At 40.9% G+C, this 144,179-nt stretch overlaps 4 protein-coding genes across 4 annotated transcripts; 3 read left to right on the top strand and 1 right to left on the bottom strand.

The window, feature by feature from the left end:
- The first annotated feature begins 4,146 nt into the window (after nucleotides 1-4,146).
- Nucleotides 4,147-62,001, top strand: snx25 (sorting nexin 25). The gene is made up of 19 exons (XM_072664047.1): nucleotides 4,147-5,882; nucleotides 8,456-8,540; nucleotides 20,306-20,522; nucleotides 24,495-24,667; nucleotides 30,530-30,704; nucleotides 33,255-33,325; nucleotides 36,263-36,453; nucleotides 41,080-41,211; nucleotides 42,579-42,851; nucleotides 44,361-44,525; nucleotides 48,270-48,401; nucleotides 52,514-52,654; nucleotides 52,948-53,061; nucleotides 54,081-54,242; nucleotides 54,649-54,766; nucleotides 57,759-57,825; nucleotides 59,097-59,278; nucleotides 61,208-61,308; nucleotides 61,797-62,001. Exons 1-19 carry the CDS (start codon nucleotides 5,550-5,552, stop codon nucleotides 61,860-61,862), a joined length of 2,898 nt encoding a protein of 965 aa, XP_072520148.1. The 5' UTR covers nucleotides 4,147-5,549; the 3' UTR covers nucleotides 61,863-62,001.
- A 1,371-nt stretch (nucleotides 62,002-63,372) lies between these two features.
- lrp2bp (LRP2 binding protein) lies at nucleotides 63,373-70,747 on the bottom strand. The gene is made up of 9 exons (XM_072664048.1): nucleotides 70,669-70,747; nucleotides 70,422-70,591; nucleotides 69,640-69,749; nucleotides 68,749-68,862; nucleotides 68,010-68,143; nucleotides 67,812-67,917; nucleotides 66,560-66,783; nucleotides 64,550-64,715; nucleotides 63,373-64,296 (listed from the first exon to the last, which is right to left on the bottom strand). The coding sequence occupies exons 2-9, from the start codon at nucleotides 70,549-70,551 to the stop codon at nucleotides 64,231-64,233; spliced, it is 1,050 nt and encodes a 349-aa protein (XP_072520149.1). The 5' UTR covers nucleotides 70,552-70,591; nucleotides 70,669-70,747; the 3' UTR covers nucleotides 63,373-64,230.
- A 584-nt stretch (nucleotides 70,748-71,331) lies between these two features.
- On the top strand, nucleotides 71,332-81,359 carry fnta (farnesyltransferase, CAAX box, subunit alpha). The gene is made up of 9 exons (XM_072663462.1): nucleotides 71,332-71,551; nucleotides 71,955-72,040; nucleotides 72,119-72,233; nucleotides 72,366-72,470; nucleotides 73,942-74,068; nucleotides 75,481-75,629; nucleotides 75,751-75,813; nucleotides 76,173-76,350; nucleotides 80,708-81,359. The coding sequence occupies exons 1-9, from the start codon at nucleotides 71,409-71,411 to the stop codon at nucleotides 80,867-80,869; spliced, it is 1,128 nt and encodes a 375-aa protein (XP_072519563.1). The 5' UTR covers nucleotides 71,332-71,408; the 3' UTR covers nucleotides 80,870-81,359.
- A 17,493-nt stretch (nucleotides 81,360-98,852) lies between these two features.
- LOC140541278 (transmembrane protein 271) lies at nucleotides 98,853-100,398 on the top strand. Its single transcript, XM_072663854.1, has one exon. It carries the CDS (start codon nucleotides 99,187-99,189, stop codon nucleotides 100,066-100,068), a length of 882 nt encoding a protein of 293 aa, XP_072519955.1. The 5' UTR covers nucleotides 98,853-99,186; the 3' UTR covers nucleotides 100,069-100,398.
- The last annotated feature ends 43,781 nt before the right edge of the window (nucleotides 100,399-144,179 follow it).

Below are 144,179 nucleotides of genomic sequence, written 5' to 3' on the forward strand. Positions count from 1 at the left end.
GAAAATGGGAGACCTACGAGTCCACCGCTAATCTCCCTCAATCAGGGGCTCCACGCAAGATCTCAGCCCGTGGGGTCAAAATGATCACAAGAACAGTGAGCAAAAATCCCAGAACCACACGGGGGGACCTAGTGAATGACCTGCAGAAAGCTGGGACCAACGTTACAAAGGCTACCGTCAGTAACACACTACGCCGCCAGGGACTCTTGCAGTGCCAGACGTGTTCCCCTGCTTAAGCCAGTACATATCCGGGCGCGTCTGAAGTTTGCTAGAGAGCATTTGGATGTTCCGGAAGTGTCGGCCATGTATTGTGAGATTTTGAGTGCAAACCTCCTTCCATCAGCAAGGGCACTGAAGATGAAACGTGGCTGGGTCTTTCAGCATGACAATGATCCCAAGCACACTACCTAGGCCTAGCCAGTCTCCAGATCTCAACCCCATAGAAAACCTTTGAAGTCCGTGTTGCCCGCTGACAGCCCCAAAACATCACTGCTCTAGAGGAGATCTGCATGGAGGAATGGGACAACATACCAGCAACCTTGTGAAGACTTACAGAAAACGTTTGACCTGTCATTGCCAACAAAGGATATATAACAAAGTATTGAGATGAACTTTTGTTTCTTATTATTTGCAAATAAATTCTTTAAAAATCAGACAATGTGATTTTCTGATTTTTTTTCTCATTTTGTCTCTCATAGTTGAGGTCTACCTATGATGTCAATTACAGGCCTCTCTCATCTTTTTAAGTGGGAGAACTTGCACAATTGGTGACTGACTAAATACTTTTTTCCCCCACTGTGTATATAATATATTATGACTGAAATGAGATTCTATAAAAGAAATGCTGTGCAATTAGCACAAACATCTGAAAATCAGACAAATATTTATTAAATGTATTATGACTATAATTAATTACCTCATTCTTTCATGTACAATTCTAGCTCAATGTATAAATAAGGAGGTGAAAACAGTCAATAATGTGTGAGCTGGGAGTCATTTAGCTAATATTTTGTGTATAGATTGTGCCTAAAATACACCTTATGCATTGTAAATACTAAATTGTTAATGCAATGTACTTGTATTCAAAAGTCATTCAATAAAGATATAAAAGCTTTATCTGGGAAACACAAAATGACCCACATAGTCCACCAAATTCAAGGAACACATAATGATGATGCTTATTGAATATTTATGTATAGAAATTCAGAGACAGTCTAGTCTGATGTGTGCAGTTTTAAAGCATATTGAATGTTTAAATAAAGTTTATGTTAAGATCAAGCAATGGAGCTAGGGACCTTAACTTTAGTCTAATATTCAATCTGACCTCTTTCTATAAATAATGAAGCGCCTCACTGACAAAAGAGTGATTAGGGAACCCAGTACTTATATATTTATATATTCAGTCTCAAAACTGATGAAACTAATGAAGCTACATATTGCTACACCTATACTGGCCAAACGTGCAAAAGGAAAATCAAAAGGGCCTAATTTAAATGAGCAAAGCTTCACAAAGACTCAGTCTCATCTATAAGACCACTTTTATGCTTTTTTATGTTTTATGCTTTTAACAGAAATGCATAAATGTCTAGTTTCAGAACCTTTGGAGTTGATAAGATAATGTGCCCATATTTATGATTTTATGGCATGCATATTTGTTTACACAGCGGATAACACAAAAGGCTGGTGAGTCGTCTGAGGTGGCGCCTACAGTGAGTGACACTGAGACTGCTGCGCCATCTGCAGGTGGGCTTTGGTTTTGCAAAGAGTGGGCACTAGTGTAACGACGTCAGAACTCATTTAATCCTCCTGTTGAGTCAGTTTCATGTTAACTTTTTCACTTTCACTTTTACTTTTGTGTTCCCGGTCAAAATGATTTGATAAATTATTATAAATGATTATAAATCCATAAATTCATATTTATACATATAATTTCACCTAATGTTCTGCTAAATCTTTGTATTTACTTAAGATCATTAAGTGAACATTAGCAGGTTTGGAACTTCTGTTCACAATTTATGGCCTGTAGGACTCCTTTAGAATATAATTTTTAAAGATATTGTGTTATTCATTGTGTCAAAGGTTAACGAGAACTTCTGCTTTCAAACAAAAAAATATTTTGTGTTCCCAGTCAAAACAGATCAGTATGATTATTAGTAAAGAAAGGACATAGGCCCAAAGTTACACAATGCAACTTAACCATGTTACAGACATTGTAATGTCTAAACACATTAGTAACAACCACAAAAAAAAAAAAAAAACGCTTAGTGGTTGCTAGGCAGTTGCTATGGTATTCCAGGTGGTTGCTATGGGCCCTCATGTGTCTTGACAGAATGTTGTCAAGTGGTTACTGTGATACCCCATGTGGTTGGTTGGCCATTGCTTGTTTATTTGTATCATCAGCACATAAGAAGGGTGCACACACTTTTGCACACTATCAATTCCCTTTAGGAAAACCCACACACAACATCTGTTGCTTATGCAGAAACTATAGGCCTGATCAAAAATCTGTATACAAGCCTGAATCACACAATCAGACCAAACAATCCGTATATGGAAGTGTGCATGTCTCGAACCCTATAGAATGAGATAGCTGGCAAAAATCCAACAGCAAAAATAGAAATGATAGATAATAATATAAAGCTTTTCAGCATTAAAGTATAACAGGATTACTAACAATAACAAAAGCATCTGTCTAATGAAAGACATGCATCTAAATTTTTCTCCGTTTTTAGTTTTCTCCATGGTTTGAACCCTGTAGCTGTAATTCTGGATAATTGGACCAATAGAAATAATCTGAATTACTGGGATTAAACTCTTATCTTACACTGACTTCCATTCAAAGTTCAAAGAACATCTTTGCCTTCTCCTGTAAAGTCACCATTTTGGAGATACATGTTTTTCATTGGACAGCGACAATGTTTTCTGGGTTCTCATGCATATGTTGTACAGTACATCATGTGCATTGCATTTATGATTTATAGTGCTTAATTGGGCATCTCTTAATACACACAGAATGCTCCTCTTCATTATGTCCCTTCTGTCTCTGGTGGCTGTACATCTTGCGTTTGGCCTCTCTGAAATTCCTCACCAATCCAGTGGAAGATGGTGTTCCAGAAAGATGTTTTTGCCTTTGATTAAGAAGTGCCACCATGGCTTTCCCCAACACTTCTGACAATAGAAGAGCTTCCCTTGCTTTCAGTCTGGATTCACCCCCAAACACACCACAAACCTGTTGTACACACTGGGGCATGTGAGAGTGTGGGGGAGTTACAGAGAACTGTGTTCATCTGATGAAAGAGCATCAATGTGACCCTGTGTTACACACTTATTACAGTCTTAACCATTTGTGATCAAGATATTTTTGACCAGGAATACCAAGGGTATATAAAAAAGTTAAATACAACACACATTTAATAAAAATAAAGAAAAATAAAATATGTCATATTACTACATTATTATAATTTTTTTTTCATTCAGAAAACTTGGTACATTGGTCAAATTTGATTGGACAGTTTAGGCAAGACTGTGTAGAAAATAAAGCTTAGAAGTTAATAAAGGTCCATGTAACACTTTTCATTTTGAATTTCTTCAGTTTTTAATTTTTAATTATTAATTTTTAATTATTACAATATCTAATAACCCTAGTAGTGACTGCCTGTGTTGATGTTCACACTCTGAACAGCAGATGTCGCAAAAATACAATAGATATGGATGCATATGTCTCGTTTTTTTTTTTTTTGTATAAACATTTTAGCTAATGTCATACCTTAAGAAATAACTAAGAAAAATAAATCCAAGATCAGATTAAGTGTGTCCGGAGAGTTGCAGTCAGGACTGGTGTTACTGTTATTAGATCTATTTTCCTATCAAACGGAAATCCCGAACTGACCACTTCTTGACCTTGAGGGCTATAAGATGTCTAGATTGCTTTTGGGATTCTCAAAACTCTGAATCTCTGACTGCACGTCTGCGCTGTAAACCTATAGTAACCCACACTATAATCTACACGCTACTGTTGTTTTATTCACCGCTGTCTTTCTGTTCATCCTCCTCTATATCTCCCCAACAGTTTACCCACCGGCCCATGACGTACGACACGGGCTGCTCGCTGATTGGTCGAGGCGCTTCACGTGTCGCTGGATCTGGGCTTCCTCCCCCCGAATGGCCGGAGAGTGACAAAAACACACAAGCACACACAGGAGTCTGACATACGCTGAAATTAGGACTATGGGGGAATCTCGTGGATCAATCATCTGTGGCTTTCGGTGGATATTCCGTGAGCAGGATGCGTGGATTTGACGCTTTTCTTCGTTAATCTTGGGAACTTCAGGCAGACGCACAGCGTAAATGAATGTCACAGCCTTGAGCGGTGTGAGCAAATACGGGCGCCCTAAAAACCGCTAACGTCCACTGAGCCGGTCGCTTTTCTCCGTGCACATTTAATCGGGCCGATTTCGGTTTGGGCTTTTTAGGGAATTCCTCTGAAACTGGAGAAACGCGGCTCGGTACTTGTGCGGTACTGAGGTTTTATTAGGCAGCTGTCGTTATAGCAACCTCGCGGCGTTGTCTCGACTACACTGGAGGAGGCTGTGCTGCACTGTTTACCTTCGAGGTCATGGTGGCTGAATAACACTAACGGCGAGTTTCTTCTCCGTCTGCTCTCCGGTCTTTGTTCATTTTGCTCATGTCCATTAACACGACGCCCTCTGTAGTAGGTCTTGTTAGCCACGTTAACCTGTTGTAGCTAGCTATTAGGTATTTAGCTAGATACTGTTAGCCACGTCCCGGTCATCTGCATAGCTGGTGCTATTAGCTACCCGCTCTACCCGCTTTAGCCCCCTTCATCCAGACAGGGCATCACATGGATGCATATGTAGTCAGTTATTAGCTATTAGCTACTTTTGGGACAGTCTGAGTTCAAGGTAAACAGCACGAACTGACACAAACTTTCAGAAACCCGCTCTTTCAGGTTTAGCTTTAGGTTCCCCGATTATTCAATCTATTACCAAAGGCAAAACCATTCGAGGAGAAGAGTTTAGAAGAGTTTAGCTGGCTGTTGAAATCGGTAGATTAACACTCTTTGACTATAGCTACCAACACTAGCTAGCCAACTACCCACCTAGCTAGGATACACGATACCGTGCTGTGTCCGTTCGCTAGCTAACGGCACGGCTTTAAGTCAGAGAGGTGCAGCTGACTAGTCGACTTCCTTCGGTTTCCTTCGTGCACTTGCTCCGTATTCGTTCCCTGAACTCAGCGGCTCTAGGTAGATAGCTAGCTACTTTCCTACACAGCCCAGCAAGTCAGCCAGCTAGTGCTAGCTAGTCGCATCTGCCGCTGCCGTCTTAACGTTACTAGATCGGTCTCCGTCCTGTTCATTTGGCTCTTGTGATACGCGATGCTAGACAGCTAGTCTCTTGTCCTCGCCATGAACGCCATTCCGAGTCTCGCGTAGCTCTTCCGTGCCACCAAAGTGGAGCTAAGATATGAAAAGCGGACAAACTCGAGGGGAATAAAGTCTGTCGTGTGGACATGCCCTTTCCAGCAGCATGCAGGTTGATGGCAGCAGCAGCAGCGGCGGCGGCGGCGGCAGCAGCAGTGCCCATGCCCCCATGTCGGGCGCCGGGTCTTCAGCCGCCTCGCCTTGCCGTGTCCTACCGGCGCTCACGCTCGGAATCGCGGCGGCGGCGGTGCTCCTGCAGTTCGGCTGTGGAGGACTGAGCCTTGCGGCGTTTTTCCTCAAGCTGTCCATTTCTGTGTCCTTCACTTTGTTTTGCTTCCTGCTGGGATGCTTTGGCTTACTCGCCAAGAAGAGCCCACCTAAAACCAGCAGGTTCGACACGTCAAAGAGGCAGTCGCCAAACCTGTTGGACAAATTGATGGTAGGTGTGATTTACAGTCTGTATGTCTGTGTGTCTCAGGCCCCCCAGCCGCACCTTCTTCTCTGTTTTTAACGATTGGCTTAGTTTGCCTCTCGAGTCAAGAGAGAGCTCGCTAACCTGCCTCAGTTCATGAGGGCTGATGCTCAGTCGAGATGATTGTAACCGCAGCCCAGGCTGTTCATGTGTAGTGACCTGCCACACAAGCTTTTGCTCATCTTTCTGATTTTGTTGTGGATAAAAAAAATAATGTTGTGTACTGATAAAATATTTGTTGCTGGATGCATCAGGCCTTCACAGTTTGGCATGTGTACTTTGCCCTGACACGCCATTGACCTCTTGACCCTTTGACAGTGGTTAAACAGTGAAGGGGTATTGGGCCAAACTGCTGCTTCGCATAAACCATAAGCTAATAATAAATATATATTTTAATTTTATTTTTAATGCATTTAATACAATGGAAAGCACAAAAATCATGCTCTCCTTGTATTAAAGCTACTTGGCCGTACTCTTTTACAGCCAGGCCGCAGCATCCACATTATCCACAGCATCACGCAGCAATTCCCATATATCATATAATATCATATCAAATCCAGCAATATGAAAGTACATATATCACAAGGTAGATCATCCTTATACTTAGGTATTAAGTAGATCTTCCATCTCTTATTGGATCTTTCACCATTGGGAGCCTAAATTTATGTCCAGAATGAGGAAGCTGAAACTCAAAGTTGGGTGGGTGGAAACCAGAATGTTCATTTCTATTATTGTATCAATACCTTGTCCAGTAACAAAGCTGGTATTCAAATATTTGTTTGGGAAGGAACATAATAATAATATTGTGAAGGGTTGACTTCAAAATAAATTGTTGATTGAAAAAAAATGACCATGATTGTCTTGGTGTAAATGTCATTGCAAACCTCTGGAAAAAAGGCCAAGTATGTCTGATTCTACAGTCGTAGATTCCTAAAAGCACAGATAACTATAACTAGATGTAGAAAAACGGTTAAATTATGTCACGTCTTGGGGTCTTGTGTAAGTGATGAATGGCAGTTTTATTATCACTGAACATTTGTAGCATTAATGTGTTAATTATGTTAATTTGATAGCTGGTCGTTTGATTTCTGTAGTAGTTTCAGCTAACATTGCAGACACTTCTGCAATATGGCCCAACTAAGCCACTTGCAGATTAGTTATGGTAATAGCAAGTGTAGCATGGGGCAAAACGTGCTTATCATGGCATTTGAACTCTGGCCATACGTAGCCAACATGAAGTGTTTGTGTAACATTTCAAATCTTGGGCTAAATCTGCCCAAGCTGTAGCCAGCTGTGACTGTTCTCGGATCCAAATTTAGAGCAAGTCATCGCCGTCATTTCACGTGGGTATGTGGGCCGGATGAAAGTATAAATGTTTGCTAGAACTGGGTCATGACTGGTTTGCTATTTGGGAAGTGATGATATAGGTAGTGAAAACACTGAGCACTAAAACACTTCAAAACCCGAAGCAATTTTTATGTAAAACATTGGCCTGCTCCTTTAACTGCAGGCAAACGGCCAGTGTTTGAAGCTGTATGTGTTTTAATGGTAAATCTTATCCAAATATACCAATATGCCAAAAAGCGGTGTAGCCTAGGTTGCCCTCTTGAAATATTTCTGCAGTTTGACTGGGTTGTTGGGTTGTTGTGTTAATGTTATGCAGTGTTTTCTTATAACTATCCTGTGCTGTTACAAAGGATAAAAGGATAAAGGATAAAGGTGCACGTATTCGTCACTGTACAGTGTGGACTGTACAGCGAAATGTGTCCTCCGCATTTAACCCATCTGGTAGTGAACACACACTCACACACACACACGTGTTAGGGGCAGTGAGTACACACACACACCCAGAGCAGTGGGCAGCCAACTCCAGCGCCCGGGGAGCAGAGAGGGTAAAGGGCCTTGCTCAAGGGCCCAACAGTGGCAGCTTGCCGAGCCCGGGAATCGAACCCACAACCCTGTTATCGATATCCCGGCGCTCTAACCGCTGAGCCACCACTGCCCCATGTTACGCTACATGGTCAAAGGTATTTGGACACCTGCTCATTCATTGTTTCTTCCAAAATCAAGGGTATTAGAGAGTTGATCCTGCTGTAACATTCTCTACTGTCCAGGGATGGCTTTCTACAAGATTTTGGAAGAAGAGCTTTAGTGAGGTCAGGATGTTGGATGATCACCACCCCACCTCATGCCCAACTCCCCAAATAACCCTAGAAATATTGGATGGAGCACCAACCATCATTCTAGAGAGCACAGTTCCACAGCTCAATGCTGAGGGAGCTTTATCCTGGCATTAGGCATGGTGCCAGCAGGTTCATGTTCATGTTATCTGCTCCGAAGAGTCCTATTCTATTGGCAGTAATTCTCAACAGGGACTGGACGAGCTATGTGTTTGCGTTTGCACATCTGTGTCAGCAGTGGGTGCTTAACTGCATTCATTAAAAGGGGTGTCCACAAACCTTTGGACATATAGTGTATATGAGAACCTTGCGTAACCAGAGATGAGTGTATTGGGCTAACTTCTGTCCTCTGTTCACCAGGGGCGGTTCTCTGTGCCTCTGCTGGACTCGGCACAGACCAGGCGAGTGGTCGTGTCGCACAATATGGATAAAGCCCTTAAAGAAGGTGAGTAACCTAATCCGTAGTCAGGAATGTAGAGAATTCCAGTAATGTAATGGATGTGAATTGCACATTAGGCACGCTTAGAATGAACAAGTGAACCTGAAGCAGAGTTATATGCTTTAGATGTGTGACATCCCAAAAATATCGCAACCCTTTATTTTCGCCATGTGAGCCTAGCTAGAAAACAAGTTGTTAGGAGGAGAAGAAAGACGGCAGGGCTAAGACTCATTTTGCCAACCCATCTTCTGGAGACGCTGCTGTTTCAGACGCTGGAAAATCATGGATAAATTTCATGTCAGAGTCTATAAACCTCAGCTGTCAGCTGAGCATGTGATGGATAGGGGTGTCACTGACGACGACAGGCAGAGAGAGGAAGTACAATCTGTCTGAATGACACTTTCTTTACAAATTTATCTTTGATACCTTGATTGCAGCTGCCCAGCGCACACTGGCCCTGAAGGCTGTCTCACCTTTGCCCTCTTGTCCGTCTCTCTTAATTTCCTCTATGCTCCAGACGCTCCTGCATCTCCGGCTGAATCTTTCCATGCATGCTCCAGCCTTCAAACTTCCCTTTTTATATTTGTGGCTTTTGAGAGCAAAAGTCTTGGCTTGAGCTCACTGCAGTTCACATCTTAACCACTATGTTCTCAAAGTAACAATGGACTCAGAAACAAAATAGGGCTCCAAAGGTGTGATTTGTAAAGCAGAGTGTTAATCGCTTTCCTGCAGCTTTCTTAGGATCTGGAGCAGTGTTTGAAACCTGGAGCACATCTTGCGTCTAGCTGGTGTATTTTTGGCTGCTGAGCTCAGAGACCATGACTTCTGACAGCGCACGTTTCCGCTGCCAGTGCATTTGTTTTTCTCCCCCCTCCCTCCCCTTTTTCTTTTTTTCCCCATGGTGTGGGCGAAATTAGATTACAACACATGCCACTGGTTGTGTGTGTGCCGAGCACACAGTTCATCTCTGTGGCAGGTTTTTTCTTTTTTAATGTTTTTTTAATGTATACTGATTGCTTTTATATTTAGGTATGGTTTGTTTGGTCTCCTAAATACACTTAAATTGAAGTGCCTTGAAGAGAATGCGCCTTGATTGGACGGTGTGGCGAGAAGACAGCTGGTGCAGACACTAATTGGGCTAGACCAAGGGTGGCAAATATACAGCCTGTGAGCCGGAACTGGCCTGAGATGGCTTCTAATCTGGGCCGCTGAATAAATTTGCAATCCGTGTTCTCAGCGGCGACTTTTTAATCGCGTTTAGATGCTTCTTAAAAGAAATCCACTTTCCCTAACCTGTACTGAGAATGACCGAGTCAAACTCAGAACCATGCAGCAGAACCATTTAGAATCTCTGTTGTAGCAGGGGGCGGGACGTCTCACAAACTGTAAAACCAGTGTGACCCCTTAATTAATTAAAATAACTAATATTTATGCATTTGGTCGCAGCAGTTTTCTTGCCAATTACAGTATTATTTACTGCTGCTTCACTAAGATAGGACTAGATGTTCTTCAAGAACAACAAGAACTCTCATGGTCATAGCAAATGTATGTATGTATGTAGAGCTATAAGTTCGTGTTACTGAGTCAGTCAGTGGCCCAGTTGTCTTTTATTGGTCAGAGAACCTTATCATTTATTAGTATTAATGTGGCCTGTGACCTAAAATGAATGTGCAAATGACATGATCGTATGATGTATCCTTGAAGTAGCGCTGATCCGTATTGTGGAAAAGGTCATGTTGTAGTGTTGTATTTTTAAATAAAGAGTCTCCCATATGAGTCTAATTATCATTGCATCAACTAAAAACATGGTGTGTACTGAGGGAGGATGTTAAGTCTTAAGTATTTAAGTGTTCTTGTACAGCACTATATGGACAATGTGCCCCATATTTACATTGCTGTTATATTGCAATAAACCTTCTAATGCTGGGTGGTACTCCGGTGTATTCCATATACTGTTTAAAATTTGCTTTGCGGCCTAATTTGGATGCATCACAAACAGCTCAAATGCTTAGCACCGTGTTGGTGGCGACAGTAGGCTAACACACAAATGTTCCTGAAGGACCCGCTCACTTATACAGAGGAACTTGAGATTAGAGGACAGGCAGACGCTAGAAGGCCTATAGCCTATAAGACCTTTGGGAGGGGTTGTCAACCAGCAGTGTGTGAGACACCTCAACTACAATCACGTAGTAAATCATAAAAACTGAGCTGTAACTTTCCATATGCTTAACTTCTCACTCTCTCTCTACACACACATGCACACTTACTACCTTAAGTTCGGGGTGTTTAGCACCTTCTGAACACAATACGATTATGTTGAGAAAGTCTATGTCACTTATACTGGAAACCATAATAATAATAATAATAATAATATATAACTAAACTAAAATACCCTGATATATCCATTAAACTACCAAAGCAAGTCTTCCTCAATTGAACAATATCCACATTCCATTGCATTCAATTTTAACAAACATAAAATTAATATTCTTGTGAATAAACCAAGACACACAGTGTTATTGATGCAAAGCATCGCTTTTTTCCCCAACCTAAAATCCTAAGCCTCCACTTTAGCCAAGTCCATGAGGTGCTTCACATCTTTTGATTCATTATAATATCGTGCTCAAGTACCCTATTATGTAGACAAATGCAATAGTTTGGGATATTTATGTATTAAAATCTGCCTCCAGTTCTAACCTTTTTTTACTTCAATCAGTTGTGGAAAGCTAGGTTAAAGACTTGGCCTCCATGGTGGAGCTTTTACTGTGTGCAGATGGTGGTGAAGCTGTACTACAAGTCACTCCATGATAACTGGACATTCTGTACAGCCAGTTGTTAAGTTCCAGCTGTAGTTTAAATGAGAAATGCCCACTGGTACGCACCCTATCTAATTCTATTAGTAAGATGATACTACGGCAGTGTGCTGGCACAGCCAGTGAGGCCTAGGATTATTACACAGAGCTGGCTTACACACGATTAACTTTTAGCATAGCGCCATGGGTTGTGTTTAAAAAAATGTAAGCTAACACGTCATAGACTTGTGCACTAGTGTGCATTCAATCAAGCCTTGTAGTCTGCAACAGAGGCCTGTTGATCCAGAGTAAATAGCAATGCGTTGAGCAGTACAGATGACTCTGTGTTTACAACAACATATTCAGACTTTGCTCCCTTCCACCACCATCTGACAGATTTCTCCCATTAGCTAATGTGCAGTGGCATTACAAAAAAATACTACATTTTTCTTGTGTTCTATTGATTTCCTCCAGGTTCCACGTACACTGCTTCTGCACAAAGAGGCTTGGAATATGCACCAAAACCATACGTTTTCCTACCTGTCTCTATCCCTTAGAATTAGAGAGACAGGGTCCATTTAAGAGGTATATGTAAATGAGCTCTGTTCTAATTGACTGCTTTGGTTTGTGCCTCATTGAAAAAGCAATGTGGTCTGAAATGCTCCTTATGACTTCAGCTTAGATGGGTGGGACATTGCCACTGTAATGCAGAAAACATATATCTTCATTTAATCAATTTTTACTTTTTGGCAACATTTTAATCTGGCAGCTGTTTTTTACTTTGTGTTTGAATTTTGTGGTGAATGGACCAATAGAAATGCTCCAGAATCTTTTAGCATTGACATTGAGAATTAAGACAGTTGTTTCCTTCTTCTGTAAAGTTAGCATTTTGCCAAGATTTTCTAGAAATCTCAAAAAACAGCTAGGATGTTTTAACTGCAAAACTTTTATGGACTTAATGCACTGAAGAGAAAGTCATGCAGTTTGATACTAATGATGTTTACATGCAACATCAGCCTGTTTTAATTTGCAGTACTGAAATACAGGTTCTGTAATTATACCACTTTGATCATGCGACATGATTAAAGGCTGGTAGGCATTAATTTAGGCCAAAATAATACAGTATTTGATTGCACGAATAGCTTGATTCTTAACGTTTGGCTGCAAAGATACATCTAGATACTTCTAGATAGAAGAAGTCTTGTGAACTTTATAAGAGCAGCAGTTAAAGGTTCCCTGCAAAAGATGACGGGAACACATGAAATACAGGCTGCCAGTCTCACGAGTTAGGAGTTTCAGTGTAAAAGGAATAGGTAGAGTATGAGGAGATGTAGAGATGGTTAACACAGTCTAATTACCCCACTGTCATGCAGAGCACAGACCTGAACCTTAACAAGTAGACTCCTCTGCCCATGAAGCATCCTCTGCGAAGCATCTTTATATAGCACAATGCCGGAGACAGCCAGGCGTGCTGTGATTGCAGGTCTCAACCCGTCACGGTGACGCATAGTGGAGGGGAGAGATAGCAGTTGGAGACTTCAGCCGTTTGATGTCCCTGTTGACTCATGCATATTGTAAGAATTTGATTAACAGGAAGAGAGAGAGAGAGAGAGAGAGAGAGAGAGAGAGAGAGAGAGAGAGAGAGAGAGAGACCGAGACCGAGACCAAGCATGTTCACAGTGTGGGGATTCTGTGCTTTTGGTGTTCCACCAGACCAGCCCTCCATTAATAATTCAGTAGACAATTTTTCTCATGCACTATTGATTGTAGTTTGAGGTGCCTTGTGGTCGTAAGGGCCTGTGTTGTGTGTTTTTTGTTTGTTTTCTCCCCGCTCTGTATAACTATTTAGGTCACTTCTGTATTACTATACTGTATAGGTGTGTATATATATATATATATATATATATATATATATATATATATATATATATATATATATATATATATATATATATATATATATTGTATGGTATTTATATATAATATACATATATATATAGTATGGTGTTTTTTTTTTTGGTTTTTTTTTAACCAAAGAAATGTTTGGGTTGCATATGTTTAAACAACCAGTAAACAGCCAGTCATATATAGTTATTACCATTAAACAGAACGTTTAATTGAATTTTTAGCACTTTTTCTTTCTATGTGGGGTTTAGTACCTTTTTACATAGAGACGTGTACTTGTAATTAAATGTGAATTTTACACACATCAAATAAAAAGCTGTCTGGTCATGCGTAGCAAGATTATGCTTCCCAACTTGCCTACTGCATTGTGGCAATTTGTATTGTTTCATAGCTCTGAAACTTTTCAAATGTGCAGTTACTCTACCAGAACATGCTGTTCTATTTAAGGATTATCAGGATTTAAAGCCATCTATCAAGTATTTAAGTATTTATCGAGTTGGTATCGGTGTCAGTACTCTGTATCGGCAGATACTTGAAATTTTGGTATCTGTACCGCAAAGGAAAATATGGTATCGGTACATTTCTATTTTAAACAGTATAAATACTGTGTATCCCCTGATCTAGTTCAGCACACGCAACCACAGTCATGTCAGACGTGTCTAAGTTGAGGGTTAAGGGGGAAAAAAAAAGAACTGGACTGTTGCTCAGTGGTCCAAAGTGTTCTTTTAAGATGAAAGTAAATTTAACATTTAATTTGGAATTCAATGTCCTACAGTCTGGAGAATGGAGAGGCATAGATGTCAAGGTGTCTGAAGTCCTGTGTGAAGTTTCCCCCATCTATGATGGTTTAGGGTGCCATGTCATCTTCTGGTGTTACTCCACTGTTTTCTTTTAAGTCCAGACTCAACTCAGCCCAGCTGTCTACCAAGAGATTTTAGAGCACTTCCTGCCTTAATTCCATTTGCTGACATACGTTATAGAGATGCTGACCAAAAGGTTGGCTAGCTATGACTATGACTATGACTGGTCAGTCAACACTGCTGCACTCTACAAGAAAGGCCAGAGCAGACTCTACCTACTGAGGAGATTGAGGTCCTTTGGGGTGCAGGGAGCACTCCTGAGGACTTTCTTCGACACAGTGGTGGCATCTGCCATCTTTTATGGAGTGGTCTGCTGGGGCAGTAGCATCTTGACGGCAGATAAGAAGAGACTGGACAAACTCATAAAGAGGGCCGGCTCTGTCCTGGGGTGCTTCTTAGACCCAGTGCAGGTGGTGGGAGACAGGAGGATGACAGCCAAGCTGGCATCCATGCTGGAGAACAGCTCCCACCCCATGCACGAGACTCTGGCAGCACTGGGCAGCTCCTTTAGCGACAGGCTGCTTCACCCCAAGTGTGTGAAGGAGCGGTATCGCAGGTCCTTCCTTCCTGCTGCTGTCAGACTGCACAACCAGAACTGCTCCCAGCGGACCACATACACACACACACACACACTTAACTACACACACATGTTCAGGAAACAGAGGTCCCTCAATGCAAAAATATTATGTGCTGAGTCTTGCTATCCCTTTCTGCTGTGACACTGAGAACTCTTTCTCTACCCTCCACGTTACCGGTAAAATGATATCTCAACATGAGGACTCTATTTTAACATTTTGACATCTCTGAAATTTTAGTTTTCTGTTCTGTGTCTATTACATGGCCTGTTAAGCTCATTCCTCCATGTGCGTTTAAGAGAGCCACCTAAGAGTGAGGGCACTGTGGGAGCTCACCGATTGGTGTCATGCTCTGAAAACCAAGCCGACCTTACTTGCAGGTTTAGTGACGTGCTAGTGGAGAATTCGATTGAAAGGAAAGAGGCTTTATCATCTCAACGAGTGTGATTAAAGCCCCACAGTCTGTGCTATGGTGTTTTGCTGGCTACGGCTCCAAACAAGGCAGCGCTGGTCTCATTTCACCTTTTTTGTCATTCAAACACCAGTTTTTTTTTTTTGGCGACACTTGTATCTGAGGTTAGTCAACAGCAGCTGCACTGAGCTGTCTGATACTTGTTGGATCTGTAACCGAGCTAGCTAAACAAAAGCTACCTTAGTAAGTCGATTACAGATTCCAAACCATGGGAAAAACTTTAGTTTCAGCTTTCTGTCCATCCAACAGCAGTCATTTCATTGGAGTCATTCTTGTCTAAACACATAGAAGTTGGACAGGCTTGAATTTTGGCAGTGTTTGTTCTCCTGATAGCTAGCTAGCGAACAAAGCTAATGTTAACCAGCTTCTCTCTCCTGGCTCAGGGCAGTTTATTATTTATAACTGTTGTCAGACAATTATGACGATTTTAAGGTTTAACGTTTATTGAATGATTGATATAAACTTAGTCGATCACCCTGTGAGCGAACTGAACTTTGTTATTTGATTGTTTTTAAAATAGCACAGGATGAGATGGCACAGAAGCTGTGTAAACGAAGCCATTGCCATACACAACCCCCCCTGCGGTAATAACGTATACCTACAGCCCAACCCTACTGGGCGGTATGTTCATTTTGGAGCATGGAGTTGGATTTTATAATGTTATATGAGAGAATTGATCTTTCTTAAGCTTTTTATTAGTTACACACTAGACCAAACTTCCATTGATTTGAGCGTTTTGTTGATCTTATTATTGTATGTTTTTCTGGTATTTCTGGTGCCAGTTTTGACCTCACCGGGGTTATAGGCTAATATTTTCTTTACTGATTATTCACTGAAATCCCTCATCATCAGCATTTATCCTCGTGCTTCGTTTGCAGATTGCTCATGCTTGACAGATCACGCACGTGGAATAGGGACAGGGACAGGGTGTCACTGTCTGCCGCTACCTCCTTGATCCCAGTTTAACCCAGTGTCCATCCTCTGACCTTGCCTAATTGGATGATGGGCATCACTGGGCCTGCAGGGTCATTAGCAGAGGGTTAATACGAGCACGCCTAGCACATGTGAGAGGGAGAATTTCCCTCCCTCCCTCCCTCTGTCTCTCTCACATGCTTGCTTTCTCTGTGTCTACTCTGTCTGTTCTTACCCTATGTTTCATGCATTGAAACAAGAATCCGTCTCTTTCTCACTCTCTGTTGGTCTCTCTCTCTCTTTTTCTTTCTTTTTTTGTGAGGCCTAAGGCATGCCTCAAAGGCTTAAACAGTATGAGCAGTCAGTCCCTAACGAAGCACGGAAGCGTGCCCCCCACCATTCCAGCGTGACTCACTCGCACTGAAGGAGGAGGCTGCTCACAGTGAGGCAGCTAAAGAGATGGATATTGTGAGCGTGCCTAGTTCTTTTATACCTTAGCGCACTGACAACCGCTGCGAAGCGTATTCTCTGGGAATGTTATTTGCTCTAAATAAGAGTGCATCGCTTTGTAGCAAGGCTAATGAGGTTCAGTTCAGATGGTGCTTTGATTAAGAGCAGACGTTCGGTAGCACTGTGATATTTGAAGAAAGATTCTTTAGCACACGGTACTGTGCTTGTTATGAAAGGAAGCCGCACAGCTAGACGTTTTTGCTGAGAACCAGAAAGCAAGAAAAGGAGGTCACTGCCAAAACATGTGGTTGCCTCAGCCTTTGAACAATGTGCCGTGGTAACCAGGGTTTCGATAAGCAGCAGCATCGAGACAGGATCGAGGGCCTTCAGAGCTGCTGCAATAGTTTGCAATAGTACCAGCCTCCTGCCATCTGTCACTTGGAACCACATCCCTCTGCCCTTCTCGAGCTGTCTCTGCAGGGGCTGTTTGCATCTCGCTTACAGGCCTATTTCTCTGCTTAATGTAGCTCTAAACCTGGAGCCAATGGGGCTGAAAAAAGGGCTTCAGAGGGCCATCTGAGCAGTCCAGCAACTGGAGTGGCGTGGTAAAGAGCTTTTGCACCTCTGCAGGTAAACAAAAGAGAAGCACCGACGTCATTTTCTTCAATTGTCTCTTCTAGCTACATAGATGGAGTGGCGCCTGCACAAGTGGAGTATATGAGTGTTAGACATATGGTGGCCACGTCATGCCTGTCATGGGCTCTTTACAAAGAGGCTGGAAGGCAAAGAGCACTGTCTGTGCCATCATGGTACCATACTGCAATTGAATAGCTTTGTACTGGGGGTCAGTGTGCCCTTATTAAAGCCTGCATTTTAAATAATGGTAGGAAATTGTACAGTGTGGGACGCCTCCCAGTTCAACCATGCATTGTACAACCTGCTACCATCCGGGAGGAGATACAGGAGCATCTGTGCCAAAACAGGATGGTTCAGGACCAGCTTCTTTCCATACAGCATGACTCTGCTGAACTCCATACTACAGCAATAAACAGTACTGCCTATGTTCAGCCCATAAACAGCTTTCACTATTACACAGTATACTGTACACTGCATACTAAATACACCTTACATACACAACATAGGCAAAAGTATAGGGACACTTGCTCATTATTTCATATTTTCTTAAATCAGGGATATGAGGAAATGAGTAGCTTGCTTTTGTTGGAGAAACTGTCTCTACTGTTCAGGGAAGAAGCCTTTCTATTAGATTTTGGAGCATTACTGTAACGATTTTATTACATTCAGCAGCAAGCGCGTTTATAGCCATCTATCCTGGCATCTGCTCTTGAGCGTCATATTCTATTGGCAATACTTCTCTGTCGCCATTTGTGCTGCACTCATAGGAATCTGTCCTCTGCGTTTAACCCATTCATGCAGTGAACACACACATACACACACTAGTAAAAGACTGAAAACGGGTTGGTCCTGGGGAGTTTGGGAGGCCTGGTCTGGACAAAAGTCCAAGGCTGAATTTGGCTCCCAGTCCAGCCCTGGATAAAAAAAAATGCCTTGTTTCATCCAACCGCCTACAGAACCTCATTTGGAACATCGTTTGTGATCACTGGGTTTGGCATGGCACTTTGTTGGCATTGCCTATAGTTGCCTGGTTGGACAAGCAGAAATTCTGTTGAGAAATTGTGCTGCGCAACATAGTCAGAGTATGCAAATTATCTGACTGCTGCAGAGTTCGCTCGAGTCATAAGGCAGCGTCCAGTTTAAATGAATTAAATTCGTTATAGTTTTCTGTGCTCACCTGTGAAGAGTATAAAACCAATAGCTCATTATTTTGATATATTTATGTCTTTGTGAAAAACAGCTCATTTTTGGTGTGTTTTATTTTGTGTACTAATGACCACTGATCTTGTTTTGTCTCTCATGAGAGAGACCACCATATAAAGGAAAACTTGCTTGTCTGCAACTTTGTCACAATGTTAATATTTAATATAATAAAAATAATAATAATTTAATTTTAATAATTAAAATAAAGTCAAGGTTTAAATTATACTGCAGAACATCTAAAGAAGCCAGATGAGTTGTAGAAACAAGTGGTGTGACTGAATTGAGTGGGGTGATATCCATTTTCTTCACACAGTCTCAAAGTATACAGTATTATCAAGCGGGGAGTTATCATCCTGCGCTATTTTAAAACCAACAACCGATAACCGTCTGTTCACCACAGAGCAAATTCATAACCGGCTGGCTGAAAGCCCACTTACATATGTCTAAGAATCACTCAGGTGGAGCGACTGCTGTTGGTTTTAGATCTGTAGCCCACTCGCCTTTGTTTAGCTAGCTCGGCTATAGGTCCACCAAGTATCGAACCACCCAGAGCAGTCTGAAGTTGACTAACTCCTGAGCTACCGACACAAGTGTTGACAATAAAAACTCATGTCTGAGAGAGTGAATTCGGGCGACTGGTGTTGGGAGTAACAGGAAAGCGAAATGAGAGGTTCTGCCATGTTTGGACTCTTTGTCGACTATCTAGGCTTAGATAAGTTCACTAGCAGGCTAAGAACCACAGCACAGACTGTGTTCTAACTAACTGAGGCTCAAATCCCACAAGTTTTAGTGGACTGTCTCATCCAGCTTGGCTTCCTCTGCCTTTTAATCGAACTCACAACTATGCTGGACTTGTTTTTTATTTTTATTTTTTGCTGCCTGTTTTCAGAGCGTGACTCCACCAATCAGTGAACAGCGCCCCCACTCTGTGTCTCTCTTAAAGGCATGTTTTTAATTACTGTGGTATATGGTATTACCGCTGTACCGCCCAACCCTATGGAATACATCAAAATAGCTCTTGTGCCACAGTCAGCAAAAGCACATTTGTAGGAAAAAAGTAACTGCAGTTCATGAAAAGAACTCCTTGCCATATGTGAAGCATTGGGCTGCGTCTACCTTTCATTGGGTTTGTGTTGCCATGCATTTTACAAGCTGAGAACCGTCATTGTGAAAGAAGTGAAAGTGAAAGGTAAAGAAGTATGTGGACTGTTGAGGTAGAGTAATTTTGAAGAATATGACACTAATATGACTCTGATATGTCTCTGATATATAGTGTAGTTAGCAGCATTCTGAGCCTGGAGTAAGACCTATAGAGATGCCGTCCTTTGTTGCAGTCAGTAATGCATCAACACATTGAAGCTGTTATTTTAAGTGCCACATAATGTTGCTTTATTTATGTCTTTATTTTTTATGTGAACAGCATAGTGGATTATGCTGTCCTAAATAATCAAAGCTAGATTTATCCATCAGGCTTCTGTTTATGTAATAAAACTACAACTCCATATACATGCTTACAAAATTAATTTTATTTTATTTTTGGAAATTGGAAAACACACTCTAAAATAAGGTATTCTGACAAAATAAAAAATAATCCATGTAATTTTTTTATGGGTTTATTGGTTTATGTATTATTATTATTATAAAGGTCAGTGTTGTGATACTATGAGATGATGGATAATGCAGTCTAACTTTGTGTTCTGATGTCCCGAATTAGTTGTTCTGGGCCAAATAATTTCAGGTTTCAAATACCTTCTGTCTATAAAATTTCTGGTGTTAGCAAATGAAGGGGGAGGATAGAATGGTAGGTTGGGGCTGGTTCTCCATAGAATCATTTGAGTCGAGGAAATGACAATGTGTTTTTGTAAACCTGTGAGTTACATTCGTGTTTAACCCATGTGAAACCCATCAGTTGGATTCATTAAATATACTTCTCTTCCCTCGTCTCTTCTCCTCTCCTTTCTTCTAGTCTTTGACTACTGCTATAGGGACTATATCTTGTCGTGGTATGCCCCGTTGAGTCAAGATGAAGGGCAGCTGTATCAGATGCTGTCTGAAGATTTTTGGGAGATGATCAAGCAGCTGAGGGTTCGTCTCTCTGAGGTGGATGTCGTTAACGTGGTTTGTAACGACACAGTCAAGACCCTTCATTCCCATTTCTGTGACCTCAAGGCCGCCAACGCCAGGTATGCCAAAGGCACTGTGTGTGTAGCAATATGCTTTGGACTTTGGAGTCCACTGGTCTAAATGTTGAGCTTCATTCTATTTCTTTTTTTCATCATCATTAAATGGATGTGTTGTCATTGTTATGTTGGGTATGATCAACATATGAAATGAATATTTGCAACTTGGGAAATCGCCCATGTCCAAATTGGTTTAAATACTAGGCTTTTAATCCCCATTTAATCTGAACTTCAAACGCCTCTCTCTAGAAAGTGGTTGAAATGTTGTTTACACATTTCCATTAACAACAGAACACGTCAGATAGAAATGGTGTAATAGTAGCTCATACAGCTTAATTACAGCTATAGTGTTGGGCACTGTTCCCTTATGAAACAGAAGCCTTTCAGCTGTGTTACCGTGAAGATGCTATATTATCTTATCTGTGAACTCCTCCAAGGGAAGTGTGATTTATGTCAGATATAATAGAAATGCCTAGATGCTTTGTCTTGCTTTGCTTCAAGCTGCATGTAAACTGCATTTGTACAGACTCTCGAATTTACTGTCAGCAATACTGAGCCACAGACCGGATCTAGCAAGTTACAGTCGGTGTAACCAGTAAGTAATCGTGGAGGTAGAGATGTGAGGGCTGACAACATGCCATTACTCTCGCCAGCGAACTCATTTTGGCTTAATTATATACACGGCCATGTGGAAAAAATAGAGCATTCCATGAACACTTTTGTCAATGGACATTTGATCTGGATTTTAACAATATTGAGAGATGGTCATATAACTAAAAACATACAACCTGAAAAAATGTCTTTTAAAAATAATTAATAAAATGTAATTATTACAAATGTTTTATTTACATTAGAGAGGGCTTTCAATGAAAATCCCTCTTATTTTAGCAGGTTCAGCTCATAAGCAGACCACAAGATCTGTAAAGAAGTCTTTTCCCTGACCGCAACAGAGAGAATCGATCATTGTGTTGATGGCTGAGGTCCTTCACGTTCTTCCTAACCTTTGTTCAGCACCATTGTAGATGGACTGCAGGTCCAGTCTGATTGATTATCACAGCTAAATGCACCACCCTCTGGAAAGCCTTTCTGCTCTTCTGGATGCTGTCCCCCATCAGGAATGGTGCAGGTGTAGAAGTTCTGCAACACCTTGGAGGGTAGTCTGAACTATGTTATGCCTCTGAGGTGGTAGAGACTCTTTGGCGGCCTTTCTTCTCCAGGTAGATGATGTGACAGAGCTGTGACAGATCCTGTAAGATGTGAACTCTAAGGTACTTGAAACTGTCCACTCTTTCCACTGCAGTTCTGCTGATCCTGACAGCAGATCAGCTGTCCACTATGAATTCTTTACTGTATTAAAGAAAATGTGCGACCATCTGTCCAAAAACGAAGCTGAGACGCAGACCATGAAATATGACAGTAACCCAAGAAATTCCAGTAAATCCACCAAGGAATGGCTAAAAAAAATAATTCGTTGCCACATCAAAATCTATTCATGGGATGTCAGCTTTTTTGTACATGACTGTGTGTGTCATATGTGTGTGTGTGTATATATGTGAAGCCCGAACGGCATTTTAATGTTTGTTTTTTTACCTCTGGCTGCTTGCTGTGTCATTTAACATGTTAGCATTTCACAGAAAATGAAAGGAATCAAAGAATCCACATACCATATTTTTTTGCAGTGATGTATGAGATGTTCAGGCTTTGGCGTTTATCCATTTTCAGCTGCCAGAATCTTCCTAATGAGTCCTCCTGCTTTTCAGTTGCACGCACAAGCAACAAGGCAGAAGTTAGGCTTTGGCCTGATTAAATTGCTTTGCTGTCCGATTAGCTTTCACGTCTCGATGGGTCGGCTCTGAGAAAAGCTCGCCCGTATATTTTGAGACGCCACAGACACACTCCCACTTGCTGTTCAATATTTACTTGTCTCCAGACCAAAAACACACGCTTGTGCACGTAAAGACCCCCTAATGAAGACGCCCAGGGAATAAGCAGTTCTGGATGGTCCTCGTTTTAGTCATAGCAGTGCAGTGGGCGTGATGGATTTACATCCTCGGGACTATTGGCTTGGCACACACACACACAGATACAGGCAGATGTCTCAGAATGCTGTGATGCCATTGCCGGTCATGTCTTCATTGCTTTCTCTGTCTTTCAGCGATCGATCAGCAGAGCTCATTAGCTGAATGGAGTTCTTTTGAATTTCTCTTTCTCTTACTCTCTCCTTTGTACTCTTTAAGATCTTAATAATAAAATTAATTATAGTAATAAAACAAGTCCTTATCAAACGGTGATGTTAATTAATCGGATTTAGTCTCTAAACTATCACATTCCTTAAACTTCGATAAAACAACAGAAATATTAAATATAAATATTAAAGTAACTGGGGCCTGGAGTTCTCTTATCAAAAAAAATATATATGGAGACGCATAATATACAGAACATATATTGTTGCTCTTGCAGAAAAACCTTGTAGCTCAAAAATGGCAACTTTATTACAGATTATTTTGGGGTATTGCCATTGGTCCATTCATAATAAAATGTTGGCACAATGGAACTGCCAGATTCACATTATGTTGAACAGTGAAAATCGGCAGAGTTGGAGATCAAGAACAGTGATGTTACACACAGTCATAGCAGAATATTATGACCACCCCTCTTTTGAAATGAATTCAGACTATTATATTCGCTCAAGATACCGTATGGGAGCACTGTATAGTTCTCTAATTACAGACTGTAGTCCATCTGTTCTTCTGCATACTTTGTAGGCCTCCTTTCGCCCTGTTCTTCAAGACCTCTAGGGATAATATCTGCCCCTAGGGAACATAGGGCAGATATTATTTGGGTGGTGGGTCATTCTCAGCACTGCAGCGACATGGACATGGTGGGGGCGTTAGTGTGTGTTAAACTGGTTCGACAATTCGAGTTCGGACGATGCTACGACCAGAAAGTCACTAATCAACAGTGTGTTATGTAGCATGTTTTTGCCAGCACTGCTAAAACCACAGGTTGTTAATATCAACTGATATTATTGGCCAACTGATCAACCGTTCAGGCTCCCATGTAGTGTTATTTGATATTTGATAATTATTAAACTAATTTTCCCCAATATTTCCATATATTCTAGTAATATTTGTTTTATATAATGATTTTTTGGCTTGTGCTGTTATTCTCATTCCCCTAAATTTATTTTATTTAGTTGTTAATATTTTCTTTTGTTTTTAACTCTCATTGGGCATTAAATTAAAGTCCTTATATGTAGGTTTGTTTACTTGGTGGCCCTCCTTGCAATTCCGCTGGGCAGTTATTTCCGGTCACACAAGACCAGGCTCCCATCTGAATGAGAACGAAGTACCTGAAGGTCAAATTACCATTTCGTATTTGAATTACTGTTAAAAACACCACATTGAGGGGAGCATGTTGACCCGCCGCTCACCGGTAACCAGCAAACTAATTGGCTCTAATTGGTTCTCATTCATGGCCGTTCTTCTCATTTAGAACGTCTCTGGCCTTATTGACCAACCGTTCTTAAGAAGTAAATTTCATCTTTTCTTAAACCCAACTTACACAGTTTTCACAAAGATTGTGACATTCACCAGTATTTTTCATATTTAGGGTTTGTTGGATTTCCGAGGGCAATGGGATCCATCATTCATCTGACAGAGACTTTTTGTTGGGACGTTTCTCATATTAACATATTTAAGAAAGTTCTTCGAACGATATTGGAGTCCCGTTGTCTTTTTGTATCTCATCCTCTGTTTCCTACTGCTAATCCTCCTTAAGCCACGTTCAGCTGTGTTAAAGTGCTATAGAAATAAAATTGATTAATGGTAATATTTTCATCTAACCTGTTTCTGTCCACATCTCTCTCTGCCTCCCTCCTTTTCACCATTCTTACTTCCGTTATCTACTCACTGCCTTTCTACATTCCTCTTATCCCTTGCTCACTTCTTGTGGCCCTGCTTACCCCCTCTTCAGGCAGGAGGAGTCTCCGAGGCCCTTGCCGCTGCACCCGTGTCTGCGCAGTCCGGAGGAGGAGCTGCAGTTTCTGCGTTGCTGCTCGCGCCTGCTTGTGCTGTGTGCGCTGCCCGCACATGACGCTCGCTGCCGAAGCCTCCGCCTCGTCCTGGTCGAGGTCATTGCCACTAAAGGTGACCCTCAACACTCACTCTTTCTCTCTTTCTCTCTCTCTCTCTCGCCTCAACACCATGCTAAACCTGCATGCAGTTAGGGATGGATTATAGTCTACCTGCAAAGCAAAGCATTCTCTAATGCAGCACATATGCAGCATGTTGCTTGATAACCTACCAGTTTTCTGCTGGTCTGTCTGTGATTTTTAAGCGATTTCAGTGTATTCAAAAAAAACTCAGAAAAGCAAAGACAATACGTATATAAGCACTAAGCTCAGAACAGTAAGCCTAGGCAGTATTCAGTAGATCTGTAACAGCAATGTCTCTTCACTAAACATAATTCAATTGCAGCATAGCTCATCATTTACAGATCAGGTGACAGTTTCTGCAGATTGAAGTGTTCAACAAAAGTGAGCAAAGTTTAACATTTTGAATATAAATTGTCTGGGTGTAATAATTAGTACAGCGGTACAGTCGGAATATATATGAAAAGTCCAAACAATATAATTTTTTTTTATAGCTGTAAATATAAGTGTATTATATCATATAGCTCATACATGTTAATAATAGTGGGCAACGTACTGTGATACATTATCTTTATTATGATAAATTACATCACAGTAAGCATTTCTGAGTGTTTCATGGGTATCAGTATTCCAACACTCAACACCAGATACTTGTATTTGGCAGATTTGGACTGGTAGTGTATATTTACTGTCTGAATTACATAGTAACAATGAGCTGATTGAATGGAATATTTTTTTTCGTAATATAGAAAATATAACTCCACTGTTTATTCACACACCTCAGAAAAACAAAAGATTGTGTTGCATAATGTGTATTGTGAATGTGATTTTTTTTTGTGCTAGATTCTATTATAATGATGATCTATAATAAGAAGAATTAGGAATAATAATAATAATAAAAAGAATAATAATAACTAATAGACACTAGCATTTCTCAATGACACTACAGGTGTAAGGATCGAACACACGTCTGCTCTGATTCATGACAAAACCAGACATTGCCTTTTTTCAACTACTGCCAATGTGGCATTGGTAATTGGCTAGCTGTTAAAAAGGGTAAAAACAACCCCCAAAATTTAAAAGGGGCAGAAGGCTTAATGCTACTGTTGTTAAGCAGCAGGAGCATCCAGTATCTCAATTTGGCAGCGCACAGCGGAATGCATTCATAAATGTGTTGAAAATCATTTTATTCAAAAAACAGTGAACAGTGTTTTTGTGTTGAATGAGTAACAGAGGCTTCGTTAGGAGGTAAAGAGCCAACACTGTTAATTAGTACAATGTTGGATGCTGATGAGGAAGTCTTCTCTGTCTTTTCTCCTCAGTGGAGAACGTGTTAACATGTTCATTTGTCAGAGACTTCTAGATTTGCTGTTTCCCATCTAATTTCAACTAGAACAGTTAACAGCTAAAGAAATCAAGGGTCTTAAAGTGTCTCCTGCTTTTGTTGAAGGACCTGTCTTTACTGTCCAGGGAAGGCTTTCTACTAGATATTTTGGACCATTGCTGTAAGGATTTGATTGCATTCAGCAACAAGATTGTTTGTGAGGTCAGGATGTTGGATGACCACCACCCCACCTCATCCCCAACTCCCCAACTTATATTAAACGTATTTGATGGAGCACCACCATTTTTAGAGAACACCTTATCAGTGCTCCACAGCTCAATGCTTTACCTCTAGCCCATTCCTTGCAATAGGTTCATGTTTACCTGCTTCACAGAGTCCTTTTCTATTGGTAATACTTCTCTACAAGGACTAGACAAACGGTGTGTGTGTGTGCATTTGCACATCTGTGCTTAAAGCTTAAAGTAGCTGAAAGCATTCATTAGAAGGGGTGTCCACAAACATTTGGAAATATTGTGTACATAACACCGCAGAATGACTCCTATGTTGGATGCATGAGGATTCTGCCCGAGAGATTGTGTAATCACATTAAGAGCACTGATTGGATCATGATGTGCTCATAGTTTTTCTTCGATCGACTAATAAAATTGCTCAGGTGACATTCAGCGCGTAACACCATGTGTTGCATTCTCCACAGCAGCAGTTCTGGACACAAACACAATAGAAAATGCTGAAACTGTTAGATTATGTTCGTTACATAGTAAGATAATTAGGACAACAGCTCTGTGAACTCAGGTTAGTGAGGCAAAACAATAACAACAGAAATTGGCTGCATTTTTTACACCAGGCCCAAGTGGCTACGGAATACCTCCGTTCACATCCCTTGGTATTTATTTATTTAGTTATATTTTTATATTTTTACAGTTTTAGATAACCAATTGCCCAACCCACTTGTTAGTACTCTGCCTCTATCAAATGTAATGCTCCCGGCAGTGACATATGTCTACTCTATCAACATGCATAACCAGCCACAATCTCTTTTCAATGCAACATCACTGGGCAACCAGTGAGCTCTGAGGAAAGCACTGGGTTCCCAGCTTTTATTCACTGGATAGCAGGTGCACATACCTGCCAGCAACACACTGCAGCAGTGTGGGAAGAAAGAGAACCATCTACCCACCTGGGAAGAAAAAGGCCAATTGTGCTCTCTCCGGCTCCGGCTGCTGATGGCAGGCAGCAAGATGCTAATTCCTAATAAATACATCTACATCTACATTGGACTGTGGGTAATTTCTCTGGATATAATTGTACTTTGCATGATCAAGCATTAATTACAAGCAACTTTACTTATGTTTTCTTATGTATTCTTGACCCTTGTATTGTGTAAAGATTTACAGAGTCATCAGACTTTGAACAATCCGAAAGGAAAATGAAAAAGATGGGCGCTAGCCTGATTGCAACAGCTGTTCGGTTTTACATCTGTTAGCAGTTAGCGGATGAGTCATGCTTTTAAAGCAGCGCCAGTGATTAATATGGTTCAATAATTAGCAGGAAGCATCTGACTACAGACAGTAACCTGCTACACATATGGGTCCTACATCAATTTGCATTGATGTACTGTGCTCTTAGAGTCTTCATGTACCAGAGATCCACTCTGAATGATTCATTCGGTCCATAGGAAAGATGGCATATTTGGAACACAAGCATGGCATCTGTGAACACAGGAACAGGCAGCACGTATTGAACAGATGACTCCAGTACTGTGTGTGTTTTCATGTATATAACAGAATTGGCTCGGACAAACAGAGGAGGGCAAATATGTTTGTCTCGCAGACTCACTCAGAGCAGCAGGGTGACAGAAATGTACTCACAGAGCCTAATTTAATCCCTTATTTTTGTTACTAAGCAACATCCAGCACTGCAAACCCTTGCTTTTTGTGTCTGTTTTGCTTTCTTTGTAGGACTTTTTTTGCCCCCCGGAGAACAGGATTGCTTACACCGTCCACTTAACAAACTGTTCTCCTTTGAGCTGGCGTAGACCCACGTAATACCCTGCTTGGCATCAGCAAGAGTAGGGCACTTTAAGACCTGCTAATCAGATTTGGAAACTTTGTTTTTGGCTCGAGCACAGAGGTCCTCACTGCTTTCAGTTTATCCGTCCATAATTTCATTTGAGGGACAGGGGGTAGTCCACTCTGGGTTGTACTGTAGCTGTCTTGACTATGATCTTCATCTCCAATCGTACATCTAATCAAATCACGGAAAGCAGTTATCTGCAATTTGCCATGAAATCACTATTAAAAGGCAATCTCAGAATGAGTCACAGAGAGGGCAGGTTGAAAAGTCCTCAGACCTCAGGGTTCACTCAATGTTCTGTTTCAACAGTAGAAGCCTACATTGTAAGCACCAGCAGGTTAATTTAAATCAAATCATTTAAGCTTTGTTAAAAAAAAAAAAAGTAAGTTTGGGTTGAATGTAGAAAACACTGTTAGTATTGTGTTAGAACATGTCACATACATTAGACTAGAATAAACCAAGTCTTTAAATTCAATTAAAAGGTTTGCATAAATTTTAAAAAATGTTAATTGTTAATTAATAATACGAATTGTTAATTGACTAATATCAACTATTGACAGTATAACCATTAATAATGCGCCAATAATACACACTTTAATAATGAATGGTGGTGCAAGAGTTTTTAAACTTGCATGGGTCCTGGGACTAAACGTAATTATAATAAGCTGATTCAACTCATAGACCCCATCTGAATGTAGAAAATCATCATAATAGTTCATTAATATGTAGGATATGTCCGGTTTTATGTGCAACAGGCGTAACTGTGGAATTACTGTGTAGGTGTAATTTCAATGTCAGTGAACATAAAGGAAAGCATTAATGTTTTAGTGTTGCATGATCATAAAGTGTTTTGTGTGTTTGGTTTCCTCTGCAGTATCGAGCGGATTTACTTTAAATCAGGCGAACTGTCTGGGGTCCTTAGGGGAGCCTGCTAAGTGTTTGTGCTGTTTTTGATGCATCTGAAATATGCATCAAAAACACCCAGGTGTTTGCTCAGATTAGATGTGGGTTTTTTGTATGGCCAGACTTTGCATTTCAGGTTGCAAATATTGCAAAGATAGTTGTTTTCGTCAGTTCAGCTCCATCCATAAACCCTGATGTTCTATTGTATCTAGTGTTTTGGCCTTGACTGCTTTTTTTGAATGAGACATTGTTCAGGGTGGTCAAACAGAATAGAGTGCATACATCCACACAGACATTACAAGTGGACATAAAGGAAAAAAACAGATAACCTGGAGAAAAATAAAGAATATGGTCACTTTTAAATCGCCATTATTGACTCATTTCTCATGCTGTGCCTAACCCTAGCTGACTGAGTCATTTCTCTGCACAGAACTTGCACAAGCACCGTTTTGCAGCTCTTATTAGTCCCTGCCATTCTGTAGAAAAATGGCAAATGGGACCCATATTTAAATCTACCAGTCATATCATTCTCCCTTAGTTCCTCTTCTCTCACTATGTCTGGTAAAGAGCTCATGGTTGCGGATGGGTGTGCACTCAGCTGCACTCTCAGGCTGGCAGCCTTGCACTAATTTGCAGAGTGAGGCTTCATCCATCCAGCTCTGTTTCCCTGTAATGGACCAGTGGCTCTGGGCCATCTGCTGAACAGTTGACATTGATGCATTTTACGTTGCTTTTGGCATCTCAGCGTCTTGGGAGTTATGGCTATATCTGCACACAGTGTACTGCATTACTCTATGTTGTGTAGTAATGTCTGCACATACTGTACTGCATCACTGTACTATATGTCCACTATGGTAATGTCTGCACATACTGTACTGCGTTACTGAGCTGTATCTTTATATTGCATGACACTGCTGTATTTTCACTATAGCAATGTGTGTACACACTATACTGCTAGATCTTTACTATGATGATGTCTGCACATATTATACTGCATTACTGTTATATTTTAAGCATAGTACTATTTGCTATAGTAAAGTATTTATAGTAAAGTAACATTTATATTGTGCCTAACTAAAAACAACAGAAACACCATCCATATGTACACACAGTTCCCCAAGACCAAGGCAAAAGCTCCCCAGACCAAGGTATAACGTTACTTGACTATCCCAGATAGGGTCTTTATAAGCATAAGGAAATATCCACTCAGCCTGAGAGGCCTCAGTACAGTCACTCTGATGACCAGCATAAGAGGGCTTCACAAACGACGTAGAAACATCAGCAACGTTATAAAGTCGCTGTGGCAAAGAACTAAGGAAACCTACAAGCTGCAGTATAAAGTTGTTTAAGTGCTGGTCTATGGCTTTTGTGTGTGTGTGTGTGTGTGTGTGTGTGTGTGTGTGTGTGTGTGTGTGTGTGTGTGTGTGTGTGTGTGTGTTATATAGGTTTCATTTAAATGGGATTTATTAAATGTCTTTTTATTTATTCTCTCTCTGTCTCTGTCTCTCTCTCTCTCTCTCTTTGTCTCTCTCTCAGTGCTAAAGCCATTGGTGGAGGTGCTAAGTGATCCTGACTACATTAACCAAATGCTTTTGGCTCTGCTAGAGCATCGTGAGCAACATAAAAAGGCATACATCTACGCAGACTCCTATGAAGATTTCTTCAAACTTATCAGTAACAGCACTGACATCGACTTCCTCAAACAGCTCAGGTGAGGAACGCATCGCCATGCTCTGACATTTTCTATCCTGTCTTTTGTGACGCCACTGAATCTCATACACATGCTGATCTTGAAGTTGGCCAGACAAGGATCTGTTAAGGGAGATCATTAAATCTGTATGTGTGTCATGTCCATGTGTGTTTGTGTCCAGTCCGGATCATGAATGCGGTGGTTCATTAAACACAGCAAACAGTTCACATTGCAAACCTATTGCTGTTGTAAATCTTGCGCTTGTCGGTTTGTGCCCTTTCATTTCCTAATTGAGTTTCTTAGCTATGATTTGTAGGGGCCATCGATCAGTTGTGGTTGTTTCAGAAGCCTGAGATGCCGAATGACTCACTAATAGGGAATTTATTTTTGTGATTCGTCTTCATACTTCACGCTCAGGTTAATTAGGAATAAAAGATTCTAGACAGTCTTTTGTTTCTCATTATGTGTGGCTATATTGCTTGGGTGTACTGCTGTGGGATACAAGATTTAGGTCTACTTGTGTCAGACAAGACTAAATATAGATTTGTTATTTCATTGAGTTGAAGCACTGCAAGGCAGCTCTAGAGTTTGGCCCTGTTTGAGTGCTTGAACTGGCAATGAGTCATAAGATAAGACTCATAAGACTTCTAAAAACTTAGTGCTCATGGTCTAAGCCAATGAAAGTTTAATAAGTGCACAGAGCCCTTTCATCAAAATTAGATGGCTTGTTGGTATCAGTGAGTACTGAAATCAAACCATTTTCTGCAGATACACTAGATGGATAGAAAAAAGTACACAGTACGACTACAGGAGCTTTTTTCACCTCCCATTCTAAACCAATATGCTCTAACATGCAATTTTAAATTGTGCCCATTCATCCACAAGAGCATTCTTAAGGGTCAGAAACATTGAGATTTCCCTGCACTGGAACTAAAGGGCCTAAAAGCCAACCACTGAAAAACAACCCCATAGCATTATCCCTCCTCCTCCAAACTTTACAGTTGGCACAATGCAGTCAGACAGGTATTGTTCACCTGGCATTCGCCAAATCCAATCTGGTCCATCAGACTGCAAATTAAGAACCTTAATTTGACACTGAACAGAACATGTTTCCAGAAGTTATATATTCCAGAATATAAAGGAGGGAAGACATTTCACAAAGTGCTCAAATTCAATGAGCTCTTTGGAGCGACCCAGGCAGACTGCATGGCTAGGTGCTTGATTTTATACACCTGTGGTTGTGGGACTTAAGTATTGGACTGAATTTAGATGTTTTATTTTGTCCATATAGTGCATTGCTGGGCGGCTATTAGACTGGTAAAGAGCTATTAGAAGAATGTACACATTTCTAACCTAGTCTAAAATAGAAGACACATTAATGCTGTAATGTCATGTGTTCTTAATGGAACCAAACCTGGTTCCTCTATAGCATCACTCAGAGAACCATTTGAAGCTCTTGTGGCTCTGTTTCCATGACAACCCCCCTATCCGTTTTTTTTTGTTTGTTTGTTTGTTTTTTTTTTTTTTTTTTGCAACTGTAATCACAGTCTATTGTTATGAAATTAAATCAACCTCAAGTCCTAAAAAGGGATTTCAGACAATGGCCTATGCAAAGCAGGTTTCTGTAACATGGTGGTTAATGAATCTTAAACATCTTCATCCTTCCAGGTCTTGAAGAGAAACAGAGGTGAAGGGAAAAAAAGCAACCATGACGCGCTGATACAATAGTACGAGGATCCTCTATCAGCCATCTTTTGGCTCGGTGGGGTCAGCTAACAAGCCTGTTGCTAGGCAGTGCTCATAAACACAAGGCGTAAGATAAAGCAGAGCCAGCAAAGATGAGCCAAAATGACTTCCTTTCATAAGACATGAAAAAGAAAGGGAACAGAAACCATGGTAATCTAAATTTTAAAATGTGACCTTAAAAAAAAAAGGACACTGTAGATTGTCAAGAAGCATTCAAGATCAGCATGACACAACCTAGCAAAATGTTGTCTAATCATTAGGCGGGTTATTTGGTGCTAATTTAAAGGCGGCTTTGACCCTTCATCACCTACTCATGAATTCCTGTCACGTGAAGCTTTCAGTGTTTGCTTATCCATGCTGTAGGATAGAATTTTCCAGTGCCAATCTTCCCATCTAAACACAGTCAGTATCCTGAGCAGGTCTCTGAACTTCTAAAATTACTTCAATTTGACTTTCATGAGCTCATTTTATTCAAGACATCTTTCTTTCCCTCTTGTCTTTCCCCTTAAGAGCTGGAGGGAGCAGTAATTTTTGGCAAGACGAACCATTCATTCATTCATGGCAATACTACAACCTTGGATTAATTCTCTCCATGTTCCCTAATGAAACATAAGATGATTTAAGATCTTAATGGCCTATTTCATTGCAGGTTTGGAGGGGTTTTGGTTGTAATTTTGCACTGTGGACAGTTTGTAATGATGGCAAATTGTTCTCCTGTCCTGTCCCAACCGATTGCACTCAATTTTCCTTTGTTTTAAATAAAGTGCTGCTGTTTGTTACAATTCCACAGAAGTAGTAAATTGCACCTCTTCCAACCCGTTCTAGGTATCAGATAGTTGTGGAGATTGTTCGAGCGACTACTCTCAGCAGCATCCCACAGTTCAAGAAGCAGAAAGGTAAGCCTGTCTTTGTCCTTCCGGTTAGGTATCTTCTATAGCAGGAGCTCCCAACCCTGGTCCTGGAGATCTACCATCCAGGACCAGGAATTTTTGAGATGCCAAAGACAATAGAGTTTTTTCAGTTTGTCAGTTGTGTCTCTTTACTTGTCTTCTGACATACATGCATAACTAACTGGGGTCACATGTCTGAGACCTTTTAGCTATAGTTCTTTAAAAGGTATTTAGAGGAACTGAAAATGTGAGAGTTTTACAACTGACCCACAAATGTCCACAATAGACTTTTGTGTTTCTCCCTGGTCTTCTAAAACCAGCAGGGTTGGGGTTGAGTTTACTCCAGTTCAGCTGCTTCAGGAGATGGTTCGATTTGAAATCCTTCCACATATTTATGTGCTGAATAGTCGGTATGGAATGTAGAATGTTTTTGCTCCATCTAATGAAACTGACCCCAGCAAAAGTAAATGAGAAGTCTATGCATCTACAGTCACTATAGCAAAGTTATTCCACTTCTTTCAGTCCAGCTATTTGCCTGTCTGATACTGGCAGGTCAGTAATTGCAGCCAGATTGGCTTGCTGGCTCATTAAATGTGATTAGAGACAGAAGGCAGTGCAAGCCAGAGATGGCATTTAACATGTCCCCTTCCAGTTACTCTGTAGTCCATAAAGCATAGCAACTGCTATTCAACTAAATGTCCCTGGCTGACAGTTTAAATTGTGTTGCGTTTTCACTGAGCTCTTGGTCCTTCTCTTTTGTTCTCAGAGAAAATTACCATTTTGGGATTTAATTGAGTATGAATATGAAGTCCCATCAGGTGGTTTAGCGCAGTAGTTTAGCAGAAATATATGTAATGAAATCCTCTGTCTTCACAGATTGTGATATTTAGTCATGGACCGCTAAATCTTAAACCCTGCAAAGCCAGATAGCAGATACACTAAACATCCAAAATGTATCTAGCCATGTTCACCAACTGGTGTATTACTTTAATATTCACCCATTGCTGACCTCGCTTGTATAATCTCCATACAAAAACACAGGACACTGCCATTTAAATTGAACGCTCTGGAGCAGCAGGCATATAAATAGCCACCAACACTTGAGCTTCTCTCAAGGCATAATGCATGATCTTCAAAGCAATGTCACAACATCTATAGTGTAAAGTCTGAAAAGTAAAGGCTGGTACTGCAGTATTTCCCCTCAGGAAAATCCCCAACACCATCTTAAGGGCCATTCCATGAGTTGATTAGCTTGAAGCTTATATTATGAGCTTGTATTATGAGTCCTTGGAGGAGTAAGGTTTCCAAGGTATTCGGTGAACATGGGTGTCATTTGTGACCTGATGTGTTTTGAAAAGATTGTGGACATGGGCTCCTGAGTGGAATCCTTGGTGATGTAGCAGCCATATGTGGCTGGGAGTCTCAGAGTTTTTTTTGTTTGTTTGTTTGTTTGTTTTACATTTTGGCCTTTTTGTATATGCAAAAATGTGGTAAATGGGAAACCCACTAGTGATTTCAAAGCAGGTAACAAAATGCTGTATGACGTAGCTTTAAATGCACTTTAAACCAAAGCTTATAGCCTGACAAATGTACATCAACATCAAATGAATGTAAACCGCTCTTGGGGAGCGAGGGTGCTCCAGTGCTGTTCGGTGCGCCCTCCCCTTCCTTGTACTGCAAGGAGCCACTTGTGTAACATGAGTGCGACGCACTTCCGAGTGCTGAGTCAATGTTGAAAAAGGCATTGAAGCGGGCCATCGTGTAGAACCCCTTGGACAGACACACACACAATATTTGCCAGGAATATAAAATGACTTTGAATCAATGGAGCTATTTTACACAGCTTGTTAATGTGTCTGAATGAGAGCAGGCTTGCTTTTGAGAAAGCAGAAGAGCAACAGCTCCTGATCCAGGCTGATGTGAAGTGTTTGAAGTGTTTGACTGATTGATTTTGATTTATTTATTTATCTATTTATTTATTTAGCTTCTTATCTGGATATTCTGTCAAGCTGTTTGTTGGTCAGGCGGGTTCTTTGTCCTCTTTCCTCATACCTAGCAGCTCCAGCCACCCTATAATGAACCAATCAATAAATCCTCACAGGGCTGTCACTGTGTCACATTCTATTAAAGCAAGCAGAGACTGTGAAAAGTCCCCCATATCTCCTGTCTCTTGCTCACGCTCAAGCTCTCGCTCTTGCTCTCTCTCTCTCTCTCTCTCGCTCTGTTAGACTCTCTCACTCACACTCTCACTCTTTCTTGCTATCTTTGCACTCTCTCTCTCTCTCTCTCTCTCTCTCTCTCTCTCTCACCCTCTCTCACCTCCTCCCTTTTTGTTCCCTTTTCCTGCTCTCGCTTTGTCTCTCTCAGACAAAGCGTGCTGAGAGGACGTCTGTCCTCAGTGACTGCTCATTTTTCTGCTTCTTTAACTTTTGCGTATTGTGTCTGTGCTTTAGAGGTGACTCTTTCTTGTTATAGAAGTATGTTTAGAGAAGTCAGAACACACCCATGCTGTCCTAAACACAGCGGTGCTGTAGACAAAATATGAAAGAGACGGAAAGCTTTCACATATAACTGTAATCAACATCTCCACAAAAAAAAAACTCAAGTGGTTGTCTTCTCATCAAGGTTCATTGTTGGGATATTGAAATGTTGGAGGAGGAGATGGTTTCAGTGTTGTGTGGGCCTCCTTGTGTTACAGGGAGGCTCACTGCCTCGCATGACACATTTTCAACATGAAACAAATGTAAGCTAAATGCAAGGCAGTGTGGCGCCTGTCCTCCTACTCCCTGTTTTATGGCCTGAAATGATGGTTTCTCTTTCATCTTCCTGCAGTTGGGCTCATCAGAATTTTCTTCTCGTCTCCTCTTGCTTTTCTTCTCACCCCCCCCTCCCATCTTTCTCTATGTACTCTCTCCCCGTCTCTCTCTCTCTATCCCTCTGTAGACAGTAAAGGGAAGGAGGTAGCTGCTATGAAGGCAGACCTGCTGGGAACTAGGGATATCAAGCGCTACATCAATCAGCTCACGGTGGCTAAGAAGCAGTGCGAGAAGAAGATCCGGCTGCTAGAGGGTCCCAACTGCGAGCAGCAGGATGACTGCAACCAGGATGAAGGATTTGGGCCTCAGGGCCAGAAGGTGAGGAGACTCTAATGGAGCCTTCCTGATCTATGAGGTGCCTTAAGGAGAAATGAAATTCTCCTTGGAAGGTGGAAGGTTGTAAACAGACAATGTTCGAGGGAGATTTGTGTTCACAAACATGGGAGATTTCTCATGTGCTTCCTTGGTCTAAAGGACCACAGTGTTTTGTCATTTTCCTTTAATATAAAGTAGATTTTCTGTGCCTTTTTTCGGCATAAGAGGTTGGTGTATGCCAACACTAGTGAGGTTTTCAAGTGGACCACTGGGGTCTAAGATACAAAATCTGCTTTTTTGAGTTCATGATAAAAACCCAATGCATTTACGTACACTACGTGGAGAAACGTATTGGGACACCTGCTCATTTATTGTTTTTGAGAAAGCAAGGTTATTTAAAAAAAGGCTATTAAAGAGTGCATCCTGCTGTCCAGGGTAGCTTTTCTACTAGATTTTGGAGCATTGCTTTGAGGATCTGACTGCATTAAGTGACGACAGCAATAGTGAGGTCAGGATGTTGGATGATCATCACCCTGCCTCATCCCCAACTCCTTTACTCATACCAAAAGTATTGGATGGAGCACAATTATTCAATAGAACCCACTGTCCCACTGATCCACAGCTTCATGCATTCATTAGAAGGGCTGTCCAATTAATATTTGGACATATAGTGTACATGTGTAACTTCCTGTTCAACCTACATCTCCTGGATTTGACTATGAATTTATGCTGAAGTTGTAAGGATTCTTTTAACCTGGACTACTAAGTATAGGGCAGGCAGTCAGATTAGAGTTTTATATACACTGAACTGTTTACTGTGGTACAGTTAACCAAATATGAGGGTTCTTCAAGCCCTACTTTCAAAGAATCTTGTTGTACCTGATTAATTATACGCTATATGTCGAAATGTTTGTGGACACTTCTGCTTTAAGTTGCACACGTTGCTGACACAGATGTCCAAATGTGCGCACACACACAGCTTATTTAGTCCCTGCAGAAAGTATTTTCAGTGTAATCTGATTCTTTGGAGCAGATAAACATGAACCTATTGGCACCTTCTTCTAGAGAGTAATAAAGCACCCCAGCATTGAGCTGTGGAGCAGTGGAACTGTGTTCTCTGGAATGAACGATAGTGCTCCATCCAATACTTTTGGGATAAGCTGGGAAGTTGAGGATGTGCAGAGGAGTTGGGGATGAGGTGGGGTGGTGGTTATCTTTTTTTAAATTTTTTTTTAATACCCTTGATTCTGGAAGAAACAATGAATGAGTGAGTGTCCCAATACTTTTGTCTATTTAGTGAATGAGTTGAGTGATGAATATAAAATAATTTGTAAACTGTTTCTGGTTCATAACCCCACACACAAATATCATAGGCAGACCTCAGAGGATAACATACGTTAGAAAAGTAGGATATGGGCCCCTTGGCATGAAATCAATGTGAGTTGATTGACTGAGTTGAGCAGTTTCTATATTGTTCACTGCAGACCAGCCACACCCTGCTTGTGTTTTTTGCAAACGGTGTGTTTGTCTTTTTTCCTTCCTGTAAAGGAATAGTTTTACTGTATTTTGTTCATCAGTATTACGACATAAGGCTTTTTCAGTACTGATGCAGTAAATAGTCCATTCGAAAAGTGAATGCACTACTGCTGTGGACACTGATCATAAAGTAGCTAGCTATGCTAACCCAAAATTCCAACAGGCTATTTGATATTATTTGTAGCGTACCTTTTATGTGTCGATTTTGTGGAGGCCGATGGGTGAAGTGGACCCGTGGACTGCTAGTGAGGCTGTCAGGCAAGACGTTAGTCTGAAAGTCTTACAACGTGTCCCCTTAACTGCTTTATAACCGAGGCATTTCTTTGGGTAAGGATGTTCTGGTTGGTTTTCCCTCCACAAAATGATCAGAGCAGTTTGTGTGGATGTTTTCAATGTAGTGCCTTCAAGCACAGAGGCAGGTCCCCTCTACATTGGAAGACGATGGATAGTTATATGGTGCTCCACACCACTTCTCTCTTTTTGTGTTGAGTCTCTGTCCACACCCCTCCACACCCCCTTTTTTTTTTTTTTTGCTGCTCCGTTCTCTCCTCTGTCTCTCTGTCGCCTCTCTCAGAGGAGATGTGCGCTACAGCAAGGGGGAAGACCTCTTTGCCCTGCTCTTAATTGTATTACATGCTGTTCTTGTCAGGGCCACATGGGGCTGTCATAATGCAGCTCACAGACAGAGCTGTCTCAGACTGTCTCAATGGGCTCCGTTTAATGGATCCAGCTATGAGCTGCACGTTCACATTGGTCTTTGGGAAGACACTGACAGTTCTTTCCGCTCTGATGGACTCATGGTTATTCTTAGATGCTCAGTAGCTTCATGCTCAGCAGGCCATGGTCCACCGACCGCCTGACATGCCTTTGTTTTCTTACTGACAGATTTCATGAACGTGTTTGAGATTAGTCTGCGTGTCAGACTCTGTGCCTCTAGATCATGTTGAATCCCCTAGTCAGGCTCTGCCCCAGGCAATGGGATTGGCTTTGAATGTGAGTGAGGGCGTTGGTTTGTGATACACTATATGTCCAAATGTTTGTGGACACCCCTACTTTAGGTTGCACCCATTGCTGACACAGGTGTGCAAGTGTGCACACACAGCTGGTCAGTCCCTGTAGAAAGGTGTTGCCAATAGAATAGGACTCTCTGGAGCAGATAAACATGAATGTATTGGCATCATGCCTGATGGTTAGAGGGGTATAAAGCCTCCCAGCGTTTTAGAATGGTTGGGGAGTTAACAGTTGTTCGTAATTGAGCATTTAAACTTTGTGTAATACGATACTCAGCATGAATACAATCCAGGCTCCCCTGCATGGACAGCTGTCCATGTGCATTTGTTGACAAGCTGAAAAATACAGAGCCAGCTTTGAAAGTGAAAGAAACTAGTTGCAGGCATTCTAGGCATGTCATTGCTTTAATGCCACATTATAATTGAGATAAATGTTGAGCTGTGCTGGTTGAACATATTCAAGGGGTTGGGGGTAAGGCACTGTGAGTTTGTTTATACTTTGTGTCAACGTGGGATTTCATTTATCGAATCACGCTCACATTTCAGTTGATCACAGTAAAAATCCCGGTGTAAACACACCGAGGGCACATTGTGATTGGATTACGATTGGCTAACTTAAACCACATTTGTTGGTTAGATTAGATTTCTGGCTTTAAGAGGTTTCTTCTGGTATTTGTACCATTTATAACATAATGAGTGTTTATTCCAGGACGCATTTTGGTTACAACTGTATATGGAGTACAAAAAACCTGGCTGTGTTTTAAATTATGATGTACGTTTTAAAACATCCTTGGACCACAGCATCAAGTTTCAGAAATAAGACAAAGCACTGTTTTAGCTTACCTCTCGTATGACTGGACATGAAGTGAAATCATCGACTCTAGAAAACCTGAACACCATGGTTTCATTCCCTTCCAGCAAAATTATTTGACATTATTGTCAAATATGAGACCACAGAGACAAGAGGCAGAGCCTAAATACAAATGTGTGGGAAAACTAACTGTTGGAATTAAACAATGGATGTGGTAAGACAGAGGCACTAGACCTGTGGTTGCTTCTCTTTTAAGCGATGTTGCGTTGTCCATGTTTTCAACAGTCAATGGGTGAAATGATTGATTGAGCTTTGGTGTTTCCTTGGTTCTTTTGCATGCAGTTAAGTTATTATTAAAATGTATTTATGTTTTTAGTTGTGCACCTTATGTCCTCATTAAATCTTGCATGTCTCAAATCAAAATAACACTGGCCAGTCTTTAAGGGTTCAGCAGTGTAATATGTACAACAAGATGTCATTCAGTCCTACTGAGGAGACTGAGGTCCTTTAGGGTGCAGGGAGCACTCCTGAGGACTTTCTTCGACACAGTGGTCGCATCTGCCATCTTTTATGGAGTGGTCTGCTGGGGCGGTAGCATCTCGACGGCAGATAAGAAGAGACTGAACAAACTCATAAAGAGGGCCGGCTCTGTCCTGGGGTGCTTCTTAGACCCAGTGCAGGTGGTGGGAGACAGGAGGATGACAGCCAAGCTGGCATCCATGCTGAAGAACAGCTCCCACCCCATGCATTAGACTCTGGCAGCACTGGGCAGCTCCTTTAGCGACAGGCTGCTTCACCCCAAGTGTGTGAAGGAGCGGTATCGCAGGTCCTTCCTTCCTGCTGCCGTCAGACTGCACAACCAGCACTGCTCCCAGCGGACCACATACACACACACACTTAACTACACAGGTCAGGGAACAGAGGTCCCTCAATGTAAAAATACTACGTGCAATACCCCCCTCCCCCCCCACACACACGTGCAATTAAGAGTCATTTGCTGTAAATAATATTGCTATTGCTTTTTTAAATTCTTATTTATATTGTTTATATAGTGTAATTTATTTATCTATGTTTTTGTAACTGAGTGTCTTGCTATCCCTTTCTGCTGTGACACTGAGAATTTCCCCACTGTGGGACTAATAAAGGATTATCTTATCTTATCTTATCTCATCTTATCTTATCTTGACCAAGACGAAACGAGACACATATTGACTATGGGCTGCAACAACACTGTTGTACAGGTTTTTTATTTTTATGCTCTCTCTCCTACAGATTCTACAGTTTGAGGAGATCATGTCTAATGCTCTATACCGGGAGCATTTCCGCATCTACATGGAACGAGTGGATAAGAGAGCTCTCATCAGTTTCTGGGAGCTGGTAGAGACACTCAAGACTGCTAACAAGGTGAGATACAAATTCAGCACGACTTCATGCAGTTGCTGCTCTAAGAAAAGCTTGTCTGTGTAGCAGTTGGGCTTTTATGGTCTCTTGAATGTGGCATAAACTTTAAAAATGTGTATACATTCAGAACGGTTACGCAGTGGTGTGGTACACAGTCTTCTTAAGGGTTCGTGCTAATACCTGGCTGAAGTGTTACAGGGCCACAAGTAACACTTAAGTGTGACTTTCCTCTTGGCAAAACATTGACATGCCTATTAAAGAGGACATGTGATGAGCACAAGTTGGATGTCACTGGCCTGGTTAGCATTTCTGGATGTGCTGGAGGCGTTCGTGGAACAGGGAGCTTCTGTTTGACATCGCCTCTGTTCTAATGAATTGTTTTAGACATGCGCAGTTCACCCACAGGCAAAGGTTGAAATCTGTTTCTTGTCACATTTGTGTAATAACTTGAAATCAGCTGACTACTGCATGCTTTACCAAGCAAAAAATGCAGGGAAATGTTGTGGAAAAGCACCACCAGATCAGAGACACAAGCTGAAGCATCATATTCATACAAATGAGTAATTATGTGAGCTCACTAAATTCTCATTGCTGTTAGGGATGCACCAATCCTACTTTTTCTCTTCCAATAACAATACATAAACATTGTGTATCAGCCAATATCAATCCGATACCACTGTTTAATTGATAAACCAGATACCTCACAATGGAGGACAGACTTAAGGCAGCAGAATAAACCCCTCTTACTTCTCATTATATGGAAGAGCGGCAATGGCAGTGACCTCATTACCCCCTCTCTCTCCTTCTAGGCTGTCCTCCATTACAGGCGCATGTCTGTAGGTTATTGTGATCCCGAGTTATGAAGCCTAGAATATCGTTGATGTGGGAATTGGGTTCAGTCCCAATCCGCAGTCCCGTGGATCAGTCTAATTATCCAGCTACTTTTGTCAGTATCGGGACCGATATCCTATCCTTGTATCGGATCGGTTCGTCCCTAATTGCTGTACCTGTTAGAGGTGTGCATAAGGTAGAGTTTGGGGCCACATAAACCGAACACACTTAAACCGAAGTCAACATTCTCACCATTGCCATGTTTTGAGAAAGATAAAAGGTTAGGATATCAAACTGGCAGTGTTCCAGTGGTGGTGATTTTACATTACTTTTACATTTATGCTTGTTATAAGTGATACTTTGATCGCAACAGCAGATAAACATGTCACATTGATATATCAAAGTTGACCTGACTAGACCTACCCGAGCACAAACTCCTGAAAAATTCTAGACAAAGTCTTGGAGGCCCCTCGGAATCAAGCCAGTTCCATTTTTTTGTTTTCCAACCATGTGCAACTATTAGCCGTCTTCTTCCACAGAACGAGGTACCTCAGCTAGTTGGAGAGATCTATCAGGACTTTGTGGAGAGCCGGGAAATCCCTGTGGAGAAAGCTTTGTATAAGGAGATCCAGCAAACTCTGGTTGGAAACAAGGGCACGGACGTGTTCCACAAGATCCAGAGTGATGTCTATGAAACCATGAAGGAGCGATATTACCCATCTTTTCTAGTGAGCGACCTCTATGAGCGGCTCATGAAGCGGGAGGAGCAGAGGAGCAGCTCACAGTCGAGCAGCGAGGACAAAGAGGATGGAGTGAGTTCTTACTTCTCTTGAGATTGTAACAGTACTTTGGCTCTGATATAGTTCAGGGCATTACATTCATGGCATTTAGCTAACTCTTTTATCCAGAGCGACGTATGACTGGATTATGTTACACAGGTAGATTTGGAATACTTGTCCAAGGATTTTTTTTTGGTGTAGAGTGGTGTGTTGGCCTGGTCGGGGAATCGAACCATAGTCTGCCATTACTCACTACGCTAAACCAACTGCATGCCAAGCGTAGTATCACAAATCGCACAACCTCTAATATCACTATATTAGCGGTTTCACTTCAGTTTTAGTTTAACTCTTGTCCTGAAGTTCCCCATCTTGCATATTTTGGTGTTTCCCCAAAACAGGGAACGGTGAAAACAAGGCACGGTACTCCTGGATACATCTGATACATTTATGCCAGTTAAATTAACATGCACAGTTTGAGTCACCTATAGACAGATCATATTCACATGACCAAATTAAATAAAGAAACAAAACTATCAATAATACAATGAAGTATAAAACAAATGTTATGAAGTACTAAACAAACAAACAAAAAATTTGGACATACAGTATTTCCACCTAGTTGAACAGGCCACATATACAGGGAGAGCGCCAGCTGCATATTTTGTTTTGCAGTTTCACACCCTGAGATACATGAGAAACTAAACTAATAGTAATATGCACATGCTGTAAACACTGTATGTAGTTTTACATATAAAGCATTGTTAATTCTTATTGTGGGCTATACTGGGTCATACTGTTGTTACAGGTATTATTGGGATTTTTAGTTTTGTAAAATTGCAGTAAAATAATTTATGCCATAATGAACATTTACATCTAAAATAATTTGCTGTAAATTTGACAGTAATGTTTATTAGTGTAATAGTGCAAAGGTTTCTCAAAACACAAGAGTTTTAAGATTATTATTGTTATTAAACTTTTTAGTTATTAGATGAGTTACCTGTGCAACTAGGATGTTTTTTTTTTTTTTTTATACAGTTTATGTATGACACGTGTACAAGGTTCCAAATATGCAAGTTATGGCCTGTGTGCCTGGAAAAACACAAAAAAAAGCCAGTGAAGATTTGCACATTACATATTCCTCTTGATTCAAACTAGGTGTAAATGTGTAGATAAGAAAACTTTTCAAAATCTTTGCTGATGCAAGAGCGCGCAGTCTGTATAAATGACGGGTTTCAGACGGGTCTGACTAATCCTATGTGTTAAGGCAGAGTACAATTATTCCCCTGTCAAATGTTTCCGATAGGCAGATTTTTTCCAGCTTGTTTACTTGTGGCAGCCTTAGTAAGTAAGTAAGCGCAAATTGCGCTCACATCAAGGCCCGTTTTGTGCTGCTCCTGAGCTTGTCTACAAACATCCGCCCCAAAGTGTTTAAAGTAAATGTCTGGCTCATTATGATCTTTTGAGTACAATGGTTTAGGATTATGAAGGCATTTAATCACTCGAGGCTGATTCTGCATTCTGTGTTTGTGTGCGTGTGAGCAGTGCCAGGCCATGGAGGGGGTAGAAGTGGCTGTAGACGAGGGCAGTAAGGGCATCAATGAGCAGGCCAGCTATGCTGCAAACAAACTGAGCCAGCTGTGTGAAAGACTGGAGTACAAACGGCAAGCACTCGGCATCATACAGGGTGCACCCAGAACTGACAAAAAGGTAAGGTGTATGTTTTCCCTGTAGTTTTTTTGCTGTTTGAAACCAAACTGTACTGGATAATCAATTGTAAGTAAGTATTAGTGTTTACGTAGGGTGAGGGAAAATATTGAGAAATCGAAGTAAGTAAATATTTTCGGTGGCAGTATATATTGGGTATATAGAGGGTATATAGATTGGTTGCAGACAGTGATTCATTTTGTATAGTGTTTTTTAAAACCCTCCACTGCTAGATAGCAGTGCTGTACTCTTCAGGTCTTACTGTTCTGACTGCAACTTTTCTTTATATATATATATATATATATATATATATATACAGTGAGTCCAAGAAGTATTTGATCCCTTGCTGATTTTCTTTGTTTGCCCACTAATAAAGACACTATCCTTCTGCACTTTTAATGGTAGATATATTCTAACATGGAGAGACAGAATATCAAGACAAAAATCCAGAATATAATTTTAAAGAATATATTTTAATTAATTTGTATTTCAATGAGGAAAATAAGTATTTGATCCCTCTTGCCAAACACACTCAATACTTAGTGGCAAAGCCTTTGTTTGCAAGCACAGCGGTGAGACGTTTGTTGTAGTTAACCACAAGTTTAGCACACACACCAGGGGGAATTTTGGCCCACTCTTCTTTGCAGATCCTCTCTAAATCATGAAGGTTGGTGGGCTGTCGCTTGGCAACTCTGACCTTCAGCTCCCTCCATAGATTTTCGATCGGATTGAGGTCTGGCGACTGGCTGGGCCACTCCATGACCTTAATGTGATTTTTCTTGAGCCAATCCTTTGTTGCCTTTGCTGTATGTTTAGGGTCGTTATCATGTTGGAAGACCCAACCACGGCCCATTTTCAGATCCCTGGCAGAGGGGAGGAGGTTGTCCCTCAGGATTGTGCGGTACATGGCTCCATCCATCTTCCCAGTGATGCGGTGAAGTAGCCCTGTACCCTTGGCAGAGAAACACCCCCAAAACATTATGCTTCCACCTCCATGCTTGACGGTGGGCACAGTGTTCTTGGGGTCATAGGCAGCATTTTTCTTCCTCCACACATGGCGGGTGGAGTTGAGGCCAAAAAGTTCAATTTTGGTCTCGTCTGACCACAAAACCTTCTCCCAATAACTTGGTTCATCTTTCAAATGATCATTGGCATACTTGAGGCGCGCCTCCACATGTGCTCTCTTCAGCAGGGGTACCTTTCGGGCACTGCAGGATGTGAATCCATTGTTGCGCAAAGTGTTGCCAATTGTTTCCTTGCAAACTGTGGTCCCAGCTGCCTTCAGGTCATTTGCTAACTCCTGCCGAGTGGTTGCAGGACGATTTCTGACTGTTCTCAGCATCATTGCCACCCCACGAGGCGAAATCTTCTTTGGAGCACCGGGCCGAGGTCTGTTGATTGTCATGTTATACTCTTTAAACTTTCTGATAATTGCACCAATAGTTGTTACTTTCACATCCAACACCTTACTAATCTTTTTGTAGCCCATTCCAGCTTTGTGAAGGTCAACAATTCTGACTCTGAGGTCCTGTGACAGCTCTTTGGTTTTACCCATGTTGGAGACTTGAAATCTGTGTGATCTGTCTGATTCTGTGGACAGGTGTTTTTCACACAAGTGATTAGTGAGAACAGGTGGCTTCAGGTCAGGTAACAAGTTGATTGGGAGTGTCTAACTGGTCTGTAAAAGCCAGAACTGCTAATGAATACTAAGGGATCAAATACTTATTTCACTCCATGAAATACAAATCAATTAATATATATTCCTTAGATTTATTTTCTGGATTTTCTTTTTAATATTCTGTCTCTCCATGTAAGAATACATCTACCATTAAAAGTATAGAATGATCATGTCTTTATTAGTGGGCCAACGAAGAAAATCAGCAAGGGATCAAATACTTCTTGGACTCACTGTATATATATATATATATATATATATATATATATAATATAATATAATATAATATATTATATTATATATATCACCTTACAGTATCGCAGTATATCACAATATATTGAATCATAACCCCCTGTATCATGATATAGAACATTTTGGCAGGCTCTTGCCAATACACAGCCCTATTTTTGAGTAGAGCTCTATGTAAATCTTCAGCAACTACCGTCTCCAGCACCAGCAGTCTTTTACTACTTACTTTTCTGTTGTCTGCTGTGTTGAAAAAACATATTTCTTTATGTTTGATGTTTAAGTGCTTGCATCTGGCCCTCAGTAACAAGAGGACTGACCTCACTGTAGCATGATTTATTAATGTCTTTCTTTTTATTTGACTTGTCTGTCAAAGCCAAGGTCAGTATTAGCATTCTCCTTCAGCAGGGCCACTCACCTTAAACTTCTGCCCTCCGCTGGCAGGAAATGACACATTTGGCCTTACCCAGTCACCCCTGAAAAAGGCAGAGAACTGCTCTCTGACAGGAGTCCACTACTGGAGCAGATCCCAACTGAGAGACTGTGTTAAATGCAAATGATTGTGTTTAGTATGGGTGCATCATTGCTTTGTGACTAATGTGATAGCTTGGGGCTGATCTGGTACTTAGAGCACTATGAACACAGCCTTCGTTTCTAGTGTTTAGCTTTAAGTATAATGAATTTTCTTGTAAAATGAAAAAGTTAACACATTAATTTTTTTTTAGCCACTCATTAGTTTTGCTGTGTCGAAAATGTATCAAATTAAAGCAGCATTATATAGCATTTTACCTTAAAATAGAAGCTTCCAAATCAGTGTGAATTTGCAAGATGCTAACTGCACCATGTAAATCTAGTGAAACGAATAGGACTGCGCTCGCGAGTTACACTTCCCAACTGCAGCATCAAGAAATACCAATTTTCACATACTACTGCTTTAAGATCCCAAAAGGTAGCATTGAATCAACCCTAAGAATTAGAATTCTTACCTGTTTAGGTGCAGTTTTATATTTTTAGAAGAAGGCTTCCAAAATACACTTGTGGCCAAAAGTATATGGACATCCCTCCTAACAATTGCACTCAGACGTCGCGCCCATTGCTAACAGTTGTTTAGAATCAAAAGCACATTGCTGTAGACAAACATTGGCAGTAGAATGAGTTATACTGAAGAGCTCGGTGGCATCGACCACAAGCTCCTCAAACAAGTCAGTTTGTGAATTTTTCACCCTGCTAGACCGAGATCAAAGTGCTGTTATTGTGAAATGGAAGTGTCTAGGAGCGACAACAGCTCAGCCACAAAGCAGTAGACCATGCAAACTCGCAAAGTGGTGATGCCGAGTGCTCATAAACATTGCCAATCTTCTGTTGCATCACTCACTGAAGCAACATTGTCACTATGTGGCAGTATGATGGATAAATCTAGGTTTGGTGAACTCTAGGAAAACACTACCTCCTGGACTGCAGAGTTTGGTGGTGGAGTCACAATGATCTGGGTCTTTCAGAGTTTTGGCTCAGCTCTCTTGGTTTTAGTGAAGGGTACATGAAGTGTGCAGTGACATTTTAGACAGTTGTAGGCTTCCAACTTTGTGGGAGTAGTTTTGAGAAGGTCATTCCTGTTCTGGCATGAATTAACCGTAAAATGTATTTCTATCCAGTACTAGTAATTGATAGTGATAGCACTCATAGATTATAGGCCCATTGTTTTTCATGATAGGCTTACAGTCTTATTTATGTTTTTTGTTATTGTTTGTTTGTTTGTTTTTTTTCACCAATATAAGTGTTGTAGTATGCTGCAGGATGTGCTCTTAATCGTGTTTGACTGTGTGCAGATTGTGACCATGCTAAAAGAGGAGATCAGGGTGATGGAGAAGGAGCACAGTGACCTTCAGTTGCATATCTCACGCACAGACTGGTGGTGTGAGAACTTGGGCACCTGGAGGGCTGTCATCAACACTGCCGAGGTCAGTCCACCACCAGCCAAGTGTTTCCCTAACAACAGCCTATCACCGTTGTGGCGTCACAGCCTTCACATCCCATGGCCACACAGCACCGACTTCACAGAAGCTCATTGATATTCTTTTATTATATTATTATATATTATCTTTCATTATATATTATTATATTATTATATTATGATATGCAGGAGTAAAAAAATAAATAAATAAAAAAATTATATATATATATATGTATATATATGTATATGTATATGTGTGTATGTATGTGTGTGTATATATATATATATATATATATATATATATATATATATATATATATATATATATATATATATATATAATTGCATAATATTAGTTAGCAAGTTGGCTATATGAAGAAAAAATAATGTTAATTAATGGTTCATTTAATATTTAAAATTTTCTACTAACCTTAACCTGCAAAATGTCTTTGGCTGAAAATGTAGCTAATATGTGTCATGGCGTGCTAGGCCAGACACAGAGGGACGAACACTCGCAGAGATTGAGTCAAAGCAAGCAGATTTATTAACACAATGAGACAAACAAAAGGGGGCAAGTGAGGCAAAAAAGCAGCAAACCATGAACAACATTCATCAATAAAAACATGAACGTGGCAAACAAAATGGCGAACCTGGGACTGTGAACTGAGCAGTAGCTGACCTCAACACACTTCTACAGTACAAGGAACCCCGAATTGCGGTGCCGAGGCTTCTTAATGAAACGAGACACACTGAATCAAACACATGAACACAAATGAACATGAATCATGAACCAATACACATGAAAAGAACCAAACACATGAACCAAACGAGGCAGAAGTCCTTATTTGGGCCTGTCAGCTGAGGCTCGGAATCGCCCCGGGGGAGGGTGCGATACTGAGGGGCTGACGGTATGACTTTCAAAACTAGTGAAGTTGATTTGTGGTGTCCAAGCTGCGAAGAAAGGTTTAGATTGACTGACTAATGTTAAAATCAGTAAATTATTATAATCAGGTCCTCTTGTGTGTTTAGCATGTTAAATATAGCGTTATATAGTGGCAAACAATGTTTACGTTTTATTTTTCACCAATCAGCCATAACCATAACATTAGCACCACCTGCCTAATATTGAGGAGCCCCCCCCTCCCGCACTGCCACATGAGATCTGACCATTCGAGGCATGGATACCACAAGACCAGAATCTGCAGCAGATCCTTTACCTCCTGTAAATTGTAAGGTTGGGCCACCATGCAATTTCAATGTTCATTGCAATGCTCTGACCCTGTCATCTTGCCATCATAATCGGACCCTTGTCAAACTTCAAACAACTTTAGACTAAGGTTTTAAAAATGCATGATGCATCTTTATTTTTGAAAAGCTTATCAGTAAGTTTTTGGATTAAAAAGTTATAGGAAGTTGTAGGATACACCACCCAGCATACACACACATGCGCACCACATACTTTATAACTGGGGCTCTGATTACCAGCCTTCCCTGTGTTGCACATCTCTTTTCCTCAGGCTTAATTTGCTGTCAGGCATTAAGTGGTTGTTTGTCTGCTGAATGTTCATGAAACATCAGCAGGCAAACAACCGTTATGAGATTGTGAGATGCCCTCTTGTGTGTCTTTCTTGGGTACATTGTCACATCAGTTAGTGTGACCTTTCAGAAATGAACTATAATTGAGATTGTGAGTCATGCCTGAAGCATTTACTGTCTGTCTGAAGATATGCTTGCTGTTATTGCTGATGGCTTTTAAATGACCTAATGGGGATCTGAATGAGCAGTTTAGTTTGTTTACAGTGTGTATTATTATCTTACAAGAAAGCCTGTTAAAACATTTTTCGAAGGGCCTGACATATTATTATCATTGGCTGATTAATTGGACGATATGGAGGTTGCAGAGGTTTACCTACACGCAGGGAAAGGATTTGAACAGACCATAATGGGTAATCTGTGTAAAATTAATCCAAACCTAACCTTTAACATAAGTGTAATACAACAATTAAAACATTTCCTATGAAGAGAATTTATGTAAACGTAGGTCATAAAAAAAACGGCAAATAATATGGTAATAAATTATATTAAAGGTGCCAAAGAATGAGTCTATTCATTTTGTTTGTCTGTTTGTTTGTTTATTTATTTCCCATTTTGGTACTCCCAATTAACCCGCTCGAGTGTAGCTCACCCTAGCACTAGCAATGCCTCTCGACACTAGGAGGGTACCCTCCGATACATGTAAAGCCAGCCATCACCTCTTCTTGAACTATGCCGCTTGACATCTAGAGTGATAAGGGAACCCTGGAAAAGCATGGCCAATTGTGCTCTCTCTGACTTCAGCTGCTGATGGCAAAACGGCATGACTCGGGATTCGAACTCATGAACCCCGGGCCATAGTGGCAGTGCAATAGACTGCTGAGGCACCTTATGCCTATTATTCAGTATTTTAACTTGTGCTCTGTGTACACTTTGTGTAAATAGTAAGTTTGTGTTTTTGGTTGGGAAGGAATAAGATCAGATGCAGTTTAACAAGCTTATTTACAACCCTGATATTTGGCTGAAACCTACAGATTTGTCTTTTAGAGTGCCTATGATTCTCTTCAAGATTCAAGAGTTTGTCATATGCACAGCAGAAACAAGCAGTACGCTGTACTATGAAATTCTCACTTTTCAGTTCCTCCATGTACCGATCTAAATAAATAATAATAATGAATATTACTATAAAAAGAGAGAAACAGAATAAGTATGATTTTGATGGCATTTAGTTAATCTTTTCAGTTTTTCTTTCTAGTATTTTAAGATTTGTTGTTGCTTATTTTTGTCTTAAGTAAAAAAAAAAAAAAAAAAGTTTCAATTCATTTCGATGTGTAATGTGCGGTGACGTCACTTCCGGTGACCACCACCTCCGTGGTTTCTGGGGGTTCTGAGGCCAAACAAAACGAGGCAGACATTAGTGAATGTTCTGAAATTAGTCTCCTATTATCTGGAGGCATCTACGAGGCAATGTCTTTTCACCTGCATGCTAATGAGGAAGAGTGACAGTAAATGGTCAAACCTTACTACGACTCTGTCTTCATTGGGTGATTTAGCTTGGTGTTTAGTCAGAGTTTCCACACACTGCACTAAAAACACTACATTAATAATAAAAATATACACATATACATAAACATATACACTAAAGTAAAGCTAAGTAAAAGAAAAAAACTAAGTAATGGAAGTTAAAGAATACAGTACAGTAAAGGGCATTGTGCAAGTACAAAAGTAAACATTATTGGTACAACAGTAGCAGTGAAATATGTTGTGGGCTCATATTAATGAGTGCATGTCAGTGCGAGTTCAGCCAGTTCAGAGTGGAAGGGGGAAGGAGATGTTCACAAGCTTGATGGCTTGTGGATAGAAAAAAAGTTAGTGATGCAAAGCTGGCAGGATTGTTTTTTTGGTTGACACTTAATGATTAAGTTAATTATCACATATAGCTAACTATTTTTTTAGTGGTTGCTGAAGGAAGTCCTTAGCACTTTGTCCATCTCCAGTGCCTCAACAACAGCCTTTGCTGCACCTGTGTATGTGTGTCAGCCTGTGGTTTTGCTGTGGGAAGTGAGTCTCTCCGGGTGTTTGAGAGAAGTGCCAGCACATTGCCGAAGCCAAAGAAAAGTGTATGCCATTACCATTAGTCAAGTTACCTTAGTCCGCCCTGAAATTTGTAGATAAGCTCAGGTTGCAGTAAAGTGCCTACTGCAAGGTACTTATTGGAAGGGAAGATAGCTGGGATAGGAGCTAAGCTTACCAAGCTTAGATCTAAGAGAGCGAGAAGAGAGATGTGTTGTTGCCTCCTCCCCCCACCTAACCAGAAGCCTGCTCTGTTTACCTTCAATACTTTTATTTTATTAGCGCTTTAGGAGAGCGTCTGATAAATAATGATGTATTATAGCTTTATTATTAGCACAGTTAACCAACTGGATTGCATTATCCGACAAATCACCAAGGTGTTGATTTACATGATTGATTGGTTGGATTGGTAGTGTAAATGTAGCGGCGAGACGCCACAGACAACTGCTACCAATGGAAACAATGTTATACATCGCAAAATGTTCATGTCGGTTGAATGTGTGTGTCTGTCAGGCCTGCGAGGAGAACGGTGAGCAGATGCCGTGTTACTCTGTAGCAGTGAGTCTGTTGGAAGGAGACGACTCTAAGAACAACTGCTGGACCGTCACCAGGAAGCTGAGCGAGTTCCAGGCTCTGCACAGGAAGCTGACCGAGGTACCTGACCCCTCTCCGTCACATTCATGACGTGACTGCCCCCCCCCCCCGGTTGCCTTCTGAGAGGATTGTATGCTGCAGTGCCGACGTCTGAAATACCACCGAGATTCAGCAGTGTGACTCTTCTGCCATGCCCCAACTGTGTTGCTATGGCAACGAGATGACTCATCACACTGTTGCATGTTATGAGATGTGATACAAATTATGCATGACAGAACTGTAACACCACAGGCCATCAATCTCTCTCTCACTCTTACTCTTTCTTTCTCTCATTTCCTTTTCTCCTTTTCCAGTGTTTTCCATCTTTGAAGAAGGTCCAGCTTCCCTCTCTCAGTAAACTGCCATTCAAATCCATTGACCAAAAATTCCTTGAGAAATCCAAAAACCAACTAAACACGTTTTTGCAGGTGAGTCTCAAAAGTGCCACTTAGCATGCATTACACACTGCGTTTTACTCATGAGTCTGCGTCGCTTCTGCCCGTTTGTTGACTACAAAGTCCGCTGAACGTTTTTCATTTTGCAATCAGAACCAATTTCAAAAAAGCAATTTCGGCTCCCTGGGTAGCTTGTTTGTGTATGCTAGTTGAAGGGCTGTTGAGTGTTGGGTAGTCTGATTGGAAATGTGTTCTCATAACCCACCAGCAGAGATTAGAGACGGGATGGAGGCCCCCAGCTCTAGAGAAAGAGAGGAGAGTGAAAACTTCAAAGGCAAAAGTAGCATATTCAGCTTGCGTTTCACTTACGGCTAATTTACCAATTGTTTGATGGTTACAGCAATTGGCTGCACCCCAGTCAAAACGCTGCCGTTGCAGATCAAATTGACCATTTCAAACAATTCTGTTCTGTCTATATTTTTGAAAATTTGTGGCGGTCTCAAGCTGTGATTAAGTTGTGGGTTGTCACCTGCATGTAGGATTGGGGAATCACTAGAGGCTAAGTGTATATTTATTATCATATATTTATTATATATTTTACTACAAATTATGTTAAAAAAAAAAACAGCCATTCTTTATGTGATCTAACTGTATTCTTCATTCTTCACTAGTTGGGTGCATTAGTGTTGTTAGATGGTCGCTATGGATTTGCTTAGTAGTTGCTAGGCTGATGCTATGGTATTCCGGGTGGTTGCTATGATATCCCAGGCTGTGGTGTTGCTGGTGTGGGTGTTATGAAGTTGCTTAGTGGTTGCTTGGTGTTGCTAGATGCTTGTCAGTGTTGCTAGGCAGTTAGTTAGTTAACTAGCTTGTCAGATAGTTAGTGTTGCCTAGTGTTACTAGGTAGTGTCTGTGGTATTCCAAATGGTTACTGTGGTATCTCAAGTGGTTGCTAGTGTGTTGCCAAGTGCCAAGACTAAACAACAATGTTTTTATGAGCTGTCATCAGCAGTGTTTCAGTGTTTTGAATTGTATGATTGTTTCCTTTTTAGAAAATGCTGACGGATGAGCTCATGTGCCAAAGTGAGGCATTATACGCTTTCCTCAGCCCTTCACCAGAGCACCTTAAGGTCATAGACATCCAGAAGAAATCCTCCTTCTCGTTCGCCTCTTTTCTGGGGAGACTGCCTCGTGACTTCTTCTCCCATCAGGAGGTTTGTAAACACACAAACATGTGCGCCGGACACGTTATTAAGAGGATTTGTAAGGACAGAAGTGTAAGAAATAGTTACAATAGAAATAGCTTCTGGCCCACTTTCAAAGATAGTCGAAGCCCTAGAGAGAATGTAGACCAGGCCTGTTGTCTGAGGTGTGACTGCCCACCTATTTAGAATTGTAGAACACTACAGTGCTTCTATGCCACACAAAACTGCGTGGTACAATTATAGAAAAAAAAGAAACAGACCCCTAGTAAAAACCCATATGTTAATGAGCTCATGCATATTAATGATCAACACTTGGCACCTGTTGGGTGCCAGGATGAGCGCGCTACATCAGGAATATATCATGGTGTGATCTATGTCCATCCACAGTCAAAGTCTCTTTTTCTTTCCTTCTCAGGATGAAGCCGATGACGACAGTGATCTCTCTGACTATGGCGATGAGGCAGATGGAAAGAAAGATGACCTCGCTGAGCCCTTCTTCATGCTCATCGGAGAGGTCTTTGAACTCAGGGGCAGTAAGTGTTGTTTTACATACTTTCTTTATGCTGTGTCTGTAATATAATTCACCTGTTTATGTATTCATAGATGTGAAAATTCATGTTTCATCCTGATTTGCTTCTACTTCCTCAGTTCATTCATTCAGTATTATTTATTATTATTAAAATACTCTTGTTACCTTTCATACAGCGTCTGTAGTAGAATCTCATGGAAATCTTTTATACTTTTAGAACAAATTCCAAATGCAAAGACTGAATAATAAATGGGATCACTTTACTTGGTTGGTCCGTTGTCATCTGACATTCAACTGAATGCCTATTAAATGCTGAATGTAAATGATTGTTTATTCAATGTGTCTCTACACCTATCCTTCCCTATTTAGTGTCAGATTTCAGGTTTAGGTTAAGGTTTGGATTACAGTTAAGTGGTAGGATTGATTCAAGGTTATGGTTAAGATTAGGTTTAGGGTTAGGTGCAGGGCTTACATTCAACAGACAACCATTTACATTCAGTTCTGAGTTCAATTGCTTTTAATACATATACCATTGAACAGGCGAGCATATACGAGGCATCTATAATGGATTAATCGAAGAAAAGTGACAGTTAATTAATCATAATTCATGAACGCAAAAACATCTCCAATTCTCACTTTTTAACATAATGTGAATCTGGCAGTTCTTTACATTGTGCCAAAACGTCAGCAGCAATGCTCCAAAATGACTGAAATTGAAATGTGAACGTCAATATATTTTTTTTAATGCATCATAACCGGCTCTTGCTGTTCCAGCTCATCAAACCTATTGTGAAAATGTTCTGATGATCCATGACTTCTTTTTTTACCCACCTCTATCATCAGTGCACTTTTACATCCCTAGACATTATGTAGTTTCTTCACACGGCAGAATGTGCCAAGAAGATTTTGAAGAGTTTGAAGTGTTTATGTGAACGGCTGTGAAAATGGGTGGCATGAAGATGATAAGGCTGGTAATTTGTGTGTGTGCGTAATGCACTTCTGTCTCGGCCCACTCCGCTCTTCTTCCTTTAATAATAGGTCATCTCATATTGATCGCCGCTGTCTTTGCAGGCTAATTTGCTTTGAACTTATTGAGGTTCTATTGGGCTTCGCGTAGGCTGCCATCTGAGCAGTCTAGAGAACACGACAGAATTACTCCAGCATATATTTGACTTCAACTCTCTCATACTCTCATAGTCTGCAGTCATTGTTTGAACATTGTGTACTATTTTAGGGAAGTAACAGAGTCTCTGGAGAGTGGCTGTCGTTATTGTGTTACTGCTCCCCTGAGTCTCTCGCACACAGAAGCAGAGACCGAGAGATATAGATGGAGAGGGAAAAAGAGAGAGCGAGAGAAAGACAAAAGTAACAGAAAGTGAGCTAATGCCAGCTCTGTTATACAGTTGTGCTCTGTTCACTAGCATGCTCGCTACTCTTTATCCCAACAAAGAACTCTTGTGTTTATCTATGTTTGTGTGTAATGATGTAAGGTATCCCTTACTCATTATCAATAGACATTGTTGTATATACTTTACCCTGCTTTTATCAGTTCACTGGTCATACTCATCTCCTGAGACAGGAAAGAGTAAAGAGTGAACTGAATTTTACTTACCTTGGATGAGTCCATCCTCCTCTGCAGAGGAAGGAAGGATAGACATTGTAAAGGGGAAGGAAGCTTGAATAAGTGTAGACAATAACTGTTGAGAAATGCTGCTGATGTCATGATTGAGCTTGCATTGTTGATGATGATTATTTGATATAGTATGTACTGTTATATGTTGATTATCAGTAGACTTTGTATCTTTGTTTTTACCTAAGTCAGTACACCTTTTGCGGCAGTTACAGCTGCAGGTCGCTTTGGGTAAGTCTCTATGAGCTTGCCACATCCTGCCACTGGGATTTTTGCAAATTCCTCAAGGCAAAACTGTTCCTGCTCCTTCAAGTTAGATGGTTCCTGCTGGTGAAGTCTGACCACAGATTCTCAATTGGATTAAGGTCTGGTCTTTTAACTAGGCCATTCCAATACATTTACACTTTTCTCCTTAAACCTCTCGAGTGTTGCTTCAGCAGTATGCTTTGGGCCATTGTCCTGTTGGAAGATGAACCTCCATCCCAGACATGCCTTTTGGCAAACTCAAAAAGCCTTCCTATTTTTGGTCTGTAAGTAAAGGCTGTTTTTGGTCCACTCTTCTATAAAGCCCAGCTCTATGAAGTGTATGGCTTATTGTGGTTGTATGGACAGATGGTCAAGTCTCTGCTAGGGAACTCTAGGGGACAGCTACAACCTGTCTTCTACTCTACGGAAGCGAGTGGTGAGCTATATCTGTAGACAGAGAGAAAATAAAGTTTTTTTGACCCATCTGACTTTGACACCTGTCTGAAAGGTCCAGCCACTGGTTAATAGGTACTCCTGGCTACAAACACACAATAAAAAAAATAAGAGCACTCCACACAACTCTGAGAAAAGCTTATTGAAGATTCAGGGGACCTTCATAGGATAAAATGAGTGTCTTGATGGCCTCCCTCTCGAGTCTCTTTCTTGCACGCTCACTCAGTTTGTGGGGATGGTCTAGGCAGATTTACACAAGGGCCATGTTCCTTCTATTTTTTCATAATTTGAATGTTACTGAACTCCAGGGGAATTTGGTGCCAGGCATACTGATTGACCAGTGGCTGGACCTTCCAGACAGGTGTTGTTATTCTACAGTCACTTGAGACACATTTCAGTGCACTCAGGTGATCTCCATTTCACTAATTGTGAGACTATTATCATCAACTGTCTGGATGTCTATTGAATTAGGTCAAGAGGATGAATAGGTTTGCACTTATTTTACATCATATATTTTATTTAATAGAGGGTGATTCTGTAAATTCTTGAAAAGCAATATTGGCTATGATTCTATAAAAGGGAAAACTATCCAAGGGGGTGAATACTTTATATAGGCACTGTGTTTTCTGCCATGGAGAATAACAATATTGTCTTCTTTTGTCTGCAGTGTTCAAGTGGGTACGGAAGACACTAATTGCACTAGTTCAAGTCACATTTGGACGGACCATAAATAAGTAAGCACAAACGCCTGTCCTCTCTCCAGCCTCTTCAGTGTCTGCCAGCCTCTGAGGTCATTCATTGTAGGTTAAACACACACAGCTGGGATTTAGCTGGGCTGTACCAAAAAGGCTGTACTGGAAAGTGTGTCTGTGCGGAGTGGTTAAGCAGAGAATCTGCAGCTGACCTTAAAGCCTTGTCTTTGTGAAGATTTGTACCAGAATGAAGGGGGTGGGCATTACTAGGAGACCCTTCTGCTTGTACTGTTATACTCCGCGTCCACAATGTTTTCAGTCTCGTAATAGCAGGTCATTATCTCCCTGTGTCATGGCTCCATTCAGCACAGTGGGATCTGGTGCTTCTGTCAAGGAGAAAAACGACTCCAGTCTTAATGGGTTGACTTTGTTTTTCTCTGGCTTGAACTGCTATGAGTCATCCACCTCCACCACCACCATTGTGACGTACTTTGAATGACTGTTGTAAGCAATTATCAAAGCAAATCTCAGATGGCAATAAAAATGAGTCAGTCTTTACTCTTCGGGGAGGACTTTCTACTAAATTTAGGAACATTGCTGTAAGGATTTGATTGCATTCAGCCAAAAGATCATTAATGAGCTGATAATGGCTCTAGATCACAAATGTGACTCCAGCTTATCCCAAAGGCACTGGAGCTCCATCACTCCAGAGAACACTGTTACATTGCTCTACAGCCCTTTATGCCCCTCTAGTTGATGCTTGGCACTGTACATGGTGACCTTAAGCACAGACCATTGGACATACAGTGTTTGTATCCCCTACAAAAGGGTTTCCATCAGTGTAAAGAATCCTACCTAGGCAAAGAACCATGTAAATATCCAAATGATTTCTTGAGTTATGGTGGTTTTATGTAGAACCACTGATTTTTACTAAAGAAAAGAGACATGTAGCAGTGGTAGAAATTAAGGAAAACAATATACATAGGTGATAGAACAGCTAATACAGCATAATTTGCCTCACTCTCTTTGGCTAGGTGGGATTCCCTTCCCTCTCTCCCATCCATCACCCAGTATGATGCTGATCAACAGGGTTGCTGCTTAGTGTTCTCCTTCAATTGTGTTGAGCTGTCCAGGACTATTGCATTAGTGGCAGCTCAAAATGATTTGATGGCTTCCTTAATGTGACTTGGAGGAAGCCCGTTCTAGCATTCGTAGCATCCAAGAATTGCCAGTGTCTGAAATGGGGGGTGGTCTAAAGATCTAGCATTCTCCATGCCAGTTCTCTAACTGTTTCTTCTCTCCTGTCCCTGTAGGCAGATCAGAGACACGGTAAACTGGATCTTCAGCGAGCAGATGATGGTTTACTATATTAATATATTCCGGGACACCTTCTGGCCCAATGGGAAGCTGGCGGCCTATAACAAATCTCGCTCAGATGGCGAGCGTCAGGAGACCAAGGAGAGAGCCCAGCAAAAATTGCTGGACAACATTCCAGGTGAGAGCTTCTGTGAAAGCTTCTCCCGTACCCTTACACTTCCACTGGTGAACTAGTGCTGTTTATTGAAGGGAATGAGTCAGAGACAGATATACAGCTTACTTCATTAGACCCTGAATATAAGCCCAGACTTCTCAACTTTTTCAACTACGTCACAGTCATAATTGACATCAGTTTCAAAGGTCTTAAAATAGAACCCTGTGGGACTCCACAAGACATGCTATGTATATAAACCACATATAGTTCACATAGTTCACATATTTCTGCATTAGGAGTATTTATTTTGCCCTAAGATGTACATGACTTGAGAAAAATGCTCAAGTGCAATGTGCTGTTAGCCAGCTGAAGACATGGTAGCCAGGTTAGCCATGGTAGCCATGCCCCAGATTTGAGTCTTACTGGTAAAAAAGCTGGTGCATTTCCATAATGTGTGTTTAGCATAGCATGGATTTTCATTTAGCTCCCCCAGCTGTCACTTCATCACATGGCGACTATGAGCTCGCTTTTTAGAGACACTGGCACAGGAAAAGCCACGATTACGCGGTCTGGTTGTGTGTAGCAACATATATTTCCATAACTAGTCTGGTGGTGATGTGCTTCTCTCCAGTATCAACAGTACCACGTTCTTCTGAAGCCGCTGTTACATTTTCCTGGACTTTTTTATGTAGTTTATGTTTTATGGAGTTTATGTAACTTTAAGTCAAGATTATTCTTCAGATGGATTATTCTTCAGTATTTGAGCCTCATGGTATGCCACTTCCATGGATCACACTCCCATTATATAACTATGCCAAGGTAAAGGTTTCCCATTCTAAAAAGTAATGGGTGTTCTACCACACCTTAAGTTTAAAGGTGCGCTTTAAAATTGTTAGGCAAAATACAAATACAGTATAATACAGTAAATAATACTGTGTTTAGGCTAAGGCATAATGGAAGGTTGCTTGTAATGTTATTTTATCATTTGCTTTTTGTTTTGCTTTTCCAGAGCCATCATAAAGTAAACAACTTTTTTCCCCCCCATGTGTTTCGTAACTAATGACAGAGAATTGTCAGGCTGTTCATATGAAGTGTTGTTACCTGCGTGGTGAGGCAGTGGTTTTAATTAAAGGCGATCTGGGGTCCACTAAAAACACGTTTTCCACCGAGAGGCTCTCCGCTGAGCAGAGACGTGCGGTAATTACCCACCGCTCTGCATTAGAGTCTCCCAGCTGCACCACCAAAACACTGTTCCACTTCGCCGCTTTCAGCAACCGCTTCCAACTCACTCTCTGTGCTGCTGCGTGAGCAGGGGAAATGGGGGGCACTCAGAGGAGAGAATTATACAAAATAGCCTTTTTAATGGACTGTCGGCGTGATTTGATGCTAATGTTCACAGTGTACTAGTTCACCTGTTGATTCGTGTGACCGGCATCTTCAGCGGCTGTGGTTTACTGCAGTTCATAAGACAGACCTGGAAATTTGGGGGGGTTTGTGAAACAAGGATTTGTGAAAGATATTACTATGATACTTGGTGTGAGTCAGCATCCTTTTTTTAGTGTATTTAGTGCATACACACAGACCCACACATACACACAGACCCACACATACACACACACACAGAGCAATTACACAGCCTCAACCTCTCAGCACAGAGGGTAATAGTGTTCCACTTCAGAGCTCTTAACCATCCAGTCCTCGTTTTCAGTGGCGCCTGATGAGTGCGAACAATAGAAAGCACTTTGTAACTCAGAAGAAGGGTCATGCTTCACAGAATATTGAATTAAAAAGTGCATTTGCTTTGATGGTACCATACCACAACCGCTGGTAATGCTTGATGGAAAATGCAGCTCCTACTTTCACACTTTGGTAGGACTTTATGATCATTGCTGAGTAAAATGGTGAAATGCTCCTGTATGTTCCTGTAATGGACTTTTTATCTGTACCAATCAGTTGAACTGCAGAATCTCGTGGGGCAGCAGAACGCCAGGTACGGAATCATCAAGATCTTCAACGCACTTCAGGAAGCCAGTGCCAACAAGCATCTCCTTTATGTAAGTCTACATCATGCCGAGTCACTCCACCCTCACTGTTTTGCCTTGTTTGCAGCTGCTGCTCCTGTTTCTGCTTTCGTTTCGAGCTCTCTTGCTTCATTGAAGGTTGAGTATTCATGAAAATGTCCAAATTTAGATGCACAGTAGAAGCCGTGGTTTGGTATTTTCCATTACCTGGATGTAGTCACGTAACCTGAGCTCATGCCTCATGTTTACAACCAAGAAGCAAAGGAGTCGCAAGCATTTTCCCTTTCTTGTAAATGACTTGTTTTTTGTGGCGGTGGTGGTGGTGGTAAGATTAAGGAAAGTACCCACTTTGGTAGCAGTGGCATCTAGAGGCCATGCAGGGATAGTGTTATTGAAGCTGCCAGTCAATCAGAATCCACATGCTATTCTTAAATCACGCTTTTCTTGCTCTCAATTTTCACTCCACATCTCTCTCTCTCTCTCTCTCTCTCTCTCTGTCTCTCTCTCTCTTTTTGCTACAGATCCTTCTGGAGATGCTCCTCAAAGAGCTCTGCCCTGAGCTGAGTGGAGAAACAAAACAGGTCTGACCACAGACGCACACACCGGTTAAAGGATGGACCACCTCGGCTTTGGTTATTTATCTTTTACTTTAGTGTTTTGGAAGCAATTTATTTTATTTCTGGATCTTTATCTGAAAATACTTGACTTGGTAGCACTTGTGTAAGGGGGGGGGGGGGGGGGGGGGGGAGATCACGGACATCACTATTACATTTGTCACCTCCGTCCGTTCTTTCTCTTGCTGGATTGTATCTACACACCAGGTCTACTGCCAACTGACCACGTTTTATTTGTTTTGTTTTGTTTTTTTGTCTGTGGGTTTTTTTTGTTTTGTTTTGTTTTTGTTTTTTTTTTGTTAGACCTGGTATGGTCGAAAATGTGAATAGTTGTGGAATGAGTGTTGTACCTAAAAAGAAAAGAAGAAAAACCCCAGAAAAACCTGGACCTCTTAAACCTCCCTACCTACAGTACAGTACATATTGTGAACATTTTCAAGGCTTTTAATTGTTCAATCTGTCATGTAAAGGTATTGTGACAATTTCTTTTGTGATATTATTATAGATTTTATTTTTACCAAAAATGTAGACTTGGAGCATTTATAAGCAATAAATTGCGAAAAAACACGTGACATTTGTGTTTATTACCTTATTATTATTATTAATAATAGTATTAGTCTTATTGTTGTTGTTGTTGTTGTTTTTATTGCGGCTGATCGTGATCAGGGCCAAACGGGTAGCGGCTATTTTAATCCCAGTCCAGTTCAAATTCTTTGTTTTCACCATGGTGTCAGAGCGCCATCTAGTGTCTTTAAGGCGCCATTAATGGACATTTCTGCTTGTTCTCAGAAGGTAAATTATGGTGTGAAAACAGACCATAATATCTGAACCTTTATAGAACTATCACTGAAAACGCTCTGTTTTACAGGGGGGAGAACCGCACACCTTTCTCTGTTTATAAACCCAGAACTGAGGGGATGCTAACGCTAATGCTAATACACACATGCTATAGAAACTGAAATCACAGCCCATTCACCCACCATAAACCACTTATTTCACACCAGTAGACCAACAACAGATATCAGTCCAGAGTGTGTACCAGCGCGCACACACACACACACACACCGGAAGTGACCTGACTGCAGTGTTATAAAGGAGCTGGGAGCTGATTGCTCAGGGAGGAGAGTCAGACTGGATTATAAGATATTAAACACACCATTAAACAGTCATTTTAAGAAAGGTATCTACTAGACTATATCAATCAGTCCAGAATGTCCCAAAATTGAAACTACTACTAAAATTACAGTGACTTTACTCCAGTATTAATCAGCAGCTCATCTTATCTAAACTGTGTAGCTGTATTACTTCTACAAATACAAAGACCAGATCGGTATCGGCTGATGCTTAGCATTAAGAGACTCTGATTGGATCGGCGGGCAAAATATCCTGATCAAGAGATCAAGAGAATTATTATTATTATTTATTAATTGAAATAAAGTTTTAATCAGGAGAGAGTGGGTGAACAAATGCAAATGGAGAATTGTAATGTCTACGTTGCCTTTATTGCAAAATTAAATTCTAAACCCTAAAGTGAACATTGCTGACAAATCCAGCGTAATATTTGATGACCTTTTGGCTCATATTTGTCTCTGAACACCTAGGCTTTTTTTTTTTTTTGCTGATTTTTCAGATAAGGTTTCATTACTTGTTATAGATTTATTATTATGTACTACAGGCTTTAATTTAGTGTTTCTGAGAGACTTCAGACAAACTCTCAATTTTAATCATCATCACAGAAAACACTATTTAATATAAAGGATGAGCACAATCTGCTATTATTGGCTTGATGGGTCAGAAACCGTACCCCACAGCCTTCATATGGTTGTCAGGTTCACCTGAAGAAGGATTGAGGGGAAAATAAGAACACCCCAATCTTATTAACACCCCATTACTATTCAATGCATAACCTTTTTTTACCCGCATTAAGTGTACATTCATACAAACTTCCTGCAGGGCAGTCACAAAACTGTACACAGTCAGCTGCACGTTTAAACACATCTGGTCAAATGACAAGTTTAGCTGCGAAAATGCACTTACCAATTTATTACACTTGCTCATTTATATACATAAAATTATTATTTTATATATTATTATTATAATTTTATTATATATAAATGTGAAATTCCGCTAAATAAATGATGTTTGTGTAGTAAAATATTTCTTGCAGAAGTACTGCATGCAGAATGAGCAGGTGTCCCAATACTTCTGTCCATCTAGTGTAGCTAAAAGAACCTCCTGAGAACTCATTTCACTTTTCACAGACAGACGCTTCAACTCAAGTGACAATTTTTCCAGCATGGCGGCTTTACTACAGAGCCTTTACACACTTCAGTGACCTCCATTATATCCTGCCATGGGCGATGTCCATCTGGAGGTCTTTACACACTCCTGGGTTCATCAGTGCTGCCTGGAGAGTAAGATACAAGAAAATCACTGTAACTAGGAACGTCTGCAGTGTGTATTATAATGCCAGTTCATTCAGGCACTGGCGTCTACTGAGCAGTTTGGGTCCTCTCTGGCATAATATAACAAGCACCCATTCATACATGCTGCTTGAGTTGTGGCAGCCTCTGTTCTTTTAACCAGTTAATAAAACAGCTGGATGTTGTAACCATGCAAAATCATTAGAACACAGTGATACCAGCAGATGTGTGACTTACCTTGGAGTAATAGTGCTGAGCTTTCTCCTTGTCCAGAGGCAGTCCTCGGCCCAGCTGTAGACAGCGTGCGTAATAGAAGAGGGCAATAGTAATGCCTATGCTGATGTACTCAGGGAGACAACCTGTGCTCTTCGCTATGGCATCGATGTCTTCATAGAGGCAGATCCTGCAAAGGAGCACATATCCAGTAGAGCATTTATGGGCAATAAACTGCAAACTAGTGATTGGATTATGTGTGTGTGTGGAACTGACGTCTGAACATTGCCTTTATTGATTAACTTCTGTAACACTCGGGTACAAAATTAGTTATTGAGCTACAAAGCAGACACTAGTGTCTTTTGGAAAGAATCTTCAATGTTCAATTACGTGATATTACATAGTAATTGACAAAGGTTGGAGCCCTTTCTACCTGTCACAATCCCATATTCCAACCACATTTAATGATGTCAATGTCTGAACGCCAGCTTAAACATTTTAATTGGTAAATTCCCTTTTCAGGCTTTCAGACCCACAGTCTTCTCAGAGTAGAAGGATGGACAGAGACACTTGTGGGTTATTTTTAGATTGTGTTTTAGATAATTTTTAGATTGTGTAGAGCTTGGTACAAAAATACAGTGCTTATCATAATGTTTAGGACAAAAAAAAAGTTATTTGCATTTCAGTTTTTACGCAGAACCCCTCATTTCAGGGAACTGTAATGTTTGGGACATAGCAATGATAGGTACATTAACCTCTCAAATGGCCAGTGACCCACCAGCAGGCCAAAGGTTGTATTACAAACTTCTATTATCAAAGAATAGCCTCACTAGTTTGCACAGATGTCCCGGTAGTTACTGAGTAATACACCTTAGTGTGTAATAAGCCTTGACGTGTTAAAGCAATCATGTTTAGTACTTTATTGCTTATCTCTTGCATGCAATGCTTGCGATTGATGGGCATCCCCAGGTGCTGAGTATCTTCTCAGGTGGAGCTTGGCCAAGCCTCTAATGCAGACATCTTCAGGTCCTCCTTGGCCTAACAGCCCCCTTTGCGATTAATAAGCACACTAGTGTGTTCTTTTTTTCTTAAGGATTTGCAACACAGTTGATTTTAGTAATCCTAAGGTTTGACCAATGTTTCTTTTTTTTTTTTTTGTCTTTCAGCTTCATAATAGCTTCTTTCATTGGCATATTTCATGTCCAAATGTTTAACAGTGGCAACTACAGAGTTAAAAGCTGTTTGATGTATCTTATGCCTGCACTAATGAGGCAATGGAACATACCTGTGAAACACCAGTGAAGCCAAATGTCCCAAACATAATGGTGCCCTTAAAAACAAGGTGTGTTGTGTAAAAATGGTGTTGTCATTTCACCAAAATTCATGCAAATAAAATAAAGTCTGGAATGTGTACTTTAATCAGGTCTGATTGCTTTGAAATGTTAAACTGTGGAGCAGAGTGAGAGGCATGCAAAGGAAAAGTGTGTTTTTGACCCAAACATTATGGAGGCCACTGTATCTCCTAAAAAAATGATTAGCTTGTTAAATGGTAGTCTCTCATAGGGCTGGGTGATATGATAGAGTATTTCTATCACAATATTTAAATACATTTTTACAATACACAATATTTATCACTATACATGTAACCACAGACTAAATATATCAGTAACGACAGATTCTTTAAAAACTACTAGACACTCAGACACTCTCCCAGTCTAAATACAGTGATTTTTATTTAACGTCCGCTGCACTTAATCCAATTAAACCAGTCTTGTTACACTGTTTGTAGTGAAACTCACAGTTGATTAGTGTTTTTATGCTTAGAAAAGCAGATTGTGTATAACATTAATAAAATCTATCACAATCATATTGCCCAGCCCTAGTCTCTGATCCATAATAATTTCTGATGCAGTGGCTTTCACCCATACTTCTATTTTTTAAGTTGATATTCTGTTTATTTCTAGGCATCAGTTTCCTGTTACAACGTACTAGTCCTGTGTTGAGTGATGTTATACGTCCAGTGCTTCGCTGTACCTCTTAGCCAGATCTGCTGCTTTGGCGTAGAGCTTCTGATGGTAATAGTAGGCTGCGAGGTGGCCCTGGGCATAGACATTCCCCCTCTCGGAAGCCTCCTTCAGGCAATACAGAGCAGCCTGTGGGTCTTTAGACACACCATATCCATGCAGGTACATAATCCCCAGTGCTCCCTGCGACTCCAGACTGCCATTACCACACGCCTTGGAATGCCAGAAATACGCCTGGGCGACACACATACACACGCAGCGTCCGTTATATATCCCACCAGAAGAGGACTTATATACTGTACTTTTGATATCATTACCCTGCACAGTTTCATCTGCCTGTAGGCAGAACACAGCATCAGAGTAGTGTTGTTCTGTTTCAATAAACACACCCGAAAAGTTCCAGTATTGTGCTCCAGTATCGCTCCACACACGCTTTGGGATTCTGTTCTGTGGAGCGATGAATAATAACAACACTGGAACTTTTAGGGCCTACAGATCAGCGCTATGTCTGGAGGAGGAAGAATGAAGCATACGCTGAAAAGAACACTTAGTCTACAGTGAAGCATGGCGGTGGCTTGGTGATGCTCTGGAGCTGAATTGTGCTCTTTGGCACTGGAAATCTACAGCGTGTGGAGGGTATCAGGAAACCCTAGGAGAACTACACCAAGTCCACCAAGACCTGGTTTCAGAAGAAGTCCAGGAGGATTCTGAAGCGGCCGTCACAGTTGCCTGACTTGTGCCTGAACCCCTTAGAAATACTTTGGTGGGATTTGAGGAAGGCAGCTGCAGCAAGGCAACCCCAATAATATTAGTAAACTGGAGGCCACTGCCCATGAGGAATGGGCTAAAACTCCTCAGGAGCGCTGCCAGAAGTTGGTGTCTGGCTATGCATCAGGTTTGCAGCAGGTCATAACAGTAAAAGGAAGCTCGACTAAGTACTAAAGACGCTTGTCATGAAGGGATTAAGTCATTCATGAGCAGTCATCATTAAAATTGGTATTTTGTGTTGAATTTGGAGAAAGCACTTGTTCTATTAGTTGTGTAGTTGTAACTATTTCAGTAGTTCTTGTTTGAACTTTAACATGTTCACAAATTCACTGACCAGTCTATTCAGTCTCTATTCTGCAATTACTTCTTTATTGTAGTTGTAATTACTGCAATTACCTATAATGAAATGCTCATTGTGTGGTAAATGTTGCAGTTCTTCTCTGTAGGATTCTCATTTGACTGTTCAAAAATCGATGTGATGCTCTATTTATTACCTTTTCGAGATCCTGCATTTCAGGACTGGAATAGAACATGCCGAGAGAGGACTGAGCTTTGACACTGGCCTTAGGGTTTCCATCATCCGCTGCCATGAGCCAGTACCTGCAGGAATGGAGAGAACCTGCTAGCTACTCAGAACCAGAGATTTGTTATTCATTATTGATCAGAGGAGTAGCTCTGACCCCCAAACTCACCTCTCTGCCTCTGAACTGGAGGCCTGAACTCCATAACCCCCCAGGTAGGCCGCGCCCAAGTTGTATAAGGCTGAGTATTTGACAGTGCCAGCATCCCATTCTGCAACTCTTCTCATGTAGTCCACTGCTTTGATCTGCTCGAGGGACGTTATGACAGAAGATGCAATGGCTGCATTGCACTGCATTTAAAATTCTACACATAGCCTTGGCCTAAAATCTGAGCAGCTGAGACGCATCAGAGTTTTGTTATTCTGGGATAATCTTTAAAAGTATATACTGTATGTTTGGTAACCAAAGCCTACTGTTTACTACTTTGCATGTCAGACAAATTGTTCATTGAATAAATGAAATGATGCAATATTTGAATTAACAATTATGGTGTGTTATGGTGTGTTATGGTGTTTCACTGTACTTATGCTCTAGGCTCTAAGCTAACACACTAGCTAGCATAATAGTGATGATATTACAATTCGGTACAATACTATGTAGTATGAGTTTGTAATTTTTATAAAAACATTAAGTCATTCAAGGCTATGCATTACAGTAATTTTGCCATGCTTACAGAGGGTTTTGAACACTAATCATAGTTACAGCAGAAACAGAAAACTAACAGGAAAGAAGACAAGCCAGGAAACTGTTCACAGCTATCAAACACTTTATTATGATAAAGTCTTAAAAGGTGGTCAGGAATGACCATTCTCTAGAACACCATATATCCCATATATCCAACAGATCTCACCTGATCTGCTGTGGTACCAAGGCCATCATAGTACATTACAGCCAGCTGGTAGAGAGCATGAGGTTCTCTGTCCTTAATGCCATCAAACATGGCCTTGGCTTCTGTGTAGCGACTCTGCAGCATAAGATTAATTATTACAAAGGGAGATCAATTATGATGTTTAGCATTAAATGTGACTCAGTGGCCTACTATATGCTTCATAGCAGGTGCTGCCCATTCTGGCACTTGGGGGCCGTAATCCAGCACAGTTTTAATGACTTAAAAAGGCAAATTTGATTTTTCAAATGATGTTCTAATCAAACTATGAGATGAACTTTGAGTGGTTTGATGTGATCTGCGCCACTGCATCTGATGACCCCTGATGTACACTGTGTATGAATGCAAGTCAAGGCTGTCATTTTCCAATAAGCAAAGCCTTCAGAAATTCAGCAATTGTCTTGTATACTTTCATAGAGAAGTACTGACAGTGGAATATGACAATCAATGGAGTAGATAATCATTAACCTATTGCCACCAAGCCTAATGCCAGGCATAGGCTAGAGGGGTATAAAGCCCCCAGCATTGAGCTAGGGAGCAGTGTAACTGTGTTCTCTGGAATGATGGAGCTCCATCCAATACGCAGGGGAGGTTGGGATTAGGGTGGGTAATCATCCAACATCCTGATCTCACTAACACTCTTGTCACTGAATGCAACCAAATGCTCACAGCAATGCTCCAAAATCTAGTAGAAAGCCTTCTCTGGACAGTGGAGACAGTTGCTCCAACAAAAGCAGGATACACTCTTTTTAATTCCCTTAATTTCAGAAGAAACAATGAATGAACCGGTGTCCCAATACTTTCGTCCATATTGTGTAATTACTGGATCTTTAGAGCATTAAAGGATGCCATCACCTCCTCGTAGTAGAGCTGTCCGAGTAGGAAGCTGGCCTGTGTGTCTCCTGTCTCTGCTCGGCTCTTCAGCAGTCTCTCAGCCTTCTCCACCAGTGTGGAAAGCCCTCCTGCTTGAGAATCCACTCACGTCTGGTTAGACATGTCCAATTACCACACTGATGCAACTTTAAAGTAATTTCACTCTCGAACGCATGTAGAAAAGTCTTTAAGTCTTAAATTAGAATAAGACGAGCCATGATTAGAACTTCCATTTCCAGATTTGTAGCAGAATTCCATCAGAAATGATGTATTAATAATTCCGATCATATCTGATTGCCTGCAGTTTTACTTGCTTATGTACTAAATCGATTCATACAGATGTGTTACATATTTCATGTATTTGAACATTTGAAAGTTGAACAGGCAACATATTGAGGCCCACTCAATTTGCTGCAGTGTTACCATGTATTTTGTCAAATTCATCCTCTACCGACAGATAAGTGCCTTTATTAGAGTCTCACACAGGGTGTGACATTTTCAGAGAATGTGAGAATTTCCAAGAACCATGGATCTGGTTTCTGTGTGGCATCACAGTGTGCTAAAGTGTTCCAGCTACTGCAGCTACTGTCATTAGATGACATATTGCAGCTAAACTAAATGTCATCTCTTGCCTTTCCCTCCATCCACTAAATACATGAAGTGTGATCAGCATTTTCTGGGATAATAATATGAACTGTATTAAATGTATCTATAAACCTTAAGGCACATTTAAGCAGTAAGTAGGCAAGATCTGCTGAGGCTACCTGATTTCTGTCCGAGACTAAACATCCCATCCTGGTAAACACCGTTAACAGCACTAAGCAGTCTGAGAGTTGTATCAGTCCCATTTTCCTGAAGAGATTCGACCTTCCAGCCCAGCTCAGAGGAGTCCATCCGTCCTTACGGCATCAGGGCGTGCCTTGACTTTCACTGGCTGGAGAAACAAGTTGCTGTCAACCACAAAAAAAATCAGCTTTAATAAAGTGTTACTTTAGTTTTTAAAACTCTTACTGTACAGCAGAAGTTCAGGATCTACTCATCTGACCCGGGAGTGCCGCTGCTTCTGCGACACGACAGAGAAGAGTTTTTGTAGAACTTGCGTCACAATAATCATCTCCTTAGCAACCGGTGCCATAGTGACACGCTAGTTCTGACGCTTTGATTTTCTCTGAGTTCGCGCCGATGCACAAATTTCACCTAAAATAAATATCATGCTTAGGCCTTAGATATAAATTCATAACTTCACACTTTTGATAAAGTAATAGGGTATAATTTGTTTTATATTTTTAAATATTATTTAGAGACTTAAAACGTGTCCATAATTTAGATTGAGTGAATGGATTTTTTCATCTATTTATGATTTATGAAATCAAGGTGATGCTTTATTAAATAGAGGAAGCGATTTAATAGATTCGATGAACGCTGTATTAAATCAAGTGAACGTTTTAAATATCGGTATTATTATTATTATTATTATTATTTGCCTTGATGCTGTATGTGCTTTGTAGGCAATCTACTACTAATAAAAAATAATAAATGTCTGGCTATAAGAGTAGAAATTATACATTAGGAGTTCGACAAATGTAAAAAAATAAAAAATAATAATAATAAAATAGATTTTTTTTACAATCGGAATTACCATGACTTTTATTTTGAAAGTTGCTGTCAACTGCAGCTAGCATAGCCGTTCTCCCCATTCAGCCGAGATAGCTAGCTAGCTAACCTGGCTAATTAACCAAGTTCCCTTCAAAATGTCAGCAATCGAAGAAATGGAAAATACGCCCAACTCCGTCTCGGACGAGCTGGAGGACGAACAGGCGAACACTGGGAATGTGGAAGGAGAGCCAGACATGGAGGAGGACGAGCCCATTAGAGGAGGATATTTGTTTTACAGGTGAAAAGCTACTGAAGCTAGCGCCACTTCTCCCACAGGATGCTGGTGCGAGCTGACCAGTTAGCTTCACAACTCTAGCTAGCGATCTCGTTATGGCTCCACCTGTTTGCTTTAAACGTATTACTCGACTTTCTTAAGATGCACGTCGGGTGTGATTATGGGGGTGTAGGGGTGTAGCCTTAACGCGTGCACTGTTTAGGTGTTTGCTGCACATTTCTGCAGAGATTTCTGAAGCTAAGCTAGTTAGCCAGCTCTGCTTGCAGTGATCGACAAGATTAGCTTGACTCTTGGTTTTAAGTAGCACTAGCTATCTAGCTGGATACACTAGCTAGTGTTATCCAACACGTTTACACCATCAAAATGCCTGTGCACATTTTAACAGGGTGTTATCTGTTATTTCCAGGGACAGGAAGGAATGGGCAGACCTAGAACCTGTTCCTCAGGACGATGGGCCAAACCCTGTGGTGAAAATTGCCTATTCAGACAGATGTGAGTAACGCCATCTCTGCACCTGTTTAATTGAGGGACAGTCAGCCTTGTCTGACCCCTGCATGTTTGTTTCTACAGTCACAGATGTGTATGACTACTTCAGAGCATTGCTGAAGAATGATGAGAAAAGTGAGAGAGCTTTTGCCCTGACCGCTGAGGCTATTGACTTGAATGCAGCAAATTACACAGTATGGTGAGTTTGTGCATTTGCACATCTGTTGGGAGAACATGTCTGAACATGGCATGAGAAATGGTGAGACTGTGTTCACGTACATGATTTCGGTGCACTTGCAATCATCGGTAATGTTTGCGGTCATATCTGTAGGCACTACAGGAGAGTACTGCTGCAGGCTTTGGAGAAGGATCTGAGAGAGGAAATGAAGTATATCACAGCTATTATAGAAGACCAACCCAAGAACTACCAAGTCTGGTAAAGCACCCATGCATCCATCATTTAATCCATTCATGTCCAACAACTGCTTTGACCATAGCCATGAAAAATGCCTTCATATCTTGATCTCATTTGTGGTGTGATTCTGGCCTCAAGTGAGCCTCTACCAGGACCCAATTGACCTGTGTGTGTGTTTGTGTATTATATTTCTATTTCTATTTACAATAAGATGAAGATTTTTATGTTCAGTTGAAAGTGACGTGACCAGAAGATTTATCAGCTCAGATATATGTAGGTATAGTCTGAATGAAATTTCCCAATCAGTTATCTATCCTGTAATCATTTTGCTGATTAATTGTTGTAGCATTGTGTTTATCAGTCCTATTTAATTGTTAAAGCTGAATCACCCACAACACATTGACTTTGAATGTATGTATTTGTATACCCACCCTGAGGAGCTTTTGGGTCGCTTCTCTGTGCATCTGTACAGTTTACATACACTCATCTTGGTCATAGAGGTCATAGCAATGTTGGGCTGTCAGTGATTCCTAAGGTTTTGTATTTTAATGGGACAGAATAAGTGTACAATACATCTTTAATGGAAGAAATATTTCATATTTGTCATTTCATATTTCACTGCACACTTAATATTTATCCCTAGCCTAAGCAGATGTTTTAGGTAGCTATCAGTATGCGTCTGGCAGAATTCTGGTTGGATATTGTTGACTTGTGGAGAAGAGTATACCAGAGTTTACCTTTATGTGTACCTAAATAATTGATTTACAAACACGATCCCAGGTTATATGAACAGGCAAAGGAAAAGAGAGTGTTTCTTGGCAGAATTGGTTTGTTAAATTTGATCCTAACGTTTAAGTCCACTTATGTTCGATAAGGTTCAGTTAATTGTCCTGTTTGAAAATCTAATTCTGTCCCAAGTGTCCATCATCTAGCTGATGATTTTTATGTTATTCAGAAAAATTCTGAAGTAGTCCTCAGTCTTCATTACTCCATCCACTTTAGTTCAGCAGAACGACCAACACCATGCTTAGCAGTTGGTACAAGTTTCTGGGGGTTGAGTGCCTTACCTTTATTTCTCAAACGTACCTTTGGAAATCGTTGCTGAACAACTAAATCTTTGGCTCCTCTGAATTACTGTGTACTGTGTTGATCAATCCAATGAGTGCTGTCAAACACTTGGGGCCTTAGTGTGGGCGTGTTAAATGACATTTTGGGACTTCCACCACCACTATGTGTTGTATACTCCTCCTGATCTTGAACAGTATAATATATTGAAAGACATAATTGAAAGTTTATTATTGCCTTGACCTTCATATCCATAATGAGTGTATGTAAATGTCTGACCATGACACTGTAGTTCATGTTCAACCAGTGTCTGACCCTTTATAGACTGTAAACTCTGAACTCTGTAAAAACTGCAGCAAGTTTAAAGGCTTGCTGTATTATTGCACCGTTCATTTCTCCTGACTCTAATCCCTGTCCTTGGCTGAAGGCATCATCGGCGCATGGTGGTCGAGTGGCTTAATGATCCATCCGAAGAGCTGCAGTTCATAGCAGAAATCCTCAGTCAGGATGCCAAGAACTACCACGCATGGCAGCACAGACAGTGGGTCATTCAGGTAAAGGTCCATATGATCTCATTTAGCTGCAGTACAGCTTTCCTTTATAGTCTTTCAAACCTAGCGCCCTGGTAAGTATCACACCTGTCTCCTTTGGAAGAACTGACAGACACATGAACCTCAGAATGGTTACAGGTGTTTGCCATGGCCTGTTGAAGTTTGCCCTCTGACAAAGATACTATGGGAATAACTGACAACTGCGTGTGTGTGTGTGTGTGTGTGTGTGTGTGTGCGCGCTTGTCCTCCTGAAAAAATAATACTTTGCTTGGTTCTGATACCTTCAGAGAATGAGGTCAGGTTTGATGGGCAGCTCCATTCCTCCGGGATGGTGTTTGATACCATAATCAGCATTAAATTTACTATAGCAAAAGTGAATCAGACTGACTGGCTTCTGCTTTTCTTTTATCAATTCATTTCACTTATGACTTATTCAGGTAGGCATGGGTAGTGCAGCAAATGATTAATAAGTACAAGAAAGTACAAATAAGTACAAAAGTTAAGTTTTGAATAGTGCCGGTTCATACATGGGTATGAAAATAATACTGAGAATGCGAGAATGTTGAGCATGCATTATTTGTATGCACTTGTCTTCTAACCCTAAGGTTAGAGAATTTTCTATATCTGTCTAGCTATGTATCGCATGTCTTTGTAAATTCACCTTCAAAGACGCTTGCATGTGAGATGTTTTATATCAATGTTCAGAATAATCTCTGCCCTCTCTATAAGGAGACCCTATGTGACCTAGATCGCTGAGTAAAGAGATAATGTGACCCTAAACCTGCATAATTAATTAAAAGATGTTTGACTACTTTCAAATTACTCTTATGGATGTTTGTTTTAATTAGGTTTAATTTGTTGTAATGCTTGAAATTTCCCGTTACACACACATCAAATACACGCTATCACAGAGAATAGAAATAAAGTGTGCAATGTAAACATTTTATGTAGGTGAAGAATAAGTGCGAAAGTGCAAAAGAGTGAAGTGTGACATAATGCTGTGCAATAAACAGGATCATTAAATATTAGTATTAAAAGGTGTGAATGACCAGTGCAACGTGCTTTGTGTTGTGTATGTATGTAAGTTGGTCCTAGTTATTATCCTGGTTCAGGGCCCTAATGGCCTGCAAGAAGAAGCTCCCCCTCATCCTCTCTGTGCTTACCTTTAGGGAGCGAAAGTGCTTCTCTGACTGCAACAGGGAGAAGAGAAAAAGAGTCCATTGTTAAGATGGTTGAGCCCTTACACCAATGCTAATTAAGCATTTGTTTGTACCTGCCATAGAAAACCGATTCATAGTTTATGTTGAGGTTGGGAATATGTATTGTTTGTACTGTGTTGTTTTTGCATATATTTTATGTATATATTTATGTTAATTATAAAGAAAGGTGTTTGTGTGTGTGTGTGTGTTTTTCAGGAGTATAACCTATGGGACGGTGAGCTGGAGTATGTAGAGGAGCTGTTGGAGGAAGATGTGAGGAATAATTCTGCCTGGAACCAAAGGCACTACGTCATCAGTCACACCTCCACATACTCACCTCCTGAAATATTGGAACGAGAAGTGCAGTGAGTGATGTTCTGTCACATATTAGGAAGTATTTAACTTTCTTTGAACCAAACAATGATTGGTTTATTTATTTATTTATTATTTCTATCTTGCAAACTCTCTCTCCCTTTTCTGGAAAAGGTACAGCATAAAACAGATCAAGAAAGCACCTCACAATGAAAGTGCCTGGAACTATCTGAAAGGGTAAGTGTCACTTAAATTTTCTGGTGTACATGTTTCTCCCATGAATCTTGCATGGTAAACATGTATCTTACTCTTTTACAACTGAATTGATGTGCAACTGGCCTTGCAGTGTAATATCTATATACAAACAGTAGATGGTGCCATTCACTACTGTAGCAGATTTTGGAAAGTGAGACACTTACTAACCGTTACACTAACAGTTACAAACCCAGCTTCCTTTTAATTTGATTCTCCCCCCACTTTTTTATACTTCTTTTATTTGTCTTATTTCTGGTGTGTTACAATCACTCTCAAACAGTTTGTAAATTGTTTAATATTGCAGTGCAGTGTTCATTAAGGGCTTTTTTTGTGTGGGGCAGGATTCTGCAGGCTGGAGGGCTGGCATCATACCCTGGGTTGCTGGAGCAGATTGAGGAGCTACGGGAAACTTACTGTTCCCCCTACCTGCTTGGATTTCTGGTGGACTTTTACGAAGATGCACTCGAGACCAACAACAACAAATATAACCAGACTGAGACTCTTAACAAGGCCTTGGAGGTGAGCTCAAGAGGAAATGAACAATTCCAGCTTTTGAGTATTAATTAAAATTATTAATTGAGTATTTAATTGCAACTATTATTATACTAAAGCTAATTCATGAACTGAAATCATCAAAAAAGTGTACTTTAACCTGGGGCCTGTCCCTTGAAAGCACATATACATTAGACACAGTTCCTGACTAAGTTTCATGGAAACGGTCAGCCTTCTCCGTTTTACCCTGGTTTAGGTACTCAGGCTGTGATTAATTGGTAATGTGTGTTCAGGTGGATTGTTTCTTAAAGACATTCTACTTAAAATAAAAATGATTATTTTAAGTCAATCGTAGTAGATAAGGCTTTTGTAACAGTTAAATCATTGCTGTTTACTATCGATAACCCTGAACTTAACCTTCCCTGGAGCAGGTTAGGGGTGCAGTGTAAGATGCCATGCTGATGTATCCCTGTAAAAAGTGATCCACTGTGGTCAGACAGAAAATCCATGATCGGATTGAACGTAGCTTAAGGTTTGCTGGCTAAGCAAGAAATCCAGCTTTGTGAGACAGACCCCTGCATTAGTTTCTCACAACAACACAGAACCAATTCCTGTGTAGACCCTCTGAGGGGGAAGAACTCCGGTGCTGCCTCAGCTCCTCAGGACTGTTTATATAAATGATGTCAAACTCATTTTGAGCCAGTGAACATGAGAACATGTTGGAAGTGGATGGGCAGGTTAAACTTCTAAAGGATACCTATTATGTACTTCAGAGGCTAAAATGATGCTTGAAAAGATTCCAACAATCATCCTGTTTGCTTAACGAACTGCTAAGGAGCAATAAAACGTCAGTGTCCTTCTAAATGGCCTTGTACAAGCCTTTAGCAGTGTATTGTGTGTAAAGCCAGTTAAAATGTGGTGGCTGTTGGATGATTGGCTCCCCCGTAGGATACAATAGATTTACTTTATTTTGACTGGATAAACAAGTGCCGATAAACAAATGCCAATAAGCAGAGTGCTGTCTGGCGTGTGACCTAATTCTCAGATGTTCCATTATTTCAGAAACTACCCTAGACACTTTATTTATGACATTATTTCAATGAGCAAAACCAAGATCTTTATTTTAATTGAAAAGTGGGATGATGTGCGGTGACCATTAGCTGCCCAAACAAAGCTAAAGGTGGCTACTAATACTGACTTTCCATTCCATCTTAAATTGTACCGCATCTACATTGTGTACATTTCAACAGCAGAACATAACTGCTGCATTATTTAAGGTGGGACGGTGAAATCCAGGCAGGAGGAAACCTTTCACACTGTAAATGCCTTACTGTAAATGTGACTCAGCAAAACAACAAACTGCTCACAGGACAGCGGTTAAGAGTGTATTAGGATGTCAGAAGATGATTTTCACTCTTCACTCTTCCATAAAATGTCCACGTTGCCAAAACCACCCAGTTTGATTGTAGTTGTGCAACAACTTTAGGTTTGGGAAGATATAACTCTACTCCTATGCCATGTTTACTCTTGAATTGCACCTGGTTAGAAACCAAACTATTGTGGAAATGCTCAGTCTCTCCAGCAGGTGTACCACGCTCCTTTCTTTGGTTCTAAACCAGCTCTGAAAGGCGCATTTACAAGTGATCTGAATGCAGAGTTGTAAAGGAACTGGAAGCTGAATGGTCTGGTAGGTCAGTCAGACTGGATTGTAAGATATTAAACATTTAAAATAGACATGTAACTTAAGTAAATGAGTTTAAAAATGTCTGATCATACAAACTGTTCATATAAAATGGTGATTTTACTGGTCTTTACTTGTGTTTATTAGCACATCAGTTTTGAGGCTGTATTTATAGAAACACAAGATCGGATTGGTATCGGCTGATGGACAGCATTATTATGAATCGGATTGGGGTAAAACACTATAAAGGATTCCTAGTGCTGTAAAATTCTTGTATGTAAAAAGCGAAAGATGTGGCCTCCTAGCTACACACGGAAAGAACGAGAGCCTATTCAATTCGATTTTTTTCCTCCACCGGGATCAGATCATTTAATCACTGACGTGAATAAAGAACTATTATAATGTCTAAGGTGACTAAGTGAACCCCATAAAGAGAATTTTATATTAGAGATGATTAGATTTAGTCAGGGAAATGCTGCTCTATGCAATGAAAGCCACACTATATGGCAGAGTGTTACGACTGCTTGGATTCCTGAAAGAGCAACCCTTCGCTAGGTTCGACCGGGTTGTCTTTTGATACGCTTTAAAAATTTAAAGGGATACTTTATTTCTCTTTGTTAACTCGATTTACCCATATTTATACATATTTAATCAGGCTCTCAGATATTTTACCAGTCCACAATCCATATATGAAAACCGTCTTAAGACCTGTTTCCACTTTGATCAAAGAGAATTGGAGATGAAAGACCAATATTTTTGCCGGAGACGCTGAAATATTAACCTGTGGACAGATTGGTAAATGATTGATCAGGAACAATGAACACAGTGTACACACAGTGCAAAGGAAGGAAGGAGGAAGAAGGAGAAGGAAGAATCGGAGACGCACACTTGCCCTGTGTTCATTAATTCTGATATATTCCACCTCTCTCTCTCTCCCTCTCTCTCTCCCTCTCTCTCCCTCTCTCTCCCTCTCTCTCTCTCTCTCCCTCTCTCTCCTCTCTCTCTCTCTCTCTCTCTCTCTCTCTCTCTCTCTCTCTCTCTCTCTCTCTCTCTCTCTCTCTCTCTCTCTCTCTCTCGCGCGCGCTTTCTCTCTTGCTCTCGCTCTCTCCATCCTGCTCGAGCTGTCTCATTCTTTTCTTTTTTTTTTTCTTTTTTTTCCTTACTCGTATAATCCAGCGCTGGCTGTGGTGGTGCTGTTTGAGTGGCAGTGCGCGTGTTGGATGAATATAAGGCTGCTGTGGTTGGGTTAATGAGGTTTCTGTGCACTCTGTTTGCTACACTGGGTTGTCATGAAGATGTGGATGATTGGAGTTTTGGGACAGAAGCTCTGCTTGATTTCCCCACGCAGAGTGATGTGACTCTGCAGATACACATTGCACTCAAACTGTTCCAGTTCACATACAGAAAGAAGAAAATGGGCCGTTTTCCAGCGGTTAAAGAGGCGATGAAAAATGGGTGCTCTCTATATTTGTAAAATTAACAGTGTGTATTTCTAAGCAAGTGTGTACATGTAGGAGGTACAGAAAGATTCTTTAATTAAGATTCTTCAGTTAAGGATGACTTTTCTTGGATGAGCATCTAAAGATAAAGAAAGGTTGTGGAAGCAAAAAGCTGTAGCAGTGCTGAATTGGAAGCAGTGACCTTTTTAAATGGAGTTTGAAATGTTGAATATTGACAATCGTTGGCAGTAGGATTGCATTTACAGGAGCTAAAAGGCTTTTACTGCCCCGCAGAGAGGTCTGGTTTTCCCTCAAGAACGCTACAAATCAGCCTCTTTTCCTGTATGAAAAATGTCCTCTCCAGGCCGGCCTGTTGTGCTATTGAAATTGAGATCACTATTTAAGTCATTACTTGTGTGTCTGGTTTTGTTTTGGATGCAGCCTGTGGTTGCAGCTAGGCTAGGCATGTATACTTCATTGAAAGACACAGCCTGAAATATACAGATTTCTAAAAGATAGCATTATGCATGGAAAAATGTGAAGACTCAATAATCAAAGGATAATTATTTCTATGCTTTCTTCGCCAAAGCAATGTTCGGTTTACTTGCGCAATTCAGGCTTTTTTTAAATTGTTTGTTTTTGTTGTTTCCCAATGGAGTGAAAGAAAAACAAAAGATGTCACAATGATGCCATATCACAGTGATGCAATATACAATAACTCCCAACCAACCACATGGGGTACCATTGCAACCACTTGGCAACACCGTACCAACCAGTAACAGTGGTAACATGGTCACATCTGGGCAAAAACATAGCAGCTTGGCAACTACATGGTGTACCGTAGCGACCACATAGCAAAAACAGTTCATTATCAAACTTTTCATTTAACTGATACTGAATTACAGCTCAGGAGGTTCGGGAGTTTTAAGCTGGTGCTTTCTACGTGCAAGCATGGATAAAACAAAAAACCAAACACCCCAATTACTGGATTAAATCTGGCTAATGTATGTAGTTTTTAATCCAATAGTCTGATGCTGCTGCAGGCTGTTCACGTACCCACATAATCTGGCAACATTGCTGCCCTCTATGTGACAGACCCATAATAAGAGTGCTTGAGCAAGACTTCTAGTGCTACATTACTCTGTTAATGCCTCTGTAACATGATTAAATTTGAAGTTGCTGTGGATGAGAGTGTCTGCCAAATGTCGTAAACGTGAAATATGAAGGTAAACATGCTCACCGTCCTTTTTCTCTCTCCCTCCAGCTGTGTGAGCTGCTTGCCCAGGAGAAGGACACGATCCGGAGGGAATACTGGCGCTATGTGGCTCGCTCCCTTCAGAACAAGTACGGCTCAGGAGAAACCCCATCTCCACCTTCCTCAAACCCCACCCCTATGGAGCAACAGGAGACCCCCAGCAATGACTGAGAGGAGGATGAAGCCTACATGTGAATAACTGGTTAAAGACTCTCTGACTGTGTGTATGTGCAGCCTGGTTTTACCACATTGGTAAAGCCTTTTACATTATAGCTCTTTCAAGTCGAGAGAGGCTGGATAGCCTCAGAATAGTTGTGTAACAAGACTGAAAAGACTGCAAATGAAGCAGTTCTAGTTTACTAGCAGATATGGAGTATTTGTGAAGAAGAGTTTGGACATTTGTGTCAGCAGATAACGGTTTGCAGTCACATCAGTTATTGGTCTGCATCCAATCTCTAGGGGGGAATCGGGATGGGGGTCGTTTAGCAAAGGAACTGTACAAACAGTAACTAAAGCTGCAGATATTGACAAAAGAGTTGCCAAAACATTCACTAGACTGTAATACCAAACTCTCGCTCCCAATTGTATTGCTTTGCTTTTTTTGGTTTTGTACGCTTAGAAGAACTAATGGTAAAGTAAATAAACTGCAGGCGTCATCTTATCATTGTATCTTGTATCATTAGTGTAAAGTGCTGTCCATTCACGTTTTATTAGACAAGACACTCCTTCCTTGTCCCACAGTACACTTAAACATGCGTGTTGCCATTTAATGCTTAAATGTGCTCTAAAATGGTCAACTGTTTACCTTACCTTACCTTACCTTAACATAGTGCAATAATGAGAGTTGGTGCATGAAAGGGACATAGTGTGGACCTCAAACTGTGGCGTCCTCTTTCAAAATCTAACATAACAGTTACCAGCTATTATAAAACCACCTATTTCTTAAAGGTCTTAGGTCTTGATGTATTATTACGCCCTATAATTGACATACGCCCTGTCCACTAGCCTTTCAATAAATGAAGCTTGGATGTGGTAAAACCTTGATGGGCTCCTCAGGAAAATATGATGTTAATACTTAATTATGTTGGACTCAAAATACCATGTGTTATGTAAACCATGCCTTGTGATCGCAGCTTTTCCTGGGACAGTGTTTGCAGAAGGGAAGCTCAAACTCAACATGCAATGAAGCGAAAGCCAGGGAAGTCACTGAGTATCCATCCAAGGTAATGCTAGCTAAGTGGCATAACCATCTCTTCCCCTTAACGTCCACTTCGTCAAACAAACTGGGCAGCCTCAGCTGACCACAAATCAGAAAGGAAAGCACTACCCTTCTCCGGTAAGACTCAGGGAAGTGAATGGGTGCTAGACTAAAAGCTAATCTAGCTACAATATGTTGGAATAGTTACAGAAAATGTTGTTGCAGTGTAAAAAGCTATGCTATGCAGCCTACCCCCCCCCCCAGACACACACACACAACCCTTAGTAAAAGGAAAATCATAGCATTTCAATCTGCAAAATAACAGGGTTGGAAATAAGGTTGTAACACTCCTTATACACCCCTCCTGAAAAGACTGATTAATCAAGATACTCCATAGCACACTACATGAGTAATTGTTATTAATGAAATAATTAACAATCAACCTCAAACTAATTTGTTTGAGGTTCCTTTGCATTCTGGAGCCCCCATTGATGGCTACACTGTTGCCAAAAGTTTGTGGACATCTGCCCATTTAATTTCTTTCAGAATTAATAACATTTAAATGCTACACATATTACAGAGGTGGGCAAATGAAGTGTTCTGAGCTTTGCCCAAGGACTAATATTGGTGTAGCACAGCACAGTCTTCCAAACTGGGAATTAAACCCCAGTGTCCCACAGAGCATGGTAGCACATTGACATATACTGGTTTCATCCATTGCGCCACACCAACCACGCATCACATCAACCTTTGGACAACAGGTGTGCATATTTCCTTCTCGTGGGAGGGGTGCAAGTACACTCCTTGTAAATGAGTTAAGCCAGTGCTCATGAAGGGTTTTATTTTTGCCTTGTCAGTACCCCCATGTCCGCAGTATATTTGATTTACACCACTATCCCTCCCATTAGGGCTTTATGAGGGGCTGGGACTAATGAATTGATATAGTTGGCCCTAATTTATGTTGTCTCTAATCCATTCTCATAAATTCAGGCCTGTTCTAATGGAGGCTGGCCTGGACTGTGGGGGAATATACCAAGTTCATTATCAGGGTTACATGGCTAATGAATTCTAGGAAGGCTACGCTGTTGAGGAACAATTAAACTGGAGTAAAGACCAAACCAGAAAGCGAATATGAAAAAAGAGTTGGAAAGTTGGTCTTCAATATGTGAAACGTTTAGGAGATTTATTTAATTGCTTTAATTGCTGCACCAACAACCTTGTTGTATGCTTTACCTGTGCTTCCAAAATGCTGTGGATAATTGTCCCCTAGCTTGATTCAGAAATAAGCAATGTATTTTTTTATGTGGTCCAACAACAACAAAAAAAATCTTTGTCATAGGACCATAGCCGGCCCTGCTATGTCTGTGTTGTGTGGGTTTTAGATGCACAAGTGCATTAGTAAAAAAGACACCATCTCATTTTCTATTCCAAACAGACTTTCGAACATCGACTGCCTTACGATTGGAACAAAACAGTGCCTTCCAGGATGGAGAGAAGTGTAGAATGCAGAACAGATGATGTCGGCGTAGAGACTTTGAAGGAAATCCCCTCCGTTTAATTCCCCAACACCACCATTTACCCACTATCTCAACCTCTATGCTACACCTGTAGCATATGACCGACCTCTGCAGACAGTACTCTCCCTGCCCTTAGAAAATGGGAAGGTAATCCAATTGCTTACTGGATTCTATAGACATCTGTGTTGTCATTCTGTAGTCAGAGCCATGCTCCTATTGCGCAATCTGGGTCTAAACTGGATTTCTCTCTAAGCAAAAGTGAATACTATATGCTTTGTGCTCTCTGTTGGAGCAAATGCGCTCCAAGCCCAGGATACTTTGTCCAGTATGTTTTGTGCTATGAGCAATGCTTTATCCATGCTAATAGCATATGAGCTTGCATGTAGGGTTTATATTCGCCTCCTTAACAAATTAATTCAGAGAATCCAGTGAATTCCGGAAGAAAACATATGCTCACAACATTTTTTATTAACCACATGGTGCAATCACGATACATTTGTTGAAAACAGCAATAAGTTCTGTCTAAAGATGCGAAAACAAAATCAATCAGTGTCCACAAGGCAGAGAAAGACTACGAGAAAATTACTGTGCAGACTGTGTTGAAGAAATGGCAGTTCAGGGGAAATGTGGAGGTCAAGATGAGATTTGGAAGACCAAATCGAAAATCAACTCTTGGAGAAAACTGCTCGTATGCTGGTAAGACAGGCAAGACCCCCATGAAATGACTGCCAAGAACCTGCCTAAATGACTAGCTAAGCAAAAAGGGTGGTGCACCATTCCACTGTGCAGCATTGCTTGCCCTAGCACAACTTTCTTGGAAATCCAGCTTAGACCTCAGTTTCAAATTTCTAAACTACAGAATGACAACACAACTTCAAAGGTCTGTTTAGTATGTTCTGACATTTTCAGTTCTTTAAGTTCCAGGAAAATCCCCCCAAAATATCATCTGTAATAACTGATTTTCTGCTACGGATGTGTTAAAAATGCCGGAGTATGCATTTAAGAATATGTCAGGGCAGAGGAACGATGCTGGTTAGTAACTGAAGACCCCTGGAGTCCACAGCTTGTGGAGCTTCACACTGTCTCCAAAGATGTGCTCTGGAATAAATGGACATGGGCGGCTACTGAGCTCTTTTCCTCTTTCTGAAACTCACATCGACTTATTCCCCTCACAGCTCACTCCTACAAGCTCTGCAGTTGCAGTCTCTTCAACTGACACTTAACCTCACTGAACAGACACAGTAGGCCTGTGTAGTCCGGGATTCTGGCACCTGAGTGGTATAGAGATGCCCGCGTTCTGGAGTCTAATCATTTGAATCTGTTTTTTCAGACCTGACTGAATACCCTCAAGGCTTGCCTCAGGGGCAGAGAACTCTAACAAACTCAATTACTCAACTAAACTGTGCTTTAATTACTCCGCTTCAGGTTCTTCTGGGTTTAGCTGGAGCTCTCCAGTATGTACCATATTGTCAGTTCAATGTCATTACTGTGGGGGATTACAGAGTAATTTGCGTTTGGTTTTACTGCTTATATCTGGATTTTACAGAAGTCACGATACCCTCAACCTGCTTCCAAAAATACACGGAGAAACCGCGACCCGTGTTTATATGCATAGAAAAAAAAGAGAGAGAGAGACAGAGGGGAGAGGAGGAGATTTGAGGAAGCTTTATATAGCCACCAAGGGAAATGCCAGGAACATGAAAATAAATGAGGCAGAAACTCATCAGTGGAGGTCTATAGGAAATGATTTCTTATGTTCTCTAAATGACATCTACCCATTAATAATTATAGGGTGTGCCAAGAGCTGCCACACAACCCAAACTTACAACATGAGAGGTCACAAAGGTCAGGTCCAGTTTAAAGTAGATGAGCTTTGGCAGGCTTATGTGAGAGGTAGAACTCCACCAATACTTAGAATTAACTAATTAAAAGTAAGTACATTCAAAGTAAGTATTTGAATTGAATAAATGTTTTCTAAACTAGTTTTATTTGTGTACTAATTTTTATATCTAACAGTTTTTACAAAATAAAGAAACAAAATAAATCACAGAAGCCCTGAATTTCATACTGAGCATGCTTTAATACTGTCAGTGCTGTCCGCCAAAACACAGCTCCGCAACAAAAGAGTCCCGGTTATTCAACGTCAACAATTCCAAAACACCAGGAACAAGTGGAGTGGAGGTTCGTTAAAGTACCTGTTAAACCCTGTACGCAATCCAAGATAACTGCTGATACTATAAAGCTCACATTTTGTGGTCCGGATAGAGCCATAAAACTGTCAGCCAGAGCCATTATTAATATGGAGACCAGCAACTGGTTGACATATGAACGGGAGTCCTCATAACGCTCAACGTGGCGTCTGTTTACTGCTAAAGCTCCGCCCTTTAACAAAAAGAGCCAATCAGCTTGTCGGTTACGTCGCGAGTGGAGGAGGGTTGATAATCTCTGGCCAATGTGCCTTAAAGGCCCCTCTTAATATGGAGACCTGCACAAGCACAGTAACTCAGAACAAGCCGAAGAACCACATTTTTTGTTCATTATTGAGTCAAACGCTCAATATGTTGTATGCAAGCCTTGTATTGTGTTACTGCATGGCGGCATTGCAAAGAGACTTTTCTCATTTATGGTGGAAAATTCCCCTTTTAGGGATGCGCTGTATGTTGTGGGAAGAATAATAAGTGAAGGGATTTGATGAACACTTGACTTTAGTTTCTTTGGTTCAGTGTAGCCTTTTTTTCAGAAGAGTGATGCAGTTTTAGTGTGAAAAAGCTGTGATATTTGTATATATACAGATATGTGTATATATAACCACCCAGTCCGAATGTGTATTTAAAAAAATGGTTTAGACCAGAACCTCATGACAAAACAGTGTCTCAGACATCAGGCAGTGCATTTGTAACGCAGTAATTCTTTTTGAGAGAGAGCTTTTAGAGAACTTTAACACCTTGTCTTGACATCTGGTTCCTGTCACCACCACCACTATCAAATTAATCTGACTTGGAAATAGAATTAGAAACACACTTTGCAGCCACTGCACAGCAGATCGACAGCATTCCATTTCCACAGTCAGCTTCGGCTTCGAATGTGTTGCAAAAATCAGCCACCTTAGCACCCAGGGAACAATTGAGGGTTAAGTGCCTTGCTCAAGTGTTTTTCAGCCATGAATGTCAGGATAGGAGAAAGCATTATATATTCCTTCTTATGCTAACCCACCCCCCTTATTGCCAGTCTTGGGGATCAAACTGGTGACTTTCCAGACACAAGCCTGCTTCTCTAACCTTTAGGCCTCAGCTGCCTAGACCATGTTTCTTTGGAACATCACATTTCTCAGTAAGTCCTTTTATATGGCTTAATGTATAGCTTCTAAGTAGTTTGATCATCATTAATGGCTTAATGACGTAGCATTTCTGTAGAAGTTCCCTTCGTCTGAAGCTCACTCTCAAGTTGGTGTCAGTAACACGTCTTATTTTTAACTTTTCTCTCTTTAAGGCGTGCACTAACTTAGCCGACAGTGGCTAGACCACACCGGGTAAGAACTTGATTCTCCAGACTCTCATTATCTTGGTGTGTGTGCTTGTGTGTGACAAATGTAGCTCTTTTTCGTGTCGCAGAGCAGGTAAAGCCTTGTTGGGCACAGAGAGAGAATACAGATGAACGCAGTCACACTTCTTTCAGAAGCTTATTAAATTCTGCTCGTGTTCATTTCCTGCTCGTAGCACCATTTGATGGTGTGAAGCTCTGTTCCTCAAATTGGTGTGACTGGAACTCGAGTGTATAGCCATAAACTCTTCATAGAATAAAAGCATAAATGTATACTAACCAAAAATGTTATTTTCACCACTGTGTGATTGATTTAGAAGTCTGTTTTGTAACTCTCAACCACTGTCTCTCTCTCTCTCTCTCTCTCTCTCTCTCTCTCTCTCTCTCTTTCTCTCTCTCTTTATCTATCTATCTATCTATCTATCTATCTATCTTTCTTTCTTTCTTTCTTTCTTTCTATCTTTCTATCTGTCTTTCTATCTACCCCTATCTCTCTCTCCCAGGTCTGCCATGGTGTTGTAATATAATTTTTTGGAGCCGTTAATCAATTTAGATTGCAGCCTTCCTTCATTGCAGTGTGACCTTCTGCTGAGCTTTTGGCTTTGAGGGCCATTGAGATGTAGTTAGAGAGAGAGAGGTGCTGAGCTCTTCTATCAGAAATGAAGGGAGGAATAAAGGGCAGTTGCTTTCGGCACTTTGATGAGTACAAACTGACCCGTCCATGCTCCGCCCACTGCAACTGTTGTGAGATTGGATAACCTTTACAGAACATTTGCAAAAATTCCGCTCAACCTAGTAAAAGGCTGTTGCACACAACTTTTTATGCTGTTTTTGTCCAAAAACATGTCAGAAGTCATAAATTATTCACAATGATGGAATCACTACAGATCATTGAATAGTTTAAAAAGCCTACTCTCCTAATCTGTAGGTCATCAAAACTACTATACTCTTTGAGCGATGCCACAGAAGAATGTGGAAAGAGCTCAAACTGCTTCATAAATATGCAAAGTAACATTTAAAAAATTAATTAATTAATAAATAAAGGAACAGCATTTCATAAAAAGAATACCTTGCCAACTGTGAAGCATGGGGGTAAAGCTAGCTGCTTTGGGGTTGTGCTGCTGCCAGTGGCACTGGAAATATTGCACTGGTGGAGGGAATGGATTCTATAAATTTCCATAAAACAAATGACTTTTACAAAAGGATAAAGATCCAAAACATACCTCTTATTCTACCATGGACTATATGAAGAGGCCCAAACTGAAGCTTTGGGAATGGTATTCATAGTCCCTGACCTAAACATCATGTTGCTAGGAAAGAATTTCCATGTGGAGCATGAGAAGGTCATATGACGTGTTAAAGCAGAATTCCAAACTTAAAAGGGAAGAAGGGCATTTTACCCAAATAAAGGTCAATGTCAAGCAAAAACCTTGTAACTCCAAAACAAAATACCTTCTTAACTTTCAATGGAAGTCAATTAAAAAATATATATTCTAAGTAAATTTGGAGCATTTCTATTGGTCCATTCATCATCAAATGACACAATATAAAAAAACAACTGCCAGATTTACATCATGTCAAAAAGTCAAAAGCAGCAAAAATGGACATATAAGGTTTTTGCCTGACAGTGCTTTACTCATTAGCAGCGTAATAAAGCACATGAATATGCTGCCTTATTGCTGATTCTGAATTTGAGCATTGCAATAAAAGTCAGCTCATGCGTTCCTCCTGCTTCCTCTCCAATTCTCCAAGGACTCTTATAGCAGCTGTTGCTGCCACCCTGCGCTGATGTGTGTCTGCTCTAATGAACATAACCTCTCTCTCTCTCTCTCTCTCTCTCTCTCTCTCTTTCTCTTTCTCTTTCTCTTTCTCTCCAGCTAGCATGCCATTTCAACCTGATTCTTGAGGGTGGGGGGTTCAACAAATAGCACCCTCTGTGTCTTTCTCATTTCTCTCCACATTCACACAAGCATCAGGCTGACAACCCAGAACCAATGCCACCAAAAAAGTTTTTAAGCTGTAATAGCAAAATCCCCCAACATTCATGCGGTTCTTATAACTTTCCTAAATCTCTCCAGACTCCCTAACTATACTGCCCAACAGCGTCCACTGATTCAGCCCTTAAAGCACAGATGTAGATTCAAACTGATCTACATAGAGAAACTGCACAGGTAATTGCTAATGTAAAATGCTAATGACAGTCTCTTTTTGACCTTGTGTCGTCCCACCTAGTCTCTTAGTTATTAAACCTGCTGTTAATGTTTTTTTGTTTTTTTTTGGTGCAGTCAACAGTCTGAGACTTTAACAGACGGATCCAAGGCCAGCATTCGAGCATTCTAACATCTACATATTAAAAATGCTCTCTGAGATGAGGAAACCATATTGCGACAAAGTTTTGGATGTGCACTCTAGTCATTTCTTTGCGCGTGTTTGCTCAAATCTGTCACAGGCACACCTGATTGCTTAGGCATGGGGTAAATTGATAATGCTTGTGACACAGGAACATTTTATAAAAAATAAATAATTAATTCAGTTAAATGCCAGGAATTCTGGAAGCAAACCTCACTTCTGAAAATGAAGGATGGCTTTATAACAGGATAACAATCCTTGTTATCGGTTGATGTGGCGCAACAGATAACACCAGTACCTGCCACTGAGCTACCACACCATGTGGGAGACTGGGGTTAGATTCCAGGTCTGGGTAACTATGCTGCGCTACACCAATAAGAGTCCTTGGGCAAGACTCCTAACACTACATTGGCCCTCCCTTGTAATACCAGTAACCTTGTAAGTCGCTCTGGATAAGAGCATCAGCTAAATGCCATGAATGTAAATGTAATCCTGAACTCACCTCAAAATCCACAATGCTCAACCTCAAGAGGTACAAGATGACTTTCCAATGGCTCTCATAGTTCCAGACCTCAAAAGAGCAGTGCATGCCAAATGTTATGCTTAACATGAACAATTGTACTGATTTTTTGGACAGCTAACTGGGTTGCATCATGAAAAGGTTAACCCCTTAAAAAGACTATGGACCGATGGTGGGATGGAAGTGATATTAGATAATAGAATAATATAATAAATAAATAAATCTATGAACTATTAATAAATCTAGGAACTATTATATTATGTAGTCACTGAGTAACACACCTTACTGTGCAATGTAATAGTAAATAGTAAATGTAATAATGTTAAAATGTAATGTTAAAATGGTTAAACTGGAAATGGTTAAGGCTTCGCTTTGGCCTCCCATCCACACAAAAATGTCTAATATTAGTGTTATTATTATTTATTTTTATATTATAATTATAAATACAAAATTAATTATATTATTTTAAGCATCAGCTGCTTCCTGTAGATAAATAGCTTTAAATATCATCAAACATATCTAACCATCTGCTTGGTCCTGTTGTTTAGCTGAACTGCCTGATATGTTGCCAATGCGGGATGTTGATATGGTACCCCAGCTGTCATTCCTCCTGCCCTCTGAACCTGCTTGACCTCGTTGGAGCCATTTGCAGGTGTCTTTCTGCTGCAAAAAAATAGCCTCACTGCAGAGTCGAATGAAAAGGACCATTACATTCCTCTTGGACGTTTACCTGTCTTAGTTCCAGGCGTCAGTTGTTCAACCTGACTCTTTATTCCCTAAAGCAGTCATGCACTCACACTGAACTTCTTTCCTGTCATGTTTTCCAAACTTACATCCTGTATACACCCAGTATCTATGCATTTAATTATGCATGCCATGTTGTTATATGCGGCGTTTCAGTTCTCCTGGCAAAAAGTTCTCATGCGTCATTTCTTTTCTAATACCTACATGTCTCCTTGCTTTAAAGACTGCGTCAAGCCTGTCAGGTAAGGATTACTCCAGTCTCTTGGGATAGTGCTATTTCACCTCACTCTTCCATCAGCGTAGGAGTTTGTGTGAGTGCATCTCACCTGCTGTTCCAGAATTGGCATTGAGGTCTGGTGATTTTTCTGGTCAGTCAATGTGTCCCAGTATCCCATCCTTTTGCCATAAGCGCTTTTAAGCATGTTGTGCTGTTCTGTTCTGTTCTGCTTGAACAACGTTAGCAGATGAGTGAACAGGCAACTCCTAAAATGAACAGGCACCCTTGATCTGCAAAAGACATTAAGTTAAAGATGATGTGATTATAAATACATTATTATATTTGTTTTGTTCAATTTCAGAATCAAAAACAAAGAATGCAAAAGAGACTTGAGCCCTCAGATAAGTTTTACTAAGGTCTCAGATTTTAATTAGCTTGTTAGGGTGATGGCTTGTTCACAGTCAATGTTGGGAAAGACCAGGTGATACAAATTTGAAGCTTTCCAAATACTTCAACTCCTCAAACCTTGTCCCAACAATCAGCAGCACTCTCAGAATTGAGGCCAGGTCCACACGTATCCCAATGGGTTTTTTTCCCAACAAGCAGAGGCTTTTGTCTGCAATTTGGCCTCCTGTCCACTTGAAAGTGATGTTTTTGGTCCCTGAAAACTCTGGTTTCAGTGTTGTCGTGTGAACAGAAGGTTTTATGAAAATGACGTTTGTCAGGCACTCGATATTGCATCCTCCCCCGGGGCGATTCCGAGCCACCACCCAAAGGCCCAACTAAGGACTTCCACCTCGTTTTTGTTCACGTGTTTGATTCAGTGTATCGAGTCATGTTCGTTTGGTTCATGTGTTTCACCTGGGACTGGGGGTACTTAAGGAGCCTCAGCACCATGGCTCAATGCTGAGAATTGTATAGTTTGGAACCTTGAGGTCGCCCGAGAGGTTCCCAGTAGGACTACAGGTGTGTTAAGGTCAGCTTCGACTCGGTATCCGCCTTCAGGAGCAGGTCACTCTGCTAACCACGTTGTCAGCGAGGCTCGCTCGCTCACTGTCAGGATTCACTGGCTACCCACATCCCAGCAAGGCGACCCACGCTCGCAGCAGCACGCTGCCATTTCAGGTTAGGTCGGCCTTGCCGTTTTGTCTGTCTGCTGGTTTCCCAGCTCTTCTTGTCTATGTATTGAGCGCTGCTCTAGTGCCCGCTCAGATCCAAATTCCTCCCAGTGCCAAGTTTATGTTTGCCATTTGTATTGTCACGTTTTGTTCATATTTTTGCCCTTTCATTGTTGCTCATGTTTTTTGTACTCTTGATGTTTTATGTTTTGTTTTTTTTAATAAACCCTCTTGCATAAGATTCCATCAACCCTTCTCGTCTGGCCTGACACTCCATGACAATGTTCACAATGCGTACAAGTTTCTGGCTAAATCTTAAATACTTCCTTACTCCCTATAGAGTGAACTACACAAGTCATAAAACTACAAAAAATGACATCTACTCACTGACAGCTCATTTCAACAGATGAATAAATGTAAATATTATTCTATTACATATGTAAATGGTGTGTTTAGATTTGAGATTAGAGGGGATTTCTCTCTTTTTTTACTGCGGAAGTGTGTGGTCGGGACCTAAGGTAACTGATGCCAACAAAGCTGAAGGAAACTAGAAGAAGACAGTAAAGCATTTTCAGGGTTTCAGGCTTTTTCCTCAGTTCTTAATGTAATTAAGAAATGACAATTAGCAGGAACAATGGAGGTCCCGTCCAGGTCCGGAAGACCAAGAAAACTTTCAGGGAGGACTACTCATAGGATTGCTAAAAGACAAATTCAACCCAGACGCAAGCTGAAGGTTTTGTCATGGCTCTCACAGTCCGCTGACCTAAACATCATCAAAGATTTGTGGACAGACCTCAAACGAGCAGTGCATGCACAACAACCCATGGTTCTTACAGAGCCAGAAGCGTTTTGCAAGAAAGAATGGGCAAAAATGCCCCAAACAAGAACTGAAAGACTTTTAGCGATCAACAAAAAAGTGTTAACAAGCTGTGATACTCGCCAAAGGGGGTGTTGCTAAGTACTGAACACGCAGCATGCCCAAGCGTTTGCTTCAGGCCCTTTTCCTTTTTTGTAATTTTGACACTGTAAAAGTTGGAAATTATTAAAATTATATAAACATTATAGTTTAATATTAGATAAATGTGTCATCATTAAATGTATTCTGTTTGAAAAAATCAGGCCATGTTTTACTCACTTAACTATTTCAGTAACAGGTGTTTTGACCAGGGGTGACCAACTGCCACTGTATCATACTGCATTGTACTGCTTTGTCACTGTAAATCCACTACCCAGTTTGGGACCTAAGGAGGAGGTCCTCTCTTTTTGAGTCTTGGTTCTCAGACATTCTTCTTCCTCACACTCATATGGAGTTTTTCCTGCCTTTATCACCATCAGCTTTCTCGTCTGGGGTCTGGACTCAGATTTCTGTCAAGCTTCTTGCTGTAATATAAAGCACAATAAGAACACAATTACATGGAACTGAACAGAATTCAATTGAGACATTTCCTGACAGAGTGAAAAACCTAAGCTAGATGGTTGTGTCAGGCTGTGAAACAATTTCATTAGTACATTTTGAATCCATGCTGTCTTCATCAATTTTTTGGCGTTTCTTTCTGCTGGCTTTTTGCAGGTTTTCTGTCTTTGAAGAAACTTTTAAATCCCACTCCCAGCACATCTCCTGTGAAATTCGAAAAACAATGATATGGAAGCTGCATTAACAGCTTGTGAGTGTAATGCCTACTAGAGGGGCTTTCCTGCACTCTGCAATCAAAGTGATTTTTTTGCTTTAGGGCCAGATCGGCACAAGGACAGTCTTCACCTTAAAAGAACTCTAATCACCCTAAATAGTCTTCTAAGCAACAGTTCTGTAGCTGGAACATCTCTGCGAGCTGTGTGTGCTCGCTGCTGCTCTGCATGCTAAGAAGCCGGCATCTGAGGCAAGCCAAAACCATACTGACACCTGCAGCTCCGGCTTAATTGCTGTGATTAGCGCCGTCATGGGGATAATTGTCGGTTTCTATAGCTGAAATTAGAGCTTTTCTGTGCAATTTCTACAGCTTTAATGAGTATGTATTGTGTTGATAAATAAACTGGTTTGGTGGAAGGCATGTAAACAGTCTTGCCCTTTGCAGAAGGCTGGAGCTGAAACCAGCAATCCTCATTTCAGCTCATTTCAGTGTTTTTTTACTCAATAAAATGTTGCTCTGACTTTACTGCTGCTGTCTCACTCTGAAGCGAGGATCCAAATATAAACCTTTAAAAAGGCACCTTGCAAACTGTTGGCATTGTATTCCGCTTATTTCAGCATTACTTGTAATGCAATTATCTCTGATTTAGCCACCCACATGAAATTCATTCATTCAAGTTAGTGCAATAATCCTAGTTTATTGTTTATGGGGAGTAAATGAGTGTGAGGGTTAATGCAGAAACTACAAAGATCCCTCCCTAGCCACAAAAACAAAGGTACCAAAAAGTGTTTTTGTTGTTGTTGTAACAGCAACCTTAAAAAGACCTTAGAAAGTATTATTACAAACTTCTATTACCAAAGAATAGCCCCACCAGTTTGTACAGAAGTCTCTGTAGTTACTGAATAATACACCTTAGTGTGTAATAAGCCTGGAAGTGTTAAGAGCTTGACCCATTTTATTCATGCCCCCAAAATGGACATACACCCAGCTAACTAGCAAAAACATCTTAATGAGAAAAGCTGTCACACAGTCCATCACTAGCCTCTGCTCCCTCGAAAAACCAACTTTGACTAACACTAAGACTAGAGTTAACCACTCATCAGAAGGAAAACTCAAGCTAGGCTAAAAGCTAACCTGGCTACAATCACTTCAGTTAGCTAACTGCACACTGCAACCAAGGAAAAACCGGAGAGGACGGCAACACTATCTGGGAAACATAATGTATATAATGACATTGTGTTTTGTTACTGTGATAAAACAAAGCTATGCTCGGCTATGCTGAATGGCTCCTGTAAGCCATTGCAGTGACAGAAACCAGCCAATAGTAGCAGAGCTCATCATTTGTTTCACAAACCCACCTTAAAGCACTTCAGTCATATTCTGAGGCTAAATAACAGGGTTGTAAATAGGCTTGTAAAACTAAATGAACAATCAATTAATTAGCACAGGCTGTTTGTGCAGGAATCGGGCACAGGGTGTTTGTGCAGGAATTGGGCACAGGGTGTTTGCATAGGAATTGGGCACAGGGTGTTTGTGCAGGAATCGGGCACAGGGTGTTTGTGCAGGAATCGGGCACAGGCTGTTTGTGCAGGAATCGGGCACAGGGTGTTTGTGCAGGAATTGGGCACAGGGTGTTTGCGTAGGAATTGGACACAGGGTGTTTGTGCAGGAATCGGGCACAGGGTGTTTGTGCAGGAATCGGGCACAGGGTGTTTGTGCAGGAATCGGGCACAGGGTGTTTGTGCAGGTATTGGGCACAGGGTGTTTGTGCAGGAATTGGGCACAGGGTGTTTGCGTAGGAATTGGGCACAGGGTGTTTGTGCAGGAATCGGGCCCAGGGTGTTTGTGCAGGAATCGGGCACAGGCTGTTTGTGCAGGAATCGGGCACAGGGTGTTTGTGCAGGAATCGGGCACAGGGTGTTTGTGCAGGAATCGGGCACAGGGTGTTTGTGCAGGAATTGGGCACAGGCTGTTTGTGCAGGAATCGGGCACAGGGTGTTTGTGCAGGAATCGGGCACAGGGTGTTTGTGCAGGAATTGGGCACAGGGTGTTTGTGCAGGAATCGGGCACAGGGTGTTTGTGCAGGAATCGGGCACAGGGTGTTTGTGCAGGTATTGGGCACAGGGTGTTTGTGCAGGAATTGGGCACAGGGTGTTTGTGCAGGAATTGGGCACAGGGTGTTTGTGCAGGAATCGGGCACAGGGTGTTTGTGCAGGAATTGGGCACAGGGTGTTTGTGCAGGAATTGGGCACAGGGTGTTTGCGTAGGAATTGGGCACAGGGTGTTTGTGCAGGAATCGGGCCCAGGGTGTTTGTGCAGGAATCGGGCACAGGCTGTTTGTGCAGGAATCGGGCACAGGGTGTTTGTGCAGGAATCGGGCACAGGGTGTTTGTGCAGGAATCGGGCACAGGGTGTTTGTGCAGGAATTGGGCACAGGCTGTTTGTGCAGGAATCGGGCACAGGGTGTTTGTGCAGGAATCGGGCACAGGGTGTTTGTGCAGGAATTGGGCACAGGGTGTTTGTGCAGGAATCGGGCACAGGGTGTTTGTGCAGGAATCGGGCACAGGGTGTTTGTGCAGGAATCGGGCACAGGGTGTTTGTGCAGGTATTGGGCACAGGGTGTTTGTGCAGGAATTGGGCACAGGGTGTTTGTGCAGGAATCGGGCACAGGGTGTTTGTGCAGGAATTGGGCACAGGGTGTTTGTGCAGGAATCGGGCCCAGGGTGTTTGTGCAGGAATCGGGCACAGGCTGTTTGTGCAGGTATCGGGCACAGGGTGTTTGTGCAGGAATCGGGCACAGGGTGTTTGTGCAGGAATCGGGCACAGGGTGTTTGTGCAGGTATTGGGCACAGGGTGTTTGTGCAGGAATTGGGCACAGGGTGTTTGTGCAGGTATTGGGCACAGGGTGTTTGTGCAGGTATTGGGCACAGGGTGTTTGTGCAGGTATTGGGCACAGGGTGTTTGTGCAGGTATTGGGCACAGGGTGTTTGTGCAGGAATCGGGCACAGGGTGTTTGCTTGTATGACAGATATTTTGCATCTGAGCTACAGGCCTCTGCAGCAGTGATGTGTGGTGACGAGAAACCTTTAGCTTTGCCATTAAACACCTTTCTGCGTCACTTGCTGCCCAAAATAGGATTGTCAGATGTTGCACATTCGAGGCACGTTTTCTCCAAAGCGCCTTTACAGCATGAATCATTTGCACATCAGACCCTTTTTGGAGTGCATTTTGCACTCTGGCGGAAGGCGGAGATGGAGCTGGCACTGGAGCTGCAGGCAGAGTCACACTAGAAAGATCCTGAAGGCCCAGGTCTTTACCTGAGCGGCGTTCCTTGTAAATTGGCCCTGTGAGTTAGGTTGTCACTCCAGGGGTTTAAGTGTGGGAGTGCGGGAAACGTCCACCTTTCAAACCATGTAAGAAAAAAAAGTTATAAAAAAGTAGTCGTTTGCAGTGTGACCATTAAAGTCCCCCTGTCAGTGAAAGACAAGGGAATGAGGGACTTTTCAGCCACACTCCAAAGACCAAATGGTGAAAATATTTAGCCCCATGGACAGTTCCTTAAAATCTCTAAAGGCTAGAAAGGCGTTCCACACGTTTAGTCTTGGAGAGTTGTGAAATTAGTCATTGTAGAGAAACCCATCAACGACTTCTTCACAGGGGTGATTGTTGAAACCAGGGGATGTCAAATATGGATATAGGATTTTTAAATATGGAATATTAACAAGAATAAACATTACCTATAACATATTTACACCAAAACTATCTAATATACCTAAAGTAAAGCAGTGTCTCAGGGATCAGACAATGTAATAGTAACTTTTACAAGCTTTTAAAAGGGTTTGGTATTACATATCAAGCCACTCAGTCAAAGATCTGAGAAGATCTGAAGAACAAAGATCAGGCCAGGGCAAAGATCTGTGAGGTTTTTCAAGAATCAAAGATTTCACAGAATCAGTTTCAAGGTGATTTGCTAATGTTTGTGATTGCTGGTTAGCTTTGCAGCATCGCCAGTTTGCTAACCCACAACCTAGCTAAGGTTAGCTACATCACTTGCTGTGATGTTGTTTATTGTAATGTTTTATCATGATATTTGTCCATGAATTTAGGGAGCAGTGCTTCTAAAGGAGCACTGACAGGAGCAGTGTATTGGTTTTGCTGTTGAGTTCTTTATCAGCATTTGAGTGAAACGTGAAAACTTTGATTTTTAAAAGCTTGTAAAAGCAAAAAAGTTACTAGTCCATTGTCTGACCCCTGAGACACTGCTTTACTTTAGGTATATTAGATAGTTTTGGTGTAAATATGTTATAGGTAATGTTTATTCTTGTTAATATTCCATATTAAAAAATCCTATATCCATATTTGACATCCCCTGGTTTCTACAATCACCCCTGTGAAGAAGTCGTTGATGGGTTTCTCTACAATGACTAATTTCACAACTCTCCAAGACTAAACGTGTGGAACGCCTTTCTAGCCTTTAGAGATTTTAAGGAACTGTCCATGGGGCTAAATATTTTCACCATTTGGTCTTTGGAGTGTGGCTGAAAAGTCCCCCATTCCCTTGTCTTTCACTGACAGGGGGACTTTCAGAATGTATATTTGGTGGTGTGTGTCCTTTTTCTTTAACGATTGCCTACACTCAGGCTGCTTAGATGTCTGATGAGTAGATCAAGTCCACCTGCAAGTTGTGTGGACATGAGCTTCGGTAGTATAAACTTGGTTAATATCAATTTTTTATTTCTCAACTTTGTTTTAAAAAGTTTCTGAAACTTTCTGCTGTTCATTTCCAGACTGATATGAAAAGAACTTCCAGACGTGGTCTCAGACTTCTGGAGCCCTCTGTACCTCTGCACACCACACTCGTGACTACAAAACGTTCAAATGAATTTGAGCTGTTGTGAGATGTGACAAACTTGGTGGGTGCTCTCCATGGTGCTGAAGCTGTGGCGACTGTTTCTGCCTTTGTTGAGTTTTAAACCCACTAGATGCATGTAGCGCTCATTAGGACGCTGACACTAACTCTATTATAGAAAGAGGAGGGGAGCGGAGGAGAGGGGGGGGAGAGGGGGGGGGGGGCAATCCCCCAGTCCAGCGCAGCCCTCGCTGCGTGTCTCATTCTCGGCCAAGTTGAGAGCTCCGGCTCAAAGCCCGGTCGCGCTGCTGCTGTGCGCGTGTGCACCGCATCCCGCGCGGTCTCGCGGTGGAGGGGTAGAGGAAAGGAGGAGTGTGTGTCTATGTGTGAGTGTGAGGTGGCGGGGAGGGGGGTGGACCTTTCCTCGCGCTGATCGCAGCACAGCTCGGAGACGCGCCTTACCGCGTAGGGGAGTGGATGGCGGCAGAGGGTCATGAAGGTAATCACTGCCTTTGAGCGGGGTTCCGGGGGCTCTCACCACGCACGGCGCGCGCCCTGCCCATCAATAATTCATCGCGAGCAGCAGCAGCAGCAGCGGCGGCGGCGGAGGAGCGGGAGGAGGAGGGCGCAGCGCGCAGCGGCTCCCGAGCTCGTGGCTTTGAAGAGCGCTCGCCGGCTCGCCGCCATGCCCCGCTCGGCCGGCGCTTCGAGACGGGCTCACGAGGAGGACGAAGGAGGATGAAGGAGGGAGCAGCACGGGGAGAGGCAGAGGCAGAGGCAGCGGAAGAGGCAGAGGCAGCGGGCTATAATGAAGTGGGGTGGCCGCGGGGTGTGCGCCGTCGCGGTCTCCGGCGCCCTGCTCTTCGCGTGCGCCGCCAGCGCCGCGGCCGTGGGCTTCAAGTGCGTGGCGCTTGGTTCGCGCGTGCGGGCGCGCTTCCACCTGAGCACGGCAGCCGGCGCCTTCTACTCGGGCATCCTGCTGGCGCTGGGCCAGGCGTTGCTGTGCGCGGCGCTGCTGTGCTGCCGCCAGCGCGGCGTCACGTGCGGGAACTTCTTCCTCGTGGGCCTGCTGGTGTTCGTGCTCGGCGTGCTCACGGCCTTCTCGGGCGCCGTGGTGGACGGCGACGCCGTGGCGCTGGTGGAGCGCAAACACGCGCGCTACTGCGCGGACGCGAGTGCGGCGGAGGCGGAGGTGCGCGACGCCTGCGACGCGCTCCGGGACTACCAGCGAGCGCTCCTCGCCTCCGCCGTCCTCAACGCGATCGAGTGCGTGCTCGGCCTGCTCAACTTGCTGCTCGTTAAGCGCTGCCAGAGCGCGCGCTTCTACAGGCGACAGCGGCGGAGGGGGCGGGGGCACGCGCGCGGCCCTCTTGGTGGCGGCAGCAGCGGCGCCACCGTGGGGACCCTCATGGTGCTCAGCGCGGACGAACGGGACCTGGCCGCGGCGCCCTCGCCAGCCTTCCGCGCCTACGTCAACCCGGCACTGTGCCGCGGGGGGCCGAACGAGGGCGGGGCAGAAGTGCAGCGGGGAGGACACCCGTCCAGCGAACTTCCAGGCTACTCGCCTAGTGACCCGGAGCTCAACCATTCTTACCCGTTCTCCTACCCACTGCCCAACGAGTCCCCCCCGGCCTACGAGGACATTTTCCCCGGGGAGGCCAGGGAGCAGAGAGCGCGGGCCCACTGCTAGGGCTGGGACACTTAAACTCCAACGTGTGTGTGTGTTCGCGGTGACGATCAAAAACACAGCCAGCCATCAGCCTCTCTCTCTTTCTCTGATGGCTTAAAGCTGATTGCGTTTATGTATTGCACTTTTTCTTCTTGCCCGGATGTTGGCAAACCTGTGATTATACACAATGAACTGGCCTTTGCAAACCAGACTGACGTGGTAAGACAGATATACAGATGATATATAAACAGTACATACTTATATAAAGAGGTTATTTCACTCTCTGAGTTCATTTTTGGACCACTGGCTGGTTGAATGATTGCTTGGTTGGTTGGCTGGTTGGGTTAGTTGGTTGATTGTACTCAATCATCTTATTCCCATGTAGTTTGTTGATGTCATTCCCTTGTTTTCCTTCATTCTGCCTACGTTTAGCTCATGAATAAAAAGAAAAACGTGGATTTCCTCCTCCTTGATGTAGCCGTTTCATCCGAATTAGCCTGTGTGCCATGGTTCTTTGGCCCACTTTGGGATTAGAAGCGGGCAAGCCCATCTTGCCCATCTCTGAAACGCATGGAGGTGTGGGTTGACTAGACTAGAAGCTACCTGCTCTTGACTGCAGACTATAGATCGGGAGGCAGTGGAAAGTACAAAGGTGGGTAAGGGTTGAGTATGAAGATGATGTGATCTGCCGCATCACAGGCTCTGACAATACCTTACTATGGATTGGAATCATTACTGTACAGCTACACCTCACTGAAGGCAACGTTCAGAGCCCTGCACGACACCTACTAATGCTTTTCATGAAAACTCACTTTCCGAGGTGAGAAGAGGCACTCTTTATTACTGACGTTTGTCTTAAAAGGCTTTTGAAGATGTCCTGAACCCTTGCTTTGAATGCTGGGACTGTGTGTTAATATTATAACAAGTAGTCAATATGGCTGTAAGCAAAAAGGCAAGTCAGGTAAGCAGTCTGTGGAAACTGTTGAGCAAATGCAACAGGTTTTTCAAGCTCTTCAGCAGCTGAGTAAGAGCTGATACGCCTGCAAACAGGAGGAAGGATGGAATGCACATGCAGTATTGATTCATATTTGCCCTTTGCCACTGCTTCTTCTAGGATGAATGAGCACGTATTGGCAGCTTGAAGAAGGCCAAATAGTATGTCAATTAAGATATCAGAAGTCACAGAATGGCGCACGAGCAATGTGCTACATCAGTGTTTTATAACACGAGCCCTGCCAAATGTTTAGAACTAATCACACTTGCTATTTGGTTCAATGCATGACAGGTTTACCTAAGTACACTCCATTGACCTGCATGTTAATGAGGAACGCTGTGTGTGAGCAGTAGCTCTGCCTGCACTGCCATGTGAATATGCAAGTCCGAATAGGGCATGCCATGCTTATGAATGGATTTGAATAGTTGGTCTGTCCTTGAGAGGCTCAATGCAGTGACCTTTGGCCCTTTGAGTTATGCGTTGAAGTGCCATTGAGAGCTATGATGACTTATACAATGGAACCCAGACATTAGGGGAGGTCAAGTGTAGCAGAATGCCAGCGTCACGAAATTCCATCACCATTATGTTCTTATCCAGAGCGACTTAGATTTGAAATATGTTACACAGGTAGGTGAACATAGTGTTAGGAGTCTTGCTCAAGGATTCTTCAGCTATTCACACATTACCCGGACTTTGTACTAGGGGGCTTCCAGAATTAAGTCCTGGTCATGTCCGGTACTACCGATCCGGACATTTACGCTTGCACATATGGCTCTTTTAGGTAATGTCCAGAAAAGTTCTGGGTTATCATGTATGTCTAGAGGGACTGTATTGGTGTGGTGTAGTGTGGTGTGGTGGGCCTGCCCAGCCAGGGAGCCAAACCCAAGTCTTGCCACGGGGAATGCAGTGTTGTTATCCACTACACCCAACAGCCAGGATGCCTAAAGAAACCCTAGTCACTTGCTTATAGATGTTTTGCGAGCACTCTTTTCTTTCCTACCCAGCAGGGACCAGATGTCAATTAGATGTCAAAAAGAAGTTGAGTAATGGTTACTTAACATTATAACTGGAAACCAACAACATATCAATGTTCACAGATGTTAGAATGTCATGTTGTGTGGATGTTAATATCATGACATTTAGTAGACATTGGATCTTACCTCCTGACCACATTGGCATGAGATGTCACTCAAACTCAAAACCAACAAAACATCAACATCGCCTCTGTTCTACCTCAGTATTTGCGCTGGCATTAGACATTGTCCTGACATCTTAACCTACATTCAGCCAGATAGCAAGATCTGTTGACGCTGGTGGCCGAATGGGTACATTTGTGTCAGTGTGTGGATTTTGAGCTTGGTAGCAGAAGGCTTGCTGAATGCTGATCAAACGTAGTGTCTGGATGCAGCTGTTTGGTTTGGATGCTTGGATTCTGCCTGATTACCTAAAGTGCCTCTCAAGACTGAAGAACTGTCAAACATTTAATATTCAGGAGAGATATACTTAAAGGGAAATGTCAGGGTGCAGTGCATGGTTTGAGAAATGTGGGGAAACATGACTAAGTGTAAAGGCTCAATCATCTAGAAATGCCCCTGTGTCACAGAGAGTGCAGTAAAAAGATGTGCTATTGGCATTCTTTGCTTTCATGGCACTTGCTCAAAAAGTGGGTTTAATTTAGCTAATGGAAGTGGAAGGAATTTGATGCAATTTTCTTTTTCTTTTCCTCCCTCTGCTTCACTGTTTTTCTTTTATCTATTATTTAAATGACCAGGATGAGAACTGACAATGCTGTCGTGGTGTTATTTTTAGCGTGTGTATGCCTGGGGCGATTTAATTCCAATAATTAAATGCTCAGTTTGGTAGTTAATACAAAATTTAGATCTACTTATCTGAGGGGAAAGTGAAATATTGCTTTGCTCTCTCTCTCTCCCTCTCTCTCTTTCTCTTTTTCTCTCTCTTCCTCTCTCTTTCTCAGGGAGAGTCAGTCAAGTGTTTGCACTGATCGAAGTGGACTGATTGTTGCATAGGCTTTTGGATATCCAGTGTCGTGTTTAATTCTCTGGGCCTCGCTATCTCTCCACAGCTTTAGAAGCGTTGAGGAGATTATTTGGTCGGGCCTAACGTGCAACTCCCTGAGCGGAATCCGTCATCCTTTTAATGAGTGGAATAACCTCACCATTGCTGAAAGCAGCTAATTAGATGGCCCCAAATATCTCTCTCTCTCTTTCTCCCTCTCTCTCTGTCAAAATCCAGAGATGAACAAGTCCACTTCTCTCTGTTTCTCTCTCTCTCTATCTCTAAGCTTTCATCTGGGTATCTGCACTACAACTCCTAACATTTAACATCAGGAAGCAGAACTGTAAACTGGAACTGCTTATAGAAGTGCGATGAAGCCAGCAGCCCATGGGAGGGGTATTACATCTGTGTTGCACTGTATGGAGATGAGTGGATTTGCATCAGTCTTTGCTGCCGGTTTGAATCTCTGAGTCTCTTGGTGGGCTCGGTAATATTTATAGCAGCGTTTGTTGTAGCCACAGTCGAGCAAATAAACTGCATGATGCCTCGGTGGAACTGCGATATGGGACAGTTATAAAGTCTTAGTTCATTCAGAAGTGTTTGCATTACATTAATGAAAACTTATGGTCAACTGGTGGATACTAATGTCCATTCACTATGAGCAGCATCAGCATGGATGGGAGAGCTACGCAGATCAGCCATAACTTTTACACGTCCTGCCTTATATTGAGCAGGTCCCCCTGGTGCCACCACAACAGATCTGAGCATTTGAGGCATGCACTCCACAAGACCTCTGAAGGTGTCCTGTGGTATCTGGCTCCAAGATGTTGGCAGCAGATACTTTCAGTCCTGTTAGTTGTGAGGTGCGGCCTCCATGGATCACATCAATGAACCTTAGTTGTCTATGACCCTGTCGCTGGCTCTTAGGTGGTTCCTTTCTTAAACCACTTTTGGTAGGTACTGACCACTGCATCCCGGGAACGTCCCACAAGACCTGATGTTTTGGAGACACTTTGACTCAATTGTCTAGCCCTCACTCAATCTGGCCCTTGTCAAAGTGTGGCTCACATGGTTACGTTGATTATTTTTGCAGCTTTCCAGCTTTCAACAACTCATCATTAACTTCATCAACTTCGGGAACTGACTGTTCATCTGCTACCTAATATATAATATAATATATATGCTACCTAAAACTATGAAATATGCTGCTGTAGATGTAGATAGACTTTTATCTATGAGATGTGCGAGTGACCTAAATATCTTTTACTTCTAAACAGTAGTGAAAAGGGTTTCTTTGACGTCAACAGCAGTGAAAGCTTTTTGTGCTATCTAGAACCAATAAAAATATATGGAAGAGGTCCATCCGTCTGTCATAGAACTGGTTAACCAGGCAAAAAACTCTTTGTCTTTTTAAATTGTTCTTTCCTAGGATGAAAAGTGTTTTGCATATGATTCATTATATAACCTTTACAAAATGTGGCACCTTCTTTGACATGGGTCAAAGAACCACCTGTCAATATGATACACAATCCCTTTTGCTTAGAATGCAGGGCTGCTGAAATGGTCCTTGAGTGTCATCTATGCCAGCCTCAGTGTGCGAGTGTGTGTGTGTGTGTGTGGCGGAGGGTGTTCTGCAGTGGAACTTATGCGTGACTCAGACGGACCTGGAAGCTCTCCAAGGTTCTGATTTCCCTACTGTGGTTACTCCCAGTCTATCAATTGACACAGAATGACAATAATGTAAGGATGGAAAGAGATGGAGGAAAGGAGGAGTGAGTGAGTGATGCTGGAAGAAAGGGTAGACTTTATCTGTTAGACGGAGCAGTGAGTAATTTGTCAAGGCAGGAAGAGGGGGGAGGGGGGAGAGAAGAGGCACTGAGTGGAACAAAGCAGGTTTTCACTTTTCATCAGGAAACCTATTTAATAGAGGCGCTGATTTTTCAAAATCACAGCCTGGTTTTGAAGTTAAGGGGTGAAAACTAGTACCAATTTTGTGAGGCCTGATCAGGTTCCCAATCACAGGCAGCACTAAGCAGTTTTTTTAATCCAGTGAGGCTCTGTTCATTTGGCTCCCATCAGAGGTTTAATGAAACATGTTTGTTCAATTTAGCTTCATGACTTTGGTGTTTCTCTGCAGTTCACTCTAGTGTGGGTGATTTAGTGCTGGGCCTTATGAAGGCGGCCCCAGTGATTTCTCTTCTCATCCAAACCTCATAAATAAGCTCTTCCTTTGCTTCATTTACCTGCATTATCCACTCACTAATGCTGTTTGGGCTCTTTCCACTGGTCTTGGTCCAATGAGAAGGGCTTGATTGCTTGTTTTTTTATGCTGGTAGGCCTCTTTTGTGGAGAAAAGCGGTTTCTGTGGGACAGAAGGCCTTTTGCTCAGCAAGTTGCCTCCAATTGGGTCTTCACCCATGTGTGTCTCTATTTTTCACAATGCTCTGGCCTGTAATGGAGAAATGAATGGACTAATGGAGCATTTGGGGAGTGCAGCCATGCACAGTGTTTATGCTTGTAGCAGTTTTATCTGAAAATGCAGTTCTGTGAAGTCTCTTGGGTTAAACACACACTACTGTTGAAGTATGGAACCACTGTTTAAAAGGTGGTAATCACTGTTTTCAATAATATAAGACCCGATTAGCTGAGGATGTATACAATTGTTGTACTAGAATGCAAATACTGTACAACATAGACAATTTTTTATGTTATGTCACTGTAGATGAAAACAGTAACATCTAGAAGTTTAATTAGATAAAATTAATATCTAGAATCTATGTATCTATATGTAAAGTGGGGATCCGACCCCAAGGCAGTTAATTGACTTCAAATTACAGTGTATTATTCACAATATATAATAAACTTCTTATTCCAACCAACCTTGAAATATTAAATAAATAAATTTTTATTACATAATTTAAATGCCAACAGTCCTTTAAAGTGTGTGACTGCTCTATTGGCCAATGAATGGACCAATAGAAATTCTCCAAAATGGCTTGGAACAAATATTTTTACATTTACTTCCATTATTTATTTATTTATTTATTTATTTAACAATATGTCATACAGTTGATAAAATACAAAATAAAAAATCTGTAGAGCTTCAGAAACAGCTAATCTCACATATCAGCAAACTACAAATCAACTAATGTTCATTATAGCTGAGCTCAAACAATGCAGCACTCACTTTCTCTACAATGACATCAGTCAAACAATAAACACTACTGTCTACATGGCATACATGCTGGCTTATGAATAAACCATCTGCAAAAAATATTATAATCTGCAACGTGAAATCTAGGTTTTTCAGCTTTTCTGGTTTGTTACCAATACCAAACCCACCCCTCCCTCCCTGAAAAGCGGCTGAGTGGTGCTGGAGAAGTTGCATTTGCAGTAATCCAGTTGGAAAGTGAATTTAGTATTTCTGGATATGTTTAAATCCTGGTGATGGCTGGGGAAAATCGATCAAATAGCATACGATGTATTTTGAATTAAAGTTCATCTCAGAAGACCGAAGTCACAGTGTATTTCTATGAGAAACTCCTAAACGTTTCAGTCAGAGAGCAGTGCTCATTTATTTTCTGCATTCGATCGGTCCAGCAAGAAAATTCAATACCTTTCATTTAAGGCTGAATGCATCGCTCTTTTAGCCCCTTTGGATGTGAAGGATAAGCAGCTAAGAAACTCAAACTGAGTGAGTTTGTGGAGTGAGAGAGAGAGGGAAAGAGAGAGAGAGAGAGAGAGAGAGAGAGAGAGAATTGCTCTTGCGATAAGATCCCCTTCACAGAGTAATTTGCTTGGTGGTTGCACATGTATGAAACTTGTGCTGTATTGTGTTGGACACATTTAGGCTGCTGAAGGAATGCAGTGTTACTGTGATGCTTTAGGGCATAGAGGAATTTTGTTAGAGAGAGCGAGTTGTAGCATTCCAAGTAGGACAGGCTTTCTTCTTGTTGTATTTTCATTGAAACAGCATGTGAGAATTTTCCAACGGATATTTCTCCACTGACAGCTTTTGTACCATGAAGGTATGTGTCATTGTATATGTTTTTATAAATGCTAATCTGTTTGTCACAGAATTCACTCCTTTATTACTTTAATCAGACCTATGTTGGCTGTAATGTAGCTCTATTTTAAGCATGCAAACATCTCACAAGGAAAGCTAGCCAGGCTAAAGTACAGCCTCCACACTGGGGGGTTAGTTGTAATACAACAATGGCATGGTGGCGCAGCAGATGGTGGGCATGTTGCACAGCTCCAGGGCCCTGCGGCTATGGGGTTGTCCTTGGTTTGGTGTGTTCACACTGTGTCCATGCATATTCTAATTATTTCAGTTTCCTTCCGCCTTCCAAAAACCCACATGGGAGATGAATGTACTGTGCTAAATTGTCCCCTAGGAGTGTATGGATGTGTGTGTGCTGCTTTGTGACGGACTGGCACCCTGTCAGCCTTGTGTCAAATTAAAGCCAGGTGGGCTCTGGACCTACCATGACCATATATACTGTATATATATAGGCCATTAAAACGCCACAAATCGTTGACGCCTGCCTGTTACTTTATGGTGAGTTGTGATGCAGTCAAAGTGAGCAGAGTAAAGTCAGTGAAATGTACTCTTAACGCTGTAAACTCTGCAGTCATCAATCACAACAGTAATACTCTGAGCAGCACTTCATTACATCAGATGATTGATCACCCTCCATCATAGCCTTTCAGTGACTGCTCCCATGTGCAGTGTTAAAAGACAGCTGCCAGTGACACTGCAGTGCCACCAGCCCCCTCCCTCTCTAATCACAATGATAGGATAATTACATCATCAGCATGAGACAGCTGAGCGCTGCCTTGTTGTAAGTGACGGAGGAACTAAGGCATGTCTACGGCGATATGGACTAAGCCTGTGCTACGATAGTGGCTGTGGCTGAGCTAATGTTATATGATTAAGGATGGTTTTATTCTGGTGTGTTGTGAGGGTCTGAACAAGCCCCGCTGATTGGTGGTGGGTGGCAGAGAAGGCAGAGTGGTGGTCAAGAGGATGTGGGTAGCTCTGAAGGTCAAGACAGGGTGAAATAGGCTAATGGAGAGGAGGAAGGGTGGAAGAGAGAGTGTTATTTTACATGTTTATGCAAAATAACAAGAATTAATGTGTGATTTTGAAACATTTCTAGTTCTGTTCAGTGTCTGTTCAATGTTAAAGGCTGACAGCATACATTTAAAAAAAAAAAAAAAGATTGGTAGAATCAGCATTGAAAAAAAGAACCATTTCCATGAAAAGGGCCATAGAACTGTATTTTTAGCTGGTGTAAGTGAATAGTGAGAGTCCTGTACTTGGACAGATTGACATGAACTTCAAACAATGCTATATCCTTCTTCAAAAGAAAATACAGTGTAACCAAAACGGGGCTGAAAAATTCCAAAACCCCAGACCCTGTTTCGTAACAGTCCTGACTTGTTATATTTACACCCCCAAATTTAAATAATCCCAGCCCACTAGCAAAAGTCCTAGTAAAAGCTTGTGAAACCGTAAATCGCAATGGCGACTTCAGAAGAATGTGATGTTGATGATACTAGAGAGCAGCTTATCACTACCCGACTGCTAGTTAAGGGAATACGAGGTACTACGTGAACCCAGATTTTCCTGTGTCAGTGTTTGAAAAAATGGATCTTAAACTCAGCATATAATGAAGTGTAAGCTAGGGGGAGCAAATAGGGGATCTACTAGACTGGTTGAAGAAGCAAAATCCAGGGAAGCGAGTGGGGAAAAGGCTAAAAGCTGACCTAAAAAATGCTTATAGGTATTATGGCTTGAACCCTTCAGTGGATGCCTTTTAAATAAGTATTCTTGTTTGAGTGCGAAGAACCTTACATTACATTCCAAAGAACCTCCAAAAAAGTCTAAACACCTACATTTTAATACATACTATTGCGTGTCTTCAATGTGCAGTTTTAGGAGAACAATTTAATTGGCTTTAACTTATATTGTGTGGAGTTTCCTTGAACTTCTACAGTACTCATTCACAAAACCGTGGTTCTTTGTAAAATCACCCTTTAAAATGTTGTTTAGGGAGTTAAAAGTGGTTGTATTGCTCCATATAGCCACATTTTAGCACCTTCAATTTTAAGAGTGTATTGTAGACAAAGGACTTTCCTAGAACTGTACATCCAAGCAAAGATTCCTTTAGAAGCTTTATTTTGCAGAGTAAACAGTAGGTCAGGTTGGAATAAGCTGATGGATGCAGAGAAAGGTTCTGTACAATTCATGTATAATGAGAAAGAGAGAGAGAGGGATAGTAAGGGGAGTCAGAGAGAGAGAGGGGGCATCTCAGAAGTCTCATAGAAAGACAGATGACTTTGCTCTAAGGCAGAGATGAGTGAGTTTGCTACAGTGCTGCAGTAGCAAAATGGAGCTGGTGTGCTATCACTAAGTCTACGTCTGTGTGTGTATGTGCATTTGAGCGCTACAAGGGGTAATCAGGTCATTAAGGATTCAAGAAAAAGAATAACCTAAATGATGTGCAGGGTTTTGGCAGTTGACTAGAAGGATGAAAGAGACAAATTAGCTGTCAGAGAGATGGGAGGGAAACAAAGTAGAAACAACAATTTATTCATTTATAGTTTTGGGAGATGCATTTAATTATACCCTCATCAGTTTCCAGCCAAGATTCTGAGGCTCACTTGCAACCTGCTGCCAAAAAAGTGTCTCCAAGACACACTAGGACCTCCTCTTCTTTTGTTCAGTGTAAGAGTGTTCTGATAGCGGCCCGGTTTTAAATATATTCACCTTGAAGGAGTTTTCTCACCTCAAGATACAAGAAACATCACCTTTATCGGTTAAGTAGGTGAATACAACAACACACAAACTTTTTTATTCCTTAGATCCATCTTACATTCCCACCCATCAACACAAAGCTCTCATCTTAGATGTATTTTCAGAGACACTTGGCATCTAATCATGCTACCCATGTACTCTACAAACTCGAGTGGGCATCAAACTCCTGTGGTTGTTGGATTGGATGGTGATAGCATTTCACCTTGAAATGTGGTGTTGCCAACAATGAAATTTCCCTTCCTGATAGTAAAATTATAATTCTAAAAACACTTAGAATTTTGCTCATAGTGATTAGCTGCTTTGAGAATAGTTTATGATAGTGTATTTGCGGTCTAACTCTGGTGAGTTTATCAGTCACTACCAGTGTTAGCTAGTTAGAATTTTTAGCTGCAGTTGACCAGTTTTAAAGCTTTACTTTGCTGAGCTCTCCAACAGTTCAGTGCCTCATACAGATTTACAGCATTTACATGCCAAAAGGAATGTCACCAATTCTGCATCCAACTTCATCCCCATTCACCTGTAATAATTCTCTCCATTTTGGAAAAGCACTTCCAGTGTTAACTCTTCTTTTAGCATGTTTCTTGTCATAACACGTTTTGGCAGCACAGCATGGTTTTATGCCTATAGTACAAGTACCTAATGATGCAAGGCATGTACTGGATACTCTATTCTATGTTGTTTTAATGGGGTGCAATGGGGCATTGAGGAAGGAGATTGGGGAGTAAACACAGACAAGGAGTCCTGTCCTGAGGCTTCTTTTTTATTAAACAGGTTTTCTCAGATACATAATACACATTTGCCAAAGCCATTGCTAAATGATTATTTCTATGTTCTACATATTTCACAGTTTTAATTTTTAAAAGAAAAGAGAAAAATGCAACAAATGTACCTTTTTTTCTTATGTTTGTTTTTTATTCTTCTTACCCATAGCTCATTGAAATAAACATTTTGCCACATTTGTGTGGAGAAAGAGAAGAAGATACTGTATCTTCTTATGATTCAAATTTGATAAAGGCATTGTGTATACAATGGTTTTGTCATTTCTAAACATTGAAACCAGAAAAATGAATGTTTTTAACTTTAGAATTAACATGGTAAAAAAGTATATCTGCTAACAAGCAATTTAACTCATGTTTAATAATATACTGTGTATTTGCTGAGTTGATGAACATATCACTGCGGTCCAATTAAAACCAAATATCTAAATTTTTCTCAATTTTTAGTTTTCCTCATGGTGTGAACCCTTTAGATGCTCTGTACACTGTGTAAATAATTCTGGATGAAAAGAAATCTAAATCACATGGAATACACTCTTATCTAAAATTGATGTCCATTTAAAGTGAAGAACATTTTTGACACCATTTTGGAGATACTAGTTTTCATTGGACAGCAGCAATATGAAGTATATCCAATGTGTAGTAAAGCCTTTGTGTGTAATATAATAATATAAGATAAGAGAAGGTTAGGCCTATATCAGGAGTGGACAGTTCCAGTCCTAAAGGTATGGACTCCTGCTCAAGCACACCTGATTTAACTCAAACCTGTTATTTACCAAGTTTGATAGTTCTGTTCCAGCAGGAAAATCAGCAAACTCTGCTGACCTCTGGCCCCTGTTGTCCACCTCTAGCCTATAGGGTCAGAGTTAACTCTTACTGGACTCTCTTCTTCGCAATTTCGGCAACCTAAAAGGGAAAATGTGCAGAAGCATGCGCTTCTGAGCTGAGCAGAATAAATTAGCTTGACGAAATTAAACAAGATAAAGGGAAATGAAATGTTGATGGGGGAGGTTGATATTGTGACAAACCTGAAAGGACTTTAATGAGCTGGGAGAAGATGAAGGAAGGGGCCAAGAGAAGGGAAGGTGTGATGGGTGAGACAGAGATGCTTAATTGATCAATTTTACAGCGACAAGTCTTCATAATCATTCCTGTTAAAGTCATTAGTAATGCTGACAGTGGAAAAATCAATTGTTGCGGCCAGGGCGATTAGACTTTCTTCGTGGCCGATCAAATGATTAGCCTGAGCACTAAAAATACTCTGAATCCTCTGTAAGTATAACTCATTCATATCGTTCCTGTCAAGTTACAGCTTCTGCTCAAGATTCTGAAGGATGTCAGTGATCATCAAAAAGATCAAAAGTAAAAAACAGGGTTTCAATTGAAAGATTATCATGAGTCTTGTATTAATCAGTGGTTTGGGCTTTGGGAGTTGGATGGACATGATAGTTTTCAAGCTATTTTGGTTTTGACAAGAAAATCCACACTTGGTTTGTGTAAGTGATTATATGACATAAGAGAATTCATGACAATTGTGTACATCTTCTCTCACAAAAGGAACCTGATCATGGGCCAGTTGTCCACCCTTTTAAAGATGAGCTCTAAGCACAATACCTGGATTGCAATCATGACTAAGTGCTTTCAAAGTGCACTGCCGGCTCACTATCCCCTTCTCCTTTTTCTCTCCTCTGGGCATAAATGCAGCTCTCCTTAGGCTTGAAAAAAAAATATGATCATGACAATGATGGAAAGCAAGAATTGATCTCTGCTAAAAGCTGCTCATTAGGTGCAAGTCCATTTATCTGTGTGGAGAGGGCAGGTAGAAGATGCTTCTGGAAAAACTCCAGACATTAAATACACACAGTGTATGGGTGTTCCTTCAAGCGGAGGATGGATTGTTACTGGTATGGTCTTCGAAACCATTGGCAAGAGGCATTCGAAGAAAGAGGTTCTGTTGTATTTCACACTATGCTGTTTTTGTGTTTTTTTTTTTTTACATTTACATAAAATTCTATATGGATGCACTTTCTTAGATGTAAATGTGCTACAAAGGTGGAAGAACCACTTTTGGTTTCCTAAAGAACCATTTTTTCATAATAGCTTTGTCAAAAAAACCTTGAACATAAATGGTTCTTTTCGGAACCAAAAGTGGTTCTTCTATGGAACTGCTAGATCCTTTATTTGTGTAGTATATATTTTTATGTTATTTTATGATGTGTAATAGCATATGCTTAATGCTTTTAAATATTTCAACAATCAACATCAAAGGAATCCACTAAAAACATGATGTTTCTTTGAAAATATGGTTGAGCTTTCAGTTCTATGGTTATCATGTACCTCAAAGTCATGAATACCTTGGAGATTTGGATTGATATGATAGTTTATAGACCATTTTGTTCAAAAGTCCAATGCTTTCACAAGAACAGCTTCACTCTTGACATTTGAAAGAGCTTATGCGACTAAGAGTTAACCTCATTGCTCAAGTGTAGTGGAAGCAATAATTCTCATGCTGTCAAAATGATCCATTGAAGTTTTATTGAAGAACTGGTCACTCAGCTGAAATACAGACCCCTATGATCCAAACCACAGCCTGGAACCTGCAGCCAAACAATTCTCCAACCAATCTCATTAGAGTCTTTCCACCACCTCAACCACCACTGCCGGAGTACAAGTCCCTTCAGCTGAGTGTGGAGACTGAAGCCTGTGTATGTATTGGATTGGTAAATCAATAAAGGATAAAGATATGATGGTAAATATGTAAATCATCTTTACATGAAGTTTACAAGAACTTTACAAGAACCCTTTGGGGCACTACATAGATTTTATGTTGTTTCATGGAGTGTGATAAAGTCTCTGCTAAATGTCTTTCAAATATTTTAACAATGAACTTCAAGAGTAGCCAACAAATAAACTTCACTTAGCACAGATGTAACTCCTAGATGCTGCAGTTATCATGTTGTTATGATTAATTATTAATCATAATTACAAATCGTAATTAAAGTATAATTACTTGTAGCTCCTTGAAACAAGTGAAGTTCAGAAGGACAGATTCCAAACTTCCAGTTGTTTACACACTACTGTTCTTAAGCAAAAGAGCAGATAGACTTGTTAATTTGATGAAGATATTAATAACCCTACATAAAAGTAGGAAAGTAGAACACATTGTTTCATTAAAAACATTGGTTCGAGTTGAATGACATGGCTTTTTACCACATTTACTTCAGTTTGAACTGACAAAGCACTTTTTACAGTGTATTTTGTAGGTAAATATGTTATAGCTCTCCTGACCTAAAGGGTTAAATCTAACGACAAGTAAGATGTGCCCTAAGTTCACCTGAAACTATGGAGTTTAGTTTGTGAGCTGCATGCTATACTCTTAGCGTCTGTACCGGTGATTTGTGTGACACACTCCAGCAGTAGACCTGAGGGCATAGTGACGGTCGAACCCAAAGGAACACCACACGAATCAGTGTCACTCCACTGGACAGAAAAAAAGAACAGCAGCTTGGAGAACGCCTGGCCTGTCTGTCAAACACCGAGCTCCAGGCTGAGTAAACACCCTGCACAGTGTCGAAGGAACATCTTCATATGAGGCACCTCTGGAAGCTCTGGATTTCTTAGTACTTCTTCACAATCTTTTACTACTTTTACCACCACAGATGGATGCCTCATGGAAACCAGAGAACAGCTGCCGGCTCTCTGTGATTATGTACAAACAAGGTTACAACCGACATATTCATGGTCTACCCACAAGCTTTTTTTTTAGCAACTGTTTTCAGGATGGATATGCTTTACTGAATGCTGACACACATCTCATTTAACCTTATCAAAAGTCCAACTCTTCTGTTAAAATACTCACATTTGGAGCTCTTTTGAAAGTAAATGACATTTATTATGTGGCAATTTAACAGTACATTGCTGGCACCCAAGTATCTTATATGCTGGCACCCTTGTATCTCCAAAATAGCTTTTTTTTTTTTCCAAAAAAGTCTTCTAAAAAAATTCTAAAAGATTTCTGCTTGTTGATTTATTATGACACTACTGCCATATTATAACTGTCAAAAAGTGAAAAACAGCAAAAATGGAGATACAAAGTTTTAGCGGAACAGTGACAATAAGGTGGTAGTCTATCATTTAGATTTTGACTATATGTTGTATTGATGTATGTGTACCAGTTCCAACACACGCAAAAACCTCATATCTTCAAAATGGTAACTTTACAGGAGAAGGAAAAAATGTCCTTAACTTTTTTCATTATTCCATTGAGTGATTTTGGAGCATTTATATTGGTCCATTCCTTATGAAATTCTGGTACAATGTAAAGAACAACTGCCAGAAGTCTTTATGTGTGACAGCAATGATATGAATAATGTGTGTACTTTGCCTGCACGCGCCAATATCTCTGGGTTGAAAATAACTGGGTTGAAAATAAGTTTTACTAATCAACTGCAGAAGAAAATTCCTTCTTTCAACTTAAAAAAGGTTCTTCACTCTCACAGCTCTCATTTACAGAAACAAATCTTTTTACGAATCTTCTTATATAAGTGTTTTGGCAAACCAATAGTAGTTATTCTATTGCCCAGGTCTCCAAATCTGGACCTTGACTCCAGTTTCCAGTCATTGTTTTTTTTGGTTGGGAGTTAAGGAAACCATTATTGTCCCTGATTGGCCTTGTAGTGTCTTATCTACCATGGATTACATGTCCAGGATTGGAAACTTGATTTAAGGTCCAGATTTGAGAAACTTGTCTACTGCATTGCACTGATAAACCTTTTTGGCTTTCTCATCATTTTGATTAGATTAGTTACAGGTGATGTTTTAAAGAACTATGATTCTTCATTCAGTAAGTGAATGAAGATCTGTGAATATGCTCATGCTCATGAATGCCTTTCTCTCTTTAGTCTCTATGTAACTCAATAAGCAGACACCTCATAGTGTCAGCCTCCTGCTGTTTTGAAACATTGATGAGGTAAACTCATATGGCACATTTACAACGTAGGTGAGGTTGAAGGACCATTGCTCTGACTCTAACCACAAAAGAGAAAAATGCATAAGCTGACTGCCTTAGACATTGATTTAGTTCTTTTGTAGTCGGGAGTGTCAATCGATCTGATCTCTGTCGAGCATTGTGAGGCAGATGCATGCAGTGATAGATTTTCTGCCCCCTGGCTACACTGTGAAATGTGTCATGCCACATTTCTGCCTTGAAGGATATGTGGCCATGCCTTTGCAGCACAAATAAAACACATTTTATAAACAAGTGATGTCGAGAAGGCATTTACTCTTCAGGGAGGATAGCAGCACTATTGCTATAAGCTCATGCTGCTGCCGTAGCTTACAAATGGATATCTCGTTTGTTCCTATTACATTTATTAATTTGCTGGAATAATGTATATCTGTTGGAAGTGTGAAACATAGTAGTGTACCCAAACTAAATCACAATATCTCCAGACAGCATTTCACTGTGTTTAATCTTGAGCGTTTGTGAACCTTTTAAGCATCTGCCCAACCATTGGGCAAAGCACATTTCTAGTGATGATATTCTGTGGAACAATGTGTTGTACTAATGCTGGGGGTATAAAAGGTGAGCTCATGGTAAACTCCTGACCTATAGATGCACGAAAACTGAAAAGAAAGTGAGATTTAAAAAGCTGCCTAGTGAAATTGCTTGTTACCAAGCAATGTTGTTCAAGCTGGGAAAAAAAAATTGTGATTAATTTTATTTATTTATTATTTTTTATATTTATTATATATTATTTTTCCATTTAACAAACAGCACCCCATATTCCAACCCTGACCCACACCCTAAATTAACCCTTTTAACACCAAATATGCTATATGGTATTAACAGTATTATGCACAGTATAGTAGAAAGCTTTCCAAGACTTGATGTTGATTTTTGTGTTGAGGACACAAGAAATGTTTTCTTCTGAAGCCTCTTTCATTAAGGTCATATTTGTGCAGGTGTCACTGCACAGTAGAATAGTGCACCACCACTTCAGAGTCTGTTAACTTTCCCTGGTCGAGGTTTTCCATTTCTTACTGAAACAGTAACATTCACAGTAACAGACATTGACTACCTTCTCCTTTCACCCTGTTCTTCAATGGTCAGGACTCAACAGAACAGGTAGTATTTAGGTGGTGGATCAATCTCAGCACTGCAGTGACACTGATTGACAGGTTGGTGGTGTGTTTTTAGTGTGTTTTGTGTTGGTATGAGTGGATCAGAAACAGCAGTGCTGCTGGAGTTTTTAAACACTTACTATCCCCTCTATTAGACACTTCTACCTAGTTGGTCCCCTGTGTAGATCTGAAAGAAATCTGTTGCTGCACAGTTTGTGTTGGTCATTCTCAAGTCCTTAATCAGTGGTCACAGGACGCTACACACAGGATGCTATTGTCTGGATATTTCTGGTTGGTGGACTGTTCTCAGTCCAGCAGTGATGCTGAGGTGTTTAAGAACTCCAGCAGCACTGCTGTGTCTGATCCACTGTTACCAGCGCAACAGACACTACTAACAACCCACCACCATGTCAGTGTCATTTCAGTGCTAAGAATGACCCACCACCCAAGTAAGACCTGCTTTGTGGTGGTCCTGTGGGGTCCTGACCATCGAAGAACAGGGTAAAAGGAGGCTAACAAAGTATGCAGAGAAACAGATGAACTACAGTCTGTAATTACAGAACTACGAAGTGCTCCTATCTGGTAACTGGAATTGATGTAATGGGCAAAGATTGTAGGAAACAAGGGGGTGGAGATGTCTTTTTCAGAGACCATTGAAAGTTTGAAGATCTTTATAGTGCACTGAAGACTGCAGTCTTCCATAATCATCAGTGATTGGACTGTAGAGAAATGGATGGATGCTTACAGTGGATGCTCTGCAATACTATGTCGAGTGCATTTTGTCTTCTGAGCCAAACACGAATGCCTGCATAGGCACATATGATGAAGCTACCTAATAATGAAGTCATGCCTCCAAGATACTGCTCTCAGCCTAATGGAATTAATCCAGCTAAGGTAAACAACATCATCATCAATAAGACTCTGCAGGCAAAACGACTTTCATGCAGGAAAATGACTCTGAGACAATTACCTCGTACAGAAAACCATTCCACAGTGTCACCATACAAAACTTCTCTCCAGTGGTGTACAGTGACACTTATTAGACTACTGTAATCAGCCATATCTATTTCATACCCTTTATGAAACCATAACTGTGTTTTGCTGAAATTATGAACAGCAGCAGAATTAGTCAATGCTTTGATATGTATAGATCTAATATCTTTTTCTTTTCATGAATATCAAATGCCTCTATATCTTCTTTGAAAAGCTGAGTCCACGCATAAGTCCCCCCCTTTAATGAGCTAACACAAGACACAGCCAGGACCACTTTTCTGCTGATGCCACCCCAACAGCACGGTGGCCATGCTGGGAGCAGCTCTCCGGCAAATTGTTTGGTGACACTGTTTGATGGAGCCATTTGATGTGAAAATATGAACTTGGCAGCTGCACTGGCATATGCGCTAGCTCACATCACTAATGAACATGGAGCCAGAGCTGGAATACGAATGTGAACAACAATGATGGCAAACACAGTTCCAACACTGCCACTGCAGTTCCAGCTGCTTTGATGCTAATCAGAAAGCATGCTTAGCGTTTAGCTTCTTCTGCTAGGGCCAAAGCTGGTAAAGCTACTAAAGCTTTAGAAGAGAACTTTGTGTTGTTTGTATCTTAATTCTACTAGAGATGAAAGATGGGCAGGGTTCTGTGTGGTACAACTCTACCTAGGTCTTATTCAGAGATTTATAGGAACTGAAAGAGGGTAGTATATTTTACGGGGAGGGGATTAATAACATTAGCTAACTCACTTATAATGCAGTTCCACCCGCTTTGCTATTAATCATCACAGGCCAGGATTCTGCTCTGCATACTCATGGTAAGGCAATGAAGTATTGTGTTTTTCTTTGTCCAGAAGATACATGTCTGGGTCTGAATTATGACGCAGATGGAAGATGCTCAAGGTTTTTGTTAGGGGCTTGTGATTAAGTTCCACCTATTTTGCTATTAATTGGAAAGACATGCCTAGCATTTTGCACCAGTGCTCAAGTTTTTCTAATCATTCTAAAGCTATCAGGGCTTCAGAAGAAACCATGTCACCTGAATTCTGCAGGGAATTAGAGTGGTATGAATGGTACAACTACACTATCTATCCATGAGAAAATATCTGGAGAAGGCAGGCTGAGAGGGATGTGTGTATACTATCCTTGTGGACACCCCTTCTAATGAATGTATTCAGCTACATTTTGCTAACACAGTTTGTTTAGTGCCTATAGAGAAGTAGGGTCAATAGAATATGACTCTTTGGAACAGATCAACATTAACCTATTGGCACCATGCCTAATGCCAGGTGTGGGCGGGTGAAGTATAAAGCCCCCCAACATTGAGCTGTGAAGCAGTGCAACAATGTTTTCTGGAATGATGGATGGTGCTCCATTCAATACTTTTGGAATGAGTTAAGTTGGGAATGGGGTGTGGTGGGGATCATCCAACATCCTGACCTCATCAAAAGTTTGACCTCATTTAAATTTTTGTCACTTCAATCAAATCCTCACAGCGATGCTCCAAAACCTAGTAGAAAGTCTTCCCTTTCAACAAAAAACAACAAAAGCAGAATAAACTCCTTTAAATACCCTGGTGTCCCGATACTTTTGTTGATATGTTTCAAGTTCAAGTTTCAGGTTTATTTGTCATTTGCACAACATGTGAGGACATTTATGCATTGAAATGCTTGTGCTGAGGCTCAGGTTGATACTCTACAGGACAAAACTATATACATACTAAACATATTAAAATAAAGTTTTATAAAAATTATATTAAATAAATACAAAATACACACAAAATATACACAAAATACAGAATATACAAAGACAATGGGATCTGTAGAAATTATATAATGTGTACATTTATGAGACAGGTATAGTCTGAGAGAGAGTGGAGCTAAATATAAATATGTATGTTTATGTCTATTCCTGTTGTATAAAGTGGCTTAGCAGTGATATATAGAGTGTTAATAATAAAGTGTCCGAGTGCAGTGGTGTTGGTGAAAGGTTCACAGCTTGTGGAACCTGATGGCTTATGGTGTATTTATATTAAAACTAAAATTAGTTAAGAAGTGGTTAGTTAGTAATTAGTTAGAAATGGAAGTAGAAAAGCACATTCTTTTAAATGTACCAAAATATAAGAGAATACAAATAAAGAAATAAAACTGATGTTAGATATTTTTTATTTAATTTCAAATTCATTTATTTTAATTCATATTAAAACCTGTGCCTAAGCTTCTGTATTTAATGTGCTACGGTTGGTTTGCTTCTGTTTAAAATGGCATAATTAATACTTTCAAATAGTTTTCCCCACTTCATAACAAGTGATGCTGCAGAAATACATACCATGCATATTTTAAGTAGTTATACATGTTGAACATGCTTTTGGTTTTTTTAAATTTTCTTAGCAAGATTTGTGTAATAGATCTGTGTTACAGGTGTCATTCCAAAGAACAGCCTTTGCCTGAGGGTGTTAGTTTTAACACAGTATTACAAGTATGCCTCTGAAAACAGACAATAAGAGTCTATATTCAAAAAAAATGTTTAAACATGTGATTTTGGAACTTTCATGTTTGAATTTATCCAATTTACCAAAGACACACTATACATGTGATTAAGGCTAGAATCCAAAAGTCAGTATGGATACCTAGATACACAATACTCAACATACTACACTTTGCCCGAAAGTGAGACATAAGCACAATCGTAATCTTTAATAAGTGCAAGAAAAGTGCTGATTTATTTACTCTTAAAAGAGACAGCAATCAACTCGGCCAGTAGGACGCCCAGGCGAAGTTCATTCCACCGGTGCCAGGACTGAAAAAAGTCTGGATGTTTGTCTTCCATGGATTTTAAAGGGTGGCGGGTTTACACCATTGCCATCAAGTAATGAGGGGGTGGTCCATTCTTGGTTTTGTAGGCCAGCATCAGGGTTTTTAATCTGACGTAGCAGCTACAGGAAGCCAGTGAGGAGAAAGCAGCAGAAGAGTTATACGGATGAACTATTGAAGGAACATTGAAGACAAGTTGTACCTATGCATTCTGGATCAGATGCAGGGGCCTGATGGTCTCCATACATACATCCATACATATTATCTTATCAGACCTTTTAGAGACTTTTAACAATTCAAGTCAAAAAGAGTCCTTTGCCTGCATTTATTGAACATTAAACATGGGTTCCAGTCAAAGAACCCCTTTTCTATATTATATGGAAGCATTTTTGCATTCAGTGTAGCCCTCAGTCTATTACAATTAACCCCAGTCAATTGGGTTAGTTGTAACACTTGCACTGCTGTCAGTTTTGACTGATTATTCAGAAACAGTAGGAGCTGGTAACAAAGTTTGCAGTTTGATTGCAAGCAAAGTAGCATTTCTCTAATCCTAATCTCAAACCATTTTAAAGCTATTTATCAGCACCAACATGTGTTAGGTCATGGCCTGCTCTCCTTTTCTGCATGACTGTGCACCACTGCTCAGTTTTTAGGTGCTAGTTCAGGGCTGGACACTCACTTTAGGGCTCTCTGGGTTTCTGGGCTGCAGAGGAAACACTTCTATATCTGCATTCTGCTGTAGGTGGAGAATGGCCAGGATTTTTTGTGTGTGGTACACAGCACTACCCAGGTCTGATTTAGAGATTTATAGCACTTGAAAGAATGTATCGTGTTTACCATGAAAATGAGGAGGGAAAGATTGAAAAAGATTGTGTCGCTGAAGAGGTTATTTCTCAGCCTTGACATCTGATATGAGAACAAGCTCTATAACAGAAGACACGGCAATATCCTCTCCACAATGCCACATGAGGGATTATCAGCATCCAGCTGTCAAGGAGCAAGACAGATGTGTCAAAATCTAAACAAATAGGTGTAATTGAACAGGGGAAACACTTAAATAGCAGAACATATGTGCGAATGTAGTATAGCACGTTTGTGCGTGTTTGTGCGGGGGGTGTAAGCGTATGCGTAATTCATTTGTTTCCAACCTGTCATTGTAGTAATGAACTTAAGTGGAACAGAAAATATCTGGAGAAGGCAGGCTGTGATAGGATGTGTGTATATGTGTGTGTGTGTGTGTGCCCTTGAAAGAGATTGGTGTGCCAGTGTGCTGGATAAGTTGGAAATGGTCCAATGAAAATTGAATTTGTGAGCAGAATGAAAGGGCAGGTGAGGAGAATGGCCATAGTGCCATAATGCATCTCTACTGCTTCCAAAGAGAGTGCAGTGCCTCTGCTGCATAGGGCCAAGTGAAGTACTCCCAGTAAGAGTTGATCATGGGCAACTAATGCAGTCTTAAAGGAGCATTAGTCGATTTTCTTTCCTATTTCTTACAAATTCAATTGCTGTGAAATACTGAATGTGGAACAGAATTCAAAACATATTACATTAGCATTGGCGGCATCACATGTGTTTTAGGTTCCTGAGAAATCTCTGTTTGAAATCTCTGTATTTACACTTACATCCTGTCAGGTAAGTAGGTATAAGACACTCCTAACCTTCTAAAGCTCCAACACCCCAATACTCTACCCTTAATCTCCATCTGTTCAGCTAAACCAACATGGAGGAAGTTGCCCTGTAAGCACTCTGTATCACTGTATCACTGTGTTTTAAAAAACAACCTTTAACACTGAAAGTGCTTTTCCAAAATGAAGAGAATTTGTATGCACAAAGAGGATGAAGTTGGATGCAGAATTAGCAAAGTTCCTCCTCTGCATGTATGTAAACATTCTAGATCTGTATAATTGCGCTGATCTTTTGAATGACAGACTTCACATAAAGAATCAAATACATACATCTTCATCACTTGAGAGAGAACCGCATAAAGTAAGGCTCAAGGTGAACCTCCTTCACACAAATATATGTAATACTGGTCAGCTACAGCTGATGATGCTAACAAGCTAACACATGTAGGGACTGATGGGACTGCATCGGACAGCAAATAATAATTCTCTTGACTATTCTCACAGCAGCAAATCGTCTTGAGGTTTAATTCTAATTGTTTACGGGTTTATAATTTCACTATCAAGAAGCTAAGTTTTGTAGTGGGCAGGGCCACATGTCAGGGTAAAATGCAAATAACCCTACTAATAGCATTCATGGGTGTAATTGGAAAAAGACACTCCAGTATTGTTTTGTTTACTTACTTAACCAATAAAGGTGTTTTTTTTTTTCCAAATCCACTGTTAAGCCCTATATAAGCTGGAAGGTTTTGTCTGTGGAGGTGTTATAGCTTAAGTAATTATAAACAATTCTGTATGTTTTACAGTGTCTGACCGCAAATAATCCAGAATGTCTCTCCTTCTTTCGAAGAAAGATTCAGCAAAAGATTCCACCTAACCCAGATGCAGTTGATCAGTTAAGATGTGTTTGATGCACATATTTTGCTTCATTTCTTTTTAAGCTGGAGCTACAAGCTGGATGCTTTTAATGCTTTACATGCTTTTAATCTGGATGCCCACACACTTCTCCCAAGCCATTCAAACTGCATCTGGGTCTTCATTAAGGTTACAGCTACATGTTGATGTGGTTTAGAAAACAGCAGGTGTTTAACTAGAGCCAGTAAAATGCTGCTGTTCTCCACTTTAATCACATGGAAAAGTCAACATATGTAAAGTATAACGTTTCCCATTTTATGAACATTATAATGTAAGCAAACCTTGATGCCGGGCCCCTCTCACCTAAACCATATAGATCCTCCACCAGACTATTATACACACCCCTTAAAAACCCCAATTTTGCTAGTTCAGACCATGCCTTCAGCTTGTGATGATTTGGTAGAGGACTATAAGAGATGGGGGAGAACTCAGAGGAGTTTTGGGCTGGGGTTCGGGTGGCTTCTGCTTTATGGTAGGAAGCCAGTCCCCCTTCTGAAATGTGAAGCCGGGAATGATAGAAGACAGGGTTAAAAAAGAGGCGACGGGGTTTCACAGATTTGTAGAGATGTGCACAAGGAAGAGATGGAATTTATAGGACATTAGATTAGAGAGGAGAGGCCTTAGTCATGTTCCTCCACCCAAAATGTTATGTAATTTCATAACTCACATATAGAAGAAGTGCAATATACGCAAGTTAGCCATGTAGTAGACTTCTAGGTTGCCAAAGAGAGGCTGCTAAATAATCTGGGTTCAAGGCTCTTATTCTGTAGTCTTATTAAATGTAATACAGCAACAATATTGTTTTTTAATTTCACATAAAAGTTAACATCTACTCTAAGAGACTGAACTACTCTACAACTGCACCTACCCACTACAACCAGCTGTTTACAGATGTGGCTTTCTGGCCTTATGATAAATATTCACTTTTAGTGTTTGTTAGCAAAGTTAGCCTCACAGCTCCCCTTTAAAACTATTGAAGCAAAATATGTCCCCCAAAATATTCCTTTGCCATCTTCATCACCTTCAATAATGTCCTGGATGAAATGACCTCATGATAAAGGGGTTGAGTTGGGGTGGTGATCATCCAACATCCTGACCTCACTGACGTTTCTGTTGCTGAATGCAACCAAATCCGTACAGCAGGATAAAATCCCAGTGAATGAGCATGTGTCCCAATATGTTTGTCCATATAGTGCATTTTACAAACCATAACTCTCCAGTTTTTAAGGTCTAATCTTTGAGAACTTTTTGTGTTAGGACTCTAAGGACTCTAAGGAGGTCTTTCGCATCTCTGGAAAAAATATGTGACTACAAGAGTGTGAAATACAAGACAATGTTTTTGCATTCCCTGGGAGCTCTGAGAGATAAGCGGCTTTCCTTTTCTAGTTGGAAAACCAACATTAACCCAAGTGTCTCTTCTCCTTGTCTGACCTCTGCCTCAGTGACAAGGATACAGTCACTATTCTGGTGCAGTTGCATCTCTCCTAAACCCCTATTACCCACATGACTTCTTCTCTTTCTCCATGTTGACTCATGTTTCTTTTATCTTCTCTGAAGCAGCCCTTTGGCTCAGACACCAAGGAGCAGCTGTAATCAGAGTTAACTATGTCTTGGCTCAGATTTTACACTCCTCTTATGAAGTTATACTCTTCCTATGTGGGCCACCACATGGCTTTATGCGGCTCTTTACAGAACAAGGCTGGAGAAGGTTAGAACTAGGTTCTGAAATGGTTCATGCCTTATGAGACATATGATTCAGAGGTTTTACAATATGTGGAGCTTCTTTAAACTTCAGTAAGGTTCTTCAGGGTTCCTGAGTGGCACAAACATCATCGGGAGATCATGAGTTTGATTGTTTTTTTTGATGCAGCAGCTATCTCTGACTAGATGTCCAAAAATGTCCACCATGATTTCCACTTCTCCAGATGGGTAGGATAGCCATCCCTCTTTCTTTGACTCTCAGTTCTCACACTCAAAATGGGAGAGTTAGCATTATCCTCTAATAATGTTCAATTGTCCAACAGTGTTACATTAGCCGTTTCTAGAAAGAAGGTGCTGAAGCTTCATGAGTTGTAGCGCTAGCCTGTGCTAGCCTTTACCAGCCTTCACCTTCCCAGCTTGGTGGCATAGTAGGACAAGGGGAGGCCTACACTATGTCAAAATGTTTGTGGACACTATTTCTGACAGATATACAAATGCACACACACAGCTTGTCTAGTCCCTGTAGAGAAGTACTACCCATAGAATAGGAGTCCCTGGAACAGATTAACATGAACCTATTGGCACAATGCCCCAATGTCAGGCTTGGGCTAGAGGGGTATAAAGCTCCCCAGCCTTAAACTGTGGAGCAATGTAGAACTGTGTTCTCTGGAATGATGACGCTTCATTCAGTACTTTTTGGATAAGTTGTGGAGTTGGGGATGAGGTGGGATGGTGATCATCCAACATCCTGACCTCAGTGCTGCTCTTGTCAAATTTTCATAGCAATGCTCTACAGTCAAGTAAAAACCCTTTCATGGACAGTAGAGACAGTTACCCCAACAAATGCAGGAATATTTCTTTATATTTAGGGGAACAGTGTATATCTGCAAGGTCTGCGGGATTATAGGCTACAAACAATATCTCAAATCAACCCTCTGTGAGACTGATACTCAGTCGGCTTCTCCTTGACACTCTCCCCTGGAAGATACATTTTAAACTCGGAGGCTGGGTTCCAGTTCTGTAAAACACCTGGTACCCTGGTATCACCCTGGTATCTTGCCCTTATGAAGTGTTTTCTTCTCTCCTCCTGACCTGTAGCCTCACACAGATGGTATTTCTGCACAGATTATATTTATAGTATGTCCCTATTGTGTGAATGAGTGTGCAGAGGAGGCCAAATGGGAGGGAGCCACTGGAATAGCAATAAAGAAGGAAAACTGATCCAAGCTGTACCGAACAGAGCAGAGATACAGAGGCAGCCAGCGTGGAACCACAAGCGCTGCTGTGATTAGTCAACACAGTGAGGCAGCCAACTGTGTGATATGGTGTCATCAGAGCATTGCTTTATTTGCTCAAAACTGCCTCTGACATAATGTCAATATGCAGAGATAGAAAGAGAAAGGGGGGAAGGATGTAGAGAAATAGACAGAGAGAGCTATGCTATGAACTAGTATTAGAGTGCAGTGCCTAAAGGTATGCAAGTTATTAGGCCATTCGTTAGAAAAGAACATTATGCAAATTGGCGGACAATTAGTGTGAAAAATCTAAGCAGCTTCACAGATCTCAGATTAAATTCATGCCGATCTGGTTAGGGCACAATACTCAGCAAGTGACATTGATAGGAATACAAAGGGATGTAGAGTTTTTCTTTATCACAGATCATATGACTGGTTACATAAACGATGATTTCATTTTCACATCTTCAGCTGTGGTCCCAGTCAGTTAGCGAGTTTGTGAACTTGGAGCAAATTTCTCTTGGTTTGGTTTGTTTTCAGACAGGGAAAAACATTAAGCTCACCTAAATGTGTCACAACAAGCCACTGCTTATTGGCCAGGCCTGTCTGGGGCGGGAAAAAGAAAGTAAATACAGGAAGATGAAGGTCCTGCGGTCCAGACTAGTGCCTAGTTCTGTGCAGTCGAGCATTTGTATGTAGCTGTATTAATTATCTTGGCAGTAGATAATGGCAAAAGTTTAGCTGAGTAATTCACCTGATAGTTGGGTCAGATTGATGTCAGATCACATTCTCTCCACAAACACTCCATCGCTCCAGTTTGGGAAAATGAACCAGAGTTGGATGTAACTGTACTAAAAAGTGTAGGTGTGAAAACACTGTTAACCTATTTATGTTTTAAAGCCATAAAAACTAAAAAAAGATTTAAGATGTGTTCATTTTGACACTGATCAAACAAAAACAATTGCTCAAATGTTGTTTTTTTGCAATGATCACCAATAAACACTAACAATCAAATGACTAAAAAATGGTCTTAGTAGGTCCTACTCTTGGTCCTCAGCCTTGACAACTGTCTCATATTGCTTTGCCACATTTTATATAGCCTTTTGTTATTGGTCTGAATTAATTGCTTCACTACTCTCCACATACCTTTCATGCACTGTTCTGAAATCATCCCAGCCAACATGCCCATTTGGGGCTCACATGGGTGGAACATGAGCAAGGTGGGTTCCAGATAGGCATGGGCTCTGAGTGGATTTGTAAACATGTTGTTGGTGGAATCCGATTGGGCTTCCCAAATGGAAGGACAACAAGATTGTGAACAGGAACTTTAGATGGGAACTTTGCAAATTACTGCAGTTTGGCTTTATAGCCTAACATGTTGCACAATAAGTTGCTGACATTTTCATCACATCTTCTTAGTGTGTGAAAAAAATGTACACTTTAAAAACAGACTTTGTGAAGAGGACCACGCAGCAATTTTAGTTGCTTTGAAAATATCCATTTGCTTTTCAGAAGCAGTCCATATATTCTCTCTACAGCTGCAATGCTTTTTTTCAATACTGCTGTTATTTTTGTGATTCACCAAAACAACATAATTATACAATTTGTAGTAATCGTCTTTTGTCCACTGCGGTTCAACCCCACCCATTCACCCACTGAAATGATAAGATACAGTACAAGGGTAGCCAATCAGAACAGACAACATTTGCATATTTCAGTCTTGAAGGCACAGCACCTGGCTTAAAGGTGCGTTAGTCGATTTATCTCACTGTGAAATACTGTATGTTAGAACATAATAATAAAAAATAATAATCCTCAACACCCTGTTATTCTACCCCATCTCTGTCATTTCGACATAAACAACATAGAGGAAGCCGCTAATAGCCCTGCATCACTGACAAAGACAAAAACCACATTCACCATTGGTGTTTTAACCCATCAGTGCAGTGCAACACACGCATACTAGTGAGTAAACACACACAGTGGTACAGTGAGCACACATGCCTGGAGCGATAGGTAGGGGTTAATGGCCTTGCCCAAGGGTGACAGCTTTGTGAATCTAGATGTCAAATCCACAACCCTGTCACCAACAACCCAGGTCTCTTAGCACTGAGCCACCACTTTCCTGTGGGCAAAAAACCCCACACTGTGCTGCCAAAAAATGTCATGACAAGAAGTGTGCTAAACAAGAGTTAACACTGGAAGTGCTTTTCCAAAATGGAGAGAATTATTACACACAAAGGGGATGAAGCAGATGCAGAGTTAGCGATGTTCCTCCTAGACAGGAATGTAAATAATGTATTGATGTCCATTGTCTTGAACTGTTTAAGTGACAGACTTCACATAACGAATACAGTAGATACATCTTTATGCCTATGGGAGCTGTTTAGCTCAAAACTGCAGAGTACACATTGGTTCAGATCAAGGTCAGATCTCATTATCACCACAAACAAACCACTCCAGAGTTCGATTGGGACCAAGTCGAGGCCACCTTTTCTCAAGGGTCTTGGCATGGATGTTTTGGTCTGTGTGCAATTACAGTTTTCACAGTTAGAGAGCTGAGTAAGGTGGAGCTTTAGGTGAACCTCCTTCAGAGAAATATATGTCATACTGGTCAGCTGAAGCTAAGGATGCTAACCAGCTAACACATATAGTGACTGATAAACTCATGGGAGCAAAGGACTATTGGACAACGAACACACTTGACTATTCTCACAGCAGCTAATTGTTATGATATAGTCTAGACTAAGTGTTTGTGCATTTATAATTTCACTGCCAATAAGCTAAATGTTGTAGTAGACAACATCAAATATCAAGGAAAAATGCCAACCCCATTTACACCACTCAGACATGGATGTCTGATGCCCACTCTAGCCAAATGGCACTGCTGTACCAAGAAGAATTTGTAGAGTAGCATGCTTAGAAAAGCTATGACTGCAGGTGAAGAAGCGGAGTAGAGTTCATGTGGAGAAGCTTAGTCAACTACCAGACATTGACAAACTTTTACACATATACTCTCCATATTTTAAACACTGTAGTAAGCCAGCAGAGAGCCACAAACTGACTGTAGTTTTGCCAGTGGAGCAAAAAGAAAGACCAGTGTCTCTCTGTGTTCTCTTGCTGGATTCAGGGTCTTTGAAATGGGAAGCAATTCCTGCTAATGATAGACAGCTGTGAGGAGACAATAGGTTGCTAGGCGACAGCATGTCGAACAGGCAGGTATGTCAGGGTGGTGTGAATGAGTAGAGAAGTGACGGCACCCAGGAGACAGTGTGTGTGTGTGTGAGTGTGTGTGAGAGAGAGAGACAGAAAGAGAGAGAGAGCATTCAGACTCTGCCTATTCACCACTCAAAGAGGACCAGAGCGGGGAGTAGAAAATTATGTTTTGGCTGAGGGTACAGGGGGCTGGTGAGACAGCTTCATTGGAACTAATGACATGTGATTTCACTCTGTTCTCGACAGGCTGATGGAAACTTGGAGTACAACGAAGAAGTTCCGAGCTTTTTTCCTATGAGGTTAAAAAAGCAACCTCAAAGATAACAACCTCAAAGATAACTTTTCATATTTGGTCAATGGGACCAAAATATGAAATACATAAATACATCATTCATTCCAAAAACACTACATAGGAGAGCTGCATTCTCAGCTTTATCTCGTTCTTTTTCATACCGCCTTGGGCAACAAAATGTCCTTCACCCAGCCGTTTGAGGTCGGGAAAGATAACACACTCTACATACTGTAGGCATGACAGATGCAAATGCAAAATCCTTCAGACTACTCGCTCCCCAAGGCCTAGCCTTGCCATTCAGCAGCAACACTAAACCTGTTTCTGCTGGGTCTGCTCACCAAGTCTGTCATTGCTGCCCCAACAAAACCTTCAACAAAATCTCTGAAATGGTAACTTTAAGGGTGTTTTCACACCTGAAAGCCCGGGATATTTTGGTTTCACACTACAATTGCGTGACATTGCGGTGTAAGAAAATATTGAGTGAAAAAGTGAGAATATGATATTATTGCGGTTTTGCAATTCTCAAAAGCAGTATAAATTGTTTACGAATAGTTTAAATGCAAATATTTGTGTCAGACAGTGGTTCATTTTGGATTGGGTTTAAATCCTTTACCACTAGATGGCAGAGTTTTACTTTGTCTTCAGCCATTAGACTCTTAGCATGTTGTCAAATCGACAGGAAGACTTTTATGGAAAAAAAGAGTAAATTGATTTATTTTGTTGCCACTTTACTGCTAATTTAATAATTATTGTATTGTCACAGACAGATTTAATCATGCCCTGTGCTACAGTTTTACTTCTTTTCTAAGTTTTTTTTCTTGTTTTGTGGATTAATGAATGACAATAGCCTCCTCACTTTCTTGTAATTGGTCTGAACAACCGAACTGAACCTGCAAACAAAACCGAACCATAGTTCAGTTTGATCTGCACTAAGACCACCTGTTTTGATCAGACCAAATGCGGCACATTTCAGGCACCTTTCACACTTGCTATTTTGTTTTGGACCTAACTGAAAAGTCCAAAGGTCTGAAGCAAACAAAGAATTTAAGAAAGTAACATAAGGGTGCAACAAACCATGTAAGAACATTCTCTCTGCTTATTGGTCAGACTTCGCTGGGGTGGGAGCAGGAAAGTCAATATAGGAAGGTCCTGTGTTTTCCGGACTAGTTTTATATCTCTGTTTAACATGAAAGAACAACAGATATGGCATTTGTTCATAGCTGTTATTATCTGGGCAGTACACCTGATAGTTGGGTCGGACTGAGATTGGATCTCAATCTCACCACAAATGAACCACTTCAGAGTTTGTTGGGGACCAGACCTTGTTTTCCTCTGTGTCCGAGTGCGACTACAGTTTTTACCCCTGCTTTAACAAATCGCACCAAGGGTGAAAACAAACCAGAGTCCGATTCAAATGGACTGAAAACTATACGTGTAAAAATACCCATATTATACCCATATTTTGGGTCAGTTCTTTTATAAACTAAAAGATGGGAAGAGATACAAATACTGTCTATTATAAAGTTTTTCCCCACTCCTTTAAATGCATTTTGAAAAACAAATATTTAAAAAAAAGTTTTTATGCTTGAATGAGGTGGAAAAGTTAGTTTATATATAACTGATGAATACAAAATGGTGATGGAAACGTTTTCAGGAAAGTGATGATGTAGCAGGAAACTAAAGTCAAGTGTTTGGCACTACATCCTGTCTGCTGCTGTGGTGGGTGACGATGAATTGGCTGCATTTCATCACACATAACACATCATCCTCTTCAACCCTTAAATCTGAGAGGTGGGGATGTCATTTTGATGGTCTTTTGTACAGAACAAAACAAGATACATGGAGTGCCCTCAAAAATACACAGCCGTAAAAATGAATTTAAATTCCTAATTCAATTTAATTGGAAAATTTTTAGATTGTAATATTTCTGGGGCAATCTGTAACATCATGGTATTTATCTGTAGAAAATGTAACAAAAAATCTGTAAATGTATTGTTTTTCCACTGATTTCTAATGTTTTATGTATGGTCATTTGAGTGTTTTTTTACAATATACACATAAATACCATGAAACTAATCAAATTGACCCTAAGAAAGAAAAACTTTTATTATCTGTATGTTTAATGACATGCTCGGAGGGCAGTGCTGGGCCTGCTCCACTGCACCAACTAACAGACACCTGTGCAGACCAACATATCTTTAAGAGAGATGAGGGGAGAGAGCACCGTGTACCCATCCGGAGAGAGCGTGATCAATTGTGCTCTCTCAAAACTATTCCCCTTGTTATTTCACTGACATCTCACTGCTGTCCACCCGCCATCCAGAACTTTTTCTACTCCACACATTTCCCAGTGCTCCCACAAGCATTTCACACATTTCCCACAAGCTCTCAATGAGATTTAAAACAAGGTGATTGTGCTCATCATCTGAACATCCTGACTTCTCAACTTACTCCATCACTTGATGAGCTTTATGGCATCTTCCATTGACATGTTTGAAAATCCATGATATTTATATGAGGAGAAGATATGTTTCTGTCCACCTGAAAAGCAGCTATGTACCACCTGTTTGTCTTCTCCATAGTCTTCTCCAAATTCCACATAATTTCTACTTTCCAAGAAGATTCTACCATGCAAGTTTCAAATAACCTGTCACAACAAATCAGTGCACACATTTGCTTGCATACCTACGCTTGAGCTGCTCCACATGATATCACATATATCAGTTCTGCAACCATTCACAGTGGATTGCATAATCTAACCAAGCAGTGCTACTGAGCTTCATGTAAGAGTTTCATTGCGTTCCAATTAAACACTGAGATAGAAAGAGAGAGAGAGAGAAATAGAGAGAGACAGACACATACAGTAACTCTGCAGCGCAAAGCATATATGTGTATGTTTGTGTGGGTGAGAGTGTATTGTTAGTAGGCGGTTGTGTGTTAAGCAGTACAGCTCATTCTTTTCAGCAGGGCCCATTTCTCTCTCTCTCTCTCTCTCTCTCTCTCTCTCTCTCTCTCTCTCTCTTTCTCTCTGTATCTCTCAGTGGAGATATTTAAAGTGGAACGTGTAGCCCGGAGCTCCGCCAGAACCAAATGAGGTCCGTTAGAGAGGCAGCACGGAGGCGGCCACTCAATCAACGGGGTCTGCTGGTGTTGATAGCGGCCTAACTCTAGATGCCAAATGCAAACTATGTTCTTTTTCTGCATGTGTGAATAAGTAACACCCTGCCTTTCTTTCTTGTTGTTTGGAAAGAGCTGAAGAGCAGGAATACAGATTGGAGAGATGCTGGATGGATGGATGGATGGATGGATGGATGGAAATGTAGGTAGTGTTGAGAATGGATGGGCGCCTGCACGCTGTATGCCCCCACAGCTGAATTTAATTTAACGTTTTGCTCTCCGCAGCATGTTCATTAGGCCCTCGGGCGTGCAGCTATCCATTAAGCCTGAAATCTGGACCCGTTTCCGTGGAGGCACATTCAGTACGTTCAGCAATATTTAAGCCATGAGCCCATAATGAGCAGACTAATGTGGCTACGGAAAGAAATGTGACAGGAGGAAGAAAATCGTGGTTTTTGATCAGCCGGCCTGGTTTAAAATAGATGGGCGTATTATGTTGATTTATGAAGAGACACATCGCTCCTGTCTGTTTCAAATCGATGTGCAACTTATTCTGCATATAGAAAATCCATCATATCTGCCCAAGGTCAGGCTGGAGCAGAGAGGGAGAGAAATGAGAGGGAAATGAGAGAGAGAGAGAGACCAACATACAGACAGACAGTCAGTCAGCGAGGGAGACAAACACAAGCATGAGTGCTTGCACACAAACTACCCCACGCTCATAAACACTGTTTATGTATTCAGCTGCACTAAAGACTAGGCCGCTGGCATTTTGCACTGGAATACTAATGAACACTGAAGGTTACAAACAACAAAGATCACTATCTACGGAAACACCTGTAACACAAAGATGATGATGGCGATAATGATGATAACGATCCTCCTACGTCTCCTTCATCTCTACCTTATCATCATCATAATAAGCTCAATATGAATGTCAATGTGAAAACATTTCTGTCAAAGTCCTCCAGGTCTTTTGAATAAAGGCCTTTTCTGTGCTATGCTGTCATTGTTTTTGTCTTTTGGGTTAGCAGACATGAATACTAATAGGTCTGCATTTAGTAGCATAACTTAGTCTTAATATAAAACAGCAAACTATACTGTATAATGACTGATTGGTATTATTGGGCCCAAAGTGTGCCTTCCCCACACCATTACACCACTTCTACCAGCTTGGACTGGCAAGGCAGGTTGGGCCAAGGATTCAAGCTATTAGTGCCGAATTCGGACCCTTTCATCTGTGTGCCTCAGAGGACATTGAGACTCATCAGACCAGACTACATTTTTCCAGTCTTCAGCTGTCCAGTAGTGGTGAGTCTGTGCCATCTGCGGCCTCAGCTTTCTGGTCTTGGCTTAGAGAAGTGGAAACTGTCTTCTGCTCTTGTAGCCCATTTTCCTCATGGTTTGCATGTTCTGAGATGCTTTTCTGCTTGCCACAATTGTACACAGTGGTTATCTGGGTTACGGTAGCCTTTCTGTCAACTTTATCATTTCAGGCCTTTCTCCATTGACCTCTCATCCACTAGTTGTTTGCATCTATAGAACTGCATGCATTTTCTTTATTTCACCATTCTGAGTAAATTTGAGACTGTTGATCTGAAAATTCCAGAGGATCAGTAGTTATGGAAATATGCAAGCCAGATTTTTTGACACTAACAATATTGTCACACTCAGAATTACTGAAATCATATGATGTTATGATGGGAAGACCCGTATCTTCACAATTTTATGCACTGCACTGCTGTGATGATTTTTACAAGGGTTTTTTTTACGATAGAGACAGTAAAAGTGAATGATAGAGACTGAAGCTCCAGTATCATATACCAATGTTTACACTTAATAAATAAATCACACTTAACTCACAGATTCAGATTCACAAAGCTGTGGACACATCATAGTTTGAGTAAAGGAGTGCCAGATAGACCTTACTTTCTCTCTCAGAGGAAAAGAGAACAAAGGTGCTGTTGTCTTTCAAACTGGGAGAGTGAAACAAGGAGACTTTACTTTTTAAAGAGTGAGACTGACATTATAGCTACTGTTGCCTTTTTCCCAGTTGTAGGTCAAAGTTATTCACTCGCTCAGTGTCACTTCAAAAGAATCTTTAATGAAATAGAGGCTCTAAAAGTGGGTTCAGAATCAAAGACCTTGTCTAATTCCCATGTTTTAGGGTAAGAAAAGGTAAAACAGCAGTTAACGCTTCACAGTTATTGTAGGTGAATTCATGGGGCTGCAGGCAGTGTGTGTGTCACACAGCTCCAGGGGCCTGGGTTCGAGCTTCGCTCCGGTCACTGTCTGTAAGAAGTATGGTGTGTTATCCCCCTGCCCATGCATGTTTCATGTTGGTGCCCCAGTTTCCTATCACCTCCTAAAAACATGTGGTATGCTAACCTGCCCCTAGGTCTAATTGTGTATGGTAGCCTGTGATGGACTGGCACCATGTCCAATGGTTTTCCTGCTCTGGTTTTTGAAAGGGACCATCTACAAATCACAGTGCTTAGTGTCTGGAAGTGTCTCCAAACGCTCTCACTTGGTTTCTGAAAGTGACTGTACACTGTAAATTGCAACTAGGTGTGACTTTGCACATACACCTATGCAATTATATGTCACCTATACTATGTCATATTCATCATGCTTATTGGTCTGGTGTTAAGTTAAAGTGAGCTTGTAAGGTATTACTCTTCATTACATGACTTGAAAAATGGCAAGTAACCTAAATGTAATTAAAACCATTCAGAATAGGCTACATATAGAGATAGAGTATGTATAGCTATATTTTATGAGGCAGTGGTTAGAGCTCCAGACTATCGATGACAGGGTTATGGGTTCGCTGGAGTTGGCTGCCCACCGCTCTGGGTGTGTGTGTGCTCACTGCCCCTAGTTGACTAGTATGTGCCCCTAGTATGTGTGTGTGTTCTCTACCACAGATGGGTAAAATGCAGAGGACACATTTTGCTGTACAAAGTACAGTGACAAATATGTGCACCTTTTTAGAGCTTGGTTTTTAGAAAGAACGGATTAGCTTTTTCCTGTTTTCCAGCTTCCAAAAGCAGCAGAGCTGTATTAAATGAGAGCTGAACCCAATGAAGAAAACACTATCAACAGCAATGACATTAGGAGCAACTGTTTTGTCACACTGTTAATATTTAGAGGTGAACACCATCTCAGTAATTTATCACTTACTCAACAAATCTCAGTATATAACAATTAACACAATTTACAATTAATCTCAAATATTACAATACCTTGTATAAATAACTCAAATAATGCAAAAAAGTTATTATTATTTGTAATTATTGACCAGTCAATTAAAAATGGAAAAGTTAGTAAATATGTTGGTAAATAACTTACTATCTAATTACATATTTAATATCTATTCATTAAATATGTAATTGCACAATTACATGTGCATGGTGCAACAAAAGTAATGTCCAGTAATGACTCATATAACTGCCAATATACCTACATCACAAAAGGCATTTTCATTCAGAGTGACCCATATGGTAACCAAAATATCAACTGTCAGAGAACTGAAGGGACGCATGATGTTTATAAGACTGCATGCTGCATATCATCTCTGTCCAGTAAAAAACATGTATGTCCAAAATGGTGACTTTTCAGGAGAGGGCAAAAACATCCTTAACTTTGAATAGATTTAAATAAGATTTTACTCCAAGTAATTTGGAGCATTTCTATTGGTCTGTTAATCCAGAATTATTTTTGTCACAGTGTACAGAGCGGCTACATGATTCAAACCATGGAGAAAATTGAAAAAGACAAAAATGGAGATACATGGTTTTCATTGGACAGCAGCGATATAGAACTTTAGTCATTAATTTACATGTATAGCAACTAAACGTTTTGTTTTGGAGGTCAGGGGGCCTCACTTTTTCCTGAAGACTGATGCGGTATCTGCAGAGAGACAACAAAACATAAGTAAAGCAGAATGATGCATTTCCCCGCAATCTGTAGCTCACCGTGCATGACAGCCTGGCACAGCACCCTCTTTTACAGAGAAATAAATCACAGCTCCCTCTGGTTCACCCTCTTCATCGGCCGTGTCGCAACTTCACACGGAGCTCAGTTTCAAACGGAACAAAGTGCACAGACCTCAGCGTGTGGGGAGCTCTCTTCTGTCGGCCTCAGAGGAATTCTCCAGGGCCTCTCTCTGTCTCGCTGCGTCTTGGACCAAAGATTGGCCCTTAATCCCTTGTGATTATGTGCGGCGAAGTCATAATGACAAAGTGCTCTTTTAGATCCTGCCTAGTCCAGGAAATCTCTCAGTTTGGCTGCTGTACAGAGTCAAAGCCCACCGGGAGAGAGAGAGAGAGGTTATCAGTCTTCTGAGAGAGAGAGAGTGAACTTGTTCAATTATTACTGGCCATTCGAGGACGAGGTATGTGAGCACACAAATACACACACATACAACACACACACAAATCTTCCTTAGGAAGATCTTCCATTCTTCCATTTCTTAGGCTCTGGGACTCCAGTGAACCAAAATGAATGCCATTATCTACAATCCACAATGGACAAGACAGTGGCAACTCTTCCCTGGAGTGGGAGGTTTACCAAAATGTCACCAAGAGTGCATCAACGAATCAACCAGGAGCAGAAGGTCACAAAAAAAAAACAAGACAGGACTGCAGATCCAAGTTAAGGCCAATGTACACAGTTCCACAAAGACACTGGGCAAAAATATCATCCTTGGGAGAGTTGCACGGCGTAAACCGCTGTTAATTAAAAAAATAAATACAAAACTTGTCACATATCTGTCAAAAACATTTAGCCAGATGACCTCCAAACCGTCTGGGATAGTATTCTGTGGTCTGATAAGTAAAAGGTGAAAGACATGGCTTCCATTATATACGTATTCCACCACAAGAACATCATACCAACAGTCAAACATGGTGTGTACGTTTGGGCCTACTTTGCTTCTGCAGGACCTGGCTGACTTGTCATAATTCATGGAACCATGAATTCTGCTCTCTATGAGAAAATCTGGAAGTAAATGTCTGCCCGTCAGTTTGTGACCTAAAACTCAAGCGCACTTGGGTTATACAGCAACAATGATCCAAAGCACACAATAAAGTCCACCTCTGAATGAAACTGAGTTTAAGCTTTTGGATTGGCCAAAGTGAAAGTCCTTATTAGAACCCATTTGAAACCATTTACACCTGGTCACTTCATGTGTCTGGATAAGGCCAAACCAGATAAAAAAGCAAGTGTAAACCCTCACAAGACTCATTTGAACCAGATACAAATACGATCACTCGAACCACTTCAGGAGATGGTCTGAGACGCCTTTGAACCACATGTTATAGAAATGTAAGCACCTGTCTATCCAAGATGCATTCAACACTCAAAACAGCTCCCAGTACAACTGAAACACGTCCTAATGGAATACGTAGCTGGAAATTCCTCCACTGTGATGTAAAGGATTCATTGCAAACGTTTGCAGGTGTTGCCATTTATTAGGTCTATCTATCTATCTCTCTTTCTAGTAAAACGCGAATCCAAATATAAACTAGGATCATTAGAAGCTGGCTACGATGTTATCCAAGCATGCTGAATATAGGCTCATTAAATGGAGCTCTTTCTCAGACGTCAGAAAAAATTTAAGAGAAGTATTTCCAGCAGCCCTCATTATGTCACCAAACCACTGATCACAACGAAGAGCAAAAAGAACCTTCACTTGGCTGTTCTGTGTTTGAATCTAGAGAATAAATGAGCATGGCTGAATGATCTCTTCTAGTGAGGATATTTTAGAAAATGGAAACATTAATTTGCTATTAACCACTTAAATCCAGCCAAAGCACTAATCAGCTTATTTTGCCATTGGAGCATCCACACACACACACACACACACACACACACACACACACACACACACACACACACACACATGTACACGCAAAAAGATAAGCTGTTAGTGTCTTGAAAAGACCTTCTTCCAATGCCCTGGTATAAAACCATGGGCATGGTGATTTTTAGGAGCATATCCCAGCTTGAGATCATATCAATATGCATGCACATAATTATGCACCCTTTTATCAGCATTGCACAGCAGTATTATATATGTATATATATATATATATATATATATATATATATATATATATATAATGTATATACTTATGTAATATATATATATATTTAACCCAATCACAGCAGCCATTATGGTAGTGAAGGTTGCTTAAGGGCACCTCAGTTGTGGATGCTGGTCCTGGGGATCAAACCAGCAACCTTCTGGTCCCAAGTTTTTTCTGTATACATTTATGTTAGTTGTCATGTAGCCTCATGAACTCTTTCTTGACAGTAAAGTTTTGCCTGATAAGTGAACTATATCTGAATCATGTATGTACACAGTATGAGCATAATGCATTTTAGGAATTGCGTTTGTCTTTAGAGGCTGGTCTGACCTTTTCTCTACGAGCATCTCAGAACACGATGCCCAATTTGAGGATAAAATACACCATTGTCACAATTTAAATGATGGGAAAATTGGTCTGGAAAGCAGACCCACTTTAGCTCAATGGCTCCATTGGGAAAAAGCTGAGTAAGAGTTCTGTGTCTATGTGTGAGAGAGAGAGAGAGAGAGAGAATGAAAGACTGCACAGAGCAGAGCAGAGCTGAGTGGTTGGAGAAAAAGCAGAAGAAGAAAGATGGCCCTGGATTTGACTCAGTGCCCTCACACAGTTACAGGCTTTGCAACAGGTGCAATGAGGCGGCATGAGCAATCTGAACCAGCGGCACCTCGAGACCTGTGATTCTACAGGCCGGAACCAAAGCGTAAATAAATAAATAAATAAAACAAGCTGCAAAAAAAAAAAGATAAAAAAGAAATAAAAACACTATCTATGAGGAAAATCACAAAATTCCTTCTATCCGAGAGGCCTGATTGGTGGTCTCTCCTGAGGGGGGAGATTTCTTTAGAGACGAGGAGAGGCCTGCTGAGGGGTGGTGGATGATTGGCTCGGTGTAATAGAGTGTCAGGGCACTAAATGCTTCCATTTTGCATGTGAATGATCACCTGCCACACAGCCCCCGCTAAAAAGGTTAGAGCCATCTTTCCTTATCGAGAGGGCAGAGGCAGTTGACTGGCAGAATATGCAGAATGATTCTAATGTTGCTCTTTGTCAGTCTGACATTCTGCACAAAACATGCGCACACACACACACACACACACACACACACACATACTCCCAAGCAGCAAATACCACACCTGCTGCACTCGACGGTGTGTTTTTGTTCGCCGAGGACAGCCCTCGTAACAAAGGAGAATACGTTATCTAACTATTCACATTTCTCTCTCTATTCCTTTCACCAATGTTATTCTCTCTGGAAGCTCAGTCTTATCAGCAAATGACTGTTCACTCCTCCAAATATGCCCCGGCTCATGACTTATGCATGCCTACTTGGGGTTATGATGCGAATAAATCCGAGCGTTGTCAGGCACCGAGGCGTGTCATAAATTAAATATGAACTTACCAATGGCAGGAGTCATTTGTTTATCATGAAGGTCTGTGGAAGGTTTCTTAAACTTTGGCAATGTGTGAGCCAGTGTGTACGTAGGTGTGTTTACCATGTGTGGCTCTCAAATGCAAGCAATATAAAAGCCACCAGTTGACCAAAAGGGACAGAGCGTTTAACATAACAGTGACTAGGCGCTTAGCTTTAGGTTTTTGAGTAGCGTAGGGTAAGAAGTCAGAGAAAATATTAAATATTAGATCTTCTGTTTTAGCTGCAGCACACACTGGTGCGAATGCGGTTACTATTGTTGGGCATTTTCATTCTTTTTCCTGGCCTGGACTCGTAATATTACACTCATCTTTAGCTGTGTCAGAGCTATGTAAAATTAATGAATTATCTGACTTTAGACCTGTCTTATGCTCACTGAATTATCAGGCTAAATTATAATTCATATCAGGGCTGTCATACGTCAGGTAACTGTTGCCTTCAGAGAATAATAATGTAAGATAATGGAAAAATAAGTATGTATGTAAACATTTTACTGCTACATAGTTGCAAATAGTTACCTTGCTAGAAATACCAGCTTAAGGTAGCAAACTAGACCAGCACCAGACCAGCATAAACCAATTTAGACCATTTTCCATGAACATGGAAGTCATTCTGGTCCAAGCTGTTTGTTTTAGCCAAATGTAAAGTTTCTTTTGTCTTAATTTAAAAATATGAATTTAAAAAGACAAGTAAAGAGGTAATCAGAGTAGATTACTTTAACATTGTAATCCACTGGATTATGTTACAATTCTTTTTTTGAACATGTAATCAGTAATCACATTTTTAAAGTAACCCTCCCGACCCCTGTGCTGAGAAGGTAGAAGACTCACTGACATTAAGTGTGGACATACTGATGACATCACATGATCTTCCTCACTCCTCAATTCACATCTGTACTTACTTACTTACATTACCTTAAGATAATTAAGCCAAAGTAACTCAAAATGAATAGTTGAGATACACAATCAGTTTGCTTGTGTAAGATCAACATTTTGGCATATTTTGATTCTAATTTATTTAGTTGAGTTAGACTGACAAGGTAATTGGGTTCTTCCAGTGACATTTTGTTTATGCAGTACAACCTTGATGAGTAAAACTCACACCCATTGGCTCCTGGCACCATTTATTTGCATAATTTGCCTGTCTCTCACAACCCCACTCACCATCATTGTGAATACCCCCCCTCCCCCCCCCCTCTATACACAACCTCTAACAACCTTGATACAGTCATCTGCAGCCTGGGACTGTAGTGGCTTGCCTACAGTGTTGAGGGCTGTAAGTTACCAGTGGTTTTTTATTACTTTAGTTAAGAATAAAGTCGAATGTCTTAATTTAATAGACCTAGATAGGTCAAAGCTGTTGGTTTCCTCAATCCATTTTAGTTTGGGGTATGAGACTGTTTGTCTCAGCATGAACAAAGCTCTTTGAGAGGGGAGGAGGGGGTTGAATATGCACAATATGCAGAAATTACATGTGGGTGTACTGTTCAAAGCCCCTGGTGTGCAAGACTGAAAAGCCCTGTAGCGTTTGTTTATGTGTCTTAATACACATGTGCAAAAGCTTAATCAGACAGCCAGATTGTCTAATACAAATCTGCTTGATTAGGTAACACAGATCTAGCTAACAAATCATGTTGGCACAACATCAGTTTTAGTAATATATGCTGACCTGTACAACCTCTAAGTAAAACTAACATCTTTCCCATTGGTTCCTAGCACCATTTATTAGCATGCGGGGTGTGTCCTTCAGGCACTGACACTCACAGTCAATAAGTTGCCATTTCTCCCATGCTACCTTCTCTTAGGTATGGGAATGATTTTTATATAATAAATAATTGCTTTTGTTTAGTGTTTGTGATATTCATTCTTGGGCTGATGAGTTATGATGGCAGTGTTTAGCAACAATAAAGTCAAAGGACAGCTGGTGGCTAACATTTAGCATCTTAAGTACATTCGGCTTGACCTTTACTTGTTCAACAACCCTTAGGTCAGCTTTTTGTGTTAAGTGAACTCAGACCTTAAGTAGAAATAACTTACAGGGACAAAACCTCTTGAATGTGAAGTGCTTTTGAAGTTAGTCTGTTTTTGAAGTACTTATGGTTTGTCTGTTTGTCTTTGGATTCATTTTGAATGGCCTCTAAATGTTTGTTTAGCAATGTTTCAGCTTATAATCTTGAAAGAATATCATGAAAGAAATCCTTATACAGGTTAAAGAAACCTAAAATGTTTTGTTGCTCAGATTTGTTAAGGCTTTTTGTCATTTAAACTTGATAATTTTTTTCACAATGATATGTGAACAGTTCTCTTTAGCTGACTGTGTACAGAGTTAAAAAGTAGAAGTTATTGGTATCAACAGTGGTTGTTTCACATTGTTTAGTATCAGTTATTTTATCGGCCCAGAAATCCTAACAGGCAAGGCATCCCCAACAAAATTCCATGCAATGGTTTTGTTAGCAAAAACGGTTATTTTTTAATACCAATGTGTATTTTTAGCAACAGGTAGCTTCTTAACGGTTTAAACACCAAAATTACATCACGTCATAAGGGGGTTGCAAGGCTTAGTATTTTTTCAACGCAGCACTGTAGCAAATATTTCCATGATCTGTTAAAATAAACCTAGTCAGTCTTCAAGATACAGGTCCCCAAACCTTTGAGTGGTAGTGTGCCTGATGGACTTTGGGCCTTATTCACAAAACGTTCTTAGGAAGAAATTTCTTCTTAAAACCCACTTCACAGTTTTGTTTTCAAAGATTTTGGCATGCACAAGTTTTCTTAGTCAGGATTAGTTTAATGAATAAGCAAAATGGGATCCATTACTATAAGAGCATCTTAAAAACTGAATCTGGCAATGACCTTTTCTTAGGACTTTTCTCAAGAACAAACTGTAGAAAATGCTCAGGAAGATGTTAGTGAATACGGCCCATTGTAAGTATCTGCAGGAACCACAGTCAGAGACTGTTTTGTCATGTCCCACATGATATGGCCACTAAAGCATTCCAAAAATGTACTTGTGACACTAAATAGAAAGTGCTAGAAGCCTGTTTCCTGCCTGTGTTGCAGCTTCAGTACACCTGTGTGTCATCCAGCTCACAGAAGCTTGTATGCTATTATAACTACAGCTGTGAGTAAGAGCTTGCGTACAAATTATCATTAGCGTGCTACATATTAACCCCTGACTACTGCTCAGAGCTTATCGCTTATTGTGAAACATCAATACACTGCGGGCGAAAGCTTTTTAGCTCATCTCTCCTCGACACACTGAGTAACTGCAGGTGTTGTGATTAATTACATCAGTGGAGAATTACACCTGGTTGCAGTGCACTGGGGAAGTAGGAAAATGCTCATTTTTAATATCTAGAGTAAGTACAAAAAGCAGTTGGGAATAAGCAGGCTATGCAGGTGTTTTAGTTTTTAGAGGTCTACAAATATCAACTGGCTCTGAGTAGTGACTCAGTCGTGTAACGCACTATTACCATGGCCCAGGGGTTGCAAGTTCGAATCCCAAGCCATGCTGCTTTGCAATTTTATTGAGATAATTTCACTTCAAGCTAAATGTTTTAATGTCACATGACCCCATGACGTCACATCAGATTTCGCAGGTTTGAACTGGAAATCATGTCAAAAAAAGTTGACCAATATACAAATATAATAACAAATAACATGACATGGTGGTTTCACTTTTTCAGAGCAGGCTGTGTTTGTGTTTTGATTGTAAGTTAGCTTGCTAGTTAATGCTACACTGTAATCCCATAAATTCTTTTTATTTATTTATTTAAATAAATGAAATCTGTTGTACCTAAAACTAGATATATCTCACATACTGCTCAAGTATTTTGAGTTAGGTGAACAATGATCATTTTCCAGATTCAAAAGGGATCTTTGAGTTGAATCAACTTATAATAATTGAGTTAAGTCTGTTGCCATTGGCCCATGCAATCTTAAAAAAGACACACACACAGAAATAGAAACTGCATTAA

Source organism: Salminus brasiliensis, chromosome 19 (assembly GCF_030463535.1).
Source record: "Salminus brasiliensis chromosome 19, fSalBra1.hap2, whole genome shotgun sequence".
Lineage (NCBI taxonomy): Eukaryota > Metazoa > Chordata > Actinopteri > Characiformes > Bryconidae > Salminus > Salminus brasiliensis.

Coding starts and splice junctions, on each gene's coding strand:
- snx25 (XM_072664047.1), top strand. CDS start 5,550: ATGCAGGTTGATGGCAGCAGCAGCAGCGGCGGCGGCGGCGGCAGCAGC. Junction 36,454..41,079: donor TTGGGCCTCAGGGCCAGAAG/GTGAGGAGACTC, acceptor TCTCTCCTACAG/ATTCTACAGTTTGAGGAGAT. Junction 53,062..54,080: donor AACTAAACACGTTTTTGCAG/GTGAGTCTCAAA, acceptor TTTCCTTTTTAG/AAAATGCTGACGGATGAGCT.
- LOC140541278 (XM_072663854.1), top strand. CDS start 99,187: ATGAAGTGGGGTGGCCGCGGGGTGTGCGCCGTCGCGGTCTCCGGCGCC.
- lrp2bp (XM_072664048.1), bottom strand. CDS start 70,551: ATGGACTCCTCTGAGCTGGGCTGGAAGGTCGAATCTCTTCAGGAAAAT. Junction 64,716..66,559: donor GCAGCAGATCTGGCTAAGAG/GTACAGCGAAGC, acceptor GCTCCTTTGCAG/GATCTGCCTCTATGAAGACA. Junction 64,297..64,549: donor CTCAGCACTATTACTCCAAG/GTAAGTCACACA, acceptor CTTACTCTCCAG/GCAGCACTGATGAACCCAGG.
- fnta (XM_072663462.1), top strand. CDS start 71,409: ATGTCAGCAATCGAAGAAATGGAAAATACGCCCAACTCCGTCTCGGAC. Junction 71,552..71,954: donor GGAGGATATTTGTTTTACAG/GTGAAAAGCTAC, acceptor TGTTATTTCCAG/GGACAGGAAGGAATGGGCAG. Junction 72,041..72,118: donor AATTGCCTATTCAGACAGAT/GTGAGTAACGCC, acceptor TTGTTTCTACAG/TCACAGATGTGTATGACTAC.